Below are 102,106 nucleotides of genomic sequence, written 5' to 3'. Positions count from 1 at the left end.
GCCGTGGCTGCAAAACACACCCAAATCATCACCATTCCACCATCATGCTTGACAGCTGGTATGAGATGTTTGTGCTGATATGCTGTATTTGGTTTTCAAGTAACGTGGTGCTGTGCATTATGACCAGTCATCTCCACTTTAATCTCGTCTGTTTTGAAGGCATTCCGCCAGAAGTCTTGTGGTCTGTTCAGATGCAACTTTGCAAAGCTAAGCTGTGGTGCCATGTGCTTTTAAAAGAGAGGATACTTTCTCCTGGCATCCTTCCAGACAAGCCATACTTGTTCGGTCTTTTTCCAATTGTATTGCCATGAACTTTAAAATTTAACATGCTAACCGAGGCCTGTCTAGTCGGAGATGTAGCTCTTAGGATTTTTGCAGTTTCTTTGAGGATTACACAGTCTGATCTTGGAGTGACTTTAGTGGCACCGGAAGATTGGCAATCGTCTTGAACATTTTCCACTTGAGAATAACATTTTGTAGAATGATGAACTTTAAATTGCTTGGAAATGGTCTAATAACCTTCCCCAGATTGCTACTCTAAGATCAATACTGATTTCTTTCCTGCTTCCACTGTGTTAATACACACCTGAGAGCAGCAAACTGCCAAAAGTAATGCTTTTATAGAGGTGCTCACACTTGCTGGTGATCAGCTAATCCTTAGTAGAACCTGATAGATAGATAGATGGGACTGCTGCTGGTTGGTAGTGCTGGGGTCAGTAAAGTCGTATTAAAGTCCGTAATTATACACCATAAATTATTTTCTGCTTGTATTTTTGTTTTATAAACTCAAATCTGCAAAGTTTTAAAAGATAAGGGAAGACAGGAAATACTTTATTTATCCCAATGACAGCGAAATCACGGTGTTACAATAGCAGAATAGCTTGGAAAGGCACAAAATTAATCTAAAGAAGATAGAAAACACAACAAAACCCCAATAAAGCTCACTAAAACGTCAATATTATACGATAAGAAGCTTGAATCTAGAATGAATGCAAGCATTGTGGTGCGAGGTGGTAAAGATTTTCCATGTCTGTCAGATACGGAGTATAAATAATATAAGTGTTTTTTTTTTCTGGTATGTGCTGAGTCTCAGAGAGCTAATGAGCACAGTGCGTCCTTGCTCTCCGCTCTCCCTCCCAATAATAAAACATGTTTTTCAATGAGATGTGTCACCCTGCAGCTGCTTGATGACACCAGCGTCAGGAGTTCGTGACGTCACCGCTAGTAAACCAGGGGTTCAGCTTCACTCCTCTCGAGCCTTTCTGTTTTTTCCATGCAGTCCAGCGCTCGTGTCACCATGTACAGCCCGTCCGCCTTTGTTTTTGTCCTAATTTCCTGCGGTATTATTACAGTTACAGCGCAAACACCGACTCCTGCTCCAGCGGACAGTAAGTTTGTTCTTCTTGTATGTGTTAGTGCAGCGCTTTGTTTTGGAGTGCCAGAGACGGGTCAGGAGGCAGTCACATGACATCTACACAGTGGACTTATCGTGATCGTAGAAGCAAATGTAAAGATAATCCTCAGTGGCTTTATACATATTCTTGTAGTATTCACACACACACACAAACACAAAAGAAAAAGTTTCTTTTGCCTGCCTCAGTTAGGCTAACGTTACTTCTTTTGTTGCAGTGATCCTTAATATGTCACAGAAAGTTAAATTCTCTCAGGGTTATATTAGTTTACTTCTTGTAGGTGTGTGTCATAGCTTTTCTCTGTTTCAGCTCCCTGTGCCTTGAAATCCAACACCACTTGTGATGAATGCTTGCAGAATGTGACAGTAAGTTTCCTGCAGTTCAGCCAAAAACATATCCTGTAAATGTTTGCCATAAAAAGGGGAAGTTATAAGATAAAATGTAACTGTTTATGACTGTGTTTGTTGCAGTGCCTGTGGTGCATAACAACCAAAAAATGCATCGAATACCCGGTGAAGAGCATCCTGCCCTCCAACAGCGTTTGTCCACTGAATGATGCACGTTGGGGGCTATGCTGGCGTAAGACTGGCACACACACTTGTTACTATTATTATTTAATGCGTGATGTTTGCATGGGGGAAATATATTTTTTTACATTGTCCAGGAAAGCTTCTCAGTTGTGATGACTTTCTCATTTTCTTGCTGGACGGTAAAATGAATATATGAGTTTGGACTTTGAGTTCAGTTTGAAGATCTTACTGCAGCTGTAAGTTGTCTGTAAAATACATTTATGACATTTTAGACTTTGAACAAATAAGTGAAAAAAAGCCCAAACTGCAAGATTAACCAGTAAGAAAAATAATTTGTAATGTACCATGTCAGCCAAGAAAGAAAAACTTATAAGTGTGCGTTTTTCCCCTGTTTTGTGGTGCAGGTCTTCTTCATAAATCATAATCATCTTTGAGTAAAATACATTAGCATCTTTTCCACTTAGTAGTTCATTGCTATGTTTACTTAATGATAAGATTTGCTCATGCAAGCTGGCGTTTTTTTTACGCTGTCCTTGTGTCCACGTTTGATTTACAGTCAACTTCCAGATATTGATCATCACCGTGTCAGTGCTGGCTGGTATTATCATCATCGCTATTCTTGTTTGCTGCTTCTGCTGCTGCAAGTGTGAAAAAATTGGGTAAGCATTAAGTCACATGAAGTGCTCACTGTTAAATCTGGATCAAAATGTAAGCAGAAGCAGGAGGAGGAGGACGAGGAGGATGGGAACACAATGGGTTGTTATTCTGTGAGGCTAGGCTGATACGGCTATCTCCAGAAGGCTGCCAGAATTTGTGGCTGCAGTAACTTTGGTCTTTCTGATTTTATAACTGCCTTCAATTTTGTTGCTCTGTAAATGTATAAAGCTAAAAGCAAATGCTCATATTTGATATATAATATAAATGTCTATGTGCAGATACATAAAGGTGGTGAATTGATGTAAACAAAAATGTCTTTTTAATAGGAGAAAGAGAGAAGACATGCAGATGGAGCGACAAACTCGGCTGAGGAAGGACCGCCAGAAAGCGAGGTGAATGTCTGTGGAGTATGTGTTTTAACTTAAATCTTCACGCATATAACACAATTTCAGAGTGTCTGATTAACTGAAACCTTACTACTGTGCCTGACTCAGATGGGCAAAATATTAAGTTCTGTGTAAGGTCTTGAGTAAGTTGATCCATATACTGTAGTATAAAGGACCCAAGGCACGCAAAGGTTTTATTTACAATGTTATTGAATTTTCCTGCTTGTGCAGCTTTCCACCTGCCTCACTCCAGTGCAGCACACAGCTCTCTCATCAACTCCTGGCATCCTGCTCATATAGGGGAGGCATGATTAAGTAATAGAGATCAGCTGTGTGGGTCAGCCTCCTCTGACGCCACACCCTGATAATGATAATGAAATAAATCTAGTTAGGCTCTTTGCTCTTTTTGGAGCAAACGCCATCAAAAACCCATGCCAGGTGCTTCACAGCCTTCCCCTGTTTCTTTTTCTTCATGGGCTCCAGGCCAGCAACTGTCTTGTGATGTTGGGCATGCCCAGGACATCTCTACCTTCTCAGGCTCTCTTCTTCCACGGTCCATCGCTCTATCTGTTGCTGCAGGTTGATGTTGCTCATTTTTTATGGCCACTAGAGGCACTAGTCCACGAAAGCTTTTGTAGCTCTCCATGTCTGCTTCGCACAGAAGCAGAGACTCTACATTTTTCATAACTATACAGTTATGAAACATGAAGATTGTTCACAAAGTCTCCCAGATTATTAATTAGTCATCTAAGTCTTAAACCGAATTTAACATTTATCCTTTTGATGGACATGAACATTCACAGGTTATTTGTACAATCAATCTCAACTATCAAGTTTTAGCCATTAAACATAGAATTAATGTTACTTTAGGCTGTAGTATATGTTACCACAAACCTAACCAGTGACTTAAACACTGGCATGTGAAACTTTTAAGGTAATCGTGTGTAAAAATCGAACTCATCCATAAGGAACTAAATGTGTTACATTATTATGCGGCATAAAATCATTGATGTTACATCAAAAATAAGAAACATAATGTCACGTGTTTATTGTTGAGATTGAAAATGAATTTAACTTCATTAGATAAACAGCAGGCTGATCTCATTCCCGGGGTGCTGGTTCATTTTGCTCCTGGACACCATGCTGGAAAAGTAAATATTCTGGGAATCCAGCGCTACTGTTTGGCTTTGTGTTTCATCACAACTGTTATAATTGAATTAGACTAATTGGACGGTGCCAAAAAAGAGCAAAAAAGATTGACAGGCAGGAAAGGTTTTTTTTCTGTGAAAATTTTGCTTTCTACTTCATAAACTAAAATAAGTAAATAAGTGTCATGTGACAGTGTCAGCGTCCTCTGTTGCCTAACAATTTGTCTTTGTTTCCCTCTCAGGAGGTCAGAAATGCAGATGAGGCACGATGAAATCAGGCACAAATACGGTGAGACTAATTCCTTTTTCTGTGTGGCTTAAACGGGTTATGTCTGTGAAGGTTCTCAGTCATCCAGGTCATCGTAGTCAAAGGAGCTTGCAAAGAAAAGCGTCTGGACTTCTTTAAGTTGCTTGAAGACGTTTCACCTCTCATCCGAGAAGCTTCTTCAGTTCTAAGGTCAAATGGTGGAAAGTCCCAGATATAAACCTAGTGGGAGTATCCCCCCACAGAGGGACAAAAGGACCCCCTGATGATCCTCTAATCGCCTGAGCCAAGGTGGGAAACTGGGCGTGGGTCCCAATCAGCCAGAGTTTCGGGTGAGTTCATTGTGAAACCTGGCCCCACTTTATCATGCGAATTCCTGAGGTCAGATGGCCCAGGATGTGAGTGGGCGTTAAGGCGTCTGGGAAGGGATCTCAAAACTGGATTATAGATGGCAGAGAGTTGGTGTCGTAAACCCCCGCCTCTGTTCAAAGATGGTCGCTCACAGTGGACGTAAATGGCTTCTTTCACTCCTCTTTCAAACCATCTGTCCTCTCTGTCCAAAATGTGAACATTGGCATCCTCGAAAGAGTGTCCTTTATCCTTAAGATGCAGATGGACTGCTGAGTCTTGTCCTGTGGAAGTGGCTCTTCTGTGTTGTGCCATGTGCTTGTGAAGTGGCTGTTTGGTCTCTCCAATGTAGAGGTCTGAGCATTCCTCGCTGCACTGTACAGCATACACCACATTGTTAAGTTTGTGTTTTGGCGTTTTGTCTTTCGGGTGAACCAGTTTCTGTCTGAGCGTGTTGCTGGGTCTGAAATACACTGGGATGTCATGCTTGGAGAAAACTCTCCTGAGTTTCTCTGATACACCGGCTACATAGGGGATGACAATGTTGTTGCGTCTGTCCTTCTTATCCTCCCTCGCTGGTGACCAGATCCCTTCCCAGACGCCTTAACGCCCACTCACATCCTGGGCCATCTGACCTCAGGAATTCGCATGATAAGGTGGGGCCAGGTTTCACAATGAACTCACCCGAAACTCTGGCTGATTGGGACCCACACCCAGTTTCCCACCTTGGCTCAGGCGATTAGAGGATCATCAGGGGGTCCTTTTGTCCCTCTGTGGGGGTCTCTCCCACTAGGTTTATATCTGGGACTCTCCACCATTTGACCTTAGAACTGAAGAAGCTTCTCGGATGAGAGGTGAAACGTCTTCAAGCAACTTAAAGAAGTCCAGACGCTTTTCTTTGCAAGCTCCTTTGACTTAAACGGGTTATGAAATGTAAATTTTGATTATCAGAGAGGTTTGTTTTGAAAGTGCTCAGTTTGTATGCACAGTGATCAAACAGCAGCAAAATAGAAAAAAAAATAAACCACAACACTATGATGAGATAGATTAAGGAACAGTTAAAGATAATGGAATCTGAGCAGAAGAAAACAAAATGTGAAAATTAAAAAACCCATTTACACAAAGAGGGCGGAAAAAAGCTATCATTGAGTGCCATCTACTGGAGAAATACTGTACTGCACATATTTGATAAACTACAATTCAGTGTCAAAAGACTTAGATTTTAAATCACATTAATGAAATGTAAACCAAACTTCCCTGAATAATTTATATTTTGGACTCAGTTTTATTGATTACACATCCTTCTTTTCAATTATTCTTCTCAGGTATGTCGAAGGATAACCCATACGCCCGTATGGATGATCATTGAGAAGCAGCCGTTCGTTAAGTTGATCCTATTGAAGCCAGTAACACGAAGATACAACCTACAAGGAGCTCATGATAAACTGTGACTGTCTGATTGATTTCAGCGCGACAGTGTTTTCAGAATACTCTTAGCCTGATGCTGCACTGTTTTGCTTGATTAATATTTCTTATGCATTAATTTCAATTTAATTTGAAAAAGCAAGCATCCCCAGTTTAGTTTGTAAAAGTCCAAAGCTGACGAGTGCTGTGGTGCTTCTTCTGTAACAAGCAGTTTCACTTTCATACTACAGTTACAATATTCTCGATTTGACTCATCCATGTCTGCAGCTCAACACTTCTTTTTCTTTAAATAGTTCATGTAACATATTTGTCCTTTTCTCCATTTTTATTGCATTCCAGAATTATTTTCGTTTTTTATTGAACAAAAGAAAATGCATGTTTTTGAACTGCATCTGAATCATCTGCCAATAAAAAATAAATAAATAAATAAAAATCATACATTTTTTTAGTTGTTTTATTTTTTTCCCTCTGTCTCTCTCACACATGCTCTTTTATGTTTTGGCCTATGAACAAATCAAATTTCTAAATATTTTTAATAAGTTAATTTTCCAAAATATCTCAACTGACAGTGGAAATTAAGCAATCTAAGAATGTTTCAGTTCCTGAGAATAATATTCTGCTCACTTGTTTGGTCTTCTGGTCCAGCCCCACCATGACAATAACAAAACGGATAATACGTTTTGGGGTGATTCATCACTCATTTTTGTAATTTTGGCTCTTATACACCACCTCTGTGGATTTTGATTACAGACATTTTTCTATACAGTCCCAAATTTCTGTACAAATTAATCTTGGTTTCATCTGCCCAAATAATTTTTTTCCAGAACTGTGTAGGCTGTTTTAGAATCTTTCTGGCAAAGTCTACTCTGGATTTCTTGTTCTTGACTGTAACCAGTGGCTTGCACCTTAAACTAAATCCTCTTTCTTTACGTTCATGAAGGCGTGTCTTGATTGACAATAATACACGTCCCTCCTCAGGAGCATTCTTGACTTAGCTGGATGTTGTGGAGGTGGTTTTCTTATCCATGGAAAGAATTCTGTAATCATGCACTTTAGTCCTTTTCAGAGTTTTTGATAACTCTCTGATATGTTTATTTGTAATCTTGAATCTCAAAGCTGACAAAACAGTTTATGCAACACTTTGCAAAATCACTGCTCATCCATGATATAATAACAAGAAAAGGTGTGACTATCCAAAAACTTAAAGACCTAAGTGTATATGGCAGATCTCTAAAGATTAATAAAATTAAAAATACAACTTTTGGATTCAAGGGATAAATAATAACGAGTCTATGTAATTACTATGGTAATGAGATGAGTGTGGCCAGCTTCCATGGTAAATTAGCTGCCATTTGAAAGCTTCTGTCCTGAGCTCCCGCGTTTTCTTTGATCAGGGCCCTTTTGTTTCCCCTATGTCACGGGAGTGCGCAAATTAGCGGACGCTCACGCATCCGCGGCCCCGACGAAAAATGGATCACGTGACGTTTTTGGTCGAATTACATTTTAAATATCACTGCGCGCTCCCTCGCCAAACGAAAGAGCCGGAGGAGCTGATAAACCGCTTCACCATTATCAGCCGGAGTCCACGTTACTCTTAAATACCGGAGGAAATAGCAGAATGTCTGAAGAAAAGCCAAAGGTCGGTGCCGCGCTCCTACAGAGACACATCTGGGTCATGTTCATCTTTAGGTGCTCATTATGCCCGCTGCAAGCAGCCGTTAGCATGTTCTGCTAAGCTAGTGCTGCTTAAAGGCTGCAGTTTCCTAGTTTGAGCGGGTAGACGGGGGAAACAAAGGTTGCTCAATTTGCGGATATTTTGGCTTTAAGCTCAGTTTGTGCCTATCCTGTTCTGTATCTTCCATATCCAGCCTCCTGCCTATCGGCATACCTTTCAGTTAAACTATGTTTGCTAATGTCGGTAACAGAGAGTGCTAGCGAAATGAATGGCTTGTTTTTTTCCCCTTTACTGTTTGCGCCATTGTGGCTTTCTGCGCCAGTTTGAACACGGACTAGCCTGCTATGCTAACGCTGGGAGAAGGCGAAAGGAAGTGTGTATGCGTGCGGGTTTTGGGTTTGAAACCTACCTCCCTCCGTTATCACGCTTTCTTGTAAACGTAGTTGGCTAACTTAGGTTGGCTGCTACTTTGAACTAATCGGGGCTTACTCCCGGACGCTTCTGTTGGTGACCTTTTTGCTTTTGTTGCAGGAAGGAGTGAAGACGGAGAACGACCACATTAACCTCAAGGTAGCTGGTCAGGATGGCTCGGTTGTACAGTTCAAAATTAAAAGGCACACTCCATTAAGCAAGCTAATGAAGGCATACTGCGAAAGACAGGTATGGGGCCCTTTGAGCTTTTTTGCTCATATTATTGCGTATTACCTTGTAAATGATTAACTAGATGCAGAATCTAAGAGAAAATTCCTTTCTGTCTTTTCCAGGGATTGTCGATTCGGCAGATAAGGTTTAGGTTTGATGGACAACCAATTAATGAAACGGACACACCTGCACAGGTTGGTAAAATACTAAAGGCCCAGTTCATTATGGAGGTTTGAAGATGCAAAATAGCATTGCCCTTGTTTTCTTTAATTAGAAAGTCTTTTATGCCAGCACAACAAGTACAGCCTTCAGGCCAAGTTGTACATCTCAGCTTCTCCAGAAAATGCCCAATCACAACCTCAAAGTGAAGACTTACAGCTATAAATCATAAAGTTAATGCATTTGGTTGGATATTTGTAATGTTGTCATTAAAGTGATGCAAAATGGCATGTAACAGCCAAATCGGAGGATAAGATCTACTTGTCCTCTTGTATTTTTATGCGTAATGAAAAGATATTCAGCGTTGGATATCAGTTTTATATGTTTATATAGTGTGAAGCATAAGACCACTTTTTTTTTTCTGCTCTGTGTTTAGCTACTTTATAGTTGCAACACTGAAATAGTACAGGGCTTAACAAATATTTTGAATGTAAAGTAAACCAAAGTCAAATTCTTTGTTTGTTGCTCAAACTTGGCCAAATAAGTAAAGATAAAGATGTAAAACCTTTTTAATCAGTAATATTTAGAATGCTAAAAAATTAGGAAAAAATAATAAATCCACTAAAATGTGGATTTAGTTTATTTGCCTGATAAATAAAAATATAATTTTTAGTTTTAAGCAACTTTTTTGACATTTAAAAGAAAGAAAAGGAAGATGTTTCTGGCGCTACTCTGGGTTCTCTTCCCAGTTGGGCATGCCTTGCAAAGAGAGGACTTAACCACCTCGACTGGCTCCTTTTGTAGGAGGAGTGGTTCTACTCCAGAGATCCTTTCAGATTTCGGTGTTCCTTGCCTTATCTTTAAAGCATGATTTAGACTTCTGTGGGAAATCTACATCGTTACTTATGACGTAACTGAAAATCCCTATTAACCCTATGCTGTAACCTTCCAAGTAGGGATGGGTATCGTTTAGGTTTTATCCGATACCGGTGCCAAATCGGTACTTTTGAAACGGTGCCGGTGCTCAAACCGGTGCTTAAAGAATGGAGAACACAAAATTGGTCCAAAAACCTCTCATGTTCAGCTGGTTTTTGTAAAAAGATAACAATGTTAGCCTTTTCTGCAGCTATGGGGCATATATGGTATCACTCTTGGCTGGAAGCAGTGCTTAAACAATGGAAAAAAAACACAAACTTTGTCCAAAACCTCTCATGTTTAACTGTTTTCCACTTTTTTTCTTTGGTCATTTTAGCCTTTTTGGCCAGGGTGAAGGGAGTATCTGCCATCAAACAAGAGGACAGCCGCATGTAGCTATGATGTTTGCTAGTTCACCTTACATGCATTAATTTAATAACATGGTTAGCCTACTCAACGTAAATTACACACGAACAACATTAAGCTACTCGCGCAGAGAAGAACGGCTGCTGCTGCATCATCATCCGTCATCATTTCTGCTACACTGGCAGGGCTAGGGGCCAGGACTCTACTCTTCGTGTTTTTGGGGGATGTTGCATAACAGGCAACCCACCCGCAGTAGATGTGCTCGGTGTGAGGTCTCGCAGCAAGCTATCAAATACGGTGCATTTCTGGGCTTTAAAAAAAACGCTATGCGTCGCCAGGTGTTTCATCGGATTTGAGGTGTTACCTCCTTTGACAGTATCAGCTTAAAGCACTTGTTGCAGGCTGCTGAGTTTGCATATTTTGCTGTGAAGTACAACCAGACTTTTGACCGCTTCGCCTTGGACATTTTTAATCTGTAGCTCTGCTCTAAAAGAACGTACGTACCTGGGCCCGCCTACTATCCTCGGAAACGTAAAATGATTGGCTAGAAGTGTATCACAGCTCAGGAAAAAAAGCACCGAAATAAAGCACCGAAATGTGCGCTGCTTTTCGGTCTGGTTACTACCGTTTGTCAGAATGATGGCACCGGACACCGGTACCCATCCCTACTTCCAAGCCATTCAGTTACTTCGTGGTGCATCAACCATACATGTAGTTACATTTGTCAGGAGGTTCACATCAAGCTACTTGGGAAGTTACTGGTAGGATCTAAAGGTTCCGGTTACGACGTAGATTTCCCCCAGAAGTCTAGATCATCATCACACAGTCAGTTTTCCTGCCGTTAAGTGCAGGAACCCGGTGCAGTATTCTCCTGAATGATATATCTGAGCTTCTGTACTGGAATATCATCAAAATGACTGTAAAATCCTAAATGACTGTACACACATGTCTTTAGCTTAGCTGCGGCACAACGTGCCAGTTTGCAAAAGTCGAGAGGCGGACGACCAGTCAAGGCGCTACAAATACTGTGGGTGTGCATCAGGCAATGTGACGTCAAACTGTGCACACACCACCCATGACGGAGGGTGTGTGGTGAACATGAAAACGCTATAAATCAGGCCTAAAGCTGAGCCCAGCCACCCTACAGAGGAAACTCATTTCTGCCACTTGTATTTGTGACCTTGTTCTTTCAGTCACTACCCCGTATTTCATAACCACAGGTTAGGGATGGCATGTAGATGGACTAGTAAATTGAAAGCTCCTTTCAGCTTAGCCCATTTCTTTATTAATGGGCCAGCACAAGCACATATTACTCCTGACGTCACACCAGTCGAGCAGTCCAACTCACGCTTCACCTTCCCATCACTTGTGAATAAGATCCCAAGATACTTTAACTCTGCTTGAGGCAGCTTGTCTTCCCTAACCTAGAGCGAGCGTTCAACACATTTTTAAATTTTTGTTTTAAATTGGCGATGCTGTCAGTTCTAAATTTTCTTTCCTGAAAGACTTCCAGCCTTCTGTTAATAATTGTGGTTGAGTAAAGCTCATACTTTCTCACAAACCATTTGCTTTTTGCCACTGGACTGACAAAAAGCAGAATGAAAGTCCAAAACGCTCAGTGCAGATTTGAGAAAGGGAATCCTATATTTGTGTATGTGACAAATTCCTGAACAGCTGCACATTACAAGACCATCGGTTCAAATGGTCAACAAGTTAGCCAAAGTCTGAAAAGACCAAAGAGGTTGGCTGAATGGAAGCTGGTTTGGATGGTGTGAACCCATCAAGGCATAGACCCATCATGAACTTGAAGCTGCTGGACCATTGGAGACACTCATGAGTTTGTATTGCTGTAGACTGAGGCTGCCATCCAAAAAGGACATGCAAAGCTAAACAAAAGCTTTCTGCTGACCACATGCACAAATGTTCTCCAGGAGAATGTTAATCAGATTAGACAAAACTGTTTCTGAGCAGAATTACCTGAAGTATGTCTGGAGGAGACATCCTTCAGACATAAACAAAGGAACTGTTACTAGCTGTTCCACATGCAGGTTGTAGCATGTTGATCTGGAACTGTTTAGCTACCAGTGGAGCTGGTACATTGAACAGACTGGATGTTGTATCTACCTCAGGATTGTTCAGTAGAAATCATTTCAAAGTGCAACGACCTCAAACCTATCAAAAAAAAAAGTGGAATTATGGTAAAAGTCCAGTGTCTGCAGTGACCTTTCGGGGAAACATTGTCCAATATTAGTTGTGCTTTACTCATACAGGGTACAAAATACGTGTAAATTTTGTTTATTTCAGAAAGCTCTTTTTGTGCACCAAATTGTCAGTGTTCATTTTAACTCTAATAATATATATTACACCTCAGGGATAAGACAGACAAACAAAACAGTCCTAACATGGTAATTTAAAAGTGGTAATTTAGGCAGGGAAACCTGCCTACATGATATTATTAGCATTACTGAAAACCTCCTGTCAAGACATGGTCTGAGAGACTAATGTGCACGTGTCTTTGTTGCAGCTGGAGATGGAGGATGAAGACACTATTGATGTATTTCAGCAACAGACGGGAGGAGTCTGTTAAGTGGAAAGAGTCAACAATTTTTTTTGTTTTGTTTTGTTTCTCCTTTTCAATTCAGTTTTCTTTTTCTATTAGGTTTATCGACTGTGCTTCCCTAAATGAAAGACTTCACACAACAAAAAATAAAAAGGATAATAATGATCATTTGGGGCCAAATACAGACTTTGAGATTAGGTAACTTAATGTTTTATTCACCAAAACCGATTTGAAATTCATAAGGACAGAGTACATCTCATATTATGGCTTGTAATGACGGGACCATTGTGGGGTTTTTGTGATGTTCAGCTGTCTGAGTAAGCTAAATGACATGCTTTCTTTTCTGTTTCTTGATATTTGTTTAATTTTTTTCCAGATAATGGTAAGAATTCATATTCAGGATGGACTTGACTATTTAAATATTCATGTACTTATGAGGAATGCTGCTGGGATAGTCAGTAGTGATCTGTTCATAGATGGGAGATTTTGTGACATTATTCTCATGTAGATTTTAGTCGCGTTTTTAAAAGAACATTTAGAAATAATCTGTCCATGCACAGTTTATCTTCAACAGGAGAAATACTTGTGCTTGGAAAGCGTCATTATGGATGGTTTACCTCAATACTGTTACCTTCAAAGTGGATTTATCTGACTGGTAGTACAGTAAGGTTCTTGGACCAAAAATGCTAAATGAAAAGGTTTCTTTTTATAAAAGGGTTTGACTAATATAAAAATGTAGATGTAAAAGTTATTGTAACTCAGTGGTTGGTGGTATTGCACAGCAGAAAAACGGTTGTTTTCATGTGTAAAGTTGATTTTATGCCTGTCCAGGACTTTAAAAGGGGAAAAACTCCTCACCTTTTATCAGAGACATTTTATCTCATCCAAGAATAAGTATTTCACTCATTGTATACATACATACATGACATGTTGCCAATTTGAATACGTTTGTAAAAAGTCTATCCAAACATTAACGTTGTTTTATGCTTGTGTGTTGATGGAACCTTTTTTGTTCTTGTTCATTTTCACCTGCGTTTCAAATTTAAACATTTTAGATTTGCATGGTGATGTTGGCAAATGTTCTTTTTCTTTAATTTTTTTTTTTGTCCTTATACTGTATACAATAAATATAGTTTGATACTCAGCTGCCTGAACCCTGTTGGCTTTCATTTGTGTCAGAGTACTGTAAAGTCTTTAGTTGCCAGTGCAGAGCGGGTGTAAAATATTTACATCTTTGGCATAAACGGGAACTCATTTAAAATAGCGGGCAAAGAAACGTGCCTGATTTTCTAAATACAATGATGTGTTGGGTTTATTTTATTTTATTTTATTTTTTTTATATATCTGTGGTTCTTCCTCGTCAAACTACATGTGAAAATAAGTATCCTGGACACTGGTTATGATGGGAACTCACGGGAAGTAAATGTTATGTTAGGTCATCGTAGTCTAAGGAGCTTGGAAAGACTTCACAAGGCCCAGGTCAAAGAAATCTGCCAGCATGATTCTTTGGGCTTAAATTCTAAGAAATAAATATGAAAATTTACAGAAACCTCTGGTAGCTCATTACCCACTCTACTGTAATAAGCTTTTACTATTTAAAAAAAAATAAAATAAAAATACTACTTTTAAAAAAACTTATTACATTTAATGTTTTGTTTTGTTTTTCTCATGCGGACCCACCATAACAATAGCATTTTCTATTGTAGATTTGGGGGGGGGGTGAATAGAAATTATTTACTTTGGTGTTGTCTGCATGTCAGTAGGAAAAGCTGTTAAACTTAAATATAGTCAAGTCCCAAAACTGCCCTCCTTAAGTGGCCACTTTTTCTTTTTTTTTCTTTTTTTTGAAAGGTGTCCTGTGGCCCAGATTTGAGTCCTTGGCAGGCTACTTCTGGCCCCTGGCCCATATGTTTGGTACCCCTGACCATTAACCAGAATGATCAGGTTATTTAGTCTTCCTTTAAAGGGTTGTGGACATTTAGCTTTGTCTTAATCTGCTCCAGAGTAGGAAGCAATATACACTAGATGGCACCATTATCCTTACGATCTGTTGGTACTTGATTCAATCACTGCACCCTCCAGCGCCATAAGTTAAAATACAAAGACACATTTGTTAATCTACTCGAGCCTTATGAAGGCTATAACTTCATGAGTCTCCTTTTAAGAGAGCTTGATTTCACAGATGTTACTAAACTGAGCAGCCAAGTGAACTCCCTGTGAGATTCCTCACACACTGGTGTGATTGTGCTGCTTTTATTTTTGGCACCTCTTTTGCATTTTATATTTCCTCATGGACATATCTGAGGCCATCATACCACCCCCCCAAGATTTTTCAGAAATGCAGCTGCAAGATGCCGCCTCCACCCATACATGCAACATCCTGCTGGCATCTAATGTACAATCTTTGGAAGAATATTCAGCAATTTGTGTTAGGTAGAAAACTGAGGTGCTGTTGATTAAATGAGTAAAAGAAAAATTATCAGTTGTTTATTTTAATTAAGCTTATGTTAATCACCTTTCTGCACATTCTATATCTACTAAAAATGAAACCATTATTTACTTTGAGGGGTAAGAATGAAACAGTCTTCCTCACTGTTTGTTTTTATTGCTGCTGTGTCACCGTCCGCTGTGTCAGGAACGCTTGTTATTTCAGCACACAACCTCATTTGTTTGACACTGCACTTAATCGACACACAGTGTTGTTGTCATTGTTTTAATGTTAAGTCATTGTTGAGCTCGTGTCATGTGCTGATCATTGTAAAGTAAAGGCTGTTTATTGTCTGAGATAATAGGTGGATTATAGAGTGAGCTGCACATTTAGATTTATGTAGAGAAAAAGAAACAATTTTCAGAGAACAAATGCAAGATTCAAAGTTAAATTATGTTGACATTATTATCGTTGTTATTTATATTGCCATAAAAAAAACATGGAGCCCCAAAAGTCTGTAAAAGCATACAAAGAAAATATCTCAAACAAAATTACACCACCAGTTTGAACCATTGATACAAGGCAGGATGGCTCCATGTTTTCACAGGTTTACACCAGATTCTGGTTCTACCATCCAACCATTAAAAGTTGCAGCAGAAATCAAGACTTTTCAGACCAGGCAATGTTTTTCCAATCTTCTGTTGTCCAGTTTTGGTAAGTCTATGCAAAATACAGCATCATTTTCCTCTTAGCTTACAAGAGTAGCACCCGGTGTGGTCTTCTGCTACTGGTTCTACGTATTGTGTGTACGGAGATGCTCTTCTGTGTACCTTGGTTGTAATATTAGCTCAAAGCAGTCTAATCGTTCTCCTCTGACCTCAACATCAACAAGGCATTTTCACCCAGAGAACTGCCGCTCACTAGGCCGCCTGGCACTAATTCTGATGCTCAGTTTAAACTTCAGCAGATCACCTTGACCGTGTCAACATGTCTAAATGCACTGAGCTGCCATATGACAAGCTATTTGTGTTATTGAGCAGTTGAATTGGTGTATGAAATAAATTTGTTGGTAAATTAGTATCTTCAGACATCAAAATGAGCATAAATGGCTTTTGAATAAGCCAGTGCAGGGGGGAGGGGTTCTTACAGAGCAAAATAACAATACTCAACTTTAAACACGTAATGAGCGAATGAGGTCAGTCAGCTGTGCTTTGCATCCTTGGTGTTTGCAGCCAAGTAACCTCATATATGACACCCTCCCCTACTCGGTCAGTCAAGCAGGCTGAATGAAAGCACTGTGCATCTGGAGAACCTCTGGATTTTCTCCAAAAGGTTGCATGCTGATGTCACCCAGTTGTGCGTAATGTGGTCTCCACCCTGACCGCATCAGATTTCATTTTAAGCCATGTTGAAGATCCTAATATGTTTAAAAACAAAAAACAGACTGGATCTGATAGGAACTCTACAGTGGATGTTGACTGCCCTTCACCACTGAATATGTACTTAGTATAATACAGAAATATATGTATATATGTTTATTACACAAATGTTAAGGTGTCACAACTGAGCAGACTGCTACTACTGTCACTGAATGTTGATCATCACATTTTACACTGAATCCAATGTTCAAGAGGTTCAAGAGTTAGTTTTTTAAAATGTAAGTTCATTGGGGGGGAAATGTTTGAAATAGCTGATAAACCATTTTGATCAAGCTTATAGTTTGGGTCGGATGTTATGATCCTGAACCACCCCTTAGTCACATTGAGGGACTTTGCCTGATGCACTGGGCACTTCTCCATCCATCCATTATTAACTTTCCTCGCATCTTTGTTTAGCTGTCATTTGTCCCGTTTTTTAGAGGTCTCTCTTTTCCACCACATAGCTGTCCCACCCGGAGCCTGATTCTGCTGGAGATCGCTTCCTGTTAAAAGTTATAAGTTATAAGTTTGCTGTTGCTATAGAAAAGTACACACAATTAAAAGCACCTGTCTGTGTTTGTTGCTTTGACCGCAGTGATTGGTTTGCACATTTTCAGCCAATAAATATTGTCTAATAAATGACTGTTCTGAGGGAAAAGGTCATTGTGTGCAAATCTTTTCCCTCAAATAGTCATGGTCAAAATTTAGAAATAGGTGTAAATTAAAATAGCCTTATCTCATTGTGACTACTTATGATGCCTGGAGTTACTGATTTATTACACTCATGTGCTGTTTTTGGAAAACATTGTTCAATATGATAACTGGTTAAGCTCAAAACTGATAATCATACATGTGTAGAAAACGCTTGACTAATGAAGTCATTGTGACAGAGTTTGGCAGGATATTATATAACAAATTAAGTTTATCTACACAAAAAGTGAAAAACACACCGTAAGAAGGATGGATTCACTTCACAGAGTCCCTGCACTCGCTCTTTTTTTGCACGAGGGCGTCCCTTGATTACTGGCCCCTGACTCTAGACTCAAAGTACCACAATGCAACACCGAGCATCTCCTTAGCTACGGCTTTGGGAGCTACGCCCCAAGAAGAAGTGGGAGGCTCGCCCCCCTGAAAGGACTCATTGTAAAAGAGGGATGAGAGTGTGCGCGCAGGCTGCGAGTGTGTCCAAGTGTGTGTGAGCGTGTGGACACCCCCTCCTCCTTAACTTGCTGGTCAGCAGTGGAGGGATTAGGAAAGCCGGACCCACTCACTCACTCATTCACTCAGTCACTACTAAGTAACAGATAGGGTTGCAGTAATCGTGAATCATGCTCGTCGTCATTACTACCGGCTGGGAGTGGAGCCGAAATTGTGCAAGATACGGATAACTGCATAGAAAAGGTCCGAGTGAGTAAGAGGAGTCACGTTTCCAGGTTTCTTTCCTTTGCCGTGAAAATGTTTCATCAGGGACTCCTCTGCCACCGCCGCTGCTTGCGCTCGGACCCGTCGCATTATGTTACTTCCCTCACATGTGCTTTATGTTGAAGAAGAAGAAGAAGTGATCTGGATAAACCTGCGAGGATCCTGCCAGGGCGACTGAGCAAAGCGAAGAGCGTGCGGATATTTCCCCTTTTTATCGCCGTGCAGAGTTTTGTTTTGTTTTGTTTTTTTCTCAAGTGGACTAAGAGGGGAAAAAGTTGGGGTTTCTGGTCAAAAGAGGAATCATGGGGAACGCAGGGAGCATGGACCACCACACTGATCTCAGGGGACACAACATGCCCCTGAAACTCCCCATGCCAGACGCAGGTGAACTGGAGGAGAGATTTGCAATCGTTTTGGTAAGAAAAAAGTCGTTTGCATCTGTCTTCTCTTTGTTCCCTCCATGCTCCGGTGCCCCGGGACGGGACAGCTGTGTGTGTAGGTTGGACCCTCTGTTTCTCGTCCTGCACGCCCCGATCCTCTCTTTGTTGCTCAGTTAAAAAAAAAAAAAAGTCATTCCAAACAGAAAAGTGTTTGTTTATTTGCACAAGATCTGCATCTGTTCCTCTGATATGACGTTTTTTGACCTTGACAAAACTTCTAAACTTTGTTGTGTGTTTTTTTTAAACCGTAATCAAAGTAGCGATGAAGTTGTAGCAGGACTGGGAATTTATTGATACCTTCTTTCTTTTTGATTCAACAAGTATCTGAGTCAGCTTTTACACTTTTTACCACATAGTCCTGAAATAGATCAGACACTACGTTTTGGCCCTATAAATAAATAAATAAATAAAAAAAAGATAAAATGTTAATATTGTAGCACTTCCACAAGTATATGCATGAGACACCTACACTGGTAACTTTATGAGTCCAGACACAAGCTCCCCATTGAAGCTTTAAGTGCCTGGCATGTCAGGTCCTTTGAAACATCTGTCACATCATAGGCAGGCAGTGGATCTGTCAACAGTTACCTTACCTGGGCACCAACATAAAGAGTCCTCCATGCAAAACAGTTCTAAACAGTTGATCAAGATACTGACTGTGTTGCAGGGATTCACAAAAGGTTTGTATATAATAGGTTTTGATTGGCCAGATGTGTTGCTCATTTCTTGGTGTACTGGTGTACTAAAGTGTTATTTACCATCTTCTTGGACAATTTTATTTATTTAAGCCATCACAGAGTAACACATGACTTTCTGCTCTCCAGCTTTGTGCCCCAGTCAGTGAATCAAAACCTGCACAGAGGAACAGTGAGGTGAAATTTGAGAGCCGGCAAAATGTGGGTCAAACGTGATTGTCGCCTGGCCTCGCGCCCTCATACACATTAACTGCTTTAGGAGAAGGAATTTGACTTGAGCAAGCCGGTTCTTATCACTGCATCGTCGTGCACTCGTCACGGAGACGAGGAGAAGGTTTTTCATTTCGAGCTTGTCTTTTTTTTTTTTTCAACTCGCTACAGAGCATTTTTGTTATGTTAGTGGTGGCGGGGCAGATCGTTTAGCCTGTAAGCACATCACAAAAAAGCAGTTTAGGTGGAAGTCAATTCGCTGTGCTGTGTTGGGGTGTGATTGCTGCTTGTCAGACACTGGTGAATCCCTTTCTGTCCTGGAGGCAGCACGGAGAGAGAGGTTTGACGTCACACTGCCGAGGGATTTAGGCCCTTTTCTTAATCACATCTGCTACTAGAACCACCTACTTCCTACATTTTACAAGCATTAGGAATTCCCCTCTCAAATGAGAAATAGCAAAACAGTTGGGATCTAGAAAATTTAGTTTGTTGATTATAAAACTCATCATTATTACGCTTCCCAGGATACAAACCCCCGCCCTAATCAAACTATTTAAGTCTAAAATTTCTTAGGATGGCTATCTGAAACGCCCGTCCTCATACCATGTCAGGAACTCCCCCGCTGACTCCCCTCCTCTTCCTTGCTGCCAGCATGATGCCTCATCTCTTGGTGGGATGGAAGCCCTCCAGCATTAAAAGAACTTAGTGCTATAATCACAGCATTTAGTGTTAGTTACTGCCGTTTAAACCCTAATGTGTCTCAGCTGTGGCTCATGGCAGTTGGCACTATCAAGTGGCACTACGTGACTCTGATCACCTCACTTCAGTTTGAGTGGCAAACGATTAGGATGATTCCCCTCACTCTGCTTTGTGTCCTGACATAACAGAGGCCTTCAGAGCTGATCAAGATTTAAGTGGGCCATTTAGCCCCTTGTTAGTCACCCATAAAGTTTTATCGATCTGATTGGCTGGTTTCCCCTTATCAGTTATGTAAACTATAACTAAATGACTGCTTTTGGACATGATGATATTAGTCTTCTTGTTGCATATTGACACCAGATTGGTCAAATAATAGCTGCAGGACTGTTTACTTGCCACTTTTAATAGATTTGATCAACAGGCAAGCTTTGGATCACAGCAGGGAACCATTTGGATTAAAGGCTTGCACAGTATGTAACCACATTCAAGTTGTCCACAGCTTTGTATTTGTTTTTTTCTTTTTAATCGAGGACATATAGTTCTTTGCAATAGTCTTGAGTTGCCCCTCATTTCATGATATTTTGTCAGGAAAATGGGAAATAGACAGTGATTTATTAAAGTGTGCAAACATGAAAGATTAAAAACAAAACATATAAGGCAAAAACAGAGTTTGTACTATTCTAATGAGGTTGACCATCACTTGTTGTAATTTCTTTATGTATTAGTCTTCAGGATTAGTTCTCCAGGCTTCTTGAAGGACATTCAAAGCTCTTCTTTGGATGCTGGTTGCCTTTCCTCATTGTCTCTGTCACTGCTTCAATAATGCTGAGGTGTTGGCTCTGAGGAGGTCAATCCACGACTGATACTGCTCCATCATTTATTTTTTTTCTATCCATTGTTCTGAGCTCCTCCGTACACATGATGACACTTTGATCCAAAGATTACAAATTTTGATTCATCACTAAATAAGACCTGTTGCCACCGATTCTTAGTCCAGTTCTAGTGTAATTTTTCATAACTCAGCCTTTGCTCTGTTTTTTCTTCCTTATGAGTATCTGCGTTAAAACCACCCTTTCATGTGTTATCGTTGGCATTTTTCATGAATTCAATTAAAGAAATGAGGACATATGCTTTTGCAACAGACCGAGTAAAATAGCAGTTAATGCCCAGAGAAAAACTTTCAGCAAGCGTGGAGAACTGTTGCTCAAGAGCACTTAAAAATTACATGAAAGTCTAGAGCCTTGGAAGCAAAATATAAAGAGAAATGAAGGGTGACAAGAGTTTTGCACAGAACTACACTCTATTAAAATTTGCACGGTGTGTGATGTGAAAAGCTTTTCAAATATGAACTCGTGACTCAAATCATCTGAGCAGACTGCATCTGTGTGTAACCACACATGTAAAATTAACCTAGTTTCTACAGTAAAGATTTTGTGTAGCTGCACAAGTAATGTTGACTTGTGTTGTACAGGAACTGGTGTCACGGTGTTCTGTTAAACTACCCACTGAATGCTAGAAGATCCAGGAAGTCCAGGATCTTGGCACAGTCCACAAGATGAGTTAATGTGTCAATGCCATTAAATGGTCCTTCACTGGAGATTGTTTTAGCAAAAATGTTTCCAAGGTCAAGAATAAACTGTTAAGATCAATGCAAAATTCAGTGTTGTTAAAGTTTATCACCATATTATGTCTGTAGTTAATGATTTTGTCCCCACTTCTTGGCCGTTGTAATATCTTGTTGTTGTTTTTTTGTACTTATCGCATTTATCTCATTAAAATAGTTGAAAGTTTGTATTTAAGACCCAAAGAAATAATAGAAACTATAACCTTTGCCTGTGCTCAGTGAGCTAACCCTAACTTATACTGATGTAGTTTTAACTGCCTTCAGCTCCTTCAAAGCTGTAGTAAGTTAAATTTCAACCCACCTTCCTTAGATATGGTTGTTTGCTCTCACTGTGTGTGATTGTCATACAAGTGGCTTGCCTCTGGTGGAGTCTGCAGTTTCTACCAAATGAAAAGCTCCCAGTGAAGTGGCTCATTAGGCCAAGAACTGATCTCTGAAACAGACTTGAGCTAATAGTAATCTGAGGCCTCTGCTGTGATCGGACTGCCTGATTCACATGCAGCCTTGGCCTTCAGTCAGAAGGAGATTAAACCCAAATAATCTTTGTTTAGACGGCGCAGATTGTCATAGAGACATAAATAGGAATTTGTTTGTATGCCAAGGCTCTCTGCTTTCTATGACTCCTCATTGTTGCTGGTTCTTTTAAAGCATCTTTGCTCGCTTGTTGTCGTAGTATTGGTAACATAAGTCAACCACAGATGAGTTCCACATGATCATGAGTGAGCCCTCTTGATGTCTAATCTGCACGGCACAGTTCTGTCATGTCAGTGTGCTGCTGATCAGTTAACCATGCACTTGCCAGATCCAGACAAAATTTCTGAACGGCATTTTTAACATGTTTCTTGGCTTATAAGTGCACAATAGCTGAAAGCACGTGAAATGATTACAGTCGGTCTTTGGGAGTCACATGTACAGTATTAGTCAGTCTATATGCTTCACATTGAACCAAAGGAAAATGACTCTGTAACAGGAATGCAGCCAAGGCCTCATGTCTGCTCTTCTGCCTCAGCTAACCACAGAGTTGACAATCAAATTAGATTGCACCCACATCCAGGAGACCGTCGAGTTGAATCTCTGAGTATCGTGCCTGCTGTCATGGAGACAGAGAAGTTCAGAGTCATTACTTGTTTAAATGCCATATGGGGGGGACTGTAGCTTGGATGCTGTTGTTGCTCTTCTCAGTAGTCTGCCCAGATTACGTCTAAGCTGCTTTGTTTAAAGGCTGCGACGCACCACAATCTGCTGTTATTTCTGCTGTGAGGTACCGCATCTGAAATCCACTCCAGCAGATTAATCACAAGAGTAGCCCTCATGTTTAAATGAAGTCTAATCTGTCACATCGGCAGGTCCAGAGTGGGTTTTTACCTGGAAAACGCTTTCTGGTACTTCCCAGGGTAAGGTGTATCCAAAGTGCATTGGTGGTAATATGCAAATTGGCTTTTTGTTAGAATGTCATTCAAATGTGCGAAGACACTGAGCCCTGCATCTCACACAGTGCTACATGAAACCCAGGAAGTGACTAAGCTAAACCTCTTAGGTTTTTCCACGTTGACTCTTCTTCATTAATAAAATAGAACAGTGGGTTTTGTCTGTGGTGCAGAGGATGAGCAGTGGCTGAATCCCGTGCGTCAGGACCACCAGACAGAGCTGCTCTTTATTCTGTGTGAAGCCCAAGACGGAGCCTGGCACTGGACCCAGAGCCGGCAGGCCACGAGAGGCCTCCACACATACCCGTTTCTATGCGTGTGTGTGTTTGTATCGGTTTCTGCTGTGCTGGATCCCCAGGATACTCACCCACCAATTAGCCAGAACAGCACTGAGGATGTTATGCTCAGGGAGCAATGAAATCCTGCAACCAACGCTCTGGCCTGTGAAATCTCAGAGGGGATGTGAGGTACTGCGGTGTGAAGCGATAATGTGCTGCTCAAGATCCCAAAGCATAGCCTGGAGGCATCTTGCCTGGCTGGCAGAGGCTCAGCTGATTATGTGAGAAAAAGTCTCTCAGCTGTGTGCAGTCACCACCCAGTTGAGTACTACTTAGGGTCCAATCAGTATCGTTGGTCTAACTTCAGTTTTGACATGTGCACATTCGGGGGTTCGGTTTTCTACTCCACTATGTGGGTGGCACATAAACCCAAAGGAAATCATTGACTCTAGAATAATCTTTAAACCTGTCAGCTGGACTTTGTTTTGATTTTACTTTGCTTTTGTTTACCTGCTGAATGAAGTTTCAGTTGCGTGGTTGTGGACTAATAAAGCAGCCGAACACTTTGTTTGGCATCAATGAAATGTTGAATGCCAGCTAGCAACTGTGTTAAGAGGAAAAGAAAATGTCCCTGGGAGTTTTGACATCAGCCTGGAGTCATTGTTTAGACTTGGCCATCCATAGTTATATTTGGTGTAATTCTTCCTGCAGGTGTATGATGATGGAGTCTTAAAAAGACCAGTCTGATCCTTTCATGTGGGTAACAGTCCATTGCCAGGACCAGTCCAAAATTCACACAAAAGAGCAACAGAGTTGCAGCTCTTTTGAGAAGTGCATTATGGTCAGGATCTGTCCAGGCTCCAAGGTGGCAGCTGCACTAGAAAGACATTCTGCTTGGTTCTGCATAAGAGTGGGTGTTTTGTTGTGACCTCTTAAGAATTAGTTAATGTTAATGATGTTGAGTTTTATCTAAAACTTCCAGCAAATTCATCAGTTATTAGTGTCATTATGACAAGGATACACTTTATCCTCTGGGATTGACACTTGTCAATCCTGGGCCTTGAGCTTAATTTTTGTCCTCAGTTGTGATGTGATGTAACACTTTGTCTCAAAAGTTAGCTTTAACATTCTTTTTCAGGCTTTTATTTTAGTACGTTTTTATTATTTTATTCTTTGTGAGACATAAGCTGCTTTTGAAATGGCCACAGTAAAAAAGGCAGGTTCTGTCGGGTAGCAACTTGCCAGAATTAACATCTGCGGAGCAGAATGGGAGGTGCTGTTGAATTTGAATGGACTCCATTAGACCTGAAGACAATGTGGCAGTCTGCTGTTTCAGGTTTTATTGGACAGAAGATTTGCCTTTTACTCTAGACTCTTTACAAGTAGCTACAGAGAAGCACCAGCCTATCCGGGGTTATGATTTGGATTCAGTACCAACTCAAGCGCTTCCAGTAAATCTCAAAAACAGAGATAGGAAATTGGCAAGACATCAGTTTTGTTTCTTTCCTACAGTAGAGGCTTCAGATTGCTTTTTCGTTAAAAAAAAACACGTTACCAACAAATGGTAAATAATTTTATGCACCTATAAAATAAATCTATAATATATAATAATAGATTGAATCCTTCAAATTCAGGTGAGCAGGCAATTTTCCTCTCCTATGAAAATCTTGTATTAAGATGCTCACCATGGGACAGTTGAACAGGTTTGAATAATACCTGTGATCACTGACGCTGGTGTTCAGATGTTTCAGCTTTGAACAGTTTGATCCACACTGTTAAGTCTGTAGGCACCGTGTCCGTGTGCTCGACAGGGATGCCACTTGCAGCCCTTTTTTTATACCATAAAAGCAGCTCTGTGCTCAGTAATCATGTGGTTTCAAGCTCCCATGCAAAAGTGTACTTTTGTGGCGGGCACCTGCTGTTCAGAGTGCCTCTATCGTCTCGTTAGAAAAAGTGAGTGTACGGCTCTTTGGCGTTTGAGGGATGCCGGTTTAGACAGGGTGGGATTGGAGGGTCAAAATTTACAGGTGTGTTTGGGGTTTTTTTTGTGGGGGAGGTAATCATGATTCTGTCAGAAATGTTTGCACGCCTTCCAGAAGTGTCACAGAGCAGGAAAGTAATGTTTTAGCTGCAGTGCCACATAAAGGCGTTGAAACTGCAAACTAGGGGACAGTAATTCTTTCGAAGCAACGGTAGAGCTTCCTGGTTTTCCAGTGAAAATAAAGCGAAAGCATTCAGCTCTCAGGTTACGTCATGCCTGCCATCAGTGCGTGCGGGTGACATCATGGAAGCCATTTCAAAGGCTTTTTATTTTATCACTTTTTCTTGTGAAGTTTGTATGTAATCAGTTTCGTTATTGCATTTAACCTTTGAATTCCACTCTTGTGACTAATGAATAAGTGTGTATAACAGGATAAAAAACAACCCCCACCCACCCAAATGCACACATAAAACAGGATGCTGAATACTTTTACTTTATTACAGATCTAAATGCGACACAGTGACACAAATGTGGCCATCATTGTCACAGCTTACAGTTAGGCACTAAGCTGGTTGTATTTGTCAGGCTTGTGTTAATAAAGGACAAATTAAATGCTATTATTGAGCAGTAGTATTAAATCATCCGGCTTCTTTTTCATTTCATTGAAGATTTCCTGCCACAGGAGGAAGATTTAAAAGGTTCTTTTAAATATTATAATCCATGTAAACTAATTTTTCTCATCATTTTTAACTCAGCCGAGCCATTTTTTATTAACTGTTTTGAACAAACAACATTTCGGGTTCATATTCGCTCTGGAACGTGGACTCCACCTCAGTCCAGTCACTTTCGCAACCTCACAACATCTGGTCTGGCCAGAGCGCCTCTGTGTTCATGTATCACTTGTTTTATTTGGATAGCTTCCTGCTGTTCCACACCACCTCCATGATGTTTCCGGAATTTGGATAGCATCCAGCACTCAAGCCACAGTTTTTTTCCTTTCTTTTTAATCCACAACTTAAACATATTTTTGCAATATTTTGTGTATTTTACCCACAAAGTGTTATATATATTTTTTTCTGTGTCATGCTTTAAAATTGAACAAAGCTGTTGGGCTCCGATTTCAACATCGATCATTTGACTTCTTCTGCGTTTCGCTGCATTTGTGGCGAGGCTTGCTGAAGGCACTTTGATGGCATTGTGAGCAGCGTGGATAAAATGAGAATAGCGAGTACCCACTCTTGTTAGAGAGTGTGAAGCTGACAGATGGTCTGCTAAGTCCAGTATGTCATGTTATCGGTGAGCGCAGTGAGGTAAATGGATGAAATGTCGTTGGAATGTGTAAAACGAGAGGCAAAAACATTTGACTCACCGAGTGGTCAAGAGGCATTCTAGTGAACAGCTTCACAAACACAAACGCTACTGTCAGGTCAGGGGGGTCCTGGGGATTACAAAGCTAATCTGAGGACAGACAGGGGACACCTGTGCCCCCAAAGAACGCCAGGGATTACAGATCCACGCTGTGCTAATGAGTGGAGGACAGCTCGGTTTGGACAGCACACGCCTCGGGGCTGTGCAGCTCCTTTCTCCTTTAAGTAGGCTCTTATCTCTGACACTCCATTATGAATATGACAGATTTCGATTCTGCCTGAGCTGCGGGGCTCCTCCGCTCCCCTGAAGGTTAACGTGAAAAGCAAGAAGTGAAGTGAATCATTTATTATGCAGTTTTGCCGTCACATATTAATACTCATAGGGATGGTGTTTTACAACTCACACTAGCCTGAAGCGCAGCATTAACCTCAATATAAATTTGTAAATGCCTCAGAAACAAAACACCCCAGCATTTGATGAAGCAAGCATTGGGAGAGACCAGTACAGCATCCAGTCATTTCCGTAGCGTTGAGCAATTTGAGGATTATTGCTCTGACTAGTTTTTAATAACTGATGCAGTGTGAGGTTTTCTTGTTGTGGCACGCAGCGTGGCATCAGTCTGCTCATTTAAAAAGACAAGTGAGACGTTTTAGCGAAAAGCAATTGATTAGAGGTCGGAACGTGGCTTTGAATGATGCAAATTGGTTGTTTACAGCAGAAAGACGGGTCTTCTATTAAGGTCATTAGTTTCATTAATGCTGACAAAACAGTTATGCCGCATCTGTTGGTTTGAACACAGAGATTAAGTTCTTCTGGATTGTGGTGCGTTAGCAGGGAGAAGGTAGACGCAGAGGAAGAAAGAGGGGAGCGTGGGTTTGCTACCAACTCATGGCAACCCAAATCCTCAAGGAGAAACCAATCACTGCGCTGAAAGATATCTGAGAGGAGAGCTGGTGACAGTGAGGTGATGTACGGCACACTTTTGTCAGGTTCTGTCTCATGTTACTGTGTAGTAAACACAAGTAAACGCAGTGGAGCATGTTCTGAAAGTGGATGTTTTCTTTAATAGGTGGTCTACCAGGGTTTCTTGATTTTCCTAGTTGGATCGAGCTCTTTTGTTTGCATTCGCTCAAGCCAAAATTGCTTGGTATGTGAGATCACAGCAGGCAGCATGTGGAGTGATGATGTGAACATGTGGTTGTGGATTCTATCTGATGTAAAATTGGTGCTTTATCATTTTTTTTGTTGGCTGTCACAGAAAATTCAAGTGCTTCTCCTTAATCCCAGATCTATGTTTCAACTGCAGTTACCATCAAAGACGTTATGAAGTTTATAACTATTTTTATGTATACTTCACAGTATATGTTTTACTCCTAGTTTGTTCTGTGACACATTTGAAGACCTGCAGGGTGTTTTAAGAAAATGGAAATAAAAATGTGTGTTTTGTTTGTGTGTGTGTATGTTTGCACACCTAAAGGTGCAAAACACTACATTTTAGACACGTTCCAAAGCAAGTAGTTAGTTAGCCAGTTGTGTCAATATAGTTTAGATCTTGTAGCAGCATTACTGACTGAAGCAGGTCCTTCATGTGGGCTGTGTGTTTGCTTTTCTAGCCAGCTGTGCTGTGAAGGCTGTGCCTGAGCAGACCTCCTGGTAGGTAGTGGTGGTTGGTGGGCTTTGAGCCAGCAGTCTATTTTTACTTCTTTTATGACTTAAGCTGGATAATGATAGGATACGTGGGCTCTAATAAGTTCTGATGTGAGTTAAACATTGGCATAAAGTTATTAGTAGCAACTGTTAAAGTTGAGCTACACTAAAATTGGCCCCCTGTATCTGAGTAAATATGGCATAGTTTAGCACGACATACTGGCTCGTTGTCTCCACAGTACTGACAGTTATTAATGACCTGGATTCATGTTCAGGCTACAGCTTTGTTTCTAAAGGAACTCACTCAGTAACTGTACAGATGTGGGACAGCTGCTTTGGAGATGAAATGTGACTTTGGCAGCATGAAGGGAGGCTGGAGAGCATTGAAACCCCACATTTCACTGAGAGGGGATGGTCATCTAGCACAGTGAATTCCACTATTTTTTTTTTCTCCCTCTTGTCATTTGCGTTTTGTTGCCGTCTGGAGGGAGTCTCCGATGCTTTGTCAGGGTCTCCCAACAGGATTGTCTTGTTGACTAAATCCCTTTCATTGTGCTTTTTTAGGATTTAAACGTCCTTGCAGCTGCACTGGTTGCACGCATCTGCTTTACCAATACTTAAAATGGCTTTGCCACCATTTTATATCAGATTATTATTAATTTTCAGCATGAATGAGTGCATCCTTTTAGCGTGTTTGCCTGTGTCTCAAATTTCTGTTATGCTTTACTGTTTTACTAACCAGTTAAATTTAGGTGCGTATTCGTCAGGGTGGTCTGCCATCAGGTGTTGGTTAAAAGCTGCCCAGCCCTCCTCAGCTGCACCCCATTAATAACACAGTTGCACAGATACCAGTGTGGTTGTAGACATGGGGTAACCCAGTGAGCTGAGTGCTTGTCACAGCTCATTAGCAGTGGGATGAAATGAAGGCTGGTAGAAGTGGTCTTTTGCTTTAGTTGGAGCCTCACCAAGCAGTTCAGTGCACCCACAGCGACTCAGCAAACCACCCAAGCCACACAAGCACCCAGGCCAAAGGTACTCTTAATTCCAAACAAAACAAGGTAGACGTTTAGAAGTAAAAGTCTACCCTCCTTCAGGTTTCTCTCTCCAAAATGTAAAAGCACTTCTGTGTGTAACATAGTAAACCCGCTGGTGGTTTTCTGTCACTTAATGTGACCGTCCGCTCAGGCGTCAGATTGTATTTTAATGTGTTTAGGGAAGACGAATGGATACAAAGCCTAGTCATCTGGTCAGCAGCCAGAATGAGTCAATAGAACCCTTATGACTCCCAATTCCCTGCAGTCAGCACAGCAGCGATCATTCGACTCAAAGCTTCGGCAGAATACTAATTCAATTTCCTTTAGTTAAATATCTACAGGCTACAACCTGAGTTTTTACCATATCCATTAGCCACCCCTATTTTTTTTTTACTATTTTGCCAGGAAAATGAGAAAGGGGTGAACAATTTATATAAGAGTGTATAACAGTATATAAGAGAAAATAGTTTGTGCAATTCTAGCAAGTTTGAAAGTCAATATCTAGTATGACCACATTTATTCTTCAACACTGCCTGAACTATCTTACACAAGCTTTCTTGTAATTTATTTAAGTCATCTTCAGGAATAGTTCTCCAGGCTTCTTAAAAGACATTCAGAGCTTTGGATGTTGGCTGCCTTTCGTTCCATTTGTCACCAAGATGATTACAGGTTGTTTCAGTAATGTTGAGGTCCATGGTTTGGGGAGGCCAATCCACGGCTGATAGTGTTTGACTCCGTGTTTGTTCTATCCATGCGGGGTTTCACTGCACTGACACTGTTTGGGATCAATGTTAGGCTGAAAAATCAAAAGCTTTCCAGATGATGATACTTGGTGGATCAGACTCTGAGGATACTTTTCTATGTTCATATTTCCATCAGTTTTCAGAAGATCCCCAACACTGCTGGCTGAAGTCTGTCTTCTAGGAGGCAAAACAAAAAAAAATAATAGGTGGTGCAAGTAGGGCTGTTGTTTCATTTTACGCTATTGTTTGTTTCGTGGTGTCGCAAAATAAACTCTTTACGGCAATGTTTTTTCATCGTTTTGATGGTCACTGTAGTGGCTATATTCATTTCTTAAAGTTCTCTCTTTCTCTTATATTTTATATAACCACACTACAGACGGACAAGCCCCTGTTTTTAAGCGTTGTGGTTAGCAACAACGACGGTAACACCATCGCGTGTTCCACATAAACCTTTCACAATAAAGCTCAAGATCCTGTTGAGACTTTTCAAAATAAACCGAATCACGTGAAAGAGCAGATTATTTACGGATGAGAAGTAAAAAAGAGCCGCCGGGTGCTAATAAATAAACCTTAGACTCAAACGTTAGAACAAGGAAAAGTAGAAGCTGAGTGCGGTACCCGCTCTGATAGATGATGCAGCCCAACCAGTGTGGATGGGAAAAACAACCTCAACTCTAATGGTTATGTTTTCTAATTTTTTCCCCTGCTCTTTGCTGAATGGCTCTCTCTCACACAGCTGTATTGTGCATCTGTATTATTGTGTATTCTCTATGACCGAAAGCTGCAGAAACACTCAGTTTAGCTATACACCTCTATGCTATTTTTGTGCTCTTAATGTGTTTCTGTTTTATTTCTATAAGAATAGCTGGTTAACCAGTATCCAGCTGGGTCGCACTTGTGTTTCCATGTTCTTTGCGCAGCATACTGGGAGCGCTAGATAATTGTTTGTAGCCTTTCTAAATCCACACGAGGGTGTGGTGAATAATGCTGGAAAGTGCAACATTTTGGACAGCTGCAGAGGTGTTCGTACATGAAGCAGATGTCGATAAAGTAAAACCGGATAAAGAGAAAGAGTTGTGCAAGAGTTGTGTTTTTTTGCACGATCTAAGCTTATTTTCAGTCTTAATGTGTTCGCCAACACATGGGTCACATTAGGTGTGACTGAACAACAGGCTCTTCACAGGAAATCACTTGCTTAACCTCATCAAAGAGGAACAGCTTTAAAAAAAAGTTTCAAAGCAAAATACTGAAAGATGTTCAGAGCATCCACCTTTACTTCAGACTCACTTCTGTACTTACGCCTTCGTTTCTTGCCCTGGGATAACTGGCTGAAGAGTCATAGCAGTAACTTAGAAAGCAGGGTTAGATGTTTACCTGTCCTGCCTCAGCAGATTTCTGTATCTGGCAAGACAGATAAACCATCAGCTGTTTGGTTAGTGGAAGACTTGATATTTTATTTGTAGACTGATGGCAAAAATCTTGTAAGGAATGTAAAAAAAATTCTACTTAGCAACAGGCTCAAACTAACACACACACACACACACACACACACACACACACACACACACACACACACACACACACACACACACACACACACACATATTAGTTGGAAAACAAATTCATGGTCAGATTTCCTTAATCATAGAAAATCTTTTTCTGTGCGCTGTTTGTCCAATCTTGTTTACAGAACAGAATATTTTCTTCTTAACAGAGTGGAACTTTTTGTGTTTCCTTCTAAACTTTCCTTTTGTTTTCTGTTTATATATTGTGGCCCATTTTTGTAAAACCTCTAAGACGCCTTAGGGAGGGGTCAGTTTCATTTACAGCTGGATTATCCCAAATGAACAGGAGGGAAGAGCACATGTAAACATTTTTGGCGACCTTTCCCTAATGATCCTCACTCACACTTTGGCTAATGTAACTCTTCTGTTGCCTGCTCATTGCTATGTTTAGCAACGAGAGAGCCCGTAACCAGCTGTTAGGTCAGAGGTCCATTAAGCTTGCAATCTCTTAATTACTCTCTTTGGGAGCCACGGACACCCTGATGTTGTTGGTGCAGAGTATAGTGTATAGATGCTTGCATCTTACCAATGATGACAGGTTTCTTAGTTTGATTTTATGTTTGGGATTAATGATGGTATTTATTCATTACATTGATCATCGTTTTGATTAACTGGGACCTTTCTCTCTCTTTCAGAACTCAATGAATCTTCCTCCAGACAAAGCGCGGCTCTTGCGACAGTATGACAATGAGAAGAAGTGGGAACTGATCTGTGATCAGGTGAGCATCAGCCACTCATCTAAATGATGTGATCCGATGTAGCTGCTGCATAAGTCACATTTAATTGATTGTAGCTGCTTAATTACTAAATCATTTTAAATGCTGAAAACATCTGGGTAAGGTTCACACAGAATGATGTTATATGTGCTGTCTGGACTGTCAGCTGAGCGTGTAATCTAGGAGAAGGTCCCACCCCACTGTGTGTCGTGACCGCAACACTCATGCTCCATTGCCCTGCCTTTATCCAGTAAGCCTTTTGCCATCTTTACACGCCACCCTGGCTTCCTTGGTCAAGTGGGTTAAGTGGCACAGCAGGGAGCGCACATCACTTAGCTAGTTGAAAAAACTCAGCCTCTTATTGGCGTCAGTGCTGCGTGTAGGAAATAACAGAGGGTGCACGTTGTGCAATGAGCTGTGGTCTGAGCGCTCTACTCAGTCCGCAACCTCTGTGCCAGAAAGTTTTTCTGCCTCCTTGAACAGAGGAGAAAAACAGAGACAAGATCAAGACCACCACCCACCAAAAACTGTATTGATAGTTACTGACCCTGAGAGGAACTGTAACAGAGAGAAACCACCAGACTGCTGACCAGCAGTCAGAGATCTTCATGGGGCTGACTGCAAACTGTCACAGTTGAAGTAAAAATAGTCGCTTTCATTGAAGCTAAACGTTGCCCGGTGATTTTTGCTGACAGTCTTGGCTTCTCGATGGTCACGCACAGAAGAAGGGAACATGCTCGCCACAGTTCATGTTCATAATAAACGTTTTATATTGTGAATTTAAAGTTTCTTATCCTTTCTGTGAGGATGGGAACCTTGAGACAGACCGCTTTGAGCTGGAAAACTATGGAGGAAATTTTTCCAGCCAGAAAATCGGTTCTGAAAGGAAACTAATTTTCAGCGCAGGAAAGTTACAGCAATGAATTTGTGTGGTACTGAAATTAGCAAGGAAAAAACCACAGTAAATTCATCTAAATATAGATTTACTATGGTAATGCTTTAATCCTGTCAGATATAACATCTAGTTATATAATTCTCTCTTATGAGAAAGGTTACATTTGGAAAACCAAATTTAGAAGCTTAACCTGCTCAGACAATAAAGGTGGACATCAGTCATTTGAAAGTATGCTCCATCTCTTTCCTACACTTTGTTTGGTATTAGGTTGAAGTTATAGAATGAAATAATGCATTTTCCTCAGTTTTACTGTTGACATCAAAGAATATTGCTAACCCAGTTCTTCCAGTTCTTTACTCATTTTTTGTTTTCAAAATAAACCTATACCCATGACACTGCAGGCAGCTGTGGGACTAAGTTACTTTCTGTGTCATAGCTACAGTGAAGCCCTTAATGTAACCATGGCAACAGAGAGAAGCAGAGACGACAGGTACACACCCCCTCTGGAAAACAGCCCTTGCGGATGAAATATTAAACGTTTTCTTTCCAGCAATTATGAGGCTTTATGAAATATTGATAAATTGTTGAGGTTGTTCTTGAGGTGGACGCAAGGTTAAAACATCCCGAGTACAAAGAGGGAGATCGGCACGATCAACTCTTCCCAGTCGAATGCTGTGGTTGTGATCTATTTCTAGCCATCGGAGCGTTGTACAGAGGCGTAGTTCATATAGATGAGTCGCTGTGAGAGTACAACAACTGGTTGGCAACTCTAATTTTAAAAGGTTTCTCAGATGTAGAGCAGGAAGTAAAGATCACTGCTCAAACTTAACTTAAACCTGCTATTTTGGACTCTTCATTGCCACGTAGCATGTTGAAACCCGCTTATATTCCTCTACATACCAAACATATTTGCTCACTGTGATTTCACCGGTCTTTATAAATTCACACTTTTATATTTGTGAGGTATTTACACACCTCACAGGTCTTTGCGCTCGTCATGATTTGCACCGTACCGTTCGCTCGTTATTTTGCAGACTCTCCAGCTCGAGCTTCCAAGCTTTAGAGCTGTCCGCCTGCGTGTTGCTGTCTGCTGAGAGCCGGCTCTTTTTCCTGACAGCTCTCTCGTCTTTCCTGTTTTTATGCGACAGACCCTGTGGCAGTGACAAATGTGATGTTGTCGATCCGTTCTCTGTATCTGTGTGCGGAGGGTGGACACCTTTCCAGGATGTGATTCATGACAAAAGCGGCACAGCAAATACTGCGCTGATGAAGCTGACAGTTTGAAGTTGTTTGCATAAAAGCATGTGATATGGATGGCTTTTGGTTACCAGTGAGGGAGGTTTGCAAGTGTATGTGTTCCAGTAATTCGCACACATGTACGGCCAACCTGTAACTGTCGCTGACCTTTAACGAGATCAGAATCACTGTATCCTGTTACATTTGTTTGAAGAGATATGGCTGTCCGTTAGAGGAAAGCCACTGGGAGATCAAGTTCTTGTCACTGCCTGCTAAATTCTCGCTCCTCTTTTTGGGGAATCTGACGCTGGACAGTAACTTTCTTTCTTTTTTCTTTTTAAATATTCTTGCTAGTAAGTGAAACGAGCCGCCGATCTATATCACCTCTCGATCTATAAATCTATACAAGATCAGAGCATTCAAAATTAGGAAGAACACTGGAGAAATGTGACTGCACTGCATGAAGAACACATTTTCCTTTCTGTGATATGGCCTGCAGTCTCAAACTGATGCAGTGTGGGCTACGATGCGGCACTCAGCCTGATCCAAACGCTCTTTCCTGCTCAACACAGTGATCCAAATCCAGCACTAATCTGCTGTATCGTATATATTTAGAGCATCGTATATAATGGTCTGGCGTCAAAAGTCTTGCTGGTTGAACTTGGGAGACTTAAACATTCATGTAGCCAGGTGTGGCCACAGTTCTCAGGCAGGCAGCTCTTTACAGCACGCTGAAATTAATGAAAAGATCATCAGTGAAATTTGTTTTGCATATAAAGGCTGGTTGCTGTTTACTAGCCATGAGTTCAGACTTGTGAGGCTGTGGTGTGTGTGTCTGTGTGTGTGCAGTCATCTGAATGAACAAAGTGGCTCTGTCAAACAAAACTGTGAAACTGTGAATATAACTTCCACTATTGTTACACGAGAACTGTCCAGATGTTTAGCTTCTGCCCTGTGCTCTTGTTCTCCTCTTCCTCTCGTCTTGTTTCCTCCCACCCCTGCTCATTTCAGTATTTTTGTTTTTTGTTCCTTTTTACAGGAGCGATTCCAAGTGAAAAACCCGCCTCACACGTACCTCCAAAAGCTGAGGAGTTATCTAGATCCAGCGGTCACAAGAAAGGTGAGTGGCCTTGCTAAAACATGCTTCCCTGTTCCACTGGCCGTTTCAGCGCTGTGGCTTTTCCTTCCCCTCTGACCCCTCTATCTCTTGTCCAGGATATCTCTACAACTGAGGAAAAATTGTGCACATGAGTTCTGGAGGAGACAACTTGGGAACTAGTTGCAAAACGGGCATCAGAGTGACTTAGATAGAAAGGAGACAGTTGTTTATCTGGAACCGCCCGGGTTTGAGAAAACCACTGGCCACTGCTGTTCTGTGGCTGAGGGCATGCTCTGCACTCACCATGCACTGCCAGAAAGAGCAATGGAGAAATAAAAGTTTGAAACAAGCTACTTGAATGCAGAGCGACGCAGTCACATGAAGCGCTGCACTCACATCACCTTGTAGCATAGCAGGGACTAACTGAAGAGATCAGGAGCGTCCCAGCAACATGATAAAGATGGTCTTATGTCATCTGAGCAGCCAGTTCTGGCTGTTTTCCTGGCAGCTTGGAAGGGAGAAGGGAGTAAAAGGAGGAGCTTCGTGAAGACAAGTATCAGCCAGCTCTTAGGGGTTTGCCAAAATGAAGTCTTTTTGGCCTTGCTGAGCGAGCTGTGGGGGGAAGGTTGGGAGACCAGCGTCTGTGATAAACAAATTAACCAGAAGACTCTGCCAGAATAACAACAAATCGCTGAATAATTCAATTTGGATTGACTGGAGTTAAGATGTTAAAGCACAACTGGTTAGCTAGAGCAGCACAAACAAAAGCTGTGATGACTAAGGTAAAAAGAGGAGCAGAAATGTTTTATTGGTGCAAGAAAATACCCCAGACAGCACATTCTCTGTGTGTAGCCAAAATCAGCGTTATTAATGGGTACAGTGAGGAGTGACTCCTAATGGTAAATTATGCAGTTTAGTCAGGAATGAAAGAGTAGCTTCAATAATCTTTAAAGAGAAAGAACATAAAATTAATGCGATAAAAGTTTTCTCTGCACATACTCCTAGTACACCTAAATTGTTGAAATGCTGACAGTTCAATAATACGAGGCTCTCACAGAATTTTAAGAGCATTTTGAATGCTAGTTTAATTTACAACCACTCAGGTTAAGACTGACTGGTGATGGTGGCTTAGGCTGCAAAATATATGCTTTTCAATGATAAGTTCAGCAGTTTGACTCCTAGTTCTCGGCCTTGCCAGGCTGGGACTTTGTTTGCTTTTTGGCACAAAGAACTGCATTTGCAGCATGTTAGATGGTGACGATAAAGAGCTAACTAGGCTGATCTGGAGTATCGACCGTCACAGAGACTGCTTCACCTATCTGGCTAATGTAATGCCTGAGAGATTGCACTTATAGAAGATCTGATAAAGGCAGAAAGCACAAAGAAAGTGACGCATGTCAAAGGAGACATGATAGACAAAACACTGAAAGGCTGTGTCAGTGGTAGAGGTGCAGGTTTGTTGACAGCTAGTATAAATCTGCCTCGGTAACTGACACCGACTGTGAAACTATAGATGGAGAAGTACTCCTCTTCCCTTCCTTCACACATGCTGCTGAAGTTTTCACACATGAATGCCTAGTATGAGGTAGTTACTGGCTATCACTGTGTTTAATTTTCATATTTCTTATCTCATAAGAGAACCGGAAGAATATTTTCAGGTGTGTAATAAATCTGTTTAGCTGTAGTTGCTAGGAAATGCATAAGCCTGGTTCTGGCTGAAGGTAACAAAATCCACCTAAAAGCACTTTTTAAGCTCTCAAATTAACTTTTTTTTTATCCGCCTAAAGCTGAGGTGTCAAAAACAATGTTGTTGATTGAGCTTTAGTGGTGCTAGTAGGTGTAATTGTAAGCAAGGCTGAGCTGTCCACCTCCTGGTTGCAGCTTTAAATTTGGTGTCTCAACTTTCTCCTCCAAATCTCCCGTAAAATTTGACTAAGCAAATTTTCCACAGTGCCATACTTGAAGGAGTTGGTGTCTAAACACTCAGCACACTCGTTGTTGGTTCAAGTCGCATCCTCCTTCTTTTCTCTTTATCTTAAAGTCATCTGTGTCTACATGACTAACTGATCTATATTAAACCCCTTTAAATAAAACAAAGCTCTCTTTATTTATTTACCATCATATTTTTACCGATTAGTCTCATAGGCTGAGTGGGCCATGTGGGATTTTGGAAAGTCTTTGCCTGTTCTTTGCCCTGATCGGAAACCTCAAGTGGTCAGGCACAGGGGAATCAAATGAAAACAGAAAGTGAGTCGGGTAATGGCGAGGGAGGGAACAAGAAATAGTGAATAATAGAGCGGGTTAAAGGGGTAGGTGGGGGGGATTTGAAAGAGATGGACAGTGAATGAGAGAGTGAGAGACAAAAAAAGCATGAGAGAGTGTGGAGGAAAAGAAAGAGTTATGGGCTTCTTTCTACATTCCTGCACCATCCCCCTTTTCTTCAAGCTCAAACAATTGCCACTTTGTGCCACTGTGAGAGAGCTGGAGGTCATTGCCTCTGCTTTTCCATAGGCAGGCTCCGGTGCATTCCTCGAGGCAGCTCTCAACCAATAGGCAGCCAAGGAGGAAGAGCTGCAGTCCAACTAGTCCCCAAGAATGTATCAGCTATTGATTTGTTTCCAGGATGAGCCCTCCTGAGCTCACACTTCCCTAAAAACTCCCTTTTTTACCCTCCCTTCTCTACGGTTTCAGTGCTTTCCATGCGCTTGCTTTCCCCTTTCACTTCTCCCTCCGCGTCTCCTCCTTTTTCTCATTTCCCCTCGTGTCGTCTTCGCCCTCCCTCCCCACTGTCTGCTCCTCTCTCTTCCTGCTTTCTCCGTGTTGCAGCTGGTAGCACTTAAAGTGTGGAGTGCGGGGTGTTTGGTGGGGGCTCCGAGAGCCTGCGCAGTTCTCCCAAAATTTGCTCGGCTTTCCACACAAGCGCACAAACGACTCCTCCCTAATAAAAACACTCTGTTTCTCATCTCCTCATGTTCCAGACACACGCCGCCTAAGCCCAAAGACACAGGTCATAGCTATGGGAACAGCTCTTGTGAATGTTAATAATAGGTTAACGTGGGACTGAGCTTCGTTTCCCCCCCTGATACAAACGCATCATGGAAAGTGACTAGGCCCTCCAACCCTCGATGGTCTTCTCTTCTCTTCTCTTCTCTTCTCTTCTCTTCTCTTCTCTTCTCTTCTCTTCTCTTCTCTTCTCTTCTCTTCTCTTCTCTTCTCTTCTCTTCTCTTCTCTTCTCTTCTCTTCTCTTCTCTTCTCTTTTCAACCACAGCTATCGGCCCAAGATGACCATATTAGGGATATCCACTCTCAGTGACATCATATGGAGAACAGCAGAAAAAACTGTATTTGCTTTAGTCTCATGAGGATTGCCTGCACTTCCGCTGACCTCGTTATTTGAAACAATGGCAATGTTGTATATATATATATATATATAGTATATTGTATATATACAGCAGGAAAAACAGGACAACACTAATGCAGAACTATCTTCTATTTAACTTGAATATAAAACAGCATGAAAAGTCTACAGTAGAATTTACAGTATCCTGTTTTGTCAGGAAAAAATACCTAAACGATTACACGGCTAACTATTAGCATGAATATACCTGAGTGTTATAAGACCGGGGGTTAAAGTGGGATTTGGCTGGTGTGGGTACCGTAATATCCAGTGTAGCAATGCAGAGTAAAATACGATCACTTAGAAATAAGACATATAAAAAACTGGCTTGTGAGCTGCACTGGGTTTGTTTTTTCTGCATACAGGATGTGATCAGCTGACCTGCGCAGCTGCTGTGTGCTCTTTGTGGATTTGACTGAATTCAACGACCCTCGATGTAACCAAACATCGGCCATAAACACCCCATTTTGCCCTATAACAGTCCAATACGCTGCATTAGTGCAAAATTCATCACAATACTGGAAACGAACTAGTTTAACATGCACTAAACTGCAGATCATGCTCATGCAATGTTTAAATAATACAAAAGTTATATACTTTAAATTGTTTTTTTAAGTCATTCAACTTAAGTAAGTTCGATCCAATAACTGATTAAAAAAAGATATTTAAAGCAACATTTATAATCTACCCAAACTTGAATTTCCAGTATATCAAATTTTCCTTGCTGAGCAGTCCTTATTTTCTTATCTTCCTCTCCTGTCCTTTATTTTTTTAATATCTTTCTCCATCTCTTAGAGCAAATGCTAGCATTTTCTCCTCCCTCTAAAACTTTAACTTGCAGTCACACGTTTGTGTTTGGTGATATTTCACGAGCTCTTTCCAACACTGGAAATTGCCTGAGTTCAAGCACCGCTCCGATTACACTCTTCTGAAGTTTTTATTAACAAGACGGCAATGGGATATGAGATGGTGTTTTCACCTTTTGACACACTGTGTTTCAAACTCCAGTGCCAGTGCTCTATTATACAATCAATTTTCTCCCCTCCTCTCCTCCTCACTCCTCTGATGTAACACTTTTACTCTCCCCGTCTCTGTCCCGCTCTCTGATCAGGGATCCTCCCCGCCCTCCTGTTGCACTGTGAGGCTGTTTGATCATCACTGGTCACTCACTTCTCTTGTTTTGTTCCTGTGATTGTATAACAGCCTGAAGGGCCTTTTTGTTTTTGGTTTTGCAGAACACCTCCCGTTAGAGGATGAAAGAAAAGAGGAACCCGCTCATCTTCTCTGTTCTCTCGTTTCTCTTTCCCTCACTAGTTAGTTCACAGCTTCCTGCGTGCTGTCTTCTGTCTGTAGCCACAGTAACAGGGTTGAGAATGTGTGTGTGTGTGTGTGTGTTTATGTAGCTGCTACTGCTCCTGGCCAGGCTTGAGAGGTAGCCAATTAGGTGACTTGATTTTATCATGCTGCTTCCAGGAGGGATTATTGCTATTTACAGAACCAACATGAGCAAACAGAAACAACATAAGTGGATAAAAAAAAAAAAAAAAATCCAACTCATGCACTTTCACAGTTTCCAATGACTCAGCTGGCCTTCTTGTTTAGCCTCTTTATTGGTTACTGGCAAATAAAAGCATCATTTAGAAACCTATGGGAACAGCTCCATCTCCTCTTTCATTCTTTTATTTTGTAATCAGTGTGCAGGCTGCCTGCTTTTATATCTAAATGCCAATGTGGTTCCTTCTGTCTGTTTGTCTGACCTTTCTGTCAGAAACAAAGCTTTCTCCAGCCAAAATATCTCTGTGCTACCACATGTTGATTTACAGGAGTATGATGAAACTTTACCTCCCCCACTTTCTTTCCTCCTTCAGAAATTCAGACGACGAGTACAGGAGTCCACCCAGGTCCTGAGAGAACTGGAAATTTCGTTACGGACCAATCATATAGGGTGAGTCACTGCAGAAAGTGCGCGAGGCTTGTGTAGCGTTGCATGTCCGCGACCTGCCTATATTAGATTTAAGGGGAAAAGTCTGGCATTCCAGACACCCGGAGACGCAGACACTGACACTAACCACCACCATCCCCCATTCCTATCTGTGCTCTGACCTAATATTACATCGAAAGCCATGTGGCGACGAAGAAAAGATGAATCAATTGATTGTTTCGGGCAGCTGACACATGAACGGCGTCTGGAGGGGAAACACATTTCTCTTGCAATAGTTGCTCGCTAGTCTGCGATTCTGGAGACGTATTGATACGGTTGCTAAAGAGATACTGATGTTGTAACAGATAAAACAATGATGCATTCATCTGCATTTTCTGGTATTCCAGGGTAACAAGCCTCGACTGGCTGCAGCTGTTATTGATTCAGTGCTGTATGTTTAGCCTTGAGGAAAGATCAATATCTCGGTGAGAGTCATACAAGGTCTCAGTGTTTTGTCTTGCTGAAGATCACAGGGCTCGAGTCACTAACTAGAGACCCTGTATGAGGATAACGATGGCCTGCTCGACATTAATGAGTCCCACTGGATTCTGGGACATGTTGGATTCAGGAGACTTCTATTACTACTTAAATAAATGAAGATGGTGCAAACATTTAGAGAGAGACATAAAAAAAATTACAGTTTAATTTTCTTTTGCTTGTCAGCTAAGCAGAAAATATTCTTTGCTTGGTTAAAAAGAATTAAGAGGTTATTACTGCAGTACTAGAGAAACAAATAGCAACCAAAACAAGGGTTAGAGACTCTTGTAATTAGGTATAATCATACAAATCCCCTTTGGGGTTGCACCAGGAAAGGCATCTGGTGTAAATCTGTCAACTCAAACATGCAGCGCTACCTGGTGTGGCGACCCCTTGTGGCAAGGAAGCAGCCGAAAGCAGCTATCCTTTGAAATGTTCATACTTTAAAGGGAGCGGTTCAAGAGCACTGCTTCCTCTTTGAAAATATTAGCATAAAGCGAGTGTAAATGATAGTTGGTTATTGCTGATGGCTTAAAGTTTGGAAGAGGACAAAATGTGTAAAAAATATGCAGAGCTAGAGCGGACCCACTCTTCTGCACAATAGAACACACAGACCTGAATTTGAATGGAGCTCAAAGTTTTTCTTTTAAAGACACAGATTCCCAGTCGCTTTGCTTTCCTATTAAAAACGTTCACCTGTGGATTGTTTTTTGTGTCTGATTGAATTAGACTGCAGAGAAAATACAAGAATTTCACTCACAAACACAGGAGAGCAGACTTTTTGGATGGTTTGTTAGTACCATTACCTGCACAGCAAGCCATGCTATCTGTCAGATAATTACATAGTAAAAAGCATCAGCACAACAAACATGTTTGAAAGGTCCATTTTAAAAGAGTAGGCGACCACGTGCCGCGTGGCTGCAGTGCAGCGACCCGCGGTTTGAATATGCGCCTCGGTCATTTGCTATATGTCCCCTCCCTTCTCCGAACTTTACTGTCTTCTGCATTTCTGCAATAGTCAAAAATGACAACAAATCTTTAAGATAATAAAGAAAAAAAAGAGTACATTTCCTTGACTCCAGTTTGTTGAGGTGAGGCCTTGCAGTCAGCTTGCAGCACCTGCGCGTCACCCAAAAGTGGTATCTAAGTCTCTAATAATGCACTACTTTAAGCCTTAATAAAATTTAAATGGGTTACACTATAAATACACCACCATTTACATGTTATTACATAGTAAAATATGCGATAGAGACCAAAACTAGTATTGTGGGCTTCAATGGAGAATGATTCACGGCCGTGCTTAAGAGATGTGAATATTTTTAGTATAACCTTGTGGAAAACCTGTGCTGCTTGTGAATGAGGCACCTGGATTTACTGTACGAGTAATGAAAGTTAGCAACTCAAAGCAGAATGGTGGGTTGGATGGTCACAGAAGACATGGACACCCTGTCGAGGATTGGATGAAGCAACCCTGAGAACATCCGCTGCCCACAGGCTGTTGTAACAGCAACAATACTCTATATCCTAAACTACATCTCTCAGTCTCTCTGGTTTTCTCTTTTCCTGCCTCCCACACACATATTGTTTTAGTTCAGTGTGTCCATGTCAGCGACACTCACGTAAGTTATCTCATGTGTCTGACAACGCTGTCTCTCACACTCCTACACGCTGTTTACACAATAGTCAAATTCTGCTCTTCAAACCAAAAATACGTTCCAACCACAGCCAGAGACGATGTCCGCCTTCAGAGCTGAAGCTATGTTTACAAGGATAAAGTTATTTTAGAAACCTTATTGTTGGTAACTAGATTACACAAATAGTCTCACTAATCTAGATTAAACAATGAGGCGGTACCATAATAGCAAAAGGACAGGGAAAGGGAGATTGGGAGGGTAGAAGCGACTGATGATGTTGGAACACAGTGTCAGAGGTTAACAGATATTAATTATGCAGGCTGTGTATAATAGACAGATTGTCCCTTTATAAGCACTGCTGATGTGAGCCTGCTTCTGACTTGGTCACCAACATGCAGTGAATGGAGGATTGTTAGTTAGGGTCCTTTGGTAATAATTACTATGAGACCACACCCCCGAGCCTACTTAAACCACCACCGACCCCACTAGGCACTAGTTCACTGGACAATCTTGTTAGTCTTTTTCAGTCCCATGTAGTTACACCACAGGGGAGCTAATAAAGAAGCAGCTAGTGGATTTTTAAAGCAGTTTAGCTTTCATCAGCGCACTACCACTCTGAAGCCTGCCTGTGTCATTATGTGTATGCCCTACAAATTTACTTAATCGCTGAGCAATCAGCCCCATCGAAGCAGTTGTGGGACCAATAAAACGAAACGGCACCTCCACAAGACGCGATTAAATAAAGATCCTCTGTGATTCAGCTAACAGTGCTTATAAATACGAAAGGAGAGCAGCACATACCAAAGGTGGTGGGAGCTTTCCTGTGAAAAGCTCAGCTTTTCTGTGCAGAATGAAAACTAGAAAGCAGGCAAAGCGCTGGATGGGTGGCCCACTGTAGTGGCTGTAAGGAAAGCGATAAAGGGCTTTTGATCATTCTTCAGCTTTGTCTTTATCAGTGTGTGTGAGCGATAGAGAAATAAATACATAAAAGATTAATAATGAGTTTCTATTTGCGTGTTTGTGAACACGTTTGTTTCTCTGAGCCAGGAAGCTTTGAAATGGTCAATGCAATTCTTCTCTGCAAAGGAGGAGAGACAGGGTGAATAATCTGAAAACATCTACCGAGGCCAGGTTACAGCCCGGGAAGAATGTTTAGAAAAAACTAATTGCACATAATGTGTTATACGTAATGTTCGGGACAAAGATTTGATTTCTAATATGAGGCACAAAGAGATGTTGTTGCAAATGAGTAAAGCCAAAATTAGGCAGAAAAACCCAAATAAATCTATCAGGGAGCAACACCAAAACACCTGAAAGACCACAGCTAAAATGCATGATGACAGAATTATTTCCATGGTTAAAAAAAGAACCTTTACAACATCTAACCAAGTCAAGGACACTCTCGAGGACGTAGGCGTATCATTGTCAAGGCCTGCAATCAAGAGACGCATTCATGAATGGAAATATAGTATATAGTTTGTGTTGTAAACCACTGATTATACTCCAGAGGAGGAAGGTCAGATTAGACTTTGCAAGGAAACATCTAAAAGAGCCTTCAGAGTTCAGAAAAATAATTATTCGGACAGATAAAACAAGGTTAACCAACAAGTTTGTATCAGAATGACAGCAAGAGAAAAGTGTGGAGGAAGAGAGAACAGATATCACATCTAATATGGTGGAGGCAGTGTTATGCAATTATGGGCGTGTATGGCTGCCAGTGGAACCAGGCCACTAGTGCTTCGTGATGATATGACTGCTGATAGAAGAAGCAGGATGAACTCTGAAGTGCACAGAACTAAACTCTGCTCAGATTCAGCCAAATGCTGCAAAACAGCTCAGACTTTTTTGTACCAGACAGATTATTTTTCAATGGTCAGTTGGCTGATCTCAACCGAACAGAGCATGCTTTTCCATTACTAAGTACTGAATGCAGAGAGACCCACAGACAAGCATCAACTGAAGGTGGCTTCAATTAAGGATCTCAAGGGAGGAAATGCAGAATTTGGTGGTGAATTCTAGACTTCAGACAGACACTGGGTGTCTGTCTGGATAATAAACATTTTTAAAATACCGTGTACTCTTAAAAGCAATGTATTACTCTCCCTTTCCATCTTTCTATTTTACAGTTTAGGCTCACAACTGTCCTGCTTTAACTTGCCTAATTTGTAATTGTCAATTAATTTAACACATTTGAAGTGTTTTTGGTTTAATAGTTTACACTTCTCGTCAGGTGGGTACGAGAATTCCTAAATGAAGAGAACAAAGGCCTGGATGTGCTGGTGGACTATCTTTCTTTCGCACAGTATGCTGTCACGTAAGTCTCCAGCAGCTCTTTCTCCTTGCACCACAATGGTCTATATGTAGAACTCATAATCAACACAACGATGCTATTCTGCACAACCGCTGATGCATCTCCACACAGGGCCAGCACCACCGTCGCTGCTGCCCGGTTGTCAGAAACACTGAGTCACTCGACGCCCAGTGCTGACACATAGGCACTGTGTGTTATGCTAACCATATGCTTCTATTCATGGATTGACAGTGTGGTTATTAGTCACTCACAGAGTCGCTGTTCAGGCCCAGAGTGCCACACAGTTAAAATTTTTAATTCACCACTCCACTTCACCATATGTTATTATAGTCTGTCGAAATTATGAATGGTTAGCCGTAAAATTGTGTTTACACAGTACCACTGCAGCAGCAAATTAAAGTCAAAGGACCAGTCTAAAAACTGAAATAGATCATAAAAGGTATGATTTAACAAGCAGCTTTCCATAGTTTGTGCCAACTACAACAAAACATGAGCTTTTTTCTAATATACAGGATCATGTCTAACACGAAAACCCTTTAAAACATTTGTTACCTTTTTTTAAACATGGAGTTGAACACTTTTTTACTTTTAAAAGAATTAGCCTCATATATAATTATAATTAGCCCTAATATATAAGATAATAAGATTGCATATGTTATGTTTGGATATGTTATAGGCAGAAGCAGGGTTTGTGGTTTACTAATGGATTCCTCATCTGTTATCGGTTGGTCAGTGTGGCTTTTTTAAAAATCTGCTGGCTAGCCTAGCATCATTCGATTAGCTTAGCAAGAGTCTGGCTAATTATCAGCATTTTTCACTTCCTATTAATGCAAAAAAGTGCCACGGCACTTTTGTTTAACCATGTAAGCATGGTTAAACAAATTTAAAAAAAAAAAAAGTGTGTATCAGACACGATGTATTGATTTGGTTGTAGTAGTAGGAAATAACTACTTCATGCTACAGTCACACCAAGGAAATTTTTTTTTTCCTAAAACGGACTTTTTGACGTGAAAGCGCATATTGCTCCTCTCAATAAGCAGCGGGTGCTGCGGTGGGCACCTCGCCCGTGCCAAAGCGCTCACAGGCAGAGGATAGTCCTCCCCCAGCTGCTATCAGGGCAGGGCTCCCGCACTGACTGTAACGCAGTCAGTTCTTTTTTTTACCGTTATGTTGTTTTGTGGACCACAACGTTTAAAACTACTTATGAACACACACAAAGTAACTCCACCAGAGTGCCTGTTTCGGGTCACTTTTGCCGGTCCAAGCCCGGATGAAGGAGCAGGGTTGGAATTGTGACATTAAAAAAACAATAATTGCTAAAATAAATTTAATTTGTAATTCTAAATAAATTCTAAATGCATTTAAGACGTTTTTTTTTTACTGACTTTATGTCTCTTCCACGATGTTATTTCTCTCTCCAACAGCGTAGGTTACAATTACATTAGCATGACCAATTATGCAAATTAGGCGATGACATCATTCAGCGACTTCTAGCGACTTTTAGGACAACCAATAGCGATTTTCCTTACTGAGGAGTTGGCAACACTGAAACTCACAAATCAGTTGCTGTCTACATGCAGAAAAATTCACATTAAAATTTACATTCAGAGTCCAGCCATAACCTTGTAATTTCGAAGCAAAAATTCCTCCCCAAATGACTTAGCTGCTACAGGATGGTGTTTAACTACAAAATGACACAGGAACAACCAGAATACAACTAGTTGGCAGCCAGTTAAGTTGAGTCATTATTGCTAACAGATGCTTTGCAGAGAACTTGCACTTATCGGCACAGACTGATTCAGATTGATTGCATTGCATTGGCATTGCAGTCTTATAAATTAGACGACCTGTTGTTCACAGCCTGTAAACAGCATCAGATGTAAAGCAATCCGAGTAAATGCAGATGTTCCTTGTTACAACAGTTTCGATGGCGAGTGCCTGGAGAACAACCCAGAGGCTGCGATGGATAAGTCTAAGCCCTGGAGCCGCTCTATAGAAGACCTCCATGGAGGAAGCACCCTACCATCTCCCATCACTGGGAACGGTATCACCCGAGTCGGGCGACATTCCACGTTACGGTACAGCACACACACGAACTGCCCTCTCTGGCTGACGAAATGACTAGCCAAGGGAATCGTGATTATTTTGAGAACTCACACATTTCATATGATGCCTCAGCCACGTCCTTTGTGTAGTCATGAGGTCTAAGTCTTTAAATGGCTTAAGATATGTGCAGGGGGGAAGTACCATTTGCCTGGATTTTTTGACTGTGATAATCTGTGATTACATGAGTAACAGTAATTTCTGTGACAGATCTTCTTATGGAACTAGGTTTTCGTCAGGTTTTATTGTTTAGGTTTTTATAAACACCAAACAGACCTTTTCACTCAAAATCCAGTGTGTAGAGGATTTCAGAGCAGTTTATTTATAAACCCATGCCAGCATAGGTGCATAAATCCTGTTCATTTGTGCATTATTTCTCTAATCTTTCCCATCATTCCATTAATGTTTTGGTACAGCACTCCTGCTGACTTCTGTGGCCTCTAATCCTTTAGTTTGAAGAGGTTAACTTGAACACACTGCACACAAAGAGCACTATTGATTCATGGAAGCACATGTCTTTTTAATATGAGATCCTTAAATGATAATCAAGTCAGCCACTTTTTGTTGTTTTTCCTGTTGTGTGGTGTCACAAAGTAGCGGTGTTTTCTTGATAAATATGTAAATAGATGCAATGGAAGAAATGCAGACCAGACAAACTGACTTGGTGTTTTGGCTTTTGCACATTTTTCACCAGGAATTTAGATGCTAATTTGCTAAATGTGGAAGTTGTAGACAGACCACATGATGAGGTCTCGTTTTATTGTTACTTGCACATATTTCATCCATGCTTTACTGATATTTAAATGACTGTCAAATATCAATATTGTCCCATAAATAACTTCACCCTCCCATGCCATGTCACCTCACCTACACATCTGCTGGCCCCAGATGTGACATCACTGTTGGCTGACTGTCTTTTCTGTTTTGTCCTAATGCCCCCCCACCCTCCTATAGTCATCTGCTCTTTTGTCTGCCAGTCTTCGACAGCAGGCAGGTCTCAGTTTCGCTCTGCTGGCTCAGAGTGAGCTTTCTTCGGCTGTAACCCCAGCATCCCCGTCCCTTCTAGAGAAACAAACACACTTATAATGCTACGAGCAGAGACACACATGGATGTCCACGCACGATCCCCGGCCTCATTGTACTTTATACCTCCCTGGTAGAGCTGCCCAGTTTATTTGTCCCGCTGTCTGTGTTGGGGATGTGAATTATTTGTACTGCTTGCCCACCCCCCCTGCACTTGTGACTGAATTCTCCTTTCCTTGGAGCAAATGGATTTTACTGCACTCATTGTTCCTGCCTGTGTGTCTGTGTGCTGCTTGTGTGGCTCCCTAAATGCCATTCTGTGCAGACGTTAGCCTAGTTTCTACAACAACCATTAAAAGCTCAGCACTAGGCTACAACCAGTATGAGTAGAATAAGTAGCTTCTAACAAGCTTCTGTATTTTGGTTGCTTTTTTCTGTTTTCTATATTTTTTTAAATGGCAAATGAATTATGAATCTTTTGCTTTGGCCTAAGTGGTTTTATAATTCCTAATAATATCGATTTTGTCCATTATACAGATTATTTTCCCTTATGCTTTTTAGACTGGCTTTGAAGTAGAATGATAAATACCGAGAAACTGTTAGATCCCACATTAAGTCTTATCCATATGTCTTCTTGAAACTGCCAACTTGAAGGACACCGAGTGCACTGAGCTGTCCAAAGTGTTCTCAATTAAGACGGTATGTGTGAAGCGTTAGCTAGTCACATGTAGCCGTGTTAGAGCTGTTATTGATAGCTTGTAAATAGAGTTGTAGTGATTGATGTTCTGTTATTTAAATTACATTTAGGATTTTTTGGTGTTACATTTGCTTCACTCTGTGTCTCCTTTTCCTTCTTCCCATTCTTCTGCTTTTTCTTGTTCTTCTACCTCTGCTTCATTTACTTCTTTGTTCTTCTTCTCCTCTATTTTTTGCTTCTTCTCATTCTTTGTCTCGTCTTTCTTCTCCCTTTCCCCTCCTTCTTCATCTTCTTTCTTGTTCCTTCACGTTCTCCTCCTTGATCGCCATACTCGTGTTCTTCTTCTTCCTCCTTGTTCTTCTCCTCCTCCGTCTTCTTCTGTTTCTTCTGTATCTCTTCTACCTTCTTTTCATTATCGTCCTACCTTCCTATTTTTCTATTTTTCTTTCCTTGTCTCCCTTCTTCTTTGTGCTTTTTCTCTCAAACTTCTCCTTCATGTTGTTGGTGTTACATAATAATGTATCTATTCACTGGTTTGAGATTAGAAAGCGCTGATTAGTCATTTCCTGGATGTTGCCTAATCAGGAGTGGAAAAACTCCTGGATGGAAGGTTATTTCTGCAGTTTGAAGCAGGTGCTCCTGTTCTGTCAGGAAAAGGCTTGTTTATCTACTTCATTTGTTTATTTATTTATTTTAATGCTGCACTTTACTTAATGCAATATGCAGTAATGCTCACATAGCAAATGTGGATACTTGTGTAAGCAGGAAAAAAATCTAGCTCATTTTACTGCTAATTTAGAGCCGTCTTCATCCTCAAACCGCTGCCTCTCCCTTGAAAGCTCCGTTCCTTTTCAGACAAACACACATGCACACTCACATACTGTGTTTTGACACACAGAGAAGTCACGCCTACAGGCATGGGTGATGACACGAATTGGCATGTCTGTCAGTAGCCCGAAGACACATTTTTCCCCAGAACTTGGGTTTGGTAATTGTACCTCGTGATAAAAGTCTGAAAATGAACTCCTTTTCTCCGACTCTTTTTGCATATTATTCAGTTAGACTGCTGCTCCAGCATTTCTGTTTTAGTGTGGGAGCTGCACCAGGAGCAGAGGCCTTGTTTTTGTCCAGATAAAGCTGCACAATCACTGTGCTGCATGCAAATGACTGGCTGCTGTGGTGTTAGCTGTAAGTGATATCTCCATGAAGGTCTGTTGAAACAATTGAAAGAAGGCATCCGGTGGCTCTGTGCTCGGTTGTAGATTTTATGGCCTTTGTGTGTGTTAATATAAGGTGCCCTGGCAGTTTAACAGCCTCATTATGTGCAGAAGATGGTGTGCAATGAGGGCTTGTTTACAAATGGCATCTGTTATCTTGTTTATTCAGTTCTTGTGAACTCTTTTGTTCAGTCACATAGGCTTAACATTTTATTCTGTAGCTTTATTCCCTTTAATACTGACTTCTGATCTTTATTTATTAGTTTCAACACATTGCCCAGCCGGAGAACGCTGAAAAACTCCAGACTGGTCTGCAAAAAAGATGATGTCCACGTCTGCATCATGTGCCTGCGTGCTATCATGAACTACCAGGTCAGCCCCCAAGGCCTCTACAGGGACCATCCAGTCCACACAGACTGCACGTCTCTCTGAGCTGAGCCACATTTTGTTAAGCTAAATTCAGTTTTCTAAGTTGTTTTTATTATTACAAGTCCCATCTTGCTTATTCTGTGTCCCATCTTCTCTGTTAATGAACTGCTTTGTCTCTGTCTTTCATCTTCCAGTATGGCTTCAACATGGTCATGTCACACCCTCATGCTGTGAATGAAATTGCACTAAGCCTCAACAACAAAAACCCGAGGTAAGTTCGACCAAAGGTTGAAAAACAAAAACAAAAAAGGAACCAAAAATGAAAAGGTAGGTAAATAAAGAACAAAATCTCAAGTTTCTTTTTTCAAATAAAAAAAGAGCTGCTGGATAAAAGATTCAATAAGATGGGTTTTATGTTTTACCAACTTGGACCCACATCCATAAAAGCACAAACGCTAGATTTTGTGCACCTGCACAGTCTGAGAGTGGGAGCCCTTGTTGCTCAGGGGCACATTCATCTTGACAGACGGGTCAAGGCACCGCTGGCACAGTCCACCACACTGGCAGCTGCTCACTGAGACGGCTACGAGGAGCACTCTGTGTGTGTGTGTGTGGTCGTGTTTTCACTTCATGCCCCAGGGTTTAAGGATTTTCTCAAAAGTGGATGTGGAACCACTTCGCATCACCTGTCACATTTCATCTCATCCAGACATAGAAATCCCGCGTGAATGAACTGGAGACGGGATGAGCCGGCACTTTCAGTGTCTATGCACTTTAATAAACTCACATGAATCAGGCCAAGAAGTATTCATTTTTTATACCTGGCCTTTAACCCCCCTTTAACTCTGGGCTTTTGACTCTCAAGAGGTTAAACCAATGAATACACAATGAAAATTTGTTTCGCTGTGACAGTGGTTGCTGTTTATGATCTGTCCTATGCAGACGTTTCAGTAGCGAGATGATCCTAAATTACACAGTTTTCCGCTTTGTTTCCTCTGCGATTATCTCCTGCTTTTCTGTTCATTCATTAATTATTCCTGACATCATTTTCTCCCTGTTTTTCAGAACCAAAGCTCTGGTCTTGGAGCTCCTGGCGGCGGTTTGCCTCGTGAGAGGAGGCCACGAAATTATTCTCTCTGCGTTCGACAACTTTAAGGAGGTACGAGCTGCAAAGATGGTTCGGAGGAGACGAATATGTCATTACATTTTGCTTCAAACAGTGACTCAGCCCTGGAGGAATGCTCGTCTGGCAGTTGTGAGGCCGGCGTATTCCTCGTTGCTTCAAAGGGATAGCGTCTAGGAATTAATTCTGTTAGTCAACAGATTACAGACACCAGTTTAGCTGCGTCGCATAGGACGACACACACAGCCGCAAGTGATAACAGTTATATGCGTGTTAACTGGATTTGGCAGTAGCTTCAAAGCTCAGAAAAGCAGTGAGTTAGTTGTAACAGATAGCCCTGCCTGACCTCTGCCTGTCTGGATGAGGCATTCTGGCTTCTGGAGAAAGAAGTGGGAGGTTTGTGATGGAGAGAGCGCTAACAGCAGCCCCATTTTGTAGCATACGGCCCGCAAACATGGGCTGACTGCAGTTAATGTAATATTTACACTCCCGGAATGAAATATTGAGCGTTGCTCTCAGCGGCACTGGCATTAATGGGAGATTAAGGCATAGAGAGAATGTTGCCCGTCTAATGAGACGAAGTTTGAGAAAGCATTTGGATAATGTGAGTGCAGGAAGCACGGCAGCATGTTTTTCTATTCTGGTGGAGGCAGGGTTTAGTTGTTCTTTTCTTTTTTTTCCTTTTAGATGAAAAGTGACACTGTCGACCATAATGCGAGATCTATTTTTCTGAGTAACTTAGATATGTTGCTGAATGATGGGGGCTGCAGGCTAAAGCTCACAGCATTGCATCCCTCTTTTTTTCCTTCTTCCCTTCCTTCTCAATTCTTTATCATCCTCTGTCTGCCTCATTGACATCCACATGAACTCCCTGAACTGCACAGCATCTCTCTACTCCCTCTTTTTTATCTCCCAAATTCCACTCTAAACACGCTTTAACATACTGCGAGTAACATTGAAAACAGGTGCACGGTGCAAACTGTAGCTGAAATAAAATAAAAGAATGATCCTGCAGCACTTCATAAAAACGTATCTTATTAATTATCGCTTTGAAAACAGCTCTCTCTGAGATCATAGGAAGCTGTAAAGTATTTTGCAGCTTACATCAGTAGTTTTTACCACATATTGACACATGATTAATAAGTCTATGAGGTGCAATTCCTGGCTAAATCCCTGGCTTTGTTTCTCCAGCTGGTCTAAAACAAATGAAGTAAATGAATGTGTGGTTTTCTTTGCAGGTGTGTACGGAGGAGCAGCGATTCGAGAAGCTAATGGAGTACTTCAAGAATGAGGACAACAACATTGACTTCATGGTCAGCCTACGCACAGTTGTGATGACTGTTAATTGTGCTGCAATCCCCGAAAACCCTTTCTGTGAAGCCGAATGATTTTTCAGTGTCAAAAGTTCAGAGAAAATGATGTGAACTGTAATGTGTGGGCAGAAGAGGTTAGAAACAGGTCCTCATATACCTGTCTAAACCCCAATCGAACTTAAATGGTAAACATACTTGTACCTAAATGAGCTCTTTATACAACTGTTTTCTACGTCCGATTCTTTTCTTTTTAGCATTCACACACACATTCGCACTCAGAGAACACATCGAGAGCAGCTCAGTGTCTGGTATCTTCCTCAAGATTACTTTGACATGCAGACTGGGGCAGCCAGAAATTAAACGACCAACCTTTCGAATGGTAGATGACCTGCCCTGCCTCTACCAGGAGGTAGAGCAGGAGTTCAGTGTAAAAAATTAACAAACTGTTCCTCCAGTTTTGTGATATGCAGTACTATCAGTTTCTGTGCAAGGTCACTGCATAAGCTACAGATGTGTGTTGCAGTGGATCAAACCTGAGGATCCCTAAGCAAAGACCTTCTGTTTTTTCAAGGCTCAGCAGTGTTAATTAATCTGACAGAAAAGACTTAAGAACATCAATGGACATGCCACCTTATGCTTGATTTTATACGTCACACCTCTGTGAATCCATTCTAATTAATCTGAGTGAAAACCAACAGAGGATGTGCTTGAATAGTGCTTCACTTTGAACAAGTTTCCCTTGCAGTCCTCCCGATAGGCAGTCGTCACCTGACAGCAGCTCTGAAGTGAACAGACTTTGCCAAAAGCTGCTTTCTCACACTGGGGCAGCTGAGCTTGTTGTAGGATGTTCATGAAGCCCATTTTAGCGTTGGGAAGCGCGCGTGTGTGCATTAGAAACTGTGAGTAGATCCCCCTTGATCTGTTTATGCAAGCTCCCATAGTAGTGTTGAACTGGCAGCTTTTGTTCATTTGTTTTTTCAGATCCTTTTAATCTGCCAGATAAGCTACCCTGCCAGCTAAGCAAGCAAAATAATAAGGATTTATATACCCGAGACATAATAAAAGGCAACATATATTATATATGAGCATAAAAACCAAATCGTGGAAGTAGCAAACTGGTGTATAAAAACACAAACTTGTTGCACACTGATCTATAAAGGTGTTTTACAGTCCTATAAACAGTGTAATATAGAAAATGCATATGCAGTGAACTCTCTCTCTCGCTAACCTTTCCTACCTGCCATTCCCCAGGTGGCGTGCATGCAGTTCATCAACATCGTCGTGCACTCAGTGGAGGACATGAACTTCAGGGTTCATCTACAGTACGACTTCACCAAGCTGTGTTTGGACGACTACTTAGATGTGAGTTGAGACATAGTGCTGCAGGAAAATGGCTAGACAGACATTCTTCTGAACACTCACAGTCCAGAGGATAGGCTGTCATTACAGTGCCCCTGAGACAGCAACCACTGTCAATAATGGCTTTTCCATTACTTCAGAAACAGTGGTCAGCTTTGTAGTTCTTTGTCTCCTGACTTTCTGCAGAAAGATCGATGTTATCCCAATGCTGTGAGCTGAAATCAAACTACAGCTCCTCTTCCCTAACTTGTTGTATCTGCTCTGCAGAAACTAAAGCACACAGAGAGTGATAAGCTGCAGGTCCAGATCCAGGCTTACTTGGATAATGTGTTTGATGTGGGAGCGCTGCTGGAGGATGCGGAGACCAAAAATGCTGCCCTGGAGCGGGTGGAGGAGCTGGAGGAGAACATATCACATGTGAGAACCCTCTAGTGTTGGTTGTACTCTTTGACTTGAGGCGAAGTTGCCGTTTTGATCTTATTTCTCTTGCAGCAGTCTGAATATTAACAATAGGAAGTTGATGGAATAGCAACTTGATATGGTGCAAAGTTTTGTTTTGTTTTTTGAAAAATGCAGAACTTTTAGGCCCTGACAGATCATTTTTAATCCAGATACATGAAAATATGAAACCCTCGTAGTGCCTCAGTATATTTCTGTGCTAACATGTTGATTCGAATGGTGTCTCTTCAGTTAGTTCACATCACTCTGCAATCTTTTCTTCCTGATACTGTTCCCATAGATGACAGAGAAGCTGCAGGACATGGAGAATGAGGCCATGGCCAAAATTGTAGAGCTGGAGAAGCAGCTGATGCAAAGGAACAAGGAGCTGGAATCCATCAGGGTCAGAGCCGCTTTCTCTACCTTGACATCAGTTCTTAAACTTGGTGATAGCTAGTTAAGCTAACGGTAGAGAAAATGTAAAATATCGCCACAGGTATTTTTCTGTTCTTCTCATATGTTCCTTTTTTCTGTTTCCCTGTACCACACAGGAAGTCTATAAAGATGCCAGCTCGCAGGTGCACTCGCTGCGACAGATGCTGAAGGAGAAGGACGAGGCCATCCAGCGACAAAGTAAACTCGAGAAGAAGATCCACGAGCTGGAGAAGCAGGGCACCATCAAGATCCACAAGAAAGGAGACGGAGACATCTCAATCCTAACGTCGCCGCCCTCCGCTACGGAGAGCTCGCCGGGCGCCGTGTTCGGCGGAAACGGTGTAGCCGTCAGTCCAAACCATGTTGCACTTACGGCGGGCACACCTGTTCCACCTCCACCGCCTCCTCCGCCCCCGCCGCTTCCGATGAACGGCACACGTAAGTTTAATATTAGCTCAGAATATTAAGCCGATAACAGCGGGTCAGCCTGAACTGTTTTTCTTACCCCTCTCCCAGTGTCAAACGGACCAACGTCAACAATTCCAGCAGCAGCTCCCCCGCCTCCGCCACCACCCCCTCCGCCTCCCCCGCCACCCCCAGGAATGCCTACAGAGACGTCAGCCCCTCTCCCTCCTCCGCCTCCTCCAGTGGCCCCCCCACTGCCCGGCTGTGGGACTCCCACCGTTATCATGAACTCTGGGTTAGCAGGTAAGGTCATCAAATCAACTGAGTCAATGTTCTTTAATGCATTGTGAAAATGTGTAGAATAGGGATTATGCACAATTTGTTCATATAGGATAATACAAGAGGTGATGTTTATGTGGCTCTGCTTTAGCACTGCTTTTGATTTGCTTTAGTACAGGTTTGCTGCTGTACACACAAACTTCTGGAATATTACATAACAGCGGCTAATGTACTCAGCTGCTTCTAGTTTACCTTGAGGCTATCTGATACATGTTGCCGCTGCTTCACAGTAAAGACCTTGTGTTCAGTGTTCACTTTCATACAGACTCAAACAAGCTAGCTTCAATTCATAGTTCACTGTTTGCAATCCTCTGCAACCTCTACTCGCCTTGCAGTGGCCGCGCAGGAGTCTCAGGGTGTCACTGCGGCTTAATTGCTAATTAATGGGTGAGGGAGTTTGGGTAAAGGCGAGCCTGAGGTTGGCTTTTGAGGCGACACCACTTCTTGCCTTCGTGCTTTCTGGGAGATAAGTAGTTAATCTTTTAGCTGAGATTATTAAGAATTTTTTAAAAATAAAACCAAGGTTTCGTCAAACTCTGGTGTCAGGCTTGACTCAGGTTGTGACATTAAAGTTTTGAGCTTTAGATTTAGCTCACTGTCCCCCCAAAAATCAGCTGGTTCATTTTTTCTTTTTTGTTTAATGAGCTGCTCTGAGCTACTTTTTAATCAAAACCTCCCCCTGCGATTCATAAAGTGCACAGAAATCACTGCATATGGAGTCATATGGCGATTACTTTAAATACAAAGAAAAACCACAGCAAGTTTGAACAATTTAGCAAGTGGGAAAACTTTGGTTGCTTAAAGATGTATTTTAGCCCTAAAGGAACTTTTGCCTCTTACTTTGTGCCAGTTTTTTTAAAACATTTTTTTATTACCAGTCACTTACAAGTGTTTCCTAGGACTGGCTGAATTCTTCAGCTCCGTATGATCTTAACAATCCTGTTACCGATGTGTCTCCTTTGCATAAAAATGTGGGGGGTTTTGTACCGATTCTCCTGTAAAACTCCTTTTCTTAATAAGTATTACTTTCAGCAGTGTCACTCTTACATTGTGGTCAAGAGTTATGTCAGGAAGGGCATCTGGCGTAAGACTAAACACGCCAAATCGTCTGCTGTGGTGACCTCTTGGGAGATAAACAAGCAGCTGAAAGGACCATCTAACTCCAGAGATACTGCTGGGAGGCTTTTTACTGTAGAGCTGCTGCCAGTTTGTGATGTACTGAGTTAGACAGTAGCCACTGATTGGCCTCATTTTAGTTGGTGGGCTCAAACAGAATATTAAAAAACAGCAATCAGATAAATAGAAAGACAGGAACATATTTATTATATATTTTGTTTCCCATCTGTGTTGAGTAGAACACCACAATACACGTTCAGACTTATTTTACTAGGATTGCTCTGCTCAGTGGATTAGTATTGATAAGTGACCCTTGTGTGACTTGATGACTAAGTTCTGTCACTAATCAGCTCTTACTGTATGTAGATGGGGGTAAATATTTCCCCCTCGGAGAGCAGATTCTATACTGTACTGTGTGATTTGAGATGTGCATTAATTCTCACTAACCCTCCTTTTTATTTGTCTTATAATTGTTTCCTTTTTTTGCCGACCAGAGGGACCCATCAAACTCTTCTGTAGGTTATGCTTGTCGTGTTTGCTGTTTTGTCCCCACCCCTCCCTCTAGTGTCCCACATTTCACTTCCCCAGTTAAAAACACAAACCTCTTTGCTGTATTCATGCTGTATTTTCACGTTTCTCAAACACTTTCTGTCTTCTTTCACCATTTTCATTAACGTGCGCTTGCCAACATGCTATATAAAGCAACACATCCCCAACTAGTTTTCCCTTGAAAAACACTGCAATCTCCACATTTCTGCAGTATTACTCCAGTGTTTGTTTAAGTGTTTATTTGAATGAAATCTGGCAACATCAGAAAGAGTTGAGTGCATGCTGAGGCACAGTGACCTGCTGTGGCATGCAGATGATTAAAGCGATAGGCGCCGTGCATACTGGAATGCTGTTTACCTTTCCCATGACGGCCTTATCTTATTTGTCCCTGCTGACACCTTGTCCGTGTGGGGAATCAGGGCACCATGTCAATGTTCAGCTTCAATGAAGCAGCAGTGGTGGCTACAAATAGCTATAATCTGTCCAATAAATAGTTTGTCATCAGGCTTACCGCATACACCGTTTACTTAACAGGTACACCGATCCCCTTTGGCCTTTACTGTCCAGCCAAAGGCTAAGAAGCTTTGCTCTATTTGGGGAAAAAATACATACAAGGCAGCGTAGTTTCTGTTTTATTTTGAAGGGCTTACAGAAAGCATTTAGTTCATGTAAATAACACAAAGTGGGACTTTGTTTTTAGAGATTAGACAGATATGGCATCTAGCTACCCAGAGAGTCATATCCATGTGTGTTACCAGTCCCAGGTACTTGTCTACCCTTTCACCTGCATGCTTATGTGAACTGTTGATTGTAGATAGACACCCTGTGCTAACTTGTCTGTATTCTGTTTAAGCTGTTAAGATCAAGAAACCCATAAAGACCAAGTTCCGTATGCCCGTCTTCAACTGGGTGGCCCTGAAACCAAACCAGATCAACGGGACTGTTTTCAATGAGATTGATGATGAGAGGATACTGGAGGTAAAGTTCTCCGCTGATTCAGAGGTTACGCATCCGTTTCCTGCCTATATCCCAGGAAAATGAATCACGAATTGACTGCTGTTGCTTTTTAGGACCTGAATGTTGATGAGTTCGAGGAGATGTTTAAGACGAAAGCCCAGGGCCCGCCCATCGACCTCACTGCAAGCAAGCAGAAGGTCATCCAGAAGGGACCCAACAAGGTGACTTTGCTGGACTCCAACAGGGCAAAGAACCTGGCCATCACGCTGAGGAAAGTGGGCAAGACACCCGAGGAGATCTGCAAAGCCATTCAACTGTAAGCCTTCAACTGGTGTTCCTGCATGCAGTCTGTTTTCCTAAACTCACATAGCTGTATGCCTGTTTTTCTTATAAAATAGACTAATGGTTCATAACACGTGCCCTTGTGTCTCCTCATCGTCCAGGTTTGATTTACGGACTCTGCCGGTGGACTTCGTGGAGTGTCTAATGCGCTTCCAGCCCACGGAGAACGAGATTAAAGTCCTGCGACAGTTCGAGAAGGAGCGCAAGCCTCTCGAAAGCTTGACGGATGAGGACCGCTTCATGATGCAGTTCAGTAAGATCGAGAGGCTCATGCAGAAGATGACCATCATGGCCTTCATCGGCAACTTCGCCGAAAGCGTGCAGATGCTTACACCGGTGAATAACGACGCTACGTTGTCATTCTTAATGTTTTTATGCTGCAACCTTAGAAAGCAACAGCGCTGTGCTGGATTTGATGTCTCATTCTCACCCACAGCAACTGCATGCAGTCATTGCAGCATCTGTGTCCATCAAGTCATCACAGAAACTGAAGAAGATTTTAGAGGTAACGGAACCATTTGCGTCCCTTATGACGCATCGTGTCAAATGCATGCGTGGTTTCCTTTTTCATTCTTGTTTGCTCCTGTCCTGCAGATTATCTTAGCTCTTGGAAACTACATGAACAGCAGCAAAAGAGGAGCGGTGTATGGATTCAAGCTGCAGAGTTTAGACTTGGTAAGTTGCATTTTGTTACCTTTTAGCAAAACTTTAAAGACTTTTAGAAAATGTTTCAACATGTCTGTGTTTTCTTTCTTTGCAGCTACTTGATACCAAGTCTACAGACCGGAAACAAACATTATTACACTACATAGCCAATGTGGTTAGAGAGAAATACACACAAGTTTCCCTTTTCTACAATGAGATGCACTATGTGGAGAAAGCTGCAGCAGGTGAGTCGTACAGTGAAGTTAAGTTGGGCGGAAGTGAACAGCGCATAATCTGACTGCGTCTGTCAGTGAGAAACAGACAGAATCTTATCATGTTTCTCTTGGAATAAACTCCAGAATTTAATTGTGTATTTCTTTCTCTAGCCGGCGGTGCAATTTATCCATCTAGAATCTAGATTATTGCAGTGTGAGTTGCCAACCTGTGCAGATGTGAGTTGTAGTCTGTTTTAGGGTGAAAGGCACCAGGCATAGGTCAGCTGTCTATGATAGGGTGATTCACACATATGGACAATTTAGAATAGAGACAAGTGTAACAGGAGTAAAGGTAGTGAAGGTACATGAGTTTAAATATCTGGGGTCCACCATGTAAAGTAACAGACAGTGCACACGAGAGGTGAAGAAGGGTGCAGGCAGGGTGGAGCAGGTGGAAACGAGTGTCAGAAGGATGGCAGGATGAGTAAAAGGAGCGGTTTACAAGATGGTAGTGAGACCCGCTGTGATGTACGGTTTGGAGATGGTGGCACTGACAAAAGCAGAGCGCAAGATGTTAAGATTTTCAGTGGGAGCGACCACCAGGATGGATGAGATTAAAAATGAGTACGGGACAGGGCTGAGATGGTTTGGACATGTGTAGAGGAGGGAGACTGGATATAAAGTACAAACCATGTTGAATATGGAGCTACCAGGCAGGAGGGAACGCAGAGCAGATTCATAGATGTAGTGAAGGAGGGACATGCAGAGGGTTAGTGTGACAGTGGAGGATGGGAGGATTAGGGTGAGATGGAGTCAGATGATCCACTGTGGCGACCGCTAAAGGGAGCAGTTGGAAGAAGAAGTTAATCTACTCCATGCATGTATCTGACTGTGAGAGTAAGGGAATAGAAAGAAAATGGCAGAAATGTAGAAAGCTAGACAACTCATGCCACAACAATCTAGATGCTCAAACTGCACTACAGCCCACAGGAGAACAATGTGATTTAGATCTAGAAGATGCTACACACTTTACATGTACAGGTTTGTGTCATGTAAGCTAAACTTCTCTGTGTTCACAGTGTCGCTGGAGAACGTCCTGCTGGATGTTAAGGAGCTGCAGAGAGGCATGGAGCTGACCAAAAGAGAATACAGCATGCATGGCCACAACACCATGCTCAAAGAGTTCATTGCACACAATGAGAGCAAGCTAAAGAAGCTGCAGGATGATGCCAAGATCGCACAGGTAAAAGGGTGATTCGTGGCTCGCTGTCAGACACTGGGGCATGTATTTGCATGCAAACGTGATTGGTCCACATACAGTGCAGGCAATGAGTCTGTGTTACTTCATTTGACAGATATCTGTGCCTTTTGCTCTTGTTTTTGCTTTTTTTTAAGGATGCTTTTGATGAGGTGGTGAAATTCTTCGGCGAGAATGCCAAAACCACACCGCCATCAGTCTTCTTCCCTGTGTTTGTGCGATTTGTTAAGGCCTACAGGGTGAGTTGGATATTAGTCTCGCACATTGGACAGAAACAGACAAAACACACATGATAAATAGTAGTCTTCACTTCATTTAATTGAATTGAATTTGAACATGAATGTGAAATCTTCTCAGCAAGCGGAGGAGGACAATGAGCAAAGGAAAAGACAGGAGCAGATTATGCTGGAAAAACTTATGGAGCAAGAAGCCATGATGGAGGAAGACCAGAAGGTAAGCACCCCACCTCCCACCCTCCTTTCCCAGCTCTCCAACTACCCTTTTCTACTTATCCCCAACCCCCTACTTTCTAGGACAGGAGTCTACAGAGGATAACAATGACCAGAAGGTAAGACAGCTCCACTTCCTCCCCTTCCGCTTCATCCTAATTTCCTCCAGACTCTTGATCACAGGATTAGTTGAGTGCCGACTGCCTGCTGGGCGCGCTTGTATCTAGTTCTGCAGTCTTACGCCCTGCTGAGTCACATCGCATCAACTCAGAATCGGCGATTATACGACTTGAACGGTTCAATTAACTCACACACACGCCTGAATGAACCGAGGCATTTTTTGAGCTGAAACAAATTACAAGTGGGAGAATCCTTTGTCGAAGATATTTTACTTACTGGCCGTAACACTTTTATGTGCCTGTGTCTTCCTCAGTCTCCATCCCATAAGAGCAAGAGGCAGCAGCAGGAGTTGATCCAGGAGCTCAGAAGGAAACAGGTGAAAGACAGTCGCCACGTCTACGAAGGCAAAGACGGAGCGATCGAGGACATCATTACGGGTAACGTCCCCCGGATCACGTGGCTACAGTCTGTGGCTAAACTCATATTTACACACATCCACACTCACACAGACACACACACACACACTTGCTGCCCTGCATGAAGGTCCTTTTCTGCTATAAAAGCAGTCATTAACAGAAGGATTCAAAACTAACACAATGACTTTGGCTCTTTTAAGTTTCAACTGTCAGGTTCTTGAGAACCAAAGGTAATACCTGACTAGTCCAAACATGCACTGACGGCAATCTGTTCAACTCAAATGTGTCTCATCGTGGCTTATCTGCTTTGTCTTTGCTTTGTAACACCATCTGTACATAGGCAATCCCGGATATGACTATCTCCAGCAATAAAAACTTAGGGATGAAATTCACCCTTTGTTTACTGAGGGGAGATAAAACTTGAGTAAACTCGAGCAACTGAGTGTATTAACTCAGTTCAGTACCTAAGTAAGCTTCAGTGTATTTTTTAGGCACTCTAGCTTTTATTATAGTCTTTGTATAGCTTAAACTAGGCCTCATTGAATCTCTTCAGTTCAGTTTAACACCAACCTCCCTTTAAGCCATCTCTCTACTGATTGGCTGCCCCTGGCAAACAGAAGTTCTGAGAAGCAGCAATAAAAGATGAACTTTAAGTATCTAGTTTTATCTTTTATATTTAATTACATTTTAGAGAGAAATGTTAGATAGTTTCTACAGAACACAGGCTACTTTTATAAAAATACAAAACATCTAATGGATTGTAACAGTAACAACCCAGGCTTTAAAGATAAAGTGGTGACAGTTGGCTCATTATCAAAGAGCTATAACAGTAAAATGTTACTGATGTCTCCTTAACAGTATAACCTTGATATCATCTGTTTTTGGGAGAATTCGGCCGTAGAATTCGCTGTGACCTTCTTTAAAAAAAGACTTCGCCTTTGCATCGAGATGGTGTTGTTGGGTATTTTGCTTAGTGCTAACCAGTGCTAAACCCCTGTAGGAGTCTGCTTTTCTTACATTGTATTTGTCTTGTTTTGTCTTGGCTGTTGTCCCTGTCGTTTCCAATGCAGTGCTGAAGACCGTGCCCTTTACCGCCCGCACAGCCAAGCGTGGCTCTCGGTTCTTCTGCGAGTCCGCTCTCAATGAGGAGTACCATTACTAAGCTTGTAGAACTCTCTATCTTCTCAAAGGTTGCTGGAAACAAACAGTTCTCTTCTTGGTGTCCTTCTCTCCTTCCTCCTCTGCATGCCTTCCCCCCCACGATTCTCCTTTAACAGTTACGCTCACCTCTCACACCTCGGACCTGTGCATGTGCACTGTGACAAGCCCTGGAGACATGCCCGAGTGCGGGTGTTGTGTTTCTTGTTTTTTTTTTTTGTCTTTTTCAAAACAATTCTCCCTCACCCCACGTGTGTTCACATTTTCTCCCTCACTGACCATCATAAGGTGCTGGGGTAACAGTTTTCTTTCCACAAATGCATGGAGTGTGACACCCACATTGATCATCATTGTTTTATCAAATACAGCAAACCATAATGTCACAGAGAGAGCAGTTTCCAATCTGGACTTTAAGAGTGCTGAGAAGTAAAGAAACGCCGTTAAGCTGGCTGCTGCCATCTAGTGGCCAAGACTCAAAAACAATTACTGAGCTATGAACATACTTAAAAAGTTTTTCTCTTCTTAGCCTCTAATTGGGTCACTTTGACATTAACATGTCGCACTACATCTTGCAATATACAAGCTAAGGTCATCATCTTCACAGCAGGTATGATGTAGAAGTGTCTGTGGCATTATACCTTGCTTTTTTTTGTGTGTTTTCAAAGAGTGTTTTCATTCAAAATTCATGTTTGTTCACTATCACATGTCATTATCACATGTTCATAGTTGTGTGCATGCTGATTGCTTCATCCCTGCTGCTTGCTCCTACTGCACCCCCTGCTCTCCCAGTTAGTCCATGTGCCACGCTCGCTTTGCCACTCTGGGTCACTTCTCGGTGACTCGGTGTGGTCTGTCAGGCTCGTTGCTATTCTGCATGGTGTGTGCATATAGATCATCTGGTGCATTTCAGGAGTTTGTGTGTGCTACTAACATGCAACCAGGTTGCTTCACTGAAGGTTTTGAGGTGTTTGAATCACTGGTTGTCAGTGTTTTTCCCTGGCTGCATGCATGCTTCAGTGTTTTGTTTTTTTTGGTGGTGATGAATTGTGTTTGTTTCAGTTTACAGTTGTGCTGCACAGAAAGGTAGAAATGGGCTCTCTTCCATCTTGCTGGTAGCCACTTTGCAAAGCAGTCTGGGTCTAGTAACAAGGAGAAAGAAAAAGCTTTTATCCTTCTCTCCACTCCCTCCTCCCTCCTCCGCCAGTTGAAACAGTTAACAACCTCTAGCTCTGTCCTCTCTCGTGTCCTTACCCAGCTCTAGCTTTTCTACATCCAGCCTACTGCCACACCGCTTGGCTCTTGCAGCGCTCTTTTAGTAAAGCCAGTGTGAATTGTTTGGCTGACGTGCACCGGTCAGCCTCCTTCTCCATTTTTAACCTTCATTTTGTCTTCTCTTCATCTAGCCCTAAAGAAGAATAATATTACTAAATTTCCCAATGTCTACTCGAGGGTAAGGAACTCCTCCAGTAGCACCCCTGTAGTGGATGTGCCCCAAACCTGGCAAGCATCTCTTTATTACCTCAGTTTCTGTCATACTTCTTTCATTTCAAGTCCACTCATCATTGACCTACTTCTGTTCATCGATGTACTCATTAATGCTCCTTTGTAGCAGGAAGTTTCTGTGTGTAGTGATTAGCACATAACCTTACTCTCCTCACTTGTCGCTTTGGCTTTATTGTAGAGAAAAGATACATTTTCATGCATTCACAATATGCATGAGAGATTTCCTAGATTTCCTGGCAGAGGTTTTTAAAAAAATTCTGTGGACTGTCTCATGTTTAGAAACCAAAGACAGGTTGTTTGGCTGTTGTTTGTGTAGACATCACACTGCTTTGAAAGACAGGCTGCCAGCACTGTGAACATGTGAGCTCATCAAAACACCCCGATGAAGACGCCTGACACCATCTTTTTATCCATGCCCATCCCCGACCCTTCTTTTCTATCTCAGATTTGAGGAATCAGCCTTACAGGAGAGCGGACGCCGTACGGAGGAGTGTCAGGAGACGCTTTGATGATCAGAACCTGCGGCCGGTCAACAATGGCGACGTAGTCATGTGACGAGGGAATAGTGCATGTGCTAGGGCTGGGGATGGGGGGGAAGGGAGAAAGGTATTGGGGGGGTAGAGAGAGAGAGAGAAAGAGAGTAAGGAGTGACAAAAAGATCGAAGCAGAGTGAAGGATGACGCGTGAAAGTCAGGTGTTTGTAGCAACATGTGAGATGATTATGTATATATATTACATAAGAATACTCAATATTCCACATCTGTGCTATAGTATTAGCAGCATTTTACTATGAAGGACTGGGACACGTATGGGACTGAATTTAAAGTGTCTGAAAGGTTGATTTAAAAACCTTTGACGAGCCAAGTGCCTGAATTTTATTGTTGTTGTTTTTTTGTGGTTTCACGTCACGTTGCCGTGTTTGCCTAATGACTGTTCTTAATAATCCCACTCTGAGCAATACAACGTGACCTGGCTTTAATTTTTCAGATGTGTAAAACTGGACATGCGGTGGCCTTAAGAGCCACGTGAAATGGCGTTACGTGGGGAAAGATGTAGAATGTACAGGACGGGTTCTCTTTTTAGCTGTTACAAATATTATTGTTACGGCCCTTTAGTCCGCTCCTCTAACAACATGAACATGCTCAACCTGCACTTTTTAAAAAAAATTTTACATCTCATGAGGGTTTCTCAAATTATTAAAGGGCTGTTAATGTGGTATGAACTCTATATTTGTACTAAAGCAACTATAAAGGTAAATAAAGACCAGTTTAATGTGAATTCTGTTTATAGCAGGTATCTCCATACTGATTCTTCTGTCATGTCTTATTACGAGTGATCAGTAAGGGCTGAATTTGTAGCTTCTAATCCATTAAAAAACAACTTATTTTCAAGTTGTGCATATCTGTAGCTGCACAGCTGGTTTTGTGGAAGGAATTATGCAGAGCAAGAAAACCGAATACCTTTTCTGTTGGGGGTAGAAACTGCACGCAAGATGCGAAACTTTACTGGATGATCTTATTGTCAGAACTGGACATAACTAAACGTCGTGCTTCTGCGAGCGTTTTACAGGTTAACAACATTCCAGGTCACCGAGTCTACTCGCTTTACTGTAATTTTAATGTATAGTATTTAACCACTTAAAAGATTCATTTAAGCTTATGTCGTCATCTAATGTGTGTTTTAAAACGGGGCAAAACAAAAGTATACAACATAAAAAGTTTCCTAAATGTACAGATATTTTGCTACAAACTGTTTTTTTTTACCTAATTCACATCACCAGATGGTTAATATTGTACATATTGTTTAAACAGAAGTTTTCCCTGCCTTGTGCTATACAGCTTGAATGTTATTTTAACTTAGTTTTTCCCCCCATTTTTGTATATTTAATTAAGCCAAATTCAGCCAGAAATCTACAGTAGTGTGTTTGATCATCTTTTACAGTTATGCAGACGGCAGTGGGGTCACGCACTTTACCTGTTAGGGTGTCAGAGGTGCATAAAAACAAAGAAAGTCTGGAAAAGGTTCTGATGTGCAGATGTTTATACACGCCAACTTAATGGCTACACTAACAATCAAAAGTAGTTCTGTTCATTGTCTCCACTGAAGCATGTGACGCCATCGGCTCCTTTTCTTTGCACTTCACTGTCTGTGGCAGCGTAACTTCTCGAACTGGATATTACCAGCATGCTTTTCTCTTGGACGTTCACCAGAAATGTATTTTAGGCAGTTTGTGCTTATAACAAAGTAACAATTTTTAAATTAGGTGATGAGATTTTCAATATGTTCAAATAAACTATTTACATTAAATATAAAGTTCTTTACTCTCTGTGGTTTGTTGTCTGATTCTTGTCAAAACGATGAAAATATAAGTTCGTGAGTGCAGATGCATTCATGTAGCTTTTGTTTTTTTGCCAAGAGCAGAACCTCACATTAAAAAGCTAACCAGTGTTTCTCCATTTGTTCTATTTAAGCAATGTCAATTCAACCTTATATTATGTGTTTAAACTGTAAGTAGTTACAGTCCATACACAGTGTTTGTCTGACTTATTCATATTTAGGACAGTGACTGAATATTAACCAGTAGTAAAGTACACCATAACTGAACCACAATGCAAACTCTGTCCCTTAAAATAAGCAGAAAGATACATTAAGTGGTTATGGCTGCATTTGTGTTAGTAAAGTGTTACCAATAACTAGCAATAGATGTAATTTTGTGTTTCCGCAACACAAGGAGTTAATATTCACCCACTTAATGTTTGCCGAATATCAATATTGGACCACTTGTTTCCCAGAATTAAAAAATACTACAAATCAACTGCAATGCAATGCAAACTATATCCCTGAAAATTATCAAAAGGTTAATGCAAAGACTGAGACAACATTAGACAGCATAGGTGTTCCTAATAAACCAACAATGGCATCACCCATTTAGTCTTCTTTGTTGGCTATTTGTAAATCTGCAACAGCATGGCAACAATCCTATAATCTTGGAAGGTTTGGCAACAATTTATCGTCTAAGTAAGTCAAAGCAACACCTGCAGACAACTTCCAGTGAAACTGTTTTATTACATTTAACTAAAGTATCGATTTCAGCAAATCCTCCAATTAAAACCTTTCATTCATTCAAACCAGCTGCAGTTAAATTACTTCAAATCAGACGTAACCCCCAGTATTCCTGGACATGTGGACAAGTTTCTTGTATTTCTACACATTTGCAGTGTGTCATAAAGATATGCTTTTAAGTGAATATAAAAAAAATTGTCAATGGAAAACATGTATAACTACAGCCAACTGAAGAAAGGTAAGCTAACAAAAAAAACAACTCAGTATTTAACAGCTGATCAGTTTCCTGATATGAAATTAGTCAAAGTCTATGTAAAAGCTCAGTATATGGCATTCCCATAAATACCACAAATCAGTCCATTATGGGCGTATGACCAGCACGGTCAGATGAGCTTGAAGGGGAATGCATGTTTGGAGAGGAGAGAGCAGCATGAATTATTATCAAGGTGCGTCCAGCTGTTCCAGCAAGTTTCTTCTCCTTTTCTCCAGCTCTCCTTCACTCAGCTCACTGCCCGACGTGTCCCAGCCACCCTTAAACGCACCATTAAAAAAATACAAAGATTCAGTCATAGTGAAAATTTGATCTTTTTAAATAACTAGTTAACCGCAAGACCTTTATCTCATGCTAGAAACTGTAAGCTAACATATACGCTCGAGACTTCTTTAAAACACTGACTTTGACCTGAGCCCCCCAGCTAATCTCACAATATAGGGGCAATTTTTTATAATAATAATAATAATAATAATAATAGTAATAGTAACATTCACCTCCTCTTTGGCTGCTTTCCTTTTGGGAGATTTCTGTTTGGACTCTGAGCGAGATTTCCCCCGAGACTTGTCGTTCTCTTTCTCCTTCTCTACCTCCTTTTCTCGCTTCCCATCACGGTCTCTTCCTTTCTTCTCGTTGTCAGAATCTGGAGACGCCTGTTTGTCATAATTACAGTTAGTGCACACACCAGTGTTGCCAGTACATTTGTATTTAAGACATCAAGCGCACACATTTGTTTCTTCCTGCACACTTACAGACTTGTGGCGTCTCTTCTTGCCCTTCTTCTTGTGCTTCTTGGATTTTTTATAGCTTCTCTCTGTTTTCAGGTAGAACATGTCAATGAACACACATTGTGGCACTTTTTCCCTTCCTAGATACACAAATCAACTGATCGGAGCTGTAAAAACACTCACCAGATTCTCCACTAGATGAACGTTCTGAGGGGGATTTGGACTGTGACCTCTTTTTCTTCTTGTGGTATTCCTCATCCTCAGACTCGGAGCCCTATTAAAACATTACAGATTAGCAGTGCATGATATGAGCAATGCTTTTTGTAAAGTGTGCTTTGCTACATCATTTTCCAGTAAATCTTTACATAAAATACAGAATGGAATGATGTGCATTCAGTTAAACCCTGTATTTGACTAAAACAGTGGGCAGAAAAGTATTTTTTTTTAAAAACATGTTTTTTTAAACATTTGATCTGTGATTTAAGTGTATAAAATGTTCATTTTCTTGTGGTGGTACTAACTGATCGAGAGCGGGAGCGCTTCCTGTGGTGCTTTTTGGACTTCTTTGAGTGTTTCTTGGTCCTCGAGTGGTGATGCTGGCACTCATGCTGTTAAATTAAATAAAAAGTAAATACCAGGTTAAACATCATTATAGTCGTCGTCAAGTTTAAAAACTTCATGCCCCTGCTAGCGTCATGACTCACCTCCAAGACATGCATGAAATCTTTGAATATTCTTTTCCTCTCCGACTCCAGAGTCACGTCTTCAAAGGCAGGCTCTTTTAGGAACCTCTCTCTGACCTGAAATGGTAAAATGTCAGTTATCAGGAAACATTAAACACAATCAAGACTGGAAAAAAGGGATGAGGATAAAAACAGAAAATAAACTGTGTTGCGAAAACACACGAATTTGATCCGCATTGAAAGTACATACTCCCTCCCACGTAGTCTCTGGCTCCAGTGGCGGTGTGGCCTGCTTCAGCATGTTCTTGAAAGCAGCTTCTTTCCTTTTCATCTTCCTGGCCTCCTCCTTCTCTCGCTCCCTCTCTCTGGCTTCAGCTTTCTCAAGCAACTAATTAGGAAAAAGGGTTTCTAAGTGAGTTAATCTTATAATGAAATACAACAAACAGCCATGGTTCAACGCACACATCTTTCATCCCAAGTGAAGTCTTTCAGATGGGACAGGGCACAGAGCAAAAGGTGGGGTACACCCAGGAAAGGTCACCATATCCACACTTACAGCCAATTCAAACCTGCATACGTCCTCAAACAAGCAGGTCAAGGCCTGTGCTTATGTATACTCATTAAAATTTCATTGATTTGGGCCTGTTTATCCTGAAAGGTGTATTATTCTCCTTTTTCCATAATTTTATAATCTGTAATAACATTTTTTTGTTTATTTGGGGGCCGTAGAAACAAGTAGGCTCAGCATTGACACATCTTGTGACGGGGATAGGTGGATTACATGTGGATACAGAACTGATGAGATCACTTTTAACTGTGTGGAAAGATCTAACATGAGTTTTAAAATAATTATTAATTCAAATGGATATGATGAACGTATTTTAACACCTAACAACAGGATAAAACGTAAAGCTCTCTAAGCGAAGGAGAGGTGCTGGTTATTTAAACTGTGACCTGTTTTACATTTATTATGCTGATTTAATAGATTAAACCCAGCTGCTGTAGGGTCAGCTACTTAACAGTTCACCCTACTTTAATATCAATATTTGTGTCCATTAATGTTTACGAACAGGTGCCAACTCAAAGCATATGATGCAGAGCTGGAGTCTTACACTGTTGAAGGCTAGCTTTATATTTCCTGCATCCAGCGTGGTAGCTCTCTTATCCGAGCTGATGACTGATCCAAAGTCATCAAAGCTGGTGTTGACTTCAACCAGGAATCCTTTGTCCTGGGAAAGAACACATCAGATAATTATTAGATGTATAATTGGATCAACGCAAGGAAGGTGCACGAGTGCGAACTGTTCCTTAAAAATACCAAATATAAATAACATTTTATGAGGTTAGAGTAATACCTTAAGAATATCTTTGATTATTCTCTTTTCATCATGATAGCGTGCTTTCAAGTCTTCCACATAAAATTTGAAGAGGTCCAGGGGAGTGGAACCTGCGCAACAAACAACATTAAATTTAAAAATGTGTAAATATTGATCCTTGCAGCAAATAAACAAGGTTCAACAGCATCAATGGACCACAACAAGGGTGCAAAACAGTGAAGCCAAATAAATAAAGATTTAGAGACTAGTGTATTATCGGAATAAGTATGAAAATTAAAAAGGAAAAAATATGGAAATTAAAAGAAAATATAACCTCAAAAAGCTAAACTGTGATTCATAAATCGTTTATGTTGTCAGTTGTGAATGTTTTATTTCAGTGTTTATGCTATGATTCAAGTCCGACTGTCACATTCAGCTCATGCAGACATGTGTGCGTGTGGCCCGCTGTCCTACCCGGCTGGCCCAGCATGTTGGCAAAGCGGATGTCTGAGCTCAGTGTCGGGTACATCTCCATCCAAGCAGACATAGAGTGAAGTTGGCCGTGATCATGAAGCTCGTCCAGAAATTTCTGAGAAAACAACAAGAAGAGATGAGGATCGGGAAAGTACATGTGGCCTCTTCTTTTGGCTTATATTAAAACTGTTATTAACCAGATTAAATGTGAAAAATTACATGCAGCGCATTTTTTTTGTTTCTTTTTGAGACATCAATTCTTTGTTTTTGCTTCTCACCTGGAAGGCCTCTCTATTCTTGCGCTGCCGTCTTCTTTCCCTGAGAAGTGTCTTTTGCTTCTCTTCCTCCTCCTCCTTCTCCAGAGCCCGAATATGCTCCTCAAAACATATAAGGGCATCTTCTTTGTCCATATCTGTAAGCAGATAACGGCACTATCAGTAGGCTGAACATATACAAACACACATTCATGCAGAAGCACAATGACCTGATAAGAAATGTTTTTCTTCTAATTCTACTAAAACCATTGTATTATCTCATACTTTGCAGCTCCTCATCCTCTGCAAAGGTAGGGTTATCTAGCAGATACTGCTGGGCCTCAGACCAGGTGGTGCGGTATGTGACGTTTGCCATGTTGTCCAAAATGTTCTTCAAAGCTTCCCAGTTCCTTTTTCTCAGCTGCTTGGCTTGCTCCTAAAGTAGAGAATACAACCAGATGGTAATTGCACTAGACCATAAAGCTCCTACTCCTAAATAGGACACTGAAAGAGGACTTATACACAATAATTATGCCAAACATGCTAACTAAAAATAAAATCAAAGATTCCTAATGCACTTTGGAGCCCTTACCTTCTCTTTTTTAGCAAGGTAGAACAACACGTCTTCATAGATCTCTAGCCTGTCTCTCTCTGGCACGCAGCTCCACACTTCAAGCTCACCAAACATCTGTTCTGCTTTCCTGGATTGCAAGAGTACGCACACAGACACACACAGACACTTTAGAATATTTTTCCCACAAAGCCACATGAGGGCACCATTTCACTTGCCAAATTTAGCTTTAAGGCACCAGTTATGGTTTTTTGCGAGCCATCCCAGGCACAACACAGAAAAGTTATGTCTTTTAAGATGTGTGCTGAAAATATTCAATATATTTGACGTCTGTTGAAACCCTGTTGCTCAGAAGAGTCACTCGGTGTTACAGGCTAAAACAAGGTATTAAATGCAAGGACATACACCCACACAGCATCAGAAAGCCTTGCTCTCACCATCCAACTGCCTGTTGTGTGCCACCCCAGACTACAAACCCAGTGCCAGCAGAACACTGAAGCTGGCTTGTTGTCAAGGTCACCAGTTGATTACCCCTTTTCCTCTGCCCATCATCACGACTTTCATCCAAAAACTAAAGAGTGCCGATGAAAAAGACGTTCCAAGAATTTATTAAGAAGTTATATGATATTTTAAGTGTTTATGTGTTGTTCACTGAGATCGAGTAAGTTTCCAATAAGTGTGTTTGTTGGAAAGCTGTTGTAGACATTAGCAAACAAAATCAACAACAAAAAAAGCTAAGAGATTTTGAATTAGATATAACCTTTATGTCACATGCACCTTGACTTTGAATAGATTCATCAATCATTAACTTTCTAATGAACTCATTACACATGCGAAACTTTGACCTTGTAACAATTTGTTATTGTGTAAACAAATTCAGCAATATCAACGTGACTAGCACTAACAGGTCAAAGCAGCTTAAGTGGAAGTCAACAGTGCTGTAACTGCACGATGGTGTGCAAGCGCCACAGATGTCCTCTCACTCAACCAGTCTGCATAATCATATTGACAGTTCAGAGAACTGCAAATCAATGCAGGGGGGAAAAAAACAAAATACTTTATTGCCATATCACAGTAACACTTACTTGTATCTAGTGGTAGATGTCATCTTTTCATGGTTCTCCAAGAATCTCTGAAAAGTCTCTTTTGACTCTTTGTATTTAATTCTGGCCTCCTCCTTTTCTTCCTTCTCTGTCTGGACTTTGTATGCATTGAACGCCTGCTTCTTTTCGCTCAGCTTCGGAAGTGCACTTTGTTGACAAGAAAAGTAACAAATTGTAAGTCAGAGATGGTGACAGTTTAAACTTACTATTGTATGAAGGATAAACAGATCTCTGGAAAGCATTGTACCTGTAGCGAGGATCATTGATAATCAATTTCATGGCCTGTTCCCAAGAGGAGTTGGAGGATACACCCTGAAATACAAAGGATAAGAAATATTCATGATGGTTTCAAATAAAATCTGCACTCAAGAAATATTTCAAAAATATTCACATGGATTGCCTTGTTGTCCTGTTAGAAAAAAGTACATCGACCTGGATACGAAAATGGAGCTTTTTGCTGCTTTGGTCTAGAACAGAACACATTTTCTTAATTACTAATAGATGGTGGGTTAAAAGGTGTGGAGTGGCAATAAATCAAGAAGTGCCACCAAGGACCTTTGTAAGTGCCCTTTCTGTCACTTGCCTCTCCCAAGGAGTGACTACTTCATCCATTATGACTGATTCCACTATGTGCCTCGGTCTTGTCAGTTGTCACAGTTATTCTAACTCACTCAGGCATGCCACTTTCTCTCGCTGTCTTAATCCCAGCCAGTCCTCGTGCCTTTGATCCAATAAAGCTAATCATAAAGACACAGCCATTAAGATCTTGCAGGAAATGGCAAGCAATCTCAGAGGAGAGCTTTGTGCACAAAATTAAAAAGCTCCTAAATATAGCAACATTCAAGGTGGGTGGTGCTAGGCCGCCGTGCAAGCCGAACACACAACACGTCCACAGCAACAGGAGGTGAGGTTTAATAGGCCTCCCAGGGGCTCAAGAGCAGGGACAGGGATTAGATCCAGGTCTGAATGCAAATGATGTGATGATGAACACATCAGGCACTAGAGAACACTGAGGTGGCAAAAGTAGTCTTAAAAACAAATCAAGATTTGGATTCCAGTGCCAACAACAGAGCAACAGTCAATGGATACTTAAACACACACATTAAAAAAACAACCCTCAATGGAGACAGTTGAAAAGCTGTAGGATGACTTTTTGGGCACAAAAATGTAGCAAATTATCAGATATTTGCTTTCTGATTTAAAACACACTCTGCTTGATTAAAGAACCAAATTCGTGCAACATCATGAATCAAATTTTGCTGCACACTTGTTGACTGCCTAACATCTCACATAATTAATTTATACACTGAAACATAGAGAACATTTTAGAGTCAGAATCTGAAAACAAGAATTACTCCCCTGCAGTAAAGGCGTGCCTTCTCTCCTACAGCTTGTTAACAGCCTGACTCACCTTCTCCTTCAGCAGCTCTTTGAAGGCCTGCTTGGCTTCTTCTTTTGTATTCCATTTGTACGTTTTCTTCTGAAGTTCTGGCCTTTCTTCTTTTACAACCTCGACACTAAGAGCAAAGAAAATTATTGACACTGAGCACTTTTGTAGTTCTCTGCAATCAAAGATGCATTAAAAAACGGCTTTGTTACACCAATATTATAAGTAGAAAGTGCTCTGTGAACGCTAACCCAACAGAGCTGTGGTGGCCTGAGATGACCATAATGGGGATACCCTTTAAAGCTAGTTTTTGGTTACAAGCCCGACATGGAACCCGACGTATTAGCCAGAGGTCCCTTTACTACAGTTTGGAGCAGCGGACCTTTTTTATATGCACGGAATAGTTTTCCACAAGATCGCTGCAAAAAGTGCAGCCTTACCTAATGTCCACACTACTGTTACTCATTTTATATTAATATTTAAAAACCGTGTTGGTATTGGTGGCGTAACAGTAATAGTAATAAATCACACAGCAATAGTACAGTCATGTAGTTGTAAAAAGCTTGATAACATATTAAGTAATCCTAAGTATTCAAAATACATTACTCTCATTGAGTAACGTAACGGAATACGTTACAGAATACATTTTGTGGCATGTATTCTGTAATCTGTAGTGGAATATATTTTAAAAGTGCACCCCAGGGTGGCTGTGGCTACAATGTAGCTTGCCATCACCAATCTGAGTGTGTGTGTGAATGGGTGGATGACTGGATGTGTAAAGCGCTTTGGGGTCCTTAGGGACTAATAAGGCGCTATACAAATACAGGCCATTTACCAATTAAAAGTAACCTTCCCAACACTGCTGACCTCATTGTTTGAAACTTTACCCACATTTAATAAGAGCACCGGTTTAACAATACGTGACAGGAAATGAGGAAAAGCATAACAGGTCCATTTAAAAATTTGCTTTGACCATCATGTTCAATTAAATGAGGAAGCGCAATCTAAGCTGTTGGTATTTTGATGGCAGATGTGTTACAAGCTTGCATTATATTAACTTCTCACAATCACATGGGTTTCTAGCACCACTATAGTGATTTTATGAAAACAAAAACAGCAAAATTTTTAAACAATTCTTAAACTAACTTTCAAAATGAATTACTTCAGAGGCTTCCATTCAATTACAACAAGTTTAAAATGTAAAACACTGTAACTGATACTTTGAGTATTTCATGTTAACATCTGCATAAAACTGTATGAAGACCTTTTCCTTCAATTCCTTACTCCCTGTAGCCACCAAAAGGCAGCAGGGTGTACAACAATCAATCAGAACCCTAGGATTTTATGAGTACTATGGTGGAATACACTGTCATAAACATAGTATCTACTGTGTTTAACTAATTGAGAGGAAGATGGTACAAAACTGAGGAAAATCTCTGGCTAAATCAGCAGATCATTGTGCATTACAGCCTACTTTCCAACTTCTTCTTAAGCCAAAGCCCATTCATTATTTATTTTCTGAAATGGATTATGATACAGCCGTTGAGTCATATCTTATGATATGACTGTTTAATAATAATAAAACTAGAATAGCTCAGACTGCTGTGGTTATATCAGTGTGAGAATTAATCAATTTTTATTATTTATTTACATCAATACTGTAAAAGTTAAATTAAAAAAAAAAAATCCACCATCTGCATCTTGCTGCAGATTTGTGGAGCTATGTGGTCTCTCTCCACTGCTCTGAACCATTCTCAAAATAATGTCATTTCCTGGAGAGGCCTCTTTTCATTTGCCGAGCTATTGTTGTCATGCATCACTCTGACCAGCACAGCTGTTCCAGATCGATGAGAGCAGCAATGTGGCTGGCTTTGAGTCCATTTATTAATCACTACACCTTCTGATTCATAATCCACTTCAACCACAACAGCAGGTATGCTTGGAGATAGCCACACAGGCAGACATGTCATTGCGCTTGCTCAGTTAAACCCTAGATTTATAATTGTTTACCTGGCTACAGCCTCGGTAGCTGCTGAAGTCTCAGAGGAAGCCACAGGTGCATCAGCCGTCTTCACCTCAGGTGTTTGAGTCACTGCTGCCTGGGATGGTTGTTCCTCTGAGACTACTACCGCAGTTTCCGCCTCCACTACAGTCGCTGCAGGAGCTACATTATCTGCTTGCACAGCAGGAGCTGCAGTGGTTCCAGGAGCCGCTGCCTCTGCAGTCCTAATGTAAGATCATGACAATAAAGCCATACGAGATTAATAATTGTTGATGACTGCTGTATTTGTTAACCTCAATACAAAATGAAGACATCCAGAGTAACAGCAAACTCTTACCCATTCTCCTCTGCTTTGATCATAGCTGGAATTGACAAAAGAGATAACAGTTAAGGCGCTTGCTTTCATTTTTAATCATGCAGCAGATCAAGAGACCTTTTCAAAGATAAATGTACTAAAGGAGCCAACAAGTGTCCTGTGTTTTGTAAGTCCTTTGTTTGCACATCAATCACACCACATCCCCTAATGTATGGAGTGATCTGTTGACAAAGTCAGCATTCTTCCAGTCATTGTGCCATTAAAGGCTTTTCTGTAGAAGGCAACATTTTTCAATATAAAAATCCCTGCCTTTCATACAACAGCTTTGATATAATCAGATACCGCGCTTTACCTTCCAGGTCCTCCAGCTCTTTGGGTTTTGTCCATCTTGACTCCTTTGTCTGAGAGTTGTAATAATAAGGCTTCCCTGTGTCTGACTTGTACTCCTTCCAGGGGCATTTTGACAGCATTTGCTAAAGAATTCAAAGAATGATGGGAAAGGTTTTTTTAATAGTTTAAATGAACAGCAAGGCCTTATCGGTAATTAGTGTGAGTCAATATCCATAGTCCAATAACAAATCAGTTTTTTTAAGTATAGATGACGCACATATTTTAAAAATAAAATTGTTTAATATATGCACACAAAGGATTTAAATAATTCCCCCAAAATGAGTGGGGCAAAATCCAATTTAGCTTAATCTGGTACATTTACCATTACTGTAATTTTAATACGTGAGCACTGCAATTGCTAAGTGCCAAATGAATTAAATGTATGTGAATATGCAAGTAATATAAATAGTTCAAATTAAAAGCTCTGTACCTCTGCAGGAGATTTGAGTTCATCCGGTTTCTCCCATGTGGATTGCTTAGTCTCTGTGTTATAATAATAGGTCTTTCCATCTAGTGATTTATGTTCAGTCCACACGGATTTCTGAAGCAAACAAACACGACAGATAAATCAGATAATTATTTTGGTTGCATTTTGAATGATTTTATAGTTCCTTGTTAATTGTGTCTAGTCTTTCAATGTTTCATGTGCACAAACCTTCTTTGGCTGTTCTTCCTGCGGGGATCCATTTGTGGTACTCTGCAGGGGGAACGGAAATAAAGGTTGTGAGACAGCAGGAAAAATACTGGAGCTAATGATGGTAGCTCAAAATTGTCAAAGCTCGTAGACTTCCAATTACTACATATCAAAAAAAAGTTATACTTACAGATGTTCCAGGAGCAGCAGCTGTGAAAATAAACAAGACAAAAAGTAGTCAGACTTTAAACTTCTAAATACGCCTAAACATTAATTTTACTGCATTAAGTAAAAAATCCTACCTGTGGAGTCAACACCAGGCTGTCGACAGGAAAAAAATAACAATGTTATTGGTGGATTATTTTTTTTCCCAGTCTTAAAGTGCACATCTACAGATTCATTATTAACAACAAAACAGTAAGAGACACAGCTTTACTAATCAGTACATTACTCCACAACCTCAAGATGTATAGCTAGTGTTTGGTTACATGTGTCTTATGATCACTAAACCCATCTGGACAATAATAGACACATTGCATGCAAGTGTAAAATTTTCATTAGCTAGTGTTTAATTAGGTTTTTTAGCTGTTTTGTTTCAACATGAAAATATATTTTTTATGGAAGGTTATAAATTTATAGCCATGTTCCATGGCTGTGCAAATGTTTCATTAGGCATTTCACAGACTGCAGTGTATTTTAAGAAGTGTGAAGCAGAGCACTCAAGAAACATAGTGAAAAGAGTTACCGGTCCCGTTGGCTGTACAGCCGCAGCTGGTATGCGAGGGGGCATCATCATTCCTGGCATCATAGGTGGCATCATGCCTGGCATCTAATAAAAGAGGCACCATGAAATATTCATCTGGTATTTCCATGCTACCTAATCCAGGCAGAGGTATTTAGACACAGTGTGAAACAGGTTGCTGGTGTGTAGAAGGCTGCTTGACTGATTATGCTGCGCTTACTGAAAGTGTGATGCCACAGCCTGACACCTGTGAAGCAGCAATATGCCAAACTACAGTGTTTCACCACCTCTTCAGACTTGCGTTTCTGGCACTCTGATCAAACACTCCTCCCCATGATCACGCCTATTTATGCATGACAGGATTACATGCATGATCCACTTTTTTTTAATCACTAGATAAAAAAAAAGAAAAAAAGACTACAGCTACATCATGCCTATTTATTCATTAACTGTCAGCTAATGAAAGAGATTTAAACTGACGAACTAGAGCAGGGCGATATGTCCAAAAATATTTATCACGATAAACATTTGAAAATTTGCGATAACGATATAACTGACGATATAATTGACACCAGACAAAATACTTTACAACTCCACAACTTTATTAGTGCAAAAAAACCCCAAAACAACAACATCAATGTATTTTCACTTAAACAAGCAGCTGTTTTATGTGCATTAAAGTTATATAAAAATTTAACAGTGCAAATGCAAATTCCTTTCTGACAGTTTAACCAAAGGGCATTTCCAGTGGAAATTGGCCGACATATCCTCAGCATAACCATGTATAATATCCACAAAACTTAAAAAGAGGTATTACACACACAATACGGTAATATTATGTTGAAGCACAGTACGTATCACTCCGCGAGGCTCCTGACTATGGTAGTCGTAATGCTCCGACAATCCATCAAGCGGTGCGGGTTTGTAGCTTAGCAAAGTCGTACTAAAACATTTGACAGATTTTCGAGCGCCGTGTACCACATACAATCGTTTCGAGGTCAGTAAACACAACCAGAATTCATACATAAGGCCCACTGGATTATAAGGGGCACTGTCGATTTTCAGAAAAATCAAAGGATTGATTTTAAATGTGCCGTATTTTCCAAAAAACACAGCAACAACGACGGCCCGCTAGCTTGCGCTACCAAAAATAGTGCTTTGTTGTGTTTTTGACGGACGAAAGCTAAACCAGTTCCACACCCCTGAAGTTGCAGCATTTTTACAAACCAGTTCTGGTTCATCTGTTTCATTTAACGATCTGCTTTCGCCGCCATGCTTTTTCTGCCGTGTGCATATGAAAACAAAGGCACTGCGCATGCACGTTTTACCCATATTCTATCGCGATATTTCATTTTTCTATCGTTGCCCAACATTATACTGGTATTACCGTAAACGGTATGATATGGCCCAGCCCTACGACGAACAACATTTTTTCTTCAGTTAATTAGCGCCCCTATCAAGCATTTGGAGCGCTACAAGATAAGAAAATATACCTGGTCTGTAAATGTTGATGGATGTGGCTAACATGAAAGTATAACCACTTGATACATGCAACAATGATCAGAACAATTCAAGCAAATAACTAGAAAAAAATGTTAATTCTTTCACTTTAAAACATTTTGAGATGTGTCTCATTTAAGGTTATGCTTCTCCCTAAATTATTAAAGTGGAGGGAGAAATAAATAGGCTGCCTAGTCCCTAGACTTTATAAGGCACAGAGGACAAAAAGAGGGAAAAAAACCCCCAATACAAACAAATCTATGAGGTTACTACAAAGCTCACCTGTCCCATTGGCGGTGCCCCCATTGGTGGCATTATACCCGGGGGAATTATACCAGGAGGCATTGGTGTCATGCTGGGAGGTCGCTGTCCCATAGGGGGCATTCCAATGGGAGGGAAATGAGGTGGTATTCCAGGTGGTCCCATCTTCATAGAAGAAGGAAGACAAAAACATTATATCGTAGTTAGAAGAAATACTTTCTTAACCCTCTGAAATTACCTGGATCTCTGCAGTGTTCCATATAATATGCAATCTAACATTATACTGAATCACAGTTAATTACACATAATGAGTAAGACCTAAAAGGGGGAAATGAAAGAAAGCAAGTGCAACTCTCTGCTCCTTCAAAGGCTAATTTAAGTTAGGTGTTCTAGCTGAGGAGATAAAATAGGGAGTGTGTGAACACTGGCTGCCACAGTGTGTGATGAACATGGCAGAGGAACTGTGCTTCAGTCACACTAACTTTCACAGGACCTTAGGAGAAGCACTACACATGCACTAAACTGGAAAGAGCAAAAAACTAAATCAAATCTACAGATGTGGAAGTTGACATGCGAAACAAACGCAAGTGAAGAATATATGATCAGGTTTGCAGGAGGATGATTAATATGAAAATCAAAAGAATTGTGATTTATAGTAAAGTTATTGTTTTAAATATACAGATGTTAATAATTACTGTGTGAGAGAGGACGTTTGTACAGTTTTGTTGAGATTGGGTCACCTATAAATACATAAATACAAGTAAGACTGTCAGGGTTTCTCCTGCACAGAAAAAATGTTTGAGCATGAAAAAATCCCCTCAGTTTCTAAATGTACCTAGACACGAGCCCAATCAGCCCAATATGCAATATTGAAAACCTGCAGAAATGTGTGCAAAGATAAAATCAATGTCTGGAAAGGTCCTTTCTTTTTTTCCTTAAAACAAAAGAAAAGAAAAAAAGGGAGTTTGTATCATTACTTAAACAGCTACTGGAAACAGTTTTTGTAAGATGTTGCTGCTGCTATAGGAAGCAAGAGTTTACTGGTATTCTTGCCTAAGAAATTTATTCATATAACTGCCTATAATTCTAACTTTAACCCCCAGCAAATTTATAAGTAATCAATGCAGAAATCAAAGTAATTCAAATTATGTTCTTTTGGATCTGTAAACAAAACTGCATTTTGATGACTTACAAATGGGGGAGGTATCGCCGCGGGCGGTACACCTGGATAAGGCGGTGCTTGGCTCGGCCCATTATTAGCTTCCGACGAAGACTGTGAGGAGTAAGAAACACCACACAGAGTTAGTGAACTCCCAACAGCCAGTTGTGCAGTTAGCAGTGTGCTTCAATCAGGAAAACTACCATTTCTCCAGATATGTGTTTAAGGAATTGTGAAATTAAGTAGTTTACAGCTAATAAAGCACTCTAAATAAATTTGGCTGCTCCCAAATAAAAAATGCACATAAAAAGTAAAGTAATAGCTACATTGCCCATTTCAATTAGTGCAGTTACATGAAACCACAACGAGTGTGTGAATATTTGGTTTGAAAGTTTAAATGAGGTAGTACTAATTGGGGTGTCAGTAATCAAAACATTATATGAAATCAGTTTTAATTTGACATATATAAAGCTTATAATGTCTAAAGACAAAAGACTAGAAAAACTACACAATTCTCGTTTTGCGACAAATTATCAAGCATTTGGTTTATTTAAAAAAACGTATTAATTTAAAAAGTAATATCTTCATCATTAACTGAGGATGAAACGGTGCCTACCTTAATCTACACCTTTTAAACAAGTGCTTCCTTTTTCTTTTTACATAAAGAATATTTCAAAGACTTCCGGTTTATTCAGAATGAATAAGGGTCCTCTAATGCGGACACCAACATTACATATGGCACAGGCAAACACATGTACCCATAGCCTGGGTAACAACAAATTCATGCGTGAAGCTTTAACATTTTTTGTATCTGAATAACGAACCCTAAAGAAAGCCTTGTAGTTTAACCAGACAATATATTATCATGAAATAGCATAGTAATGATTGTTTTCGGTGATCATATGTCAAATATGGTCTATTTAAGTCCACTCATTTGGGTGCATGAGTGGGATATTCTATTTTACTACTACGAAATTACTACTTTTAACCGATAAAGTTCACTTAACTCCTGACTTAATCTGATCAGTAACGTTGGCTGTGCTAATGTAAATTATGTGGACTGGTAACAATCGTAAGAACCTGAGATAACTGCTGCTGTTTGTGATGAATGACTGCAGGCTCCGTCTAATCTCTGGAAATGAATCGTAAAAGGCTAACGCAAGAGTTCAACTGCTTAATTATTCAACTAACCAAATACACTTTCACCACCGTAATTTTACTTCACGAATACCGTAACACGTTTTGCTGATTTTACACATTAACAAATCAAAGGGCGTGCTATACCCAAAAAAGCTTCAGCTAAAGGAAACCGCTTATAACACGAAGGTAGGCACATACCGCTTTATTAGCCCACTGCTAACAAGAAATGCTAACCCGTGGTCTTTGATACACGGCATTGTAACGGTATAGTTTAGAGAAGAAGATGGCTGCTAACAAGGCCTTAAAAATTCATACACATAGTCTTAACAGTTTTCGTCTTTTTCGTTACCGCTATAAACTATTTTTTGAACGCCTGCACTCACCATGTTGAAGAGAACAACCTCCGAGAAATTTGAGCACTTCTCAACAACAAGCAAAACGATTGGTTGAGCTTCCGCCTAGCGCTCAGAGGTCAAAGGTAACAATTCTGTAGCGTCATTCTGCGTTGGAAATGCGCACCAATGCGCAACACCACCGTTTCCTCCAAAAGAAACTGGCGTGTTAACCAAGGAAGAAACAGCGATGGAAAAAAAAGTCCACTTTAAGTCAATACGCTATAGTCAAACTTAAACATAAAATTATATGTTTCTTGATGTTAAATAGCTTAAAGTAAAAAGCTGCATGAATGAATGAATGAATAAATAAATAAACAAATTCTATTTTCTATTATGAAATTTAATTTATGCCATACAATATATGCAAATATAGAGAAAGCCACATAGACTTGTCTCATTAATACGATATATGGTACTGTGCAACAGTCTTGATCCAATCCTCATTTCTTCATATTTTGCTAGGTAGAATGGGCAATAGGCGCAAGAATTTATTAAAATCTGCGTAAACGTACATGGAAATAAAAATATAAGCCAAAAACAGAGACTGAATCATTCTAACAAGCTTGAAAATCAATATTTTGTTTGACCATCTTTATTCCTCAACAGAGCCTGAAATCTCTTAGGCAAGCTATCTTGTAATTTCTTCAGGAAGGTAGTCTTCATGAACAGTTATCCAGGCTTCTTGAGGGACATTCAAAGTTCTTCTTTGAATGCTGGCTGCCTTTTGTTCTGTTATCTGTCAGGATGATTGCTTCAATTATGTTGAGGTCGAGGCTCCGGGGAGGCCCATCCATGATCGATAGTATTCAACAGCTTATCAAATCAGATAAGCAGCTTAATGCATATTACTAATCAATTAGTTTATTTTTCATTTGTTGCCTTAAATAATTAGGAACATCTGGTAAGAGGTAATTGTCATTATGGCACTAATTTACGAACTGTTAAATCCTTATTTTTAACTGTTTTAGTGTTCGTGAATAAATACCGATCAGGTTGCTCTTTACACCGTAACAGAGAGTGATTCCCTTTTTTATTTTTGCTGTTATAACAGGTACCTATTTCAGAAGCCGAGGTAGCTGGTGTTCAGACACAGCAAAATTACCTCAGTGTATTGGGGATCATTTGAAGGACCGGCTGTGATTTTCCAATTATTGGCTTCTGTGACACAGCTCTTAGACCTCTGTGGTGCTGCAAAGACTCCCCATGACAGCGGAAATTATAAAGCAGTCAGTCTACACAGTTTAGCTTTAAGTGCCTTTCACATGGCTGCAGCACTCACTTTTTCTCCTTTCCTTCTTGCTTCTGCATTCCAGTCATATATTTTCCACACAAAACAAGGTTAAGGAGTAGCTCACCCATTAAGGTGTTTATTCAAACAGAAAATTAGTTTGATGGCCTAATGAACATGTTTTCATTTATTGCTGTTCTTGCTCTGCAGATCGCCTGGACTCTATATTAAAGATTTTGAACAATCAGATCCGTGCGTGTGTGTTCAGATCTTTTCAAAATGAAAAATCGATTATACAGGTATACGCGATGTCCGGTTTATCTTTATGCTTGTCAGTGAAGTTGTTTACCGGAGTTGTCCCTGGGATTTAGAGTGCCACCGAGGTGTGAAGCATGCAACAAAGAGTTGGAAAACAGATGAGCCCTCACTTGAGGCAGACTGCAATAAACTCTGATGCATTTCCTGACAAGCGCAGGAGAATTCCCTATCGATTATCTTAACAAGCTAAAAAACAAAAAAAGGAAGTGACAGTGAGGGGCAGAGATAGATCAGGCTTCAGTCTAATGATGGGAGTCAGTCAACCACAGTGCATCAAACAAACAAAAAAACAGCCATGCGTCAGCATCGCTTGTACATAGCTGCTTTGACAAACTGATTTATTTTTTATGAATAAAGACATATTATATTTAAAATCCTTGAGAATGCTATGATGTTTCCAAACTAGTTTTCACTCTTCAGTCCTATACGCTGTATATTTATGCGCATTGGTGTTCCATAGTTTCACTGTTTGCCAGAACCTCATTCTTGTGTTTGTGTGTGTGTGTGTCTGTTTGTCTGTGATTGATTCACAATATTTGATGTGGTCAATGTTTGCTTCTGGCCATTTTACCCAGTGAGCTTTGAGCCCAGCCTGCTGCTGACCTGCCTTACAGGCACTCTTCTCTCATCTGACAATTGGCTTCCTGTCAACCACAGTCACATTAACTATCTACAAAACACAGTATTACAATTCCAGCTTGCTTTTCCATTTCTTCTCATAAAATAAAGGAGCAGAAGAAGCTTTGTTAAGATTAGTTTTTTCTTCTCTCAGCTGCACAGATTTTACAAAGAAAAAACAATTTTGGGTTGTAGACGCATATTAATGGATTTTTTTCATGATTTATTTTTAGCTCTTTTTAGTTAAGATTTTTTTTATGTTCACATTGCCTCCAGTTATTTCTTTGACAAGCAAAGGCACGCTGCTTAACCAAAGCTCTTGTGCTTTTTATGTTTCTTGAGAAAATATTTTTTTTCTTTCTAAAAGCCTTTTTAACCTGTGGGTGATTATTGAGCCACATAATCAATGAAATCATGACCTCTCAGCCCTGCTCTTAAAAAAAAAAGTCAAACATGACATATGGCGTCCTTGCTATATGCTGCCTGGTTTCTACTTGACTTTACATTGTACTGCTTCTAGGAATTCAAGAGATCGCAAATTAGGGATGTAATTTTTCTCACCCTGTGTTCTGCAGAGAAAATTTATTGCAGGAGTTGAAAAACTATTTTTGGCAAGATTCTTGGCTGGGGTGCAATTATCTCACACAACACAAATCTGTTGATTGCCGAGCACCAGCTAGTCACAGTCTCTGCTTCTGAAAGAGTTGCTGATTTCACAGATATCAGTCATTTTGGTCAAATGGTCTGTTTCTTTCCCTTTGCAATGCCACCCACACACATGCGTTCGTTGCTTTCTCAGACAGAAATGACAGAAAACCTATGACCACGGCACCAGGGCAAAGCGGAGTAAAGTAAGCAGGCATCTCATTGAATGTCACGGGAAATGTCAGACACTGTACTTGGTGTTATTTGTACACTTTTTAGACTTCACTTAGAAAATCTCTGAAAGATTAGTCTATAGAGTAAAGAGACAACTTGAAAAGGTTGACTTTCTGAGTTGCTGAAATATGACTATTTCTTGTCTGATAAGTAAGAGATGTTCAGCACTTGTAAGTTTCCACTGAATGTTTTGGTATACCAGATGAATTCAGAGACTCTAATTTAGTTTGAAAGCAAACGTGTGCATACAACACGTTCACACTGTCTCATCTGCAAGCCCCTGCATGGGTGATTTAATATGTTTACTAACACTGATATAGATATCATAAAAAATATGAATGAAGTTAAGTCTTGCTAAAACTACATCAGAATGGTATCTAGATGGTCAGACTTTCTGGACTTGAATTGCAATTTCCATGTAATTAAGTAATTAATACATATCAATTAACTTTAAGTATTGGGAATACTTTAGGTATTAAGTTACTACCAGAAGACCTAATGTTAGTTTGGTGTGTAGATATTTTGGGGGGCTGCTAAAGCAATTCGTGGTGACCATCTCCAGGGTTTCAAAAGAATGGTCCCAAAAAAGTATTCAGCTAGCAGCAGTTCTCTGTGAGAATTGGGAGAGTTCATAAATTGCTTTGAGATTTCAGGAAGGCATCAAAATTTGACAAAAGAAAAAAAAATTGCCTACTCTAATGGATCTCATTTTCAGCTGAATATTACTCCTGAGCTGATCTTCTGATGGCTACTTCCAGCAGGCCAATCTGTCTGTCTATATTTGCATATTTGTGTGCATGTTTGACTGTTAGTATGATGTTTTTCTTAATGAAATGCTGTGTTAGTTTTACACTAGATCATCAGCTTTTTTCTTGCTTTTTCCCAAAAAACTTAGAGGAGATTATCAAGAAGTTGTTTTTTGGGGGGCAAATGTGAGATGAGCCATTGTGTTCTTTTTGGTCCATAGTAGTTTTCACATTGGAACTCTCCCATGGATATCATCAGTTTTCTCCATCTGTGGATAATGGATCTCACTGTGGTATACTGGAGTCTCAAAGGCTCAGAAATGGCTTTGTTGCTCTATCTATCTATCTATCTATCTATCTATCTATCTATCTATCTATCTATCTATCTATCTATCTATCTAGCTCTCTCTCTCTCTCTCTCTCTCTCTCTCTCTCTCTCTATATATATATATATATATATATATATATATATATATATATATATATATATATATATATATATATATATATTAGGGGTGCAACGATATTCGTATCGATATTGAACCGTTCGATACAGTGCTTTCGGTTCGGTACGCATATGTATATTGACAGTGGCTTTGACGCATTTGTAATTTATTTTATCAACTTTCCTTCTGACGATGCTGTCTTTGTTGAGCGCTCAGTGAATCTGTGTTCGACTACTCCGCCTAGGCTGCACTGTCGAGCGCAGATCCACTGAGCGCTCAACACAGACAGCATAGTCAGAAGGAAGAGCGCAGGGCACCTCCCCCACCCTCATTCAGATCTGGCATTTGGAATTATTTTGGTTTTCATGTGACGTATGACCCTGAAGGTAAGCGAGTCATGGACTAAAGTAAAACAGTATGTTGGATGTGCCATGCAATGCTCAATTACATTGGTGGGAACTAGTGTGTTAGCGCAGTTAGCTCGTTAACGTGTTGGCCGTCTAGCCCCATGCACGGGGCGATCGGCGGTAGCTCGTTAACGGAGATTTGCCGTGTTGTGGCGTTAAGGTCATTTCAACGAGATCAACCTGAAAGCACTAGTGGGAACACAACGAATATGACTGCACATTTACGCCGACATCATCCTAGTGCAAAGACAAAAACAACAAGCATGCATGCTACAAACTTTAGCCGAGTCATTTAGACAGCTGTTAGCACAGGATTCTCCTTATGGAGACCTGATATGTTTAATATGCTGCTGAGAATATAGCCCAGAAGAAGCGGATAGTATAGCTTTTATTTTGGAAAGAGCCATTTCTCTGTAATAAACTCTCTTTTCCAAAGATGCATGATTCCTCAATCAGATACAGGGCTCGCAATATCGCTAGCCTGACGTCCTGGGGCTATCTCTGCCCTGCCTGTCGGGCTATTGTAGGAAGGAAAAATATATGTCAATGCTTTTGCATTCTTTCAGAAATGTAGCTGGGTAATTATGTCATTGGGTGAGCCACTGTCAATATGTGACATATTGAAATCGCGTTTGAATTTGCGCTTGTTTTTTTGCTTTCACTTTGCAATCGTGCGAACTGTGTATAGAGAGCGACAGCACTGATCTGTGAGTGATGATAATTTGTGCACCAATTCCTCTGACATCGTCTTATTAATCGTTAGCTTACTATGCAAACATGACAAGTGAAATCTCCCGCAGCAAGCTTAAACATGTGAGAGGTTGATCGCGCAGAGAATCGCTGAGCTTATGTGTGTGAGTGCGTGTGTAAAAGCAGCAGGATTTATATTTGACTACGATGACCTGGATGACTGAGAACCTTCACAGACAGATATATATTTTAGTTCTGCTGAGCCAAATAAGACAGGTCAGGGTGAAGAAGTGACAGCCAAAGAAAAGCTTACCACAAAACAAAGAAGTTTTGACAAATCAGACTATAAGGCAAAAAGAAAGTGCAGCTTTATGGTTTCATGGACAAAAGAATTTCTGTGGCTGCAATATGACGAGCTAAATAACCAGGGCTGCACATAAGTGGTCCGCAGGTGCGCATTCGCTGTCAAAATAAAAAACGCACACAAGGGTTAGGGTTAAATTTAAAAACTGTACTTTTGAGTTAAAATATATATTTATAATTTTAATAAATGTCAAATTAAAAAGGCATGAACATTTTTTTTGTATCGAAAAAATATCGAACCGTGACACCAAAGTATCGAACCGAACCGAACCGTGAATTTTGTGTATCGTTGCACCCCTAATATATATATGTGTATATATATATATATATATATATATATATATATATATATATATATATATATATATATATACATATATATATATATATATATATATATGTATATATGTATATATATATGTATATATGTATATATATGTATGTATATATATATATATATGTGTATATATATATATATATATGTGTATATACATGTATATATGTATATATGTATATATATATATATATATATATATATATATATATGTATATATATATATATATATATATATATATATATATATATATGTATATATATATATATATATATATATATGTATATATGTATATACATATGTATATATGTATATGCATTCTCAATGAAACTTTTACATTAAATTATTTGAATTTCAGCTTTAGATACTGAAGATGTCATTCACTTTGTCTTCAGTCAATCCTTATATCCAGTATTTTCTGCCTGTTTCCATTAAGACAGGGAGGATAAAATATAGATTCTCATTTGATTCATCTGAGGAAGGAATAAAGGTGGTGAGTTGTTTTCATTTGAGCACTGATGTCCAGCTGTTGCCAGTGGCACTCACTCGCCTCCGTGTCTGTGGCCTATAATGAGGGGAAATTGCTGGAAAAAATGGGGGGTGGGGGGAGCGTTGGAGGCGTAAAGAGGATGCCAGGGGATTTATGTGTAATAGAAGCCTTTGAAATGTCCCATATTTCAAATTTCATGCAGAATATTTTGCTACTGAGATGTGTTCTCATCATTGGAGGTGGTGGGGGGTTCATCAGGAATGAAGGGCTGCTGGAAAATCGCTTGTCTTATATGAAACCAGTAAATCTACGTGTGCACATACAGTAGTTTGCTGTTGTCTGTTTTGTGACGGCTTCTTTCCTGAGATTATTTTCTATGAACACTCGTTCTGATGAAGCTATGAGTTAAGTTGAAGAAAGGAAAAAAGTTCTTTATAGTAAAATTGAATTAAAGTGTGTTCATCAACTTTTGTTTGTAATTCAACTCACTGTGAAATCTAATCACAAATTAATATTTAATGAAAAATAAATTTTTTGCTTAAGAAAATGGCATCACAGACATGGTAGAAATTAACAGTGCATAGAGATGTGTCCACTGTAATTGCTTGTTTGACATATAAATGAGAAGATGATGATGAATAAAGCTCATAAGCTCATTCTTATTCTGTCTGTGCAGCAGTTTAAATCATTTCAACCCTCCCATTTTTTATGACGCATATTACTTAAATTTATGTCTTATGCAGCCACACATTACACATCTGTAAACTCCACAGCTTTAATTAACACATGAGATCTCCATGGAGTGCAGCATCACATACACTGTCACATACATAAGACTTATCCTCAAACCCAAGATGAATATATTTGCCACAGGATCTTCAGCTTATCTCTATGAAGAGGGAATGGGTTACAGTGTAATCTCTGGATCAGATATGGCTTTTACCAAAGTCTCCATACTGCTCTCACAAGATTACTTCAAATTTTAAGCTTCTTTCAACACCAAAGCCCATTTAAAGCCGTCCTATCTCAAAGGAACAGCACAGGTCTTTCTTTTCCAAAGGAAGGGGAAAATACACAGAATCGATAAGCACATTGACTTACACTGCTCAATGTAATTGCTAGTATAGTCCCTCCACTCTTCATGGAACATTGTGTTCAGGACACGAATGAGCGGTCAATTAGCTATTACAGTACTCATTTGTGTGTTATTAATACCCTTCCTGTCAATCAGACAGGAAGGGTATCTCCATGGAGATAATGATGCTCACTAAACTTTCTGAATTATACAATCAGAAGTAAAAGATTCCCATCTATAGGGCTGACGTGACATCTGTTTGTGAAACTAAGCATGGCTGCTTTAAAAAGAAGTGCTGAGATCAGGTGGGTAACTAACATCAGGTGTGTAAAGACACACAAATCCCAAAGGGGGCTGCTGTGAGTAGTCTACTGTAAAATGGGGCCGTCATGGCAGGTTCACCACACCTTGTTAAATCCCAGAGCACTTGACAAACTTGAGATAAATACCTCCCTAAAATGCTCATTCAGAGGAAACATTTGACATCTGTTATGCAACAGCACTAATTCTGTAACACACTGGAATGCTTCTAAACATCTGGCAATACCAATTAGACACGCAAGACTGACCACTGGGGCCACAAGAGAGCAGAACATTTTGTTTTGAAGTTTTGTTGTCAGATGTTAATCTAGTTTTTAAATATACATTTGTGCATTAAACTTAAACTGATATATGTAGAGAGATTTTTAATATAAAAAATATTGCACTTAGAGCATGTGTGAGTTATTACAGCAAAATGTGTGAGAAGAAGCAGAAAATTCAACTCGCCAAGACTTTATCATATCAGAAAAATCATTTTAGGCATGAAATCTTATTGCTGACCTCAGGAGTAGAATGTGTGACCAAATCATCTCACCCTACATTTCACACTTTCTTATATATAGCTATCTAAAAATAGAATGTCAGTGATTCTGAGAAACTGGTGATATTTCAGCCAGCCTTAAATGTATTTTGTATTTAATCAGGAAATAGCATGCTGACATGAGATTCTGAGCATACAGCCATGTAAAAAAAAACCCAGTCCTGTGAAAAATTAGCAGCCAGATGCTGTTAATCAAAAGCATTTGATTAATTGGTCATTAGCAAGTGTGAGCACCTCTATAAAAGCAGAGGTTTTGACAATTTGAGGTGCATGTTAACAAAATGGCACGCTCTTCCCAGCAATGGATGTTCTAGCAAATTCACACACAGAAATTGCAAAAAAAAAGAAGAAAAGCAAGAGCTCCAGGCCTCAGTTGGAATGTATGGCTTGTTTAACGGGTAGCCATTAGGACATCTTGATGCATGCTCAATCATCCAGGTAAGTAAATCCCCAAAAGTTGATTCTGTTCATCTGGACGTAGCGTATTCAGTGGGAGAAACGTTTTGTCACTCATCCAAGTGACTTCTTCAGTCTCAGCTGACTGCAGGTTTCCCCAATCTTATAAACAGTACATTTGCATAATGACTGAAACTAGCATGGGCTGGGTGGTCTGTTCCTTGATCATTAATATGCAGATTCTCATGACCATTGATCAACAACCACTGATCAAAGCCATGAGAAAGTATTTTCTCTCTAGAGAGAACATGGCTTTGCTTAGATTTGCAAAGGTTAGGTTTGCAAACCTCAAGACTTCTAGAACCTTGTCATTTGGTCAGACGGGACTAAAGTGGCCAAAAGTGTAGCATGTTTGGCAATATTACACACAGCATAATAGCACAAACATCTCAAATAAACAGCCAATGCATAGGTGGAGTGGTTGATTTGAGCTTGTTTTGCAGACACAGGACCTGGGAACCTTGGAGTCATTGAGTCAACCCTGAACTTCTCTGTGTACAAAAGTATTCTAGAGATAAATGTGCTCTGCAAAAGCTTTGCCCAAATTTGGTCAGGACAATAATTCAAAGCACAACACAAAACAGAACAGACTGAAAAAGAAGAATCGAGGTGCAATGTTGCAATGGGTCAGAAAAAATTCAGACCCCAACCTGGCTGAAAAACTGTGGCAGAACTTTAAGAGAGCTATATATAAACAAATAGCCACCAAACTCAATGAGATGAAGCAATGTTGTATAGAAGAGAGGGCCAAAATTCCTCGACAATTGCATGAGAGACTGAGAAATGCTTATTACTGAAGGTAGTTCTATAGACTACTGAATCAAGCAGTGCACTGTATCCAGTCCTGTGAAAACTTTCTCTTTCACACCACTGTAATTTGTTAGTACTCCCCAAGAAGCTATGCTGACAAATAGGCGACTGAGCTGATCATTAACACTGATAGTCAACAATGGTAATATTAATGCAACGTGCAATGCCACTTATATGTATGACTGCAGTTTTTAAATGTTGTTTATCTGCAGTTTTCAACCCTCCCTTCTGGGTTCTGTTTTCTGCCCTATATTAAAAACTCAATTTCTGAGTTTCCCAGGGACCCATGATACCCTCACAGAGTCAGACACTGCTATCTCATATGTTGTGACTGGCACAGCATTATGATATTGAGCGTGCTGAATGCACCTGCTCCGTATGTGCAATGTATATGTGCAGGCTTTGCTGCACATCAACCAAATACTAAAAACCTGATGGAAACTGTGAGCCCAGGTAAAATGACCGCATGTCTGACGCTCGTGTGGTGACTCAATTTAAAAATCCCTTTAGCTGAGTGACATATTTGATATTTCATTTAAGCGTTGCCTTAATCTGCAATGTGAGAAACTGCAGTTCTCTGTGGTACGCTCTCCTCAGAGGTTTGTTTTCATGATTATTCCAACCTACAAGGCAAATTCTCAAAACATGGTTTAACATTATTATTATTTTGTGAGCAATAAATAAAAAAATAATGGGGGCAATCATACATTTCCATATTATGATATTAGAGGAGACTGGAAGTAAGATATTTAAAACAACATTTGAATTTGTAGCTAAAAAAGGTATACTAAATATGCTTAAACATTAGATGATGTACATGTTACTGCAAGGCTGTTAACTGCTGTCTCCTATCTTTTTTAGTCCATTATAAAATGTTGTTATTTATCAACATGAAAACATCTAATTTGTTGGATAAGAGATGCTTAAATGACGCTATAATGGCACTCCTCCAATCACAGAGTATGGATAAAAGCTCTCAACTCTCTCTCTCAGGTTGATTGTGATCACTGATGTGAATTAGGGTGGAAACACATGGCAAAATTTGAATAGTATCTAAAAGATTCTTTCAACTTAAACAGATGAAAAGTAATAGATGTATAATTACGTGTACCAAGGGTTCAGTTGTTGTTCCATTAGGGTAAAATTTATTTATAGCCTTGACTCATGTTCCTGTTAAATCTTAGAGTTGGGATCTGCTGTCATTTATATTCGCTGAAACTTCTTTCATTCTCTAAGGGAAAAAAATTCTTTCTTCTTCTGTGATAAATCAAACCTGCTAACGATGTGGGGAAATTCGCAATTCCTCAGTGCCGCATTTCAGCCAAATTGGACACTTTTGAACGTGTCAGCATCTGGCAATCCCCGATTGTTAATTAGATATCATGTTAAACTGTCATTCCCTGTTTGCCTGACTTATTTAATTTGCTCCATCCCAAGTGCTCTGTTCCCCCTTATCTCCAGGAAACAGTTGGGCTGAAGCCATCTCTCCACTGGCTCTCGTTTAGGCTGCTGCAGTCCTGTTGACTTCACACATGGAGCAATCCTTTTGTGCCGTTTCTTAGAGGCTGTGATACCACAGGTCTGTCCTGTCAGACTTGAGACAGGCATTTAATTAAAAGACCACTTCTTAGTTGTTTTTCACTGTCTTGCATTGAGCCGTATCACTTTCCCTTCAATTGGTTAAGTGGTATTTAAGGAAAAAACGTCTGGTGTTTCATCTGTTTAAATACAGCTCCAGTTTCATTAATATTGATAAACCTTTCAGCCCATTCGGATCAGTTTTTGGACCGAATCTATGATTATCACATTCAAATGTAAATTGAGAGCATTACCATTATTAAACAGTGCTCTCAATCGTCTGTACTCTGTTGCAAAGTTGTGATACTTATCAACACGAAAATGTTTAATTGTTTAGATAACAGATGCCTAGATGTTGCCGTAATTGCACTTCTCCAATCACTGAGCGCAGATAAAAGCCCTCGACTCACTCTGAAGTTGTTTGTGATCACAGATTGAAAATAAGGCCATGAGATTTATAACACATTTAAGTGATTCTTGAAGTGAATGTAGTAGATTAAATGAGAGTGCCAGGAGAAACACTTATGCAGATTAATTTCTAGAACTGCACAAGCAGCCAATTAAGAACAACAATAAAATGCCTGCTGATACACCATTTTCCCCAGTGTTCAGTTGCTTGGATTGAAGTCATTGCATCGCTTACAAATGGCTGACGTATACGTTGAACAGAAGTTAAAATAGTCTTGAAACCTGAGAAAGGTTTTCAGCCTGTTCAGCATCATGATGTATGTACACTCATGGCCACTTTTTTTAGATATACTTGTTCTGCTAACAACTGCTAATTAATTTAAATAACCAACCAGCCGATCACGTGGTAGCAACTCGGTGGATTATTTACATATTTGGGATGTGATGGAGAGGATGATTTACATCAAGGATGTGCAGCTGAGAAACCTGCAGCATCTGTGATGCTGTCATGTCAATATCGACAAAAAATGTACCCAATTAAATGGCAGATGAGTGTATAAACCAATCTACACTCTATATAGTGTCCAGTGGCAGCATTGCTTTACTTCGTGGCCGAGTTGCTAGCATTCTTCATTGCTTTCAGTTTGTTATAATACCACTTTCAGTTGACTGTGGAATATTTAGCAAGGAAATTTCAGCTATCCTGGTTCCTCACTGAAATTTGCTGAGCTCCTGAGAGGGATCCATTCTTTCACAAATGTTCGTAGAAGCACTCTGCATGCATAGGTGCTTGACTTTATGCACCCGTGGCTGTGGAAGTCATTGGAACACCTGGCTTCAGTGATTTGGTTGGGTGGGTGAAAATGTTTGCCGATATTGTGTATGCTATCTGCCTTGATTTGACATCACTACTACAAAAGTAACAAATAATAACGAATCGAGTTAACGCATCTTTTCCCTAAAACTACAGAACCTAAAAAGATCTGCCTGTTTTTAAATGTTGCATTTTATTATTTTTAGACAATGTTGGAAGGATTCAGAAAGAATAAATAAATCTTCAGTGTTACACCAAGACAGACCCAACTAACACATGTCAACCACCTCTGTGCACACACAAAGCAGTAGATACCTTCACTAAGTATGGAAATAAGTAGGGATAAACTGTAGAAATCAATCAACACGAGCAACAGTTGTGTGATGCGTAAAATTAACTGGTTCACTGACTTCCTACATGTGATTATTTTCTTCTTTTTTGATTGATTAGTAATTTTAACAGCCTCATGAAAGGTTAATGTACTGTACTGCTGTGGTATTGGTGTTTGATCATGCTATCCTACTTCTTTAATATTCTTCTTCTTTTTATTTTATTTCATCTTGAGTCCGAGTATCATAAGAAACAATGAAACATACTCTAAAATTCACATTCGCCCATTTAAAAATAAATCCTAACATTAGCTAAAAGGCAGTTGTGTACAATGCAGTTCAATTCAACATGAAATAATCTAGTGAGTGAAATTTACTGAAGATTGTGTTGTTATTGTTTGAGTGGCAGCTGCCCCTTATTAGAGTCACTTGTTAATTCTGCTGGCCCACTCACACGCTCATTTCCATAACAGGAATCTTTGAAGGATGTGATGCCTATTATCTCTAGACCTAAACACGGAAGTAAAGGTCAAGAGCTGGCAACATTAATTCAGTTATGAAGGGCTTGAAAGGAAAGAAGTCCACCGATCCTCACCCTGTTCTGCACGTGATGCTGTGGAGGGACATAAACATGGTTTAAGAATCACACAGGCAACAGTCACATGTTTAACAGCCAGCTCTCAGATTACATTCCAGTGTCCTGGCTGCTCAAAACTGAATCTCAAAGTGTCAGTTGCCTTCTGTCAAACCTGTTCAACCTGCCAGTAATCAGTGCCTGCATTCAAAGGCTAACGCAACATGACAGTTGTCAAATCGATGCACCATGTCACCCACCGCATCTTTCCAGAAGACCCAGCCTTACAGCTCACAGCTACATATCTGTGGCATCGCTGTAGAAATTGGATCTGTTCAGCGTTGTGCACAGACATAGGAAAAGAGGTTTCTGACCATGGTCTTGTGACCAGCTTTTAGAATGACTGATATTTTACGTAGAATTTTGGTTTAATGTACTGAAAATGCAAAAAAAATTGTACACTTTTTAATGGCATATATATTTATATTAACATATTACAAGGACTTAAAAAAAAGTTTTAGTCATAGCCCTTTATGAAGAGGTGACAGACAAAGGAGTTGTAACCAAAGGCAAGCTTTTTATATTTTTAATGAAAAACCTCTAAATATCCCAGTTTAAATAATGACATGGATCTTACAGTTTTTTCATGTTATCTGTGGTTGATGGATAATTTTGATTTAAAGTTGTTACGTTTTGTGGGCTTTGTGTCAACACCTTATTTCTCTTATTAGTGGAGCATCACTGGTTGAATATAACACTCACACCCTGGAACTGTGGAAATTCACAACTGGCGTTTTCATGTAATCAACTCATGGCTTAAGGGTTGTAATCTGAAACACGTTGGAGCTTTTTAGGATAAATGTGACCACGCCATGAGAATAAAGACATTTTAAATTTTATTTGTAAAGAGTCTGCCTTTGGGTTTGTTGTAGTTTTAGCTCACATGCATCCCTCCCAAAATGATTTCGAATTATTTTACAAAAAAATAATTTGAATTTTCAAAGCATGCTGTGGTGGGGCGTGGTCTGTGGCACCGCTGACACACTGGAGCTGCATCAGCAATTATGCGTCACCTGCTTAGGAAGAATGAACTGGGTCCTGACGTTGTTGTTGGTGGTAGTGTGTGTGGCTGACAGCTGAAAAGCTGCAGCTGAGTGTAAGAGAACGACAACCGTAATAAAGTGTGCTGAAAAGTGCGAATATGGTGTCGGGTCTGCCTTAAGCCTTCATGTGTTTGAGGTGTGGTCCAGAGTCTGCTGGTAGAGTGAAGCGTTTTGTATTCCTGACATCCACATTTATTCAATCAGTCATAAATGTAAAAAATGTTATTACTACAAAAATAATGATTTGTGCAAACGTAGATTTATTTGTACAAATGAGGGTAAATTCAAGGTTTTGCTTTATTAGTATGCAAACAGCTAGCTTTAGTGTGTACCCCAATGCACTGTGGCCATAATACAAGCTATGTTTTTGCAGACCAACAACTGGCAGTTTCTAGATGCAGCCTCTTGATTTTTTTAATACCACAGTTGTCCCCCCTCTCTTCTTAGAGATCTCCATCAGAGCATTGCCCACAGTGGCGTATTTCCAGAAGAGCCTCTGAAATTGGATGCTACAAAATCAAGTGGGGATTATGAGGCTAGCCAATACCGAGCCAGTCATTCGCAGTGTGTGCTTGTCTCATTCTTGACCAGACGCCAGAAGTAAGTATTTCAGTTCACCCACAATGAGAATGATTGATTAGAGACAGAAACCTTGCAGCTAAGATTGTTTTTTTCGAAAGCCAACAATGATAAGTGTCACAATTTCTCAGTTGCCTAGAAAAATGTGTCGCTTCTTAATGGCAGAGTTAATCCCAGTACATGTTTCGTGTAACACTTTCAGTCTTATACGTATGTACCCTATTTTGACACCTTGGATCTTGTGAATGTGCACATTGCTGTCTACAGCCCTATCATTCTTCAGCAAAAAACATTCTCCCATTTATAGGTATTATTAGAGTTCAATTTATGTTCCTTTCAGCTCAGTGCAGTCTGGCAGGCTCTGATTGGAAAAACAATGCATTTATTTTGCAGGATGAAGGAGCAGGTTTAATGTTGTGGTTTCAGGGAGAGATGTGGGTGTCTGTAGCCCCTGTGAGAGATTTGCATTTACAGAGCCAGAGCTGTGGAGCCTGGTGGCACTGAAACCTATGCTGAAACAGCTGATGTGTTTTGACACTAGTGTCACCAAAATGCAAGCTGAAAGCAAACAGGGTCCCACTGAGGACTTCAGAAAGAGTGACACAGCAGAGATGGGGGGGAGTAGAGAGAAGAGGACTGAAGACCATTAAAACAGGATGGATAAATGCACAGATAAACATCCACGGAAAGAGATATTTTATATCTGACAAAGTTTTCATAGTGTCGCCTAAAAACAAAAGAAGCTCCATTTCAGCACTGTCTACCTGAGAAATCTGGCAGCTGACCATGTTCTGTTATTACTTTTTCATCATGAAATGAACAGCTTTCCAAATGTCACCTGTAGTTTTCAGGGCTTTCATCCATCAGCAGCTGACCAGCTGAAATAGTCTGTGTAATGGAGACAGCTTCTCATGCACTCTCAGGTGTCTGTGTGCTGCTGGTATTGAAAGCTCTTAGAGTTCACTAACCCTTATATAGTGAATGCTTTAGGGCTCTGAGAACGACAGCTGTCACTTTCATCTTTGTCAGAGGGTATTAATCATAAAAACACAAATGCAGTGTCAAGTCTAAGAAGAACAGTGCATTTCTTCTAGCTTTCCACAGCCCCTGTTTTGTGCTGGTATCTTATCAGGTTAGAAAAAGATTAAAGGAGCTAGTGATATTATCGGATCATCTCCAGGCTTTTCCATCCATTTTGTGCCAGTATCACATCTGCTATGTAAAAATAACCTAACATGACAAGGCACCACCCGGACTGAGATATTTTTAGAGCAAACCTTTGAAAAGTAATTTACCTTTCCGATAATCTTTCAAACAACCAGACAAAGTAATGCCCGTGTCTGACATATGACAAAGAGGTCCCCCCTCACAGGCTGCCTGTTTTGAGGTGCTTTGATGTGCGTTGCGTGATAAAAGCTGGGGGCAGTAGAGCACTACTTTCCTCTCTGCCCTTGGGCAGCTTCAGCAAGGACCTGCTCAACCTTTACTGGCTGTCAGCTTGGGGATTTTGTGTTGAGCTGGTCTAACCCGGTGAGCGTACTGAGGTAATCCATATATGTCTTTGCCAGTGTAAGAGGAAGACTGGGATATTGGTGAAACTGTCACAGGATGGCTGTCGTTGTCTGCAGTGGAAAGTCCCATGGATTCATACACATTGATTTTAATTCAGTCCTGTAAATGAGAACGAATGAACAGGAGGCGTGGCAGCAGCAGGGGATGTGGCTTTGTTCGGCAGAATATCTGAACTGAAATTGTAATCCAGAAAGCAGCATTCATTCTGAATTTTAGCTTTAATTATTATGTTCCTGCAAATTTATTTTATATTGAATTTATATGCTAAATAATGCAATCATTATGCAATAAAATGCCCATAAATTAGAATTTCATGCCGAATTAGAGCCTAACGTGTCCACAAGCTAACAAAAACATTAAAAAGAGCAAAGACAGGACATATTCTCTGCAAAAGGTACCAGAACAATTTGCATTCACAGGTAAAAGTGAGGCATTTTCAAGGGATGTGATCACTTTTGCAAATAGTGGAGCAGAGGGGGTCAGAGTTTGGCTTAGGGACACCAGCTGCAGTTTCTGACATTACTGCAGGGCACAGATTAATGGCAGCCATGACCCCTTTGCATCAGGCGACAGCAGCAGGAGAGTAGGAGGCTGATAGCACTCTAATGATCCCTCTTTTCACACTTTATGAATATGTCCCCAGCACAGCCCCTCCCTTTTACAGCCATTTAGTACACACAAGTTTTCTTTTTGTTCTCGCCCCAAAGCAGAGCCTCTTAAAAACACTTGACACATCTGTCTTTGATTTAACTTTAGACACAGAAAACAAAGCTCTTGAAAATAGATAAAATATACTAATATTGTCTCACTGACACTTTGTGGAAATAATTTTAGAAGAAAACTTTTTGTTCAACACAACACACATGTTCCTCTTGCTCATACTTATCAATCCAATGAATGTTGCTATGCCACGTGAGCCGAACAGTCTGATGACAAGTAGTGTTTGTCTCTAAACATTCATTGTTATTACTTCGTCCTGAGTTCAGTTCACGAAAACAATTTTTTTGACTGTTTCTCGTGCTCTGAGCTTGATACGAGCCCAGCCCTCAATCTCAAAGAACGTCTGTAAAGACAACTGAAGACGGTGCTTGGCTGACAATTCAGAAAAGAGATGAGTTGTGTGAGTACATCCAGACAAGCCAAAAGTATCAATACTTGATCATAATAATTAAACTAAAATTAAAGATGAAAGATACAATTCTACATGGCAGGGAATAAGCAACTGAGGATGTACAGGGACAGGTATAATTTTCAAAATAAGGGTTTTATTATACACTTAAAAAAGGCAAAATAATATAAATAAATACATTATCATGAAAAAACTATTTTAAGAAATAAATGAGTCACCTAAAGTGAATTCCACTAAGAAATAATGCTTAAAAAATAATATCTGAACACACTGACCTGTCCAAATGGGAGACAGCTCAATCTATATATTATCTGTGTAACTATTGTACTTAAATTCCTCCAGATGTTGACATGACTAGCTTACATAACTTTAGTTCAAGTAGCGGGTCAGATTTACTGCATGAAGCACTCCTGCAGTGTTCTCACCTGGTAAAGAAGAGGAAGGTAATTAAGTTAATTTGGGTACCTGCACACGTTGGTATAAGAGGAAATGAAATGGCAGGTACTGGGGCCAAACAGGCACTTAAACAGGGAACGGTGGAGATGGCACTTAGTAAAATGGAAGCAAAAAGCATTGACAGCACTGACGATGAAAAAGAAGCTGCAGCACAGGTGAGACAACAGGTCAAAGTGAAGACACTTATGTAATATATAAGAAAAAGTGGGGCAAGTCATATTCTCTAGGTTTTGATTGGGTCATACAGGGTTCAATTCAACCATGCAGCTATTAGAAAAGCATTATACAGGACACTGAAAAATGATAAGAAAAGGAAAAGTGTAGCAGTGTTACTGAAGTGTAATGAACAGTGTTGGGTAAGTTACTTTAAATTAGTAACTTAGTTACATTACTAGTTACTTCTATCAAAAGTAACTCGGTTACTTCAAGTTACTCATTACTTTCAGAGTAACTAGTTACTAGGGAAAGTAACTTTGGTTTAACTCAGAATTCTCTTGTTAATGTGTTGCTTCCGTAACTGGATACCCAGCAAGAGTGCCAGTCTTCTAGCTTGCTTACTTGCCACAAGTGCACTGTGCCACCTACCAATAGAAAGGGAAAAAATAATGTGCACATTTCCACGAGAGAAATCCCACGCCTGATTCTATCCTAGCCATTCTATCCTCGCTTTTTACATCCAACACAAAAAC

General features: G+C 40.4%; 4 protein-coding genes across 23 annotated transcripts; 3 read left to right on the top strand and 1 right to left on the bottom strand.

Moving 5' to 3' along the window:
- The first annotated feature begins 1,186 nt into the window (after nucleotides 1-1,186).
- On the top strand, nucleotides 1,187-6,507 carry pttg1ipb (PTTG1 interacting protein b). 3 transcript variants are annotated; one of them, XR_003269921.1, is made up of 7 exons: nucleotides 1,187-1,388; nucleotides 1,722-1,777; nucleotides 1,883-1,991; nucleotides 2,499-2,601; nucleotides 2,926-3,006; nucleotides 4,376-4,422; nucleotides 6,072-6,090. XR_003269921.1 is itself a non-coding variant. In XM_026144146.1 (7 exons), the coding sequence occupies exons 1-7, from the start codon at nucleotides 1,274-1,276 to the stop codon at nucleotides 6,113-6,115; spliced, it is 540 nt and encodes a 179-aa protein (XP_025999931.1). In that variant the 5' UTR covers nucleotides 1,189-1,273; the 3' UTR covers nucleotides 6,116-6,507. The 3 variants fall into 3 exon arrangements, 1 of the variants encoding a protein (XP_025999931.1); XR_003269920.1 differs by lacking the exon at nucleotides 6,072-6,090 and adding an exon at nucleotides 3,469-3,564 and having other exon boundaries at nucleotides 2,926-2,991; XM_026144146.1 differs by having other exon boundaries at nucleotides 1,189-1,388; nucleotides 2,926-2,991; nucleotides 6,072-6,507.
- Nucleotides 6,508-7,664: 1,157 nt separating this feature from the next.
- sumo3b (small ubiquitin like modifier 3b) lies at nucleotides 7,665-13,642 on the top strand. Its single transcript, XM_026145494.1, has 4 exons — nucleotides 7,665-7,810; nucleotides 8,378-8,506; nucleotides 8,611-8,682; nucleotides 12,453-13,642. Exons 1-4 carry the CDS (start codon nucleotides 7,790-7,792, stop codon nucleotides 12,513-12,515), a joined length of 285 nt encoding a protein of 94 aa, XP_026001279.1. The 5' UTR covers nucleotides 7,665-7,789; the 3' UTR covers nucleotides 12,516-13,642.
- A 3,795-nt stretch (nucleotides 13,643-17,437) lies between these two features.
- On the top strand, nucleotides 17,438-67,093 carry fmnl2a (formin-like 2a). 17 transcript variants are annotated; one of them, XR_003269899.1, is made up of 30 exons: nucleotides 17,439-18,172; nucleotides 32,103-32,186; nucleotides 35,354-35,434; nucleotides 40,680-40,756; nucleotides 45,134-45,217; nucleotides 47,137-47,292; nucleotides 48,272-48,307; nucleotides 48,995-49,039; nucleotides 50,518-50,626; nucleotides 50,818-50,894; nucleotides 51,689-51,782; nucleotides 52,985-53,059; nucleotides 54,311-54,421; nucleotides 54,686-54,835; nucleotides 55,158-55,259; nucleotides 55,408-55,729; nucleotides 55,808-55,999; nucleotides 57,646-57,666; nucleotides 58,554-58,678; nucleotides 58,771-58,973; nucleotides 59,101-59,335; nucleotides 59,436-59,504; nucleotides 59,594-59,674; nucleotides 59,760-59,889; nucleotides 60,939-61,102; nucleotides 61,255-61,356; nucleotides 61,475-61,570; nucleotides 62,000-62,123; nucleotides 63,173-64,710; nucleotides 65,209-65,227. XR_003269899.1 is itself a non-coding variant. In XM_026143703.1 (30 exons), the coding sequence occupies exons 1-29, from the start codon at nucleotides 18,059-18,061 to the stop codon at nucleotides 63,262-63,264; spliced, it is 3,351 nt and encodes a 1,116-aa protein (XP_025999488.1). In that variant the 5' UTR covers nucleotides 17,439-18,058; the 3' UTR covers nucleotides 63,265-63,292; nucleotides 65,209-65,269. The 17 variants fall into 17 exon arrangements, 16 of the variants coding, with proteins under 16 accessions (XP_025999479.1, XP_025999488.1, XP_025999487.1 ...); XM_026143703.1 differs by having other exon boundaries at nucleotides 63,173-63,292; nucleotides 65,209-65,269; XM_026143701.1 differs by having other exon boundaries at nucleotides 17,440-18,172; nucleotides 64,664-64,760; nucleotides 65,209-65,267.
- A 716-nt stretch (nucleotides 67,094-67,809) lies between these two features.
- Nucleotides 67,810-83,223, bottom strand: prpf40a (PRP40 pre-mRNA processing factor 40 homolog A). Of its 2 annotated transcripts, XM_026143711.1 has the most exons (27): nucleotides 83,141-83,223; nucleotides 81,651-81,731; nucleotides 80,480-80,623; nucleotides 78,701-78,784; nucleotides 78,258-78,276; nucleotides 78,146-78,165; nucleotides 77,977-78,018; nucleotides 77,752-77,862; nucleotides 77,284-77,404; nucleotides 76,953-76,977; nucleotides 76,624-76,839; nucleotides 74,638-74,743; nucleotides 73,474-73,538; nucleotides 73,209-73,373; nucleotides 72,145-72,253; nucleotides 71,838-71,988; nucleotides 71,577-71,710; nucleotides 71,299-71,413; nucleotides 70,864-70,955; nucleotides 70,621-70,737; nucleotides 69,759-69,896; nucleotides 69,530-69,625; nucleotides 69,347-69,433; nucleotides 69,009-69,099; nucleotides 68,850-68,911; nucleotides 68,595-68,750; nucleotides 67,810-68,357 (listed from the first exon to the last, which is right to left on the bottom strand). In XM_026143711.1, the coding sequence occupies exons 1-27, from the start codon at nucleotides 83,141-83,143 to the stop codon at nucleotides 68,268-68,270; spliced, it is 2,640 nt and encodes an 879-aa protein (XP_025999496.1). In that variant the 5' UTR covers nucleotides 83,144-83,223; the 3' UTR covers nucleotides 67,810-68,267. The 2 variants fall into 2 exon arrangements, with proteins under 2 accessions (XP_025999496.1, XP_025999497.1); XM_026143712.1 differs by lacking the exon at nucleotides 81,651-81,731 and having other exon boundaries at nucleotides 83,141-83,221.
- Between the last annotated feature and the right edge of the window lie 18,883 nt (nucleotides 83,224-102,106).

Source organism: Astatotilapia calliptera, chromosome 16 (assembly GCF_900246225.1).
Source record: "Astatotilapia calliptera chromosome 16, fAstCal1.2, whole genome shotgun sequence".
In the NCBI taxonomy this organism is placed as follows: Eukaryota; Metazoa; Chordata; class Actinopteri; order Cichliformes; family Cichlidae; genus Astatotilapia; species Astatotilapia calliptera.
Note: the sequence above shows the minus strand (reverse complement) of the source record. Positions and strands in the feature narration are given on the sequence as shown.

Coding starts and splice junctions, on each gene's coding strand:
- pttg1ipb (XM_026144146.1), top strand. CDS start 1,274: ATGCAGTCCAGCGCTCGTGTCACCATGTACAGCCCGTCCGCCTTTGTT. Junction 1,389..1,721: donor GACTCCTGCTCCAGCGGACA/GTAAGTTTGTTC, acceptor TCTCTGTTTCAG/CTCCCTGTGCCTTGAAATCC. Junction 2,602..2,925: donor TGCAAGTGTGAAAAAATTGG/GTAAGCATTAAG, acceptor TCTTTTTAATAG/GAGAAAGAGAGAAGACATGC.
- sumo3b (XM_026145494.1), top strand. CDS start 7,790: ATGTCTGAAGAAAAGCCAAAG. Junction 8,507..8,610: donor AGGCATACTGCGAAAGACAG/GTATGGGGCCCT, acceptor TGTCTTTTCCAG/GGATTGTCGATTCGGCAGAT. Junction 8,683..12,452: donor AAACGGACACACCTGCACAG/GTTGGTAAAATA, acceptor TCTTTGTTGCAG/CTGGAGATGGAGGATGAAGA.
- fmnl2a (XM_026143694.1), top strand. CDS start 18,059: ATGGGGAACGCAGGGAGCATGGACCACCACACTGATCTCAGGGGACAC. Junction 48,308..48,994: donor CTGCCAGTCTTCGACAGCAG/GCAGGTCTCAGT, acceptor GCCAACTTGAAG/GACACCGAGTGCACTGAGCT. Junction 54,836..55,157: donor TGGAGGAGAACATATCACAT/GTGAGAACCCTC, acceptor CTGTTCCCATAG/ATGACAGAGAAGCTGCAGGA.
- prpf40a (XM_026143711.1), bottom strand. Junction 71,989..72,144: donor ACCTTGCTAAAAAAGAGAAG/GTAAGGGCTCCA, acceptor TCTCTACTTTAG/GAGCAAGCCAAGCAGCTGAG. Junction 69,897..70,620: donor TAAAGCTAGCCTTCAACAGT/GTAAGACTCCAG, acceptor TTTCCTAATTAG/TTGCTTGAGAAAGCTGAAGC.